At 53.8% G+C, this 139,653-nt stretch overlaps 4 protein-coding genes and 1 long non-coding RNA gene across 6 annotated transcripts; 1 reads left to right on the top strand and 4 right to left on the bottom strand.

Moving 5' to 3' along the window:
- Positions 1-4,716: 4,716 nt before the first annotated feature.
- On the bottom strand, positions 4,717-27,261 carry LOC142439437 (uncharacterized). Of its 2 annotated transcripts, XR_012782858.1 has the most exons (4): positions 27,085-27,261; positions 15,874-15,985; positions 14,522-14,663; positions 4,721-11,205 (listed from the first exon to the last, which is right to left on the bottom strand). It is a non-coding gene; the product is annotated as an uncharacterized LOC142439437 (long non-coding RNA). The 2 variants fall into 2 exon arrangements; XR_012782857.1 differs by having other exon boundaries at positions 4,717-14,663.
- Positions 27,262-51,716: 24,455 nt separating this feature from the next.
- On the top strand, positions 51,717-55,338 carry IL17B (interleukin 17B). The gene is made up of 3 exons (XM_075542711.1): positions 51,717-51,830; positions 52,395-52,684; positions 55,034-55,338. Exons 1-3 carry the CDS (start codon positions 51,717-51,719, stop codon positions 55,263-55,265), a joined length of 636 nt encoding a protein of 211 aa, XP_075398826.1. The 3' UTR covers positions 55,266-55,338.
- A 6,549-nt stretch (positions 55,339-61,887) lies between these two features.
- PCYOX1L (prenylcysteine oxidase 1 like) lies at positions 61,888-74,094 on the bottom strand. Its single transcript, XM_075541793.1, has 6 exons — positions 73,944-74,094; positions 68,149-68,355; positions 66,919-67,093; positions 65,673-65,884; positions 63,230-63,370; positions 61,888-62,765 (listed from the first exon to the last, which is right to left on the bottom strand). Exons 1-6 carry the CDS (start codon positions 74,029-74,031, stop codon positions 62,104-62,106), a joined length of 1,485 nt encoding a protein of 494 aa, XP_075397908.1. The 5' UTR covers positions 74,032-74,094; the 3' UTR covers positions 61,888-62,103.
- A 2,426-nt stretch (positions 74,095-76,520) lies between these two features.
- Positions 76,521-87,648, bottom strand: GRPEL2 (GrpE like 2, mitochondrial). The gene is made up of 4 exons (XM_075541792.1): positions 87,500-87,648; positions 85,860-86,013; positions 81,240-81,321; positions 76,521-79,090 (listed from the first exon to the last, which is right to left on the bottom strand). The coding sequence occupies exons 1-4, from the start codon at positions 87,574-87,576 to the stop codon at positions 78,726-78,728; spliced, it is 678 nt and encodes a 225-aa protein (XP_075397907.1). The 5' UTR covers positions 87,577-87,648; the 3' UTR covers positions 76,521-78,725.
- Positions 87,649-94,231: 6,583 nt separating this feature from the next.
- Positions 94,232-138,515, bottom strand: AFAP1L1 (actin filament associated protein 1 like 1). The gene is made up of 19 exons (XM_075542710.1): positions 138,367-138,515; positions 133,348-133,532; positions 132,021-132,104; positions 131,038-131,135; positions 129,775-129,886; positions 126,445-126,543; positions 125,614-125,825; positions 120,953-121,132; positions 118,619-118,711; positions 117,503-117,596; positions 117,209-117,361; positions 115,551-115,762; positions 113,179-113,324; positions 112,557-112,629; positions 110,209-110,320; positions 104,856-105,020; positions 102,244-102,425; positions 99,621-99,749; positions 94,232-94,659 (listed from the first exon to the last, which is right to left on the bottom strand). Exons 1-19 carry the CDS (start codon positions 138,513-138,515, stop codon positions 94,636-94,638), a joined length of 2,502 nt encoding a protein of 833 aa, XP_075398825.1. The 3' UTR covers positions 94,232-94,635.
- Positions 138,516-139,653: the final 1,138 nt, after the last annotated feature.

Genomic DNA, 139,653 nt, shown 5'->3' with positions numbered 1-139,653 from the left:
GGAGCTGCTGTGGGTTTAAACTGCTGACCTTGTGGTTAGCAGCCCGACACCCCTGAGGCTCCTTGTAGGGTGAGTCCCAAATCCAATGACAAGTGTCCTTACAAGAGACATACCCAGGAGTTTTGACAGCTGGAGGAGGCGGCCGCCAAGAGGGGGGAGGTGGCCTAGAGTTATACAGCCATAAGCCAAGGGGCGGGTGTTGAGGCACGGAGGGACCCCCAAGTTTGCCCAGCAGCCCTGCTGGGGTCTTGGTTACGGGTGGGCTTCCTGATTGCAAGACCAGCAGCTCGAAGCACTACGAAGCACTCCACAGCAGTGAGTTTGGCTGCTAGAGCTGACTGTGAGGTCGGCGGTTTGAACCCACCAGTGGCGTGTGTGTGTTTGCTTGGGTCTTGTCTTCAGTTGGTGGCGCTTTGTGACGGCACACAAGGAGTGGGCGGGCACAGTGTGCCTGTGGTTGGAGCGTCAACGTGATGTAAATGCCTGAGCGTGGGGTGGGGTGGGGGAGTCCTGCCTCTTTGGCTGGCCACCCTCATTAGCATCATTTATTATCATTATTATCAGCAGGGCTTCTTTATGCAGATGGAGTCAAGCCCTGGAAGCCAAGGGCAAGAGAAGCACTAGCCACTCACACAGGGCAATGATGAGGGATGGGAGTGTCAAAGGCATGGATCTTGGGGACCCCCGAGAAACGAAGAGGCCTGGCTGGCTTGCACAAGTTTCACGATACAGGAATACAAAAGCGGAATGTCTTTGGTCTCCCAAGCCTGGGAAAGGGCGATCTTTCTAATTGCATACCTGACCGTATCCCTGACTGCATTGACAGGAGAAGCAGACGCCTGTCTCCCACTGGCCCCTCTCGGCCTGGCCCCGAGCCCCCCTGACACCCTCTCCCCTCTCTGCTCCTCTCCACTCCAGGCATGTGATGACCTCACCTTGTTCTGCCCAGCACCAGGAGGGAGTGGCCTGTCCTGGTTGCTGCCAGGCCTCCAGATCCTCGGTTAGCTCCTCCCTTCAGGTCTCTGCTCAGTCCTCATTCCCGAGCTAAAATATTCCCACTTCCCAGCTGCTGCTGCTGCTGCTGCTGCTGCTGCTGCTGCTGCTGCTGCTGCTGCTGCCGCCGCAGAGGGATTGAAGCAGGACCTTCTGCAGGATGACAGGCTCTCTACCAGCCAGATGCCATTGACGCCATTCCTGGCCCTGGTGTCACCACCTGCCACAGCAGAGCTGCTCCTTGGGGGTCTCAACCCTGCCACCTTCCCGAAGTAGATGGCTGCTCTGCTGAGGCACCTGTGTGTGTGTGTGCGTGTGTGTGTGTGTACGTGTGTGTTTCAAACTAGCAACCTTTCCATCAGGAGTCAAGCACTTAACCGTTTGTGACACCCAGGTTAATGGTAGCCCTTCCGGTTCATCTTCTTTACTGAATTGATCTCACACGCAGTGAATTCTCTCGCTGTGGAGTGGCTCTGGGTTCATCTCCCTGCCCCTCCTGGAGGGTAGTTTCTTTGGAGCAGAGGCTGGGTCTGTCTTGCTCACCCCTCACAGTCCTGTCCCTGGCACACAGGAGGCCTTTGGTGTGCAAATGGAGGACCGAGAAGGTCCATCTGATGCTGTTTTGGACGGAGCAGGCTCAGGAGCCCAGTCAGGGACACAATTCCAGGATGTAGGAGTGGTAGATGGCTTGGCTCAGAGGAAGCCAGCTCCCTGTCCTGGTCTCCTGGAAGCCTCTGGCCGGCTGAAGTGTGATGGACAGGTCTCTGTCTGTATCCAGAGGGCAGCCCCTTGAGTGCGTTCCAAGCCCCGACTCCACCCCCTCCCAGCCAGGTGCAGGCTCCCTGGCCTGTCCCCATGACCCTGGGACTGCTTTCAGTCCTTTCTCTGTGCGGATTCCCCTCTGCATCGAGGACTGGCTTGAATAGGCTGTCCCCAGCCTCCTGGAGCAACACAGCCCTGCAGGCCAGATTGGGCCTCCTCCACCCAGGCAGCTTCACCCAAGCCCTTCCTTTTAGGGCCCTTTGTGCCAGCCCCTGTCATGATGTTGGGGTGCCCTCCTGTTCTCTCGCTCTGATAGGGCCAACCCTCCGGGAGCTAGAGGTGTCTCTCTCCTGGGATCAGAAGCAGCACAGCCCAAGCCCTCAAGGAGCTTCATCCAGGAGGGGGAGGAGGGAGTGGGGTGGACATCTAGAGGGCTTGTTGGCTCCCAGGCAGGTGGGTGGGCAGGCGGGCGCCATGGTGTGTAGGGAGTTAGGCCAGGTGGGTGAAGTCCTAGGCCTTCGGTCCAGCTCAAGGAGCTGGGGACTCTTCCAGGATCAAGAGGACTGGAGTCGTCCGCCATTCCTCTCACCAAGCTGGTGTGGGCGGCCATCGGCCCAGGCTGCCCCTGGCCTTTCCCAGGTCTGCTTCACCTATTACCTACCAGCTCTGGGGTCTCGGCAAGCTTCTAACTCTGAATGGGTTTGTCCATCAGACCCGGGAGGGTCTCTGGGCGGTGCACAGAGTGCATACAGCTGCTGGGAAGATTGTTGGTGCGGAGAACTCGATGGTGTCCACCTACCACTACTAACTGCCCAGATGGAATCCCATTAGGAGGCCCTGGACAGAGCCAGGGAACATGTGGAACAAAACCCCAAATCATATGAGGCATGGGGGTCAACGGAGACTGGTGAGACCCCCCACCTCAAGCACCACCCAGACTGGTGCCCTAACCCTTCAGGCCTGGAGCAGCGCTCCCTTTTGAACACAAGGACGGGGTGTTTACCCCATGACAAAGATCAGAGGGGAAGGGGAGAAGGAAGAGGGGAAGAGGAAGCCCAGGGCGGAAGTGGGAGAAGAGCTGGCTCACTGAGGGGCTGCAGGGATGAGCTGGACCAGGATGTGTGTGCACTGTTGGATGGGGAGCTAGGATCCACTCTGCACACTCTCACCCAGTTCACAATACCAATAATGTAAGCATTCACAAGGTTGCCGGTTCTCAAGCCCAGCCTAGAGGTGTTTGGGAAGGCAGGTCTGATGATCTCTTAGGGCCTTGCCAACCGGCCGGAGCAGTGCCCATGAGCCGGGCTACACGGGAGCGCCCCCAGCACCAGCAGCTGTCCTCGCTGTCTCAAAGGAAGGGGCCACAAACGAGAGAGGCTCGGGGTCAGAGACATTCCCCGTTTGGCACAGAGCAAAGGCTCAGTAGGTTCCATCAGTACTAGAGAGGCCTGGTGGTGTTGTGGTTATTCGTTGGGCTGCTGACTACAAGGTCAGTGGTTCAAAACCACCAGCTGCTCCATGGGAGAGAGAGGAGGCTTTTCCCTTTGCATGCTCGTAAAGAGTTACAGTGTAAGACATGGCAAAATAATAATAAATTATCAAGTGTTTGTGAGGGAGAGAGGAGCAGGGAGGGAGGGGGAAAATGAGCTGATACCAAGGGCTCAAGTAGAAAGAAAATGTTTTGAGAATGATGATGGCAACAGATGTACAAATGTGCTTGACACACTGGATGGATGTATGGATTGTGATAAGAGTTTTATGAGCCCCCAATAAAATGATTGGAAAAAAAAAAGAGTTAGTCTCAGAAACCCACAGGGGCAGTTCTACCCTGCCCTATAGGGTGGCTGTGGGTTGGAGCGGAATTGGCGGGAGTGAGTTTTGTTGAGTTGTATTATTATTGCTCTTTTGAGCGATAATAAGCATTAGCTTCTGTGGGGCTCTGTATATGGGATGTTCTCACATGCATCTCCCAGTAAAGATCAAATGAAGTCACAGGCTGGGCAGTGTATCTTGAAATGCAAGCGCCTATGCAAACACCTTAAGGAAGAGTCGTTAATGAGACGACAGTAGGGACAGTGATGACAGAGAAGGTACAGTCTTGGCCACCCGTAGGGTCCACAGCACAGGCTGGCTAGGAGTCACAATTGGGTTTTCTAAAACGGGACGCCTGTCTTTCCAGGCTCAGCCACAAGGCGGCGGGTGCGGCTGCCCTTGGAGTTCAGAAGCCCGGCACACTGTCTGCCTGGTTTGTTGGAAAGGGGCCAGGTCCGGGCTCCCTGTAGACCCCCACGTCCAAAGGTCTCCATGTAAGGCTCTGTTTGGGGGAGGCCTGTCCTGGGGGGTGGGGGAAAGTTCCCACTGGGCTGAGCCTGCCACAGCTGTACACGTGCTGCAAGGCTGTGCTCAGCATGAGCTCCACAAAAGTCCCCAAGCGCCTGATAGCTGCTGCCCACGCCCCGAATTCCCCAGCAGTCTTGTTCCCTCTGGGCGCCCAGCCCTAGCTCCCAGGAATGTTTGCGGAGCCGCACGGAGATGAATCCAGAGGGTCTTCCTGGGGTGTGGGGGTGGGGTGGGGTTGCTTAGCCCCAAGAGCTGGTCTGTGGGGGCCCAGCACCCCTGTGTTGGTGGGTGTGGCATGGGAGACACAGAGGCAGCTTCGCTGAGGGCAGAGGTGGTGAGCCAGAGGAGGCTGGGTCAGTTCCATGGCTGAGAAAGACAGACCAGGGCGGATAGGCAGCTGGGCTTGGGGCTGTGATGGGAGAGATATGCCCGCCCTGGCTCCCCCACTGCAGCCCCAGGTCCGGTGGAGGTGGGTGGGGGCAGTATGCTCTGTCCTCAGCATGGTTTCCACTCAGAGGAGAGAGGAGGGAGGTCCTTGCCTGGAGAGTCAACTGGAGGAATTCTCTCCCCAGGTTGTCCTCTTGTTTCCCTCAAAATGTTTGTTTCCCCCCCCCCCCCCCCGCCTCCTCACTGCGTGGCAGCGTGGAGAGGCTGAGCCCAGGTGGGAGGGCTGTGGCCCAGTGTCTGCGGGCATTGTCCACGATGCTCACGGCATAGCTGATGACCTCAGAGACCGACCTGGGGGGACCTGGGGGTCTGTCCCACCCTCCCTCCCTGTGTAGACATCCCTACACCCGGCATGGCGGCTGCCCTCAGGGCGTGTGGAGGGTGTGTCCACCCTGCTCTCTGGGCTCTGGCAGTATCTGACTATGTGGGGGCACCTGGGGGGCTAATATCTTCCACTTCTCCCCGTTCCCTGCCACCCCACGCTCCCAGGAAGAAACAGGACGCAGTCAGGTCAGGGTCCAGCACTTTATTAGCGTCTCAGGGCCTCGGGGAGGCATGTGGGCCGCGTAAAGGCTTGTTTCCCCTTCTCCCCTATGGGGAGCAGGCTGCTGGGAGACAGCCCACCAGGCAGGCCGGGCCAAATTGCCCCGCAGCACCATGGTTAAAAGCCAGACAGGGCAGATTTGATCTCTGCTTCACAGTGTGGGCCGCGGGTAAGGCTCGCCACCTCTCTGGGCCTTGGCTTCCTGGTCTGTGAACTGGGGATGCAGGAGCCGGCTCACTGGGCGCTGCAGGGACCAGTGAGACACTGTGAGGACTGCAGTGGGCAGAGGCAGGGCCCCCACAAGGGGGCGCTCTGAATCCTTCTCTCTGGCAAGACCTGCCATTTTTCCCTGGCCCTGTGGCACATGCACTGCATGAAGTACTTTTCTCCGTTTACATTGCAAAGTTAATAAACATCTGGACACGCGTCTGGAGTGTTCATCGGTTTATCAGTCACAGGAGAGCCGAGACTGGGTGCGGGCGAGAAGACCCACCTGCTCTGTGGTGGCCTGGGGTGACCCTGCTCCGCTCAGGGACCGAGGACACGCTCTCCAAGTGTGGGATGGTGGTGAAATGTTGCGCAAGCGTGCGTGGGCCCAACAGAAAGAAAAGCCACGTACAGGCGCCCGGACATAGTCTGCTGGCCTCTTACCTCAGCACGGGGACTTCCTGCTGTGGGCTGAGTCCCACCCGTGAGTGGCGGCCCCGGGCGCATCTCTGAGGTGGGAGGAAGGCGAATCCAGCTGTTAAACCATGACCTCAAGAACAGTATTTCCAGGAATCCCCATCTTAGCATCTAAGGGATTCCTGGGAAAACTGGACCGTGAGGACAAGGTGGGAGAGTGGCCTTCAGTAGCTGGGCACCGTGTCCCCCGGGGCCAGCTGGCCTGTTCTTCTGCATTTGGCCCCATCGGCAGAAGTCAGCTGGAGCACCATGCACTGAGGACAGGGCCCATTGCCCTGGGCAGGGGCAGTGACTGGAACATCGAGGGCCCTAGGGAATACTGCCATCTGCCGTCAGAGGTTGTTGGCCAGAAAGCCTCTGGCCCCTCAACCCTCAGGCTCCCATGACAGCCACGGCTCATGCATGTGTCACCTGGAGCCTCCAGCCAGAGGGGCGGCTTTGCTCTGCACCAATGGGCAGGGTGGCTTCCAGTCTCACCTCGTGATGTCCTCAGAGATAGCCTCCCTGAGCTTCAGTTTCCCCCATTCCCAAACTGAGAAAATTTAGGACCAACTGGAACTCACGTACTGTGAGATGCTGGGGCAGGGTTGGCAATGGCCTGGGGCCAAGGCCAGGAGCACAGAGAATGAGGGTCTGACCCAAAGCCCAGGGCTTTCTTTAGCACTTAGGCTGAAAGGACTTTGGCACTTAGGCTGATTTTGAAGGAACCCGCTAACCCTCAGTGGTGAATGGGTTTCAACTAGGAAACATTTATAATGGCTATCTGTTTCTAATAAATAGAAATAATGGGGCCGTGTTGAGAAGGATGCTGAAGCGTGCCCCAATACGGCAGGGTTGGCTCCCTGACAGATCCGAGGTGCCGGTCAGGGGACTCAGAAGGAGCCAGTGGAAGCAGTGTGCTGGGTCGTGGCCACCAATCCACCCCCATTTTACCGGTGGACAAGCTGGTTATGAAGTAGCGCGGAGAGCAGCTTGGAGACAGAGATACGACTGGCTCTGCTTCCCATTACCCTGCCCCCCACCCCCAGCTCGCACACTCACCACGTCCAGGCTGATGGTCGTAGAACAACCTCTCCCTTCCCGAGCTACAGTGCTTCATCTCAGACTCCCAACTGACCAGAGATGCAGCACTGCACCTCAGGCTGGGAGACAGGGCGCCTCCTGGCTTTGCTCCGGCAGGGGTGCGGGGGGGGGGGGTTCACCTGGACAGGGGAGGGGTGGAGAGGACCTCAGCTTAGCGTTGACTGTGAGCAGGGCCTACCACCCTGGGCCTGGCCCTGCTGGGAGCAAGCCTACATTCCCCCTTCCCCTGCCCAACCCCCACCAGCTTTTCCTTCTAAAAGTGGCTGAATGACACCCAGCCCAGCCGTTTGAGCACAGCTTTATGAATGCACAGAGCCGTGTGCTTCTGTTGCCACCACGGTCAGTTCGTTTACATGATTTCATCACCCAACACAGAGCCCGCACCCCTGAGCCTTCAGCTCCTGAATGCTCACCACTCCCAGACCTGGGCAACCCTCTGTCTCTGAGGCTGTCTCTCTCCCGGACCTTCGTAGAAATAGTCACAAGACATGGACCTGCCGTTGGGTCCCACGCAGGAGGTACCATTCTGGGGCCCTGATGTCATGTCACCAATGTTTGCCTGGACTAGGGCTTTCGCTTCCACTCCTGACCTTCCTACCCGCCCTGCCACACAGCCCCCGTGAGTGTTTTCAGTGCTCTCCTTCCTGAAATCCCCAAATCCCTGAAATCCCCACTGTCCTCCAGCTGAGTCTGGGACCCCTCACCAGAGGCTGGAGGCCATGGAAGCCCTCGGGCTTTGCAGACATCTGACTCCTCTAACCCCACTGCCCCCACGCCCCCGCCCCTATGCCCCTGAGTACCCTCTTCCTAAACCCTTATTCCACCTGTGATGTCAATTTTGTCGGGCTTCCTGGGCCACCTTCGAGGGGCCCTGTCTACTTACCAGCACTGAGATCAGAGCCGATCAGCTTGGGTGGCCTCCCAGCCCCCCAGTGCTCTGAGAGCCAGGCCCCTGCTGCTCTAACGGGGGTCCCTGGGCCTGGTTGCAGGCTCTGTCCCTGATGACGGAATGGTGTCATGTGCAGCCGGCTGGGGAGAACGACTGTAGTTGGCTCATCGCCCCCTGAGCCCCAGGCTTGGAGAAGAATGTCCAGGCAGGCAGGCAGGCAGAGCCCCTCTCCCACTCAGTCTGCCCCTGCTGAGAGAACCCCAGAGCAGTCCACCTCCCACCCCCCACTTTGCTCGATGGCCACTACGCTGGCCTAGATGCTGGGTGACAAACCCTCCCGGGGGGGTCCGTGGGGGCTGGGAAAAGCAGGGAAAAGAGAGAGCATCTCTGGGGAGAGTGGGGTGAGCATACCCCTCGGGCCGCTGCACCTGAGGTACTGCTGACCCAAACCCCCAAACCCCTGCCGGCCACAGCGCCTGAGGTACTGCTGACCCGAACCCCCACACCCCTGCCAGCCTCTTGCTGGGGTGTCTCTGGCACCTGCCCTTGGCTAGAGCACAACTTCAAAATGGGGCAGCATACGTTTGGGGTGATGGATGCCTGTCCGCTCCACTCAGTGGAACTTAGCCGGCTGAGAGAGAAACCCCTTAGGCTGGTGGCAGGGGCCCGGGGAGGGAGGGCCTCAAAATGAGGACGGTTTGCTGAAGGAACCAAGCCAATGAGGACAGTCCCTTGCGAATCGCCCGCTGTGGGACTGCTTCCAAAGCCCTCGACCTGACCCCTTTGGCTTCCCACGGTGACCCGAGGGGTGCGGAATCTGGGGGTGGGGTGGGGTTCTGGCCTCACAGTCACTCACTAATGGCTTTGCGTGCAGTTGAATGGGATGCCTCATGGTGACCCTTGTCACAGAGTCGAACCGCCCAGGGACTTTCCTCGGCGGGGCCCTGTGGGAGCAGAAGTCCAGCTCCTTGTCCTGTGGATCCGCTCAATGTCTGAAGCACCCTCTTTTGGTTCACAGTCAAGTGCTTAACTATTGCACCCCTGGGCTCCTATATCTAACTCGGGAGCTTGCGAACCCCACTGATTTCCCCTTCAGTCCTTCTGTTTCTCAGGCAGAGGAGAAGCTTCCGTGGACGGCCCTCCCCTCTCCAGCTCTCTGAGCATCTTCCCCAGCGCCCCTGGGGCCGCAGCAGCAGGTTCAATGGGAATGATGTTGGTTTAGTTTCGCGGCATCGATTTTTAACCCTTCTCTTCTACGTATGCATAGGGGTGTCCTTTTCATTGGCAGGAGCTCCATAAAGTCTACATGGAAGTATTTGAACAAGAAGAATGATGAACATTGAAAGCCTTAGAAACCATGCCTCCAATGGACCAATGGAACTTGAGAACATCCGTCTCCCCGATCCTGAGAACTGAAGGACTAGATGGTGCCCCACTACCACTACCCACTGCTCCTCCTACAGCCAGCAATTGCCTTAAAGGTCCTGGGCAGAAGGGGGGAAAATGGGAATCAAAACCCCAAACCATGAAAGAGACCAGGCTTGAGAGACTCATGGAAGACCCATGACTATGTCCCTTAATCACCCCCTGGGTCTGGAATGGACCCCGTGGGTCTGGAACGGAACTCACCCCACGGCTGAATTGTCAGCCAAACAATGGCCCTCTATGAGGGGAACAATAACCAAGGTGTGTACACGCACCTCAGAAGAATCGACCATTCATGACACAAGAGCCAGTCTTTTCCTGACAGTGACTTAGACAAGAAAGGAGGCTTAGACAAGAAAGAGGCATGGAAGCAGGAAACCCAGGGAGGGGAGAGGTAAATTAGGTCACAGCTGGGGGAATGCAATGAACAAGATAAGACAAGATGAGTATAAATTACTGAACGCAAAACCAATGATCTGCTCTGGAAACCTTCACCCGATTCACAGAAAATGCTTCCAAAAAAGAAAAAAATTTAAAGGACTCTTACTACATTTAAAAACACTATGAGTGGATGTGGATCTGGCAGAGGTACCAAAGGGACCACTAAGTGATTGGCATTGAAGAACAGTGCCTATCACGCCTGCTCTAGAGAGGACCTGCGGAGGGAGGGCTGTTATCTCCACACACAGGGCCAGAAAGGAAAGGCAGCTGGGCCAGGGTCTCCGAGGCAGGACTTGAACTGGGGGAGTTGAGAACTATCCCCCCAGCCCCTCATCAGGCTAAGGGTTTGGCAGCCAGGGTAGCAACTCTCCTGAGTTTTGAAGCAGGAGGTTGATGGGTGGCCTCCCCACGTCCCCTGGAAGGATCTGGGTGTAGGGACTGAGGTACATCCTCTGACCAGAAGACAGACAGACCTCCCTCTCCTTTGTGGCCCTTGGTCTGTCGGCCTGTGGCTGTCAGCAGAGCCCTTCTGGTCCTTGGGGTCTACAGTGACCATCGCAGGGACTCCTGGCGGAGTGCTTCCCGGCGAGCTCCGTGCTAGTCCAGCCAGGGGGTGTGGTGGTCTGCTTCAGTGTGCAAGGTTACAGACTTGGAAACTGTGTGCAGCAGTTCGACTGTCCTGGGCGCTCGTGATGAGTTGGAATTGCCTCGGTGGTGACGGGGTTCTCCGTGGGGGCAAGAAGAGCCGTGGATTAAATGTCTTCACTGTGCTGATCCGGGTGTAGCTCTGAGCCTCCAAGGGGGAAAGACTCTCCAGGAGCAGGGGGCTACAGGCCCTGGGACCCTCGAGTGTCTCCTCCCCTGACCAATGCACCACTCCGTCGGGGACACACGGTGTCCCCTGTCCGTCCAGCACATCAAGTTCTTGGGGAGCAGAGACCCAGTAGGATGGGCATACACTCAGGCTCCGAGGTGGGGGTTGGAGGAAGGGCCCTGAGAAGGTAGCCAAGTGGCAGAGCCAAGTCACTTCTGAGATGACCCAGAGAAGACTTTCCAGGTCTGGGAGGGCAGAGAGGCTCCCTGCGGGGGAGTGAACTTGGAAGGCTTCCCTAATGTGGGCTTGGAGGGGGGCCGAGGGGCAGGAAGTTCTCCTGGCCTGCTGGCCCATTTGCTAGGCAGCCAGACAGACACTGGTGAGCCCCAGTCTGTCGCCGGTCTCGGTCTCCTTTAAATGAATGCATATTTGAGAGGGCCCTGTTTTGGAAGCCCCCGTGTGTTGTCCACTTCACCCACGAGAAGTTCCTCTGCCTCGGTTAGAAGGCGAGGGGCCCCTCGCACAGGCCAAGGTTCTGGCACCAACTTGCATGGTCATGTCCTGCCAGCCCCCTCTCCTCTCTGAGATCCTAAACCCCCTTTGGCAAAAGGATGCAGTTGGACCACGGGGGCCCAGACTCTTACCTGTTGGGCCTCAGTGCTGGCCTGAGAATTGCCCCCTGGGAGGATGGCCGTCCCCCGCTTGTCTCAGGGGCATGTCGCCGAGTGGGGAGATGCCCGTCCTCTGCCGGGAGGCTCTGGAGAGGAGTAGATGATGGGGAAGCTGGAAGGAAGAAAATAAACAGAGCTGTCTGGATTTCCCCGGGGGCTGGAGCGAGGAGGCCTCCTGGGCTCCTTCCCTTATATGGCCAGGCCACGCTGGGCTGGGTGGCCCCCACTCTGCCCCCACTCTCCAGCTACTCTAGTGAGGGGCCACTACGGTCACCTGGGGTAGTCACAGAGGCTGAGGCCTGGCCCCGGCCATGGCCAGGAATCACCTGTACCTGCTTGAAGTGTGAGTGGAAGGAAGGGCTTGTATGGAGCGCTTGGAGAGAAAGAATCTGACCCAACCCCTAACTCCTGGTGCGGCCTGGGCAAGCCCTTGACCTCTCCAGGCCTCTGGTCTTCTCTGGGCGTCTCAAGGGTGTAAGAAGCAATTCTCAGAGCTGAGGTGGGAACTTGGGCGTCCCTGTTTTACTCAATTCCCTGAGGTGGGAACTTGGGCGTCCCTGTTTTACTCAAGGGGAAAAGGTGGGACAGGCCAGGGAGTGAGTTGGGCGAGATTTGAACTCAGGACTATCGGACTACAAGGTCTGTGTCCCAAATAGGTTGACTGCTAAGGCTCCTCCTGTGACAGTCTTCAACCACATTAAAAACAACAAAATAGCAGACCTCTTGCTATTGAGATGATCCCAATTCGTGAGCTCCGCCGGGTTTAAGAGCTGTGACCGTTCATCACCAGCTGCCTGACCCTGACTGCCCAGGTGCCTCAGGTGAGGCGACGCCTTCAGCCTCATGGTTATCAGCTGAGCACTCTGTGCACCCGCCGGGACCGCACCATCTGGAAAAGGCTCTGCTGGACGGGGCTTCCTGGAAGGTTGGGGAACCCAGCGCCCAAAGACCCACCCTCTCTAGGAGCTTGTTCTCTGAAGCAACAGGGCGGGGGGCTACAGCGCATTCTTTCCATGTCCCCACACCCACTCAGGGTGACCTCATGAGTCCCCTCAGCATCGTGGGCCAGGCGCCAACCCCCAAAGCATCTCTGAGGCCGGGATAAGCCGGGGCGAAGCAGGATGGCATTGTCTTTCTGTTCGCTGTAGCAAGTTCCCACCTCCCCTCTACAGCATGGGCTCCCAAATTTATTTGGCTACCACCCCCTTTTCAGAATACATACATTACTCAGTGCCTCCTAGCAATTAAAAATGTGTGTCCTATAGTCCGTAATCCAGGTTTAAAGCACAGGTTTCTACTTTCACAGCCCCTCCCTCCCCCCTCACCTCCCGCCCTCGCCCCTTGCCCACCTTGGGACACAATCCTGAAGTGTCTGCCTGTGTCTCATCCCCAAACTGAAGACCCCCGGTTCGGCCCAGCTGTGGGGCTGAGCGGGAAACCTGCGTGGGGTCTGGGCCCTGGACTCTGCTCCTCTGGGCAGCAGTGACCGTGGGAGAGGCTGCACGGGGACTTTGGGGAAGAGGAGGCGGGCTGCTGGGAACGGCTGGGAAACGTGCCTCCCACAAGCATTCACATCCTGTGTGCTCTTGAGTGGCCCTGGGCTCTCCCCCCCACCCCACCCCCACCCGGACCCCAGCTCCCTTCCTGGGGAGGGCCAGGGGCTGCGCGCCCGTCAGCAGAGTGGAGAGAGACCGCAGCTGACAGCTCGGCAGGCCTGCTTAGTGTTGGAGCCGGACAGGCGGGCAGGAGGCGCCTGCAGCCCTCCTAATCCAATCTGTTTAGATGCAGTCTCCTGGGGTCATCTGTTAGAGAGGAAGGGCCTGGATGTGCATGCTGCTGGGATGCACGTTTGCACCCGCGTGGGGCGTGCAGGGTTGAACAGGTGGGCTGCTTTACATAAGACAGGCTGGGCTTTGTTCCACGTCTCCGGAATGTCAGCTTCTTCCTGGAGCTCTGCTTCCTTCGCGTTTCCTCTCGGTTCTCCAAATACTCCTCCACTTTTTCCATCCTCCCGTGCTGGGGACCGCAATCCACCCTCTGCATCCAGCTGGGCCTGGGCCTCTGAGTGCCTGGGCCTCAGTTTCTCCACATGGCTCAGGGGCCGGCACCCCTGCCCTGCCTGCTCCACCACCCGCAGGCGAGTGCCTTTATCCGTGGTTCGCCTACACGGCAGTAAGGTAATTGCATCGTGTGTCCAGGGGGCAGGGCTGGGCTCCTGCCAACGGTCCTCCGGGTAGGCTACCATACTGCGCACCTTCCAGTGGTGGGACTTTCAAACTAAGGAGGATTTGGGTGAATGGCTCTGTGGTCTACCTAAAAAAAAATCAACCAAGTGAACCCCGTGGATCAGAACAGGCCGATCCCATTGCGCAAGGATCGCCTGAGTCGGTGGCAACAGTAGGCACCAGGACTGTAACTGTTTCTTCGCTTCCTGCTGGTGCACTCAGGATGCAGCCTGGCCTCGCTCACCCCCACGGCCCTAGGGCTGCTTCTCCTCAGACGCAGAGGCGCACAGCATGTAACTTGTCCCAGTCTCCAGCTCCTGAGCTCCTCTGAGTTCTGAGTCTGAGTTCTTCACACCCTGGTCAGGGGCCATGACTCTCCACCCTCTCCTCTTAGCCTTTCAGTCACCAACCTCCACAGGGTCTGCCTGGCTGGTTTGTGGGAAGGATGGGCCCAGTGGAGTCCTGGTTCTTGATTGGGTTTCTGTTCTCTGGCTCCACTCACTGTCCGTCTACACCTCAGACCCTCACAGGCGCACAAGCAGTTCCCTTCTGGCCCGCAAGAACACAGGCGGCGTAAACACTGCACAGCAACCGGATCATTTGGGAAGCAGATTTTGACCTTAGTAGGAGGTAGGCGCTGGGCCCCGGTAGAGCAGTGGGCCAGGTGTCAGGCTGCTAATGGAAAGCTGGGTGGTTCAACCCCCCCAGCCGTTCTGCAGGAGAGAGACTAGGCCGTCTGCTCCCATGGAGGCTCACGACCTTGGAGACCCTGTGGAGCAGCTGCGCTCTGCCCACGACACTGAGGGGACAGCGGAGCAGATGGAGGCTGAGCCGGCCGCTTCCACTGTGTGCTGTGGTGTAGGTGCCGTCCGGCATCTCTCCACAAACGAGGCCTGCTTCCCACTCGGGTCAAAGTCTGACAGGCAAAAGATTCGGTTGCTAGGCAACGCATCTGCTGGCCTTCTTTGGATCGGCAGTGATGGACGGACTCTTTCCAACTCTGTTCTCTGGGCTGCCTTTCTCCCACTGAGTGTCCTTCTGCCTGCTGGAGTCTTAGGCATGGTTTCGGGAGCGTTGTGAGGGCTGGGGGTGTTGGGAGGGGGGTAGAGGTGTATCCCCAGGGTGCCAGGCTATCACAGGAGCTGCCAGCAGAGTGTGGAGTGGATGTGGGGGCCTGATAGGCAGACAGAGGGCGGAACTCACTCATCTGTTCTGTTTGCAGGCTGCCTGCTGCCCGCCCTCCTCCGATCCCGGGAGGTGCTCTCACTGGGGTTCTTGCTCCTGTGATGACAGAGTTGTAGAGTTGTCAGGGTTCCCTCCAGCCGCCCCAAGCCTGTGCCTTTGCCTGAAAGGAACAAAGATGGCGGCGGTTGGAAGCATGCAGAGTGTTGTGTGGCCTCAGAGCCGGGCATGGGGTCCTGACCACTCACCAGGCTGTAACATAAGGTGACCAGATTTTAACATTGGTAAAGCGGGACACCATTGATAAAATGCATATCCTGGCGAAAGAGCTACGTGGCAGCCGAAAACCGTATACCCTAGCTTATCGTGCATTCTTTCCAAAAATTGAGACTTTTTTTAAATGCCGCGGGATGCGGGAAAAATTGTTAAAATTCGGGACTGTCCCGCCAAAAGCGGGACGTCTGGTCACCTTACATTCTAACAGGCTGTCCAGGCCTGGCCAGCGGGAGACAGGAGACCTCTGCTCTTGGACAGTCATCGCTTCTGCTCTGCCTGCCTGCTTCCACAGAGGGGCTGCCTCCCCTCGCAGCACACCCAGCCCCATCAGTCAAAGCCGAGCGCGACACCACCTCACAGGCACAGGAAGGAGTGGACCAGAGCCTGCGTGCGGGGGAGGTGGTGGCCAAGGCCGAAAGGGCAGTCCCGTGGCTGCTGTGGCTTCAGGGCCTTCACTTTTCAGAACCCGGGAGTGCTCAAACAGGGCTCTGGAGAGGCAGGAAGCAGGGTCCCTTTGCCAGGTTTGGGAGGAGCCCTGGGGACCCCTTGGCCAAGCACTGGGCTGCAGCCAGAGGTTAGACTTGGTGACCTGCTCCCCAGTCCCCCGGGGAAGTTCTCCTTTGTCAGCTGTGAGAGAATGAGGCATTGCCACATGCCCAGGATTACCTGGGACGAGTAGACCTTAAACCCAGGCCTCCTCACACTTGACCCAGCTGACTCCTGAGCGTGGGCAGGCCTAGCAGAGGGACCACAAACAGAGCGCATATCCTCACAGTCATTGCCAAAGCTGGTGGGTGCCCTCTCCTGGTCTTGCTCATTTCCAAGAAACATGAGGGGCTGAGACCACATCTGCGGACCAGATGGAGGCACCATGGTCACAGGCTGAGGTCCCTGCAAGCACACAGCTCCTTGCTTAGCTCTTTCTGCAGGGACTCTGGCCCGCAGCTCCCCAAGCACACACTAACGATGCCTGTGTCTGTGCAGCCTGCATGCTCCTTGAGGGCCCAGCCCAGAGCATGCTGGGAAGGCAAAGAGAAGACAGCCCTGGAGTCAGACTTGACTGCCTTGGACCCAGCTGTGTGACCTAGTGGCTTTACCTCTCTGAGTCTCCGTGCCTTCTGACGTCCTAGGCTTGCTGGTGAAGCAATAAGGTTGATGTCGTCAAGTTCTGCGCAGGGACTGGCCGCAGGGTTCATTATCAGCAGGGACCTGGGGGGCGTTGGGGAGAGCGGAAGGAGAGGATGAGGCAGAGGTCGGTTGAGGAGCTGGGAAGGCGACAGTGCTAGTGCTGGAGTGATGTGACTGCCCTGGACCTCGGTTCCCAGAGCACTGCCTGCCCTGGGAGGCCCTTGGAGTTCACCAGCCTCACACGCTCCTGCTTCCTCCCCAGGGAGGGTGGCTGCCCGGGACTTTTGAGGCAGGCCTGAGAATGCAGCTCCAGGCGGAAATGAGAGAGATGCCGGCGAAAGGGAGGAGAGGGGACTTGGAGGCCTGAGCCCTTTGCAGGCCCAGACTCCCAGCGTGGTGGGTGGTGCCTGACATTGTGGGTGGAGACGCATGCTGGGCTGTGCCAGTGGTGAATGCTCCCAGCTGCTACCTGAAAGGTGGGAAGTTCGAGTCCAACAGGAACCTCCCAGTGAGAAAGGCCAGGCCTTCTGAAGACAGAAGCCATTGAACACCACACGAGGTGGGTCCACCTGACAAAGGGGGACTCCCGTGAGTTGGAGTCTACTTGCCGGCAATTGTGTTTCTTGTGTCTTGTGTTAAATCAGGCTCGGTGCCTACCAGGCTTCCCTGGGTGTGTGACGATCACAAGGACAGTTAGCGATGCACGGCCCTGGCGGTGCCCTGTGCTTTATTCTAGATAGATCTCCTGATCTGGTTCCACTGTCACTCAGGAGCCAGGCACTCTTCTCTCCAATTTACAGATGAGGAGGCAGAGGCTGTCAGAGGTCACAGCCCTCCTCCAAGGTCACGCACACAGTGAGTGACAAGGTCCAGACCGACTTCCTGAACTTGAAGGAGAAGAGCAGAGAAGATGATGGATTTGGGTGCTGGTGCTGGGGAGGACTGCTGGGAGAGCAATCACATCTGTCCTGGAAGAGGCACGGCCAGCAGGCTCCTCGGCAGCGAGGATGACAAGACTGTCTCACGTCTTTTGGACATGCTGAGAGGAAGCGCCGAGCCCCTGGAGAAGGACATCTCGCTTGGTGGCGTAGAGGGTGGCGGACAAGAGGAAGGCCCTCGCTAAGGTGGGTTACACCATGCTGCAACAATACCGTTCTGCAAACATAAGGACAGTTGCAAGCGCGGAGCCGGAGCAGGCAGCGGCTCGTTCTGCTGCACATGGGACGGCGTCACTGTGAGCCGGAGCCCGCTCCAGGGCTCCTAACGGCAACTATGAGGCCAGACCAGGCTCTGGGTCTGCTTCACCCAGAGACCAGGGAGCTAGCTCGCCTGCTGCTTTGTCACATGTGTGTTAGTGTTCGTGGAGAGGGGTTAGGAGCAGGGGCAGCATTTCAGTATAAGTGAGGCCAGCTGGGCCCTGTCAGGGTCTGCACATCTCCAGAAGCAGGACTGGGCTGGGGTGGCTGGGGTGGGGAGGGTTTCTAATTTGGGCTGTTGCTCTGCCCTTGCCAGCCTGAGTTTCTAGCCTGCACCCTCCTTCCTGTTTGAAAAATTGCCGTGAGCAAGGAGCTGATGGCACACTCGGGGCTGCCGCTGTACGAAGATCAGGGCCTCCCCACTCCCAGGGCTGCTGACAGCTAACTGGCTGAGAACGATTTTGGTCTCTTCTGGGGTGGTGACTGAGGAGGGTAGTAGGCTGGGCCCCAGGTCTCTTAGAGACCTGCCATGTCACTGCGGGCCTCTCCGGGTCTCAGGCTGGCGGTTGCAGCCTGTGGTGGGAGGGGACAGTTCTCGTTGATGTCCATCCAGGATCCTCCTTGGTCAGACAGGTGGAGCTGGCTGGACGCATCCCATGCTCCTGGTGTGAGTGTGGACGAAGGTGAATGGTCTGTATAGACCAAGGGGGAAGAGGGAGGACCCAGGGCATTAAGAGTTGTAGAGGACACTTCCCAGCTGGCCCCAGAGCAGAGCAGAGTCCGGAGCCTCAGACCACATGGGGTTTTCTGAATCCAGACTCGAAGTCATCAAGCAGGACTATCGGAGGCACCCTGGTTGCACTCCCATTGGTCAGATGAAGAAACTGAGGCCTGGAGAGAAGTCACGAGCTCAGTCATGCAGCAGCCTGTTGGAGGGAGATCAGCTGGGCTCCCAAGCATGCTCTGTGGGGACCACACAGAGGGGCACCCGGAGGAAGGCGGGGGAGGGAGAGCCTTCATGTCCCTTTGGCTTTGAAGATGGAACAATCATGACTTCCTTCTCCAAATATCTCCTGGCTCTTCCCAGAACCAGATGGCGGATGTTTGGAATTTGTGTTGTAAATAGTATTTAAGAAGGAGGTGGGGGTGCAGATGTGTTACTTTCTAAAAAATGGATCTGGGGGAGGCAGAAAGGGAAGGAGGTGGCTGTGGAAGGGTTGGAGGAGTAGGGGCCGAGATGGGGCAGGCGGAGGGAGGAGGGCGGGGGGAGGGCAGGAAGAGGGGCTGGCAGTGGGAGGGAGGGGGCACAGGGAAGAAGAGGAGGGAAAGGGGGGGAGCCAGTGAAGGCTGGAGAGGATGAGGAGGGGGTATCAGCAGGCTCACAGTCTTCATCTTGGGTTTGGGAGTGAAACCCTGGAGATTTCTAAAAATAGTTCAGCCTTTCCCCTCACGGGGCTGGCAGCAGGAGGCATGCTTGCCCTTTTATGGTAAGAAACTTCCAGATCCTCAGAGACAGAGAGCCCGGCTGGAGCCTGTAGTTCTGAGAGGAGCCCAGCCTCCCCAGAGAGGGCCAGGGCCATGTGGGAGTGTGACTCGATGGGCTTTCCCGGCCCAGGCAGCACCATAGTCTGTGAAGAAAGGGTAGAGGTCCGGCAAGGCCGGTTCTGGTGAAGCCCCAGTGCTGAGGGTCGGGGCTGCTCCAGGCACCTGGTCTGCCAGTCTCCTTGGTCTGCAGATGTGGAAACCGCTTCCTGGAGAGGGAAGAGGCAATAGGGTTCCTAGGGAGGAGCCAGAGAGAAGGGATGGCATACGTGCCTGTCATTGGGCCATGTGGGCAGTGGACTGGAGAGCCAGGTTTGTCCAGACGTGACTTGCTGTGAGACCTTGGGGAACCTGCTGAACCTCTCTGGTCTTATTCCATCACTGGGGTGAGCTCACGGGCCTTCCCCACTTTTGGCCTCTCCGGGGAATTTGAAGGCTGGAAGGCTCAGCCTGGGCTTAAGCAGATGTTGTTGACAGCAGAGGGGATGCCGGAGGCCTCTCTGCTGAGGCTGCTGCTGTCTTCTGGTACCCTGATGGTAGAGAGGCTCGGCGCTGGGCTGCGGTCGCGTGGTCGGCAGTTAGAAACCAGCAGCTCTTTGGACTTGGCTTTCTACTCTCGTCAACAGTTACATTCTCAGGAACCAATGGGTGGTGGTGGTGGGGTGTCAGTGACTCAGCATGGACTCAGGGCAGGGATCTGGGTTCTGGTTAGTACACGATTTGGGTAGACCAGAAGCCTGGGCAGATCTGGACAGAGAGCAGATTTCAAGTTTCAGAGGTGGGACTTGGATGAGACATCTGAGCTGCTAGGGCCTGCCCCCCTCACTGTATTCTCTGAGACCAGAAGGGGTCTCCTGTTCAAGGTCAAATGGAGAGTTGAGGCTGAGCTGAGGATGGAACCAGAGGCTTGGGCTCCCAGCCTTGGGCTCTTTCTCATGCAGAGGCCTCTCCCCAGTGTTGGGAACTTCCCCTGGCTGTGGAAGGTACCAGAACTGAAGACAGCTGCCACCTGATTTCCTCCTGGCTGGGCACCCACCTCTCTTCTGTCTCCCTGCCTTGGGCTCTGAGGAGCACACCACAGTCTCTGGTCTTCAGAGGCAAAGAAGGAAGCCCAGGGCTGGGTGGCCCCTCTGGCAGTACAGCCATGGGTAAGCCTCTGTCTGCTTTCTGCATCTGTGACAGAGGAGATAATGGTCATTGGTGCTGCTCTCCGGGGTCCTTTTCAGCTCTCAAAAGGCTATGATGCTGAACGTCCAGGATTCAAGTCCAGAAATATTTATTAAGCACCATCCAGGGTCACCCGGGTGAGTGAAATGCGGACAGTAATACTCAGAAGCAACATGATATGGTGTGAGGTAGGGACCCATCATTCAAGGCTCCCGGAAGCCCCAATCTTGAGCCCCTCTGACTTTATTCTGGGAATCCCTGGTCTTGAGTGTTGAGGGATGCCCACTGGTGTGATCAGCGCTTGTGCCTCTTCCCTGGGACCCTTCCTAGGTCTGGTTACTACCGAGGCTGCTGCTTCTTTCCCTCCATCCAGTCCCATATGCCTGCCTTACCCCAGGCCCTGAACCAACTGCCTCCCGTCCACACCCACCCAAAGTTTCCATCTCCCATCTTTCTGTGACTCAGCCTGCTGAGGATGCTTGCTTTCTTTCCCAGCCTCCTGTGACACCCCACCCACGGCCCGGGGACCAGAGAAAAGATGGTGTTGGAGAGAAAAGGAGGACGAAAGCGTCTTGATACTGAATCGTCAGCATCTTGGTGAGCTGCCTGGAGTTTCCATTAACAGTCTCTGGAGTGTGGGAACAGGCCTCTCTGGAATACTGGCCCCTTCTACCTCATTCCTGCTGGGGGGAAGGCTGTCAGCTGGGGGTTCCCTGAGGACCTCAGCCTCACATTCAGGCTCCAGGTCTCTCTGGTTAGAGCTGGCGTTCCTTGGGGATGGCAGAAGGCAGCACAGGGGTGGAAAGAAGTGGGAGGGAGGGTCCCGAGAGGCCCCTGTGCGGAGTTGGGGTAGACGTGAAGTCCTGCCTGGCTGGGAATCTGGCTACAGGCAGCTAGAACGAGATCCCAGGCTGGTGGTGGGAAAGGCTCAGAGGCCCAGCCTTCTCTGACCGTTGACTCCTCTTTCCACTGTCCCCGCTAAGCTTGCACACCTCTGACAGGGACCTCCGTATTTCTCAGGCATGGGTCCCTTTATGGACAGACTCCCAGAACCTCCTTCCTACTATCCTGCCAGCATCTGTCTCCCTGGGACTCCAAAGAACAAGTCCTTGTTTCTCAGGAGGCTCTTCAGAGATTTGAAGGTTTTGACGGCAGCACTCAGGTGCCCACCGTTCCTGAGCCCTCCCCAAGGTCTCTTTGCCCATCTCTGGGCACCAAGTCGAGCCTCTCAGGTCTCTCACCTTCACTGGGGCTCTTGGCCTGATGGCATTGGGGGGCAGATGACAAACAGGGTAAAGAAGGAAGCCCCTCTGCCAATTCTTCTGCCTCTCCACCATCCCCCCCCCCCGACCCCCCCCCCCCACCCCGCCGCCATGCCAGCCTCGCCCCTCTCCTGAGAATATCTCTCCAGCCTGGCCCCATTCCCTGCACACAGAGCTCTCCACCTGGGCGCCACTACCTTTCCCAACCTTGGTGCCCCACAGCCCAAAAGAGCTCAGAGAGCACATGCCAAGGTGGGCAGGCCTGGCAGGAGTCTCAGGCTCCCTTCCCTTTCCTCCCCCTTTGCTCAGGCAGTCTCAGCAGAAGCCCTCAGTCTTACTGGGGCTGCAGTGTCTCATGCCCCAGGTCTCATAGACCAGAGCTCTGAGCTGGGCTGCCAGGAAGTTATCATGGGCATTTGACCTGGATGCCTGTCTCCAGGGAGAGGAGGAGAAGGGGGAGGAGGGGAAGGAGGTAGAGAAGGAAGGGGAGAGGAGGAGGAGGACATGGAGGAGGAGAAAGGCATGGGCGGGCTTTAGTGGCTGCTGGGCTCACAGGGCTCAGTGTATTTTCCAGTTTGGAGTCTTGAGACTGAGGGGCATGGGCTTTTGGGTCCCTGTCAGAGCACAGCTCAGCTTAGAGGAGGGGTCTTGGAGGGGCAGGCCTAGGTCTGGGCTGGTAGGGACTCCTGGGAGGAGCCTGGGTGGGGCTGCACCCTCCAGCCTGGATCTAGCAGGTGGCTCCTTCCTGTGGGTTGTACGGGACATGGGCAGCGCAAGACTGGCAGAGACCACACGCAGTCAGCCCAGCCAAGGGTGCTTCCTGTGCAGGACAATGGTTTGTATTTTCACATGTTTGGCCCTTTTACCCCTGAGTGGGGGGTGGGGGTGATGGTGAAGGGGCCCTCTGTGTCCCTGGTCATCACAAGGCTCACTCTACAAGGAGGCATCCAAAAGGAAGGAAGCCATTCTGATACCCCGTCCTTCAAGAGCCAAGGGATTCTCCTGTGAGGCAGGTGAGAGTCAGAGCTGGTTCTACCAAGCAGGCTCGGCTACAGCAGTTAAGAACACAGGGGACCTGGAGCCAGACAGAACTGCCTTCGAGCCCACGTTGGCCATGTACAATCTGTGTGGCTTTGGGCAAACTATTAAGCTCTTAGAGTCTCTGGGTTCCCAGAGGGATGGTGCTCCTTTCTCCCAAGGGCCACCCCTGCGAAACCCCGAGGGATGGCAGTTGCTATGGTTAAGGAACAAGGAGTTTATCCCCCCCAGTTCAAAAAAGAATCGGAGCTCGGTATCCACACTCTTCCCTTCTTAGAGAGGTCACCCTTCAGAACCTCATGTTAGCAGTTCCCTCAGTAAATAGATTTTCAACAAAACACTTGACATTTCCTTATTCTTCACAGGTGCCACTAAGTGACACTAGCCAATGCCCGGCGTCTGGTTCCAACACCACCCTGACCCACTCCCAGCATCCCCTCTGGAGGAGTTGTCTTGTGACTGAGTACTTTGAGCCCTGCCGGCACAGTAGGCTAAGCACTGGACAGTTGATCTCAGGCCAAGGGTTCAAACCCACTGTGGCTCCATGGGAGAAAGCTGAGACTGTCTCTTCCCGCAAACAGAGTCTGTCCTCCAGGGTCACGACAAGTCAGACCCCACTTGACGGCAGTGGGTTTGGGGCACTGACTCTGGGCCAGGCCTTGTTCTAAGACAGCAACTTGAAACAGACAACTCGACGACTCGATGGGGCAGTTCCTCTCATCATACACTTTAGAGATGCGGCAGCTCATTTGCCCTCGCCACCATCGAGGCGATGCCACTCAAAGAGACCCCAGAGGAGAGGGTAGAACTGCCCTTGGGGGTTTCTGAGACTGTAAGTCTTTACGGGAGTACAAAGCCCCATCTGTCCCCCAGCGAGCGGCGGACCAACACTCATGAGTGTAACCACTACACCACCAGAGCACTAACAGGCCCACAGTCACGCAGTTGCTAAGAGACCCACCTGTTTCCAACGCAGGCATCCTGCCTCCATCAGACCCCTACTCTCAGGAACCTAGCTGTGCCCTGACCCGAACTGGGCCCTCATCACCTGGGTGCAGGGATTCCCTCCAAGCTCTGGGGTCAACCTCAGTGTCTCATCTGTGCAAAAGGGGCCAGGAGGAGATGGTCCCAGAGGGTGTCACAGATTTCAGTGTGGCCCTCTAAGTGAGTCTTATCTTGCTGGCTGTGGCTCTCTTTGTTAGTCATTTTTTCCCCAAGCTGTGAGCTGAGCAGATTAGCATATCCATTGGGAGGGGATGGGCTTATCCTTTCTGTTGTAAATCCAGAGGGGCCTGGTGATTTGTGGGGCGGTTATTTGTGGTTATTTGCGGTTATTAGCGGTTATTTGTGGGGCGACTAACTGCAAGGTCAGCAGTTCGAAACCACCGACCACTCCATGGGTGAAAGATGGGGCTTTCTATTCCTGTAAACAGAGTCTCAAAAACCCACAGGGGCAGTTCTACCCAAGGTCACTACGGGTTGGCGTGAACTGGATGGCAGTACGTTTGGTTTGGGTTTGGGGATTTTAAAGAGGCAGAAGTGGAGGAGGTTTTGTTAATGAGGCAGGATCAAGTCTGCAGGACGAGGCTGTATCTTGAGCCAATCTCCTTTGAGACAGCAAAGAGATTAAACAAGTGAGGAGAGACAGAGAGACCTCAGGACCAGTAGCTGAACACACCTGCCCTCCTGGGACCCTTCTAGTCCTGGGGGAAGATAGATGACAAGATATACATTGCTCTCCGAAGAAGACAGGCCCACAGGTATCAAAAGGTATCCTCCTCCAAAGCCCTCGCTTGGAACCAGCACTCTGAATCCAGACGTCCAGCCTTCTGGATGGTGAGAGAATAAATTTCTGTTTGTCAAAGCCAGGCCCTTGTGGTGTTTCTGTGAGAGCTGCCCTGGACGACTGAGACAGTGGGTCACCCATGAAAGTGAGTGGATTTGAGACCTGCGAGTGGCCTAGTGGGTAACGTGTTGGGCTGCTAACTGAAAGGTTAACAGTTTGAAACCACCAGCCACTCCATCAGAGAGAGAAGAGGCTCTCTACTCCTGTAAAGAGTTATAGGCTCAGACACCCACAGAGACAGCCCTACTCTCTTCTGCAGGGTTGCTTTGAGTCAGAATTGACTTGACGGTAGTGGTTTTTTTTTTATTGTTTTTTAATTTGGAGAAAAGGTCCCCAATTCTGGAGTATTGCTCTAACAAGCCTCTTTTGCAAGAGGGGAAGGGGCTGGCCTCTGCCTGGTCCTGCAATGTGCCCTGCAGCCCCCTGGGGCCTGTCTAGACAGGCCATTACGAGTGACAGCCAGCACGGGCTCTTTCCCCCGAATTCCTGCAGATCACCCCACAGGCGACCTCAGCCTGGAACCTGGCCACGGAGCCACTGCTGGCTCTGGGAGGGCTCTGGGAGCAGTGTCCATGCCCGGCCCAGGGCCAGAGGGTGCTCTGTGACTTGGCTTGCGGGGCGCTTCCGTAGATGTGCACACGGACTGGAGCAGGGTACCTGCAGGAGCTAGGCCTGCATCACAACTTCTGTCTCTCGCTTCCCTTTGGAAAGGACACAGGCGTTATGCATAAGATGGAATGTGTGGACATCAGTGCCTCGAGGACTTTGATCACCCAGGCATCCAGGTGCTGCAAGAGGCAGTCACTGCCCCAGAACCTTCTCTGGGCCTCTCTGTCAAGGTGTCTGCCCTGCACCCTCCTCAACCATGGAGTCTGTGCCTGTCCACAGTGGCCTTTGTGAGGGTTTCCAAGCCCGTCAAACTTTACACCTCAGCTCTCTGGCCAAGGGGCAGCAGGTAGCTTTGAACCACTGACCTCAAGGTGAGCAGTCACATGCTTACCTGCCAGCAGCACCATGGCCCCGGCGGTTGAAGTCTGGGTGCAAATCTCAGAGAAAATCTGGCGCATGTGCACCGAGGGAGATGGAAACAGTGACCAGCCATGGGAAGTAGCCCTTCTCACGGTGCTTTCCCACACAATGCTATGGCCCCAACCGTGGGGGGCTATAGGTGGCAGGTGCAGGAGAAGGTCGGGCCCAGCCCGAGGAGGGGGGTCTGGTAGACCAGCCCCCTTCAGTAGGTCCATGGCTCGGGACTTCCCCTTCCTCCGGGCTCCGTGTCCCAGTGCTTCCCGGGTCCTGAGGGAGCTGGGCGGGGGCTGACTTGACCCAACAGCTCTGCGTGGCTCCGAGGGAGCAGCTGTAAACTCCTGCCCTGAGCAGCAGTGGGGTGCAAAGGCAGCGGGGTGGGGGGCTTGGAAGAAGAGGGAGTCCCCGTCTAGCTCAGTCAGTGCCCTGAATCACGAGGGCGGGGTGGCGTGTGTGTGTGGGTGTGTGCATTTCCTTCGCGCAGTGCGGGCCCGGGCATGGGTTTGGTATTGGTGTTGGATGATCTGGTAGCTGGCCTCCCGTGCTGTCTCCTGGTGGCACAGGCGTGGATACACTCTATGCTTGAAGGGATCTCCTTCTTGTGAGAAGAGGGGGCTGCCGAGGCCTCCTTCTTGGGACTCCTGGAAGGCCTGAAGGGCAACCCGTGGCTTGCTCCTTCCATGAGAGACACTGGAGCCACCGAAAGGAAATTTCAGGGTAACGAAGGAGGAGCAGGTCAGGAGAGGGAGACCCCTCTGCAGGGGAGGGGAGGGGCAAGGAACAAGCCATTCCGAGGCAGCCAGCACACAGTATCTGGGCTTCACGACCCCAGCTGTGTGGCTGGAACAAGCTACCCAACTTCTCTGGGCCTCCCTTAGGAAAGTAAATGCATCTACCTCACAAGATTACTGTAAAGATCCAAAAAATTAGTCCAAAAGGAGAGAGATCGTAGCATATTCCCCGGAGTCTCATAAGTGCCATATAGTCATTCTTACTCCCCTTTACGGAGCCCGGCCTGACCTCTGCTCCAGTGCGGCCAGCCCCTTGTTGGTGACCTATGGCCGTGTTTCCCTCTGTGGCTTCCAGTGCCACGTCGGCTGCTGTTTGTGTGGGTCCCAACTCCAGCACTGACCATCGGGTGGATTCTGACTCATAGTAACTCTATAAGACGGAGTAGAACTGCTCCCCCTCCCCCTGGGAGTGGGGTGGGTGCATTTCCAAGGCTGTAACTCTTTTTTGGGAGTAGAAAGCCTCATGTTTCTCCCGGGGAACGGCTGGTGATTTTGAACTGCCGCCCTTGCGATAGTCACACAGGCCTCGTTTAGGTGGACCGCACTCAACCTAGCAACCTCCTCGCCGTCACTTTAGGCTCAACCTCCAAAGGCTCCTACCTGTTTCAGGCATCTAAGCCTTTGGGGGCAAAAGGCAGGTCTCAGCGGAGGGGTCTCTGATCGGAGCTCAGAAACCGCATCTCACACAGGGGCCAGATGGGAAAACCGTGGCCCAGAGAGGGCAAGGCGTCTATCCGTGGGCCGTACAGCCAGGCAGCGCGTGACAGGGCCAGGCCGGGCCCAGCGCCTTTCCAGGGCTACAGGCGGGCGGACAGCCAGCATGCCTGCCTCTCCGCTGACCGGAATCATCCACTCTCAGTCCGAAACTAAGACCCCTGCTTCCTCAGCTCTGCTTCTTGAAGCCATTTAAACACAGCGTCCTTGCCGGGAGACCAGGCTCCGGGCGCAGGGAAATCAATACCTCGCCGGACAAGGAAGAAGCCTAGTGTCTGAGGAGTCCGGGAGGAGAATCCAGCACAGGCACGCAGGCTCATCTGTGCAGCCTGGACCGCACTGCACACCGAGAATTCTGTGCGCTCCTTTGATCCACAGTGACATTTAGCCCCCGGGACAAGGAGTCCTCAAGGCCAACAGGCCTGCAGCATTGGAGCGGCCAGGGCAGGATGGATGCCGAGACCAAGCCCAGTCCGGTGCTCTGCAAGACTGGGGCCCAGAGAGGAGAACGGCCGGCCGGCACAGGGCTGGTGAGCAAGACAGCAGAGTTGCCCCGCTCGGAGGCCCCACGAGCCCCAGGCATGCGCCCACGTCTTACCTCTGCTGGAGTCTAGTCCAGGGGCGACTCCTTGCGAGGCGAGAGGGGAGCCAGCTTGCTGCTCCTCAGTGAACTTGACCCAGCCTCTGGCACCCCTCACAGCATGGGGGCATTTTTAAACGGCTGGCACTGGGCCCCCCTCCCCTCAGCCCCTTGCCCGAGGCTCCCGGGCCACGGGAGCCTCTGTGCCTTTTACCTTATAAGAGCTGAAGAGGCGAGCCCGGTGTCGGGGCGTGGCGGGTGCCGAGGCCTCCCGGGGGTCCCCTATTGGCCCGGGCGCCTGCCACGTGACCACCTCGCCTTGACCTGCCCCGGGTGCCGAATGTTGCTTTTACCCCCTAAGGAAGGAGTGGTTGACAATTTTCATATTTCTTCTAAATTTGGAGATTTCAGACAATGCTGGGAGGCTTGGCTCCAGCCTCCAGAGGCCCATGTGGAAGTCATTAAGCCGGAGAAGGGGGTGGGCAGGGGGAGAGAGGGAGGGAGGCAAGGAGAGGGGGAGGGGGAGGAAGAAGGGGTGGGGGCCAGAGTTCTGAGGGTTACCAGTTGTCAGCCTGGGAACAGAGCAGAGTCCCTGGAGAAAGTGGTATGTGAGAATTTCCTTCCTCCCTCAGCCCCTCCGTCCCAGGATGAAGTGGGAGTTCCAAGACCTGGGAACCTCAAAAGAGGAAGATGCTAGTCCTGGGGCCCAGGGGCTGATGGGAATGGTGGGATGGGGCAAGGGGAGCATGGGAAAGTATTTCCCTTCCTGAAAACCAGGGCCCTGGGAGGCCAGCCCTACCATGGTGCCCGGGGCCCCAGGGAGAAGTGGACCTGCCTCAGTCACCCTCCCCTTCCGGCTTTGCTCGGGCAAGGACTTGACTATAGGGTGCCAGGCCACCTTGCCCGGGCTCTCTGTCCACTGCAGTCATAGCACTGAGAAAGCCCAGGCCCACCTTACCAGCTGCACTGGCCTCTTAGAGATTCCGAGGGTTCTTCATGCCTCAGTGCCTTTGCACCTGCAGGGCTCTGCCCAAAGTGCCCTCCCTCCAATGCTTCCCGGGGAAGGCTCCTTCTGCTTCTGACCTTAGCGCAAACACCACCTCTTCAAGAGGCACCCCCCTCCCCCAACCACCATGCTATTTTCTGCCGCCTCCGCCTTCTTCCTTCCAAGGACAGGCAGGACCTCGAGATGCTTAATTTACTTCTCTACTGTCTACTTGGTTGTTGTCTAGTGTATGGCCCCCCGGGCAGGGGAGTGTCTCCCACACTGCCCGTGGTCAGCAGGTCGGCCTTAGGCCCGAGGCCCTCCGAGGGCACCTCTTAAGGCTGAGCTGTGTCCTGCCCCATGGCCAGCCGGCTGCCCACTCCTGCCCCTGCCCGTCATTGGTCAGAGTCCCTGCTGCAGCCACTCTGACTGGGCCCAGAGGACACTCCTTTCTCATTCACAGCGGCCCAGACTTCCCACTCAGACAGCACTGCGACCCTGTTTTCCCGTCCCTCTGGCCCAGATACGGCCCGCAGCTTGCTCCGTGATCCCGCCAGCACACATGGTCTCCTGCCTTTCTGTGAGACAGGCTGGGTAGCCTGAGGGGCGTGAGTGTGTGTGCGTGAGTGTGTGAGTGAGTGTGTGTGAGTGAGTGTGAGTGAGTGTGTATGAGTGAGTGTGTGAGTGTGTGAGTGGGTGTGTGTGTGAGTGAGTGTATGAGTGTGTGAGAGTGAGTGTGTGAGTGTGTGTGTGAGTGAGTGAGTGTGTGTGTGTGTGAGTGAGTGTGTGTGTGTGAGTGAGTGAGTGCGTGTGAGTATGTGTGTGTGAGTGAGTGTGTGTGAGTGAGTGTGTGAGTGTGTGTGAGTGTGTGAGTGAGTGAGTGTGTGAGTGTGTGTGAGTGAGTGTGTGAGTATGTGTGTGAGTGTGTGTGAGTGAGTGTGTGTGTGAGTGAGTGAGTGAGTGCGTGTGTGTGTGAGTGAGTGCGTGTGTGTGTGAGTGTGTGTGAGTGAGTGTGTGTGTGTGAGTGAGTGAGTGTGTGAGTGAGTGTGTGTGTATGTGTGTGAGTGAGTGTGTGTGTGAGTGAGTGAGTGAGTGCGTGTGTGTGTGAGTGAGTGTGTGTGTGAGTGAGTGAGTGTGTGAGTGTGTGTGAGTGAGTGTGTGTGTGAGTATGTGTGTGAGTGAGTGTGTGTGTGAGTGAGTGAGTGCGTGTGAGTATGTGTGTGTGAGTGAGTGTGTGTGTGTGTGTGTGCGCACGCACGCGCGCGCTCAATCATACGTGTCTGGCCTTCAAGGGTCCCTCGTCTTCACTCCCTGATTTCATCCTCCTCAGAAATTATTACTCTTGATGTCATCAGGCCTTTGCTGTTTCCTAGCTGCGACACGGGGCTGACTCAGAGCCTCACTCTTCTCCTCTCTGCATTGGGGATAATCGTGCCTCTGTGGCAGAGATGCCAGGAGGAGAGTAGGGAGCTGAGGGGTGGCTTGAGCCCGCGTTCTACTTTGGGGTCTTCCTTAGCCACTGCGAACGTCACTTCGCTCCGCTGCAGGATGGAGAGATTCACAGGCCTCCCCACACTTGGTTGCTTTAAAGAGTTTAGCCCAGTGCTGCCTTCAAGGTCCGTGCTCAGCGAATGTTTGATATCATTAGCTTCTTCACCACTCATGTTATCTCCTCCTTGTCTGGCCCACAAAACCGCCTTTCACTCATAGGCGTGACCACTCTGGGTGGCAAGAACAAGACAGTGGGGTCAGGGTTGGGGAAGACTGTAGATAGGCCCCTCCCTCTCAAAAAAAGAGCCCAGAGTGAAGTGGAGCCAGCCCAGCAGAACACGCAGAATTACGTGACATCCACTCTGAAGGCTGCGAAGTTTAAGTTATGCTTCTCTTAGTTCTGTTAGAGCATAAACATCGGAGTTTGGGGTTTTTTGTTTTTTTTTTTAACTTCATCAAGACAAAAGAGAAAAGCAACTAGGGCCAACTTGTGGAGAAACCCACCATTTCAATAGCAAGAACCCTTCACAGGGCCAACCAGTGGGTCAGGGGCGGCCTTCCCAGGAAGTCCACTGCCAGAGGTCCAGACAAGGCACTGAGAAGGCTGGGAGCCAGGGCCCAGGCCATCAGAAGAGAGGAGGGATCCCAGCACCAGACAGGCTCCAAAGGTTCCCGAATTGGCAGCCATGGTGACCCAGTGTTCCCAAATGGGTCTCAAACATTTTGGAAGCTGTTTCTGTCCCCTGCCCATACCATTTCTTGGCAATTATGAGTACTTTACATTCACAAACCACTGTGTGAAGTGGTTTTGTTTTTCTTCCCCAGACTGGAGGAACAACCTTAAAAGCTACCCACTCGTGGGAAAAGCAAGCTAACAGAACTCCAACTTTGTTGTGTGTGTGCACGCGTGAGTGTGCACGTGCCAGGAAGAAGGGGGCCCCATCCAGGCTAGAGAAGGACCGGGGGCGCAGCCTACGCCTCTCTAAAGGGCGAGCGTCTGAGGAAGTGGGTGGATTGGTGCCGCTGGAACCCACATTTTACATCCACACAGAGCGAGCTGTTTGCATGGACTTTGTTCTGTGGTTTAAGTGAAAGAGAACTGAGCCAGTGACGCCACCCAAGAAGAAAATGGGCTGTCTTGGTAAAGTGGTGAGCTCTCTGTCACCAGGGGAATGCAAACAGGCGGGACCATAACTTGGCCAAGATACTTCGTTCCCTGAGACCCGATGAACTTTGTCTCACCCTTCAAGTTCTCTCCTCCAGCTTCTCCCCCTTCCAGACCTGACTTCCCATCACCGGCTCTATCTGAAGCAGGGCCCAGAGGTGATCAGCCGGGGGCAACCAAGCACAGCTACTGAGCTAAAAGCCGATCTGTACGGATGAGGGAGCATAAGGCATTTGTCCTACCCATCAGGAGTTTGAATCTGGGAGACGGGTCTGTAGAGAATTAGTGATGAAATGCTGACAGTTTCCTGTCACCAAATCAAACCAGTTTCTCAAAGACACCATGCCTTCGAAAGCTGCCTCCAGCGTATGACTGAAGTACAGATCCAAACCCCTACAACAAAGCCGCACAGAGCACCACGGTGCGGAGGTCTCTGGGAGATTTTTCAGTTGTGTATGATGCGGTGCCTTTGTGTGCAGGGAAGGGGCACTGTGGCCAGGCTCCCTGCTGTCCCTGTGCTGTACACAGGTTGGGCTCTTCTTCCTCTACTGCACAGGTAAGGCCAGGACACAAGCCTCTGGGGACCGTCTGAGGCAAGTGTCTGGGAGCAGCAGCAGGGGGCAGTGGTCCTGTTGTCATGCAACAAGCCTTTTGTGCTGACCACCAGGAAGAATTACTGTGGGTTGGAGGTGGTGGTGGTGATGTGGAGCAATGACACAGCCAATCCCCCTGTATTAGTCTGGGTACTTTAGAGAAACAAATCCACAGAAACTCATGTATAAGAGAGAGTTTTATATAAAGAGTAAATGCACATCAAGAAAACATCCCAACCCAGTGTTGCCCATTAACCCATATGTCCAACACCAATCCACAAAGTCCTCCTCCACCTCGCAAAACAGACGCAACAATGCCGATAGCAGGAGGAAAGCCAAGTCAGTGAATGTGTAATCATCTCAGTGCTGGCAGGGGTCTCCACACAGCTGCTCTAGCACCCAAGGCTGCATCGGGGTAGGTCCATGTGGCTTCTCCTCAGGGATGTCCTGCAGGAAGTCAGCCTTAGCAGCTGAAGCAGGGAACTGGCTAAGGCAGCTGCACCCTAGTCCGACCACCACAAAGCAAGAGACCGGAGAACTAGAAAGGCGAGGCTCACCGAGTCATTTCTCTCTCTGCCCTTCAATTAACCCCACATGTGTTTATCGGCCAGGTTGGCACAATCAACTAACTATCTCACCCCCCAAATCTCTGTGACTCATCTCCCATGGGAAGGGGCCATTTGCCTGGAAGGACCTGGGGTTGCTGACTTGGGGCACACCCTGGTCATGGGGGATGATGGGACGGTTGGTGATGAGGAAAGCGAGGATGAGGGGATTGCAGAGGGGTTTGCTGGTATCGGTGGGATTTCCTTGTGGCTGATTCTTCACCAGCCATCTCTGGATGTGTGCAGGGAAATCCTGGCTCTGTTCTCTGAAGTCTGAGAGAGTCCCTTTTCCCTGCCCTCCCCGAGGTGGCTGCCTGGCCCACAGAGGCCCTTCCCTCCACCCTGTCCCCATTTGTCTCAATGGACCCCAAAGGATCCCGGGGACAGGCCGTGATTCTCACCCCAACTTGCACATGGGGAGACCTGGCCTCTCAAGGGCTCTAGAAAAGCAGACTGTTGGAGAGGGGAGGGTGTGTGTGTGTGTATGTGTGTGTGTGTGTGTGCGTGCGCGTGCATGTTACCAGCATTGTCCCACAAGGGCTCGCTGTTTCCAGGAAGTTCTCTGCCTCACATCCTCTCCTCTCCAAACCTGGGATATCAGCGGGCCCCCTCTGCCCTTTCCATAGCCGGGCGCTGTTCTTGCCAGCAGCAAGCCCCACGCAGCCCTGGCAGCATCAGTAGTTGTCCCTATGCCCCTTGCTGAGGAGCCCACTGGCACTCACGGGGACCTGTGTCTGACAGAACCCAAGGTTGCCTGGCCCAGTGCCACCATCCTGAGCATCAGAGTGCTCGGGTCTGTCGGGGGACCACTGGGCATTGTGCGTGTTCCCCACCTGAGGGGGCTCCTCTTTCAGCCCTAGGTCACACGGCGGCGGTGCTCTGCTGCCATCCGCAGGGTGCCCACTCGCTGACTGGCAGAAGTCGCTCACCAGCCTGCCTTACTTTGCCTCCATCGGGAAGCTCCTCAGAAGCCTGTCCATCATGAGAGCCCCTTCTGAGACAAGAGCTTATGGGAAAATCCCAGTGTGCTTCCAGTCTGCTGTTCACAACTGCTGGAAGCCCCTCGGATTTGGAACACCAGTGGCATAGCTGCCAACATCACAGCAATACACATGCCACCTAGTACCACAGAGCGACTGGCGGCTGGCGGTCCCCTGCCTGCTCCAGGCAAAAGCACTGAATGAGAGGCTGGGGCCAGCTGGTCATCACTGGAGAGGGCGCAGGTATGCCCACGTGTCGCACTGACGGCGGATGGAACGGGCCTGACTTGGGGTTTGTACGCTGCTCCACAGCTATTGGATCAATCTCATCCTATGTCTGCACCTCCAGGCTGCTGGGAGCGTGAGAGTTTGGAAGGACGAGAAACCCGATCCCTACTCAGGATCTTAAGTGCTGGTGCCTGGAGATTCCTTTGAGAGCACCATGCACTGCTCAAAGAACAAAGGAGCTGTCTTCGAACTACAACCTGAACGCTCCTCACAGGCAAAGATGGCGAGACTTCTCACGCCCGCTGGGCATGTCCTCAGCAGAGACCAGTCCCTGGAGGAGGACATCATGCTTGACTAACTGGAGGGTCAGCTGACAAGGGGAAGAAGACCTTCAATGAGTTTCATTGACACGGTGGCTGCAACAATGGGCTCAACCATAAAGCGAACTCTGAGGCTGACCCAGGACTGGGTGGTGTTCCCCCTCCATTGTGCGCTGGGTCTCCATGACTCAGGGGAGCCCAGAAGCAGCGGCAGTGACGTAAGAAGCTTTGCGGTCAATGACAATCCAGGAATTCCCAAAAAAATTTGATCATAAACCCCATATCAGTAAACAAAAGCTGCGTGAAGTATAGAAGCTGAAATAGATGAAACTTAGTAAGTGAAAAAACAGTGAAAATAAATGGACATTCGCTATATTTCCCCCAGGCCTTGAATGACCTCAGGAAAGCCTGGAGCTGGGCCGTCCAGAAGATGGAGCCTTGGGAGTTTGGGCGACGTGGGCTTGTTGGAGGCCTGGACTGAGCTTGCAGCAGGAGCCCGGATCGAGGAGGGCAGGGTGTGGGCTGGACTGTTGGTCTCATGGACTATGGGGCTGATTTGGCAAGACCCCTGTGCCCAGTGTGGGCAGCCTTGGACCTTCGTAAGGACTTATTCTCCCCTGAGACCCCCCTCTCCAGTTGCCCCCTCAGAGAAAGAACTCAAGGACAGTAGTGGACATAGAGAGAGAGCCGGGCCCTTGACCCACTCTCTCCTCTGGGAGCTGGGTTTGGGGAAGGAGGGGACTGCCAGTAATGGCTGCCGTTGCAGGGCGTTTAATTGGACAAGGAAAGCCAGAAAAATGTGGTATTTGTTCACCTCTTGCTGTAGAGTGAATTCACCCCTGTGCGAGGTGGTTATAGTAACAGCAGCGTTAAGAGGGGTCACCTGGTTAGTGGGATGACGGGAAAAGTACTCCATCCCCCCCCCACCACCCGGCCATGGCCTGCAGGAACATTGCTTTGTTCCTCCGGGCCTCTCTGCCCCCAGCCTCCCCCATGTCTAGGTCTGTGTCTCCTCAGCCAGCCTCGGAACTGCAGGCTGACTCCACGTCTTTGCAAACCACCCAGCACTGTTAAACAAATCCTATAATTAGAAGCCAGGTTTCCTAAACAAGTGAAAAATGTAATGTTACCCTCTGTTTGTTCACTGGGTGCTTAAAATCATGTCCCATGGCCCACAGGGTTCTCCAGAGGCCTTAATAAGGTAATGTTTATAAAGTTCTCCACTCTACAACTCCACCGGAGCCCAGCGCCACGAAACGAGGACAAGCCACCGTCCCAGGGCGACCCCTCACCCTGTCCTGGTGGCGGAGCGTGCTGTCCCCTCTGTGGCTCTCGGAAAGCCCCGGGATGATTCAAGGAGGTAGATTCTGCCCCACACTCTTGGCCCGCGATTCCTGTGTGGCCTTGTCTCTGTCTGCCCGTCTCCCCCTCTCTGGACTCTTCTATCGATTGAAGAGGGAGGAAGACAGAATCCGTTCTCCAGTTTCTTCTCCTGACATTCCACACGGTGACCCTTTCTTCGTTGTCCCAAAAGCTGATTTTTCAAAAGCAGATCAGGTCTTGCCTCGGAAGTCCCTCAAGGAGGGCTCGAACCATCAACCTTTGGTTCGCAGTGAGCCCATTAGTCATTTGCACTTCCCTCCCAAGGACCCCTCCAGTTTGACAACCTCCTTTCTCCACCCCGACTCTGACCTCAAACCAAAGCCCTTTTCAAACTTGAACTCTTCTTTGGACTTGAGCGCGGTGCCTCTGGCCCGGGTTGGGGAGACGGAGAGACACCTTTTCTGTCTCAGCTCTGAACCTGGCTTCCTCCGTGAGATAAAGTGCCTGGAGAGTGGTGTGGACCTGACTGGAGGGGCATGGAAACAAGCGAAGGCACTGCATAGCAATGAAGGGAATTCAACCCGCTCGGCACGACCAGCCGTGCGAAGAGGTATAAGGCTGCTCAGCTTCAGCATGGAAGCCGCTATTGTGTCGACACAGGATTGTATTAATAGCTGACATTTATTGAGCGCTTTCTGTGAACCAGACGCCGGGCAAGGGGTTTGCAGCCATTCCCGAAGCTAACCTCACCGGTTTGCTGTGAGCTTGGCGCTCATCACGAGCCTCGCTGTGTAGATGAGAAACGGACACTTCGGGAGATCAAAGAGTTTGCCGAGTAAGAAGCTCCTGCAGTGGAGACTTGAGACTCTTTTTGAGCTCGACAAGTCTGCTAAGGGGTCCTGGAGGCCCGACGGCCAAGTGTTGGGCTCTGAACGAAAAGGCTGGCAGTTTGGCATCACCAGCTGCTCTGGGAAAGGAAGAAACGGTGCCCTGTGCCCCTCACGGGGGAGGCCCAGGGAGCCGCCGAGGCAGGTCTGCTCGGTCACTCGGGAGCAAGTGGACTTGACGGCGCCGGACGGCAAGAGGAATCGTCTGCCTGGCAAGCGGTGCTCCTGTCTGGTTTGCGGAGTGAGCGAAACGGGAGGTGCTGCTGCTTCCATTCGTGGCTCTGTGGAGTCTCGCCCAGCCTACACAGCACACACAGCAGGGGTGAGAAGTACACCTTTTCGGACTAAGCACCCGAGAGATATGGGCGCTGCTTGTTATTGCGGCACGGCTTGGCCTAAGCTGACGCCCGCAATTGGCATCGGGCAGAAGGAGTGGCTTTGCTGTGTGTGGTCTCAAGAACAAGCTGTAGTCAGCAGTGGACGGAGGAGGTAGGCGGACACTTAGAACAAGCAGAGACACACAAGTTGAGACTGGGGGACACGGAGTGGGAATGTCATTGAGAAGAGTATGAGTGGTGCACAGCTGTTAACTGAAAGATTGGAGGTTCGAATCTTCCCAGGGGGGCTTTGGAAGAAAGGCCTGGGATCTAGATCCACAAAACCAGCACTGAGAACCCAATAGATCACAGCTCTCCTCTGACACACACACACACACACACCACAAGTTAGAATCATTTCCCTCAGCAGCAACTGGGAACAATAATCTTTCAGAGCAGCCAGCACAAGGATCTAGAAAAACAGGATATTGCGCCTGAGATTCTAGGAAATTTCTAAAAAACGAGGAGACTTGTAACTGATTCTGGAATGCCAGGGTTCATGCTGGTGATGCTGGGATAGATTGCAAGGGGATCTCAATTTAGAAGAGAGGAGGAGGAGGAGGGGGAGGAGGGGGAGGAGGGGGAAAGGGTGAGCATTGCTCTGGGATAGCCAGACTGAAGAGTCAAAGAGTCACAGCGTTTCCAAGTAGAGTTCACTGTTGGGGGAGAGGGAGGCAGGGTCAACCCGACCCCTGAATTCTCTCCAGAGCTGACTCAGAGAACTTGTCCCCTGGCACTGAGCCCTCTCAGCCACATCTCCCTCCGTGCTGATTTGTCCACAGAGCACAGCTGGGGCATCATTGGGATGGCCTCTGGGTGCTCGTGTGTGCCGCCAAACATAGGCGTGCTCACCTCTGCCCACTGTGCTGGCCCAGTGTTCTTGAACAATCCCTCAGCTGGTGGGCAGATGTGGTGGCAGAGGGCCAGCCTTCTACCTCAAGCCCTGTCCCCTACTTCCTTTCTCACTGGACGGCCCTTCCCTGGGCCTCTGGCCAGCACTGGTGGGGGAGTGGGTAACATGTTGGGCTATTAAGTGTGAGGTCAGCAGTTTGAAACCACCAGCTGCTCTGCAGGAGGAAGGCGAGCCTCTCTACTCTGATAAACAGTTGCGGTCTTGGAAACCCACAGGGACCATGTCCTTGTATGTGGTTGCTATGAGTCAGAAATGACTTGATGGTAGTGTTCTGTTTGGGGGAGGGGGTGCTCCAACTAGTCACTGTTAAATGGAGATTTATCTTCACTTGGAGTTGGTGCAGGGCATACGTGAAATCATGGATGTAAAAGTGCTGTGTTCATTGTACAGTGCTAACCACACATGAGGGGTTTCTCTCTTAGCACCAGGCAAGTATCCTTTGCATCTGCCTGGGTGCCCAGCCACCTGAGTTTCTCAGGACCAGAACTGTGGAAGCCACCTTCTAATACTGAGACTGTTCACCAAGCCTTCTTTTCTGGGAGATAAACCTTTGGAAGTGAACAGCTTCCACACTAGCCATTCCCTCCTCTTCCTCCACAAATATAATATTCATGAAAATTGATCTCTGCATGGAAATTTGGCCAGGATACAGGAGGTGCAGGAGACCAGGAGGAGAGGGTCTAGAGACTCGCTGAGCCATAGGCTGGCTCTGAAATCTTGATATCGCTATACCTGCAATCCTTTATTAGGCTATAAGCTCAGGAACTGTTTAATTGTCTCTCATAACAGTGCCCAGAACACCCCATGAGCAGTGTGTATGTAGATCGAGGCGGTTGCGAACAAGGGAACACTGCATGGTTTAAAACAGGAAAGGCCTGTGTGTCAGGGCTGCATCCTCTGACCATACGTGTTCAATCTGTGTGCTGAACAAATCATCAGAGGAACTGGACTACATGAAGAACAAGGTGGCATCAGGATTGGAGGAAGGCTTAACCATCTGTGATGTGCAGACGACCCAGCCTTGCTGGCTGAAAGCTGGGAGGACCTGAAGCATTTGCTGATGAAGACCAAAGACTGCAGCCTTCAGCCTGGATCAGAAATCAATGCAAAGAGAACCCAAATCCTCCTCACACGACCAGTCTCCAAGATCAAGATAAACAGAGAAAAGATCGAAGTTGTCAAGTATTTCATCTTGTTTGGATCCATAATTGAGGCCCATGGAAGCAGCAGTCAAGAGCTCAAACCAAGAGCTCATTGCCTAGGGTCAATCTGCTGCACAAAACCTCTTTAGAGTGTTGAAAAGCAAGGATGCTACTCTGATGCTACTCTGAGGACTACTCTGAGTCAAGACATATGCATGTGAAAGTTGGACATTGAACAAGGGAGACTGACCAACATGAAGCAAGGAGGTCTGAGGGGCTGGCCTCAATCCCAGCTATGTAGACAGCGCCCCGCCTCCCCTCAGAAGAATTCACTTCAGAGCACAGCACTGAAGCTACAGCCCAGGGAGAGGGACATGTCTGATCAGAGCACACAGGAGCAAATGAAGGGGGAGGAAGAGAGAGTGGGGCCCATCCTGGCCCACCAAGCCCTGAGGACGATATCCCCGCTCAGATGAGCGAATGCACAGAGGGGACCCTTGGGCTGGCCCCACTATGAGACATGATGTCCCTCACTGACCCATAGTGCTACAGGAACAACACTAGAGACGGTGCGGGAATTGTGCCCCATCTGACCCCACCACACCGAGGTGAAACACTAAGGGCGTGCAACAGAGCAGCAAGGGGAGCAGAGCAAAGAAGTCTGGAGGGAATATCAAAAATAGACTTTGGGGTCAGGTTGTGGCACCCCATCAGACTCGACCAGAAAATGCTCCTAAAGGTCAACAAACAGACCTTGAACTATTTACAGACTTTTCTTGTTTTTGTTGTTGGTTTTTTGTGTTGTCTTATTATCTTTTGTTGCTTTGTTTTTCTCTGTCTTGTTTTTTGTGCATATTATTATTTCTGCAGGTCTACCAACATAAGATAGGCGGGACTAACAATCTGGAGGAGAAAACAACAGGACCAACCGGACCAACGATTGGGTGTGGGGGATGGGAGAGGGGGAGGCGGGGGGTGGGGGAAGAAGTGGATGTAAACAAACCCAGGGACAAGGGAACAAAAGTGATCTAAAATCAATGACAAGGAGGGCATAGGATGCCTGGTAGGGCTTGATCAAAGGGCAATGTAACCGAGAGGAATTACTGAAACCCAAATGAAGGCTGAACATGATAGTGGGACAAGAGGGAAGTAAAAGGAAATAGAGGAAAGAACTAGGAGGCAAAGGGCATTTATAGAGGTCTAAATAGAGGTATGTACGTATGTAAATATATTTATATATGACAATGGGGAAATAGATCTATGTACATATATTTATAGGTTTAGTAGTAAGGTAGCAGATGGACATTGGGCCTCTGCTTAAGTACTCCCTCAACACAAGAACACTTCATTCTACTAACCTGGCACTCCATGATGCTCATTTTCCTGACATGATCTCTGAAGACAAAACGTGTGCATAAGCAAATGTGGTGAAGAGAGCTGATGGTGCCTGGTTATCAAAAGATAGAGCATCTGGGGTCTTAAAGACTTGAAGATAAATAAGCAGCCATCTAGCTGAGAAGCAACAGAGGCCACATGGAAAAAGCACACCAGCCTGTGTGATCACGAGGTGTTGATGGGATCAGGTATCAGGCATCAAAGAACAAAAAATCATATCATTATGAATGAGGGGGAGTGTGGAGTGAAGACTCAAAGCCCATCTGTAGGCAACTGGACATCCCCTTACAGAAGTCCATCAGGGTGCAGTATAGCAACGATGAAGCATACAACTTTCCTCTAGTTCTTTAATGCTTCCTCCCCACCACTATCATGACCCCAATTCTACCTTACAAATCTGGCTAGACCAGAGCATGTACACAGGTACAGGTAAGAGCTGGAAACATAGAGAATCCAGGACAGATAAACCCCTCGGGATCAATATTGAGAGTAGCCATACCAGGAGGGTAAGGGGAAGATGGCGGGAGAAAGGAACCAATCACAATGATCTACCTATATCCCCATCCCAGGGGGATGGACAATAGAAAAGTGGGTAAAGGTAAACATCGGTCCATGTAAGACATGAAATAATAATTTATAAATTATCAAGGGTTTGTGAGCGAGGATTGGTGGGGGAGGGAGGGTAAAAAATGAGGAGCTGGTACCAAGGGATCAAGTAGAAAGAACATGTTTTGAAAATGATGATGACAACAAACATACAAATGTGCTTGACACATGGATGGATGGATGGATTGTGATAAGAGTTGTATGAGCCCCAATAAAATGATTTTAAAAAGAAAAGGAAAGTCTCACGGACTGCCAGAAGAACCAACACGGCTGTCTTGGAAGAAGGACAGTCAGAATGCTCCTTGGACGAATGGATACGGAGCCTTCATCTCACATGCTTTGGGCATGTTGTCAGGAGAGACCAGTCCCTGGAGAGGGACATCATGCTTGGTAAAGTGAAGGGGCAGCGAGACAGAGGAAGGCCCTCGTTCCTCGAGATCCATTGGCACAGTGGCTGCAACGATGGGGTCCAAGATAAGAGCAATGGTGAGGGCGGCCCAGGACCAGGTAGTGTTTGGCTCTGTTGCCCAGAGGCTTGCTAGGAGTCCGACATGAGTCCACAGCCCCTTACAACACAACATCTGTTAAGGAGCCCCAGTGATGCTGTCTCATAAGGGGTAAACTGCTAACTGCATCGTCCGTGCTGCATCGTCCGTGATTTAAACCCTTCAGCTGCTCTGCAGGAGAAACTTGAGGCTGTCTGCCCCCACAAAGATTTACAGCCTCAGAAAACCCCTATAGGGTTGTTATGCATTGGAATCAACTCACTGACAGTGGGTTTGGGTTGAGGTTAGTATTTATTTGCCAAATGAAATGAATGAGCTGCTTCAAGAGCGCTCAGCATTTCTTTACTGCTCAAAGGCTCAGAGGAACTTACATCTCACACAGCATCCTCCGTTAGCTAGTTCACCCAGCACCCGGGATGCAGTGTCTCAGCATCAGTGTGAGACCACACAGACTGGCTTCTGCACAGAGCTCAGGAACAGGGGTCATTTGAGGCCTAAGAGCTGCCAGTTGTTTGAAGCTGTTTTCTGGCACGGGGTGACTTCTTGCTGTGGCCATCCATGCTCTGTGCCGAAGGGGGATGTGGTCTGCCCAGAGTTACTGCCCGTCCCCTGAGTGGTGGGCTGCTCTCAGGCCTTCTCTGCTACCTCAACACATCCTTCCTTGGTCTCAGCTGGGCCCAGGCTCCCGAGCCAGGGACAAGCGTAAGTAAATCATGTCATGTCTGTTGCCCGCAAGATGTTCCCACCTAATGACTCTTCAGCCATAAAAACAAAACAAAAAAAACCCCAGAAATATAAAACACCACCCACTCCTTTACATGCACCCAGATAGTCAGCAAAACCAGCACAAGATAAAACAGGACTCGTTGAGCCTATAGGAGAGGTCAGCGGTGGAACCGACTTTGCTAAGCACCGTCTGTCTTCAGTGCATGATTTGGGGGAGCAGGCTGTTGAACCCAAGCTGCCAAGGAAGCCCACTCTCCAGGGGTGATTACCCAAATGCCATGGGGCCTTAGTGATCCAGAGTTCCTACAACAGAAATAGCAGAAGTGATTGTTCTGAATGGACAGGTATTTATTGTCTCCCGGCGTAGGGGCTGAGAGTCAAATCTGGGAGGCTTTCTCTGCCAGCTCTGGGGGAAGGTCCTTGTTTGCTGTTGACCTCTGTGGGCCTGGCATTGCCTGGAGGTCTCCACGTGTCTTGGAATCAGTTATCCCCCAGTCTCAGAGGTTTGCAGCCCAGGGGTCCCAGGTCCAAAGGTCCACGTTCTTGGTGGTAGGGAGGTCTTTCTTTTCTGCCCACATTCTCCCTCGTCTTATCGCTTATAAGGCAGAAGTGGATGCGGCTCACCCCCCAGGGACACTCCCCTTACATCTGATCTGGGCAGTGACCCGAGTCCGGGTGTTGCAAGCCACCCTAATGAACTTAGAGCCGATAGGCCGATCTCATCAGATTACATCGTGGGGTTGATGACGTCATTATCGACTGCAAAATGACATCATCATGTAACTGCCAAACTTCACCAAGCGGGCACAAGCCAATCCTTGGCACAAGGTTACTGGCGAGCTTTTGTGCCTATTTGGTGACCTGAAAAGTAAAACAGTCCCACGTTCCCTGTACAGCAGAACAGCAAGTCTGTACTCACTTTGCTTACTGGGTATTGTGTCCCCGTTAAACCAATAGCGAAGCTCACTGGTATCGCGTCAACTCCGACTCATGGCAACCATTCGGGGCCTGACAGAACCGCCCTGCGGGTCCTTGCGCCTGTCACTCGGCGGAGTAGAGAGCCGCGTCTTTCTCCCACAGCGTGCCTGGTGGTTTGGAACTGTTCCAGCCTACGATGTAACCTCTAGGTCCGGCATGAGCCGCTACACCACCTGACAGGGATTGTAATTGGAGAAGAGGCTCTGATTCGGTAGGTGGGTGCTGTGGGGCTGGGAGAGAAGAGATGCCAGCCACACCTAAAAGCAGACTCTTTGATGTGGTGAAGAAATGTGAAATTGTTCACTCTAGATTAGTAAGTAAACTCAAGTAAGCCTGTGCTTCATGGGTAACCCGACGTAGCTCATCTCCCAGCCGCCAGTCGCTCTCCATTATAGCCAGGAGAACCAACGCTTTCTTCCCACGACTTTCCCCAGAGAGGGGAGTCCGAGGCCTCAGGAGAGCATCCCTTTTATGCTGAGCCCCTCTGCTGCTGCCTGTGAGAGAGGGGCCTCCCCCCACAGTCCATGCAGATCCTTCCTGCGAGGGGAGAGGCTGCTGGCTCTGCAGGGAGAGCTGGAATACTGGGTCTTGTCAATGTAGACATCTTGTAAACTCTGACCATAGTATAAACATCCCCCGAGACTGAGGGGGAGATGTGCCAGCGGATGGGGGGCCGGCGCCTCCGTCTCTGCCCAGGACAGCTGTTTATCTCATGTCTCCCTCATACCCTTCCTGCCCTGAGTCTGGGTAAGTCAAGGCAGGCAAGAGAACCCTGTATGGGGGCCTGAGACTGGACATAAGAGTTGGACCTCTCAGGGCTTGGGGAGACTTTTTACAGCCCAGCAAGCACTGGCCCCTTCCTCTTCTCGAACCTCTCCCGCAGGACCCTCATCTAGTCTCCCTGTCTCTACTGAAATACTTGAGCTGACAGGGAGCTCACTCTTAGACAGGGCAGTTGATTCTAGAACCGTGACTTTCTGGCAGGCAGAAGGTTCTAGAATGGAGCTGAGTTGTTCTGTGACCCAAGTGGGCAGAGCTAAGAACAATAGGTAAAATACAGTAACAATGGGCTATTCATGGAGTCCAATTCCAGGCCAGGATTTTACACCCATTATCTATTGAACTCCTGCCCTGGGGACGATCGGTAGGCTGAGATAGGTGAGGTCATTTAGCCAAGATGCCCAGCTGTTTCGTGGTGGGGCAGGGATCAGGTTATTCTGGTTCAAAGTCTTTGCTTTTCAATCTCAACCTCTTCTGGCTCCTCAGAGTCAATGAGCAAGAGCAGGCGCAGAGACCTTCAGAAACACCGCGCCACCTACACGCACTCCCCACGCCAGACAAATCACAAAGCAGAGTGCCAGTTAGGGGCGAGCGACTCCTCAGTTCAATGATGGGTCCAGTTCAACCACCCTCACAGGAGCCCCGCTGCTTCCCGAAAGGTCAGTGGCTTGAACCTAGCCGCTCTGTAGGGCAGAACGATGTTGAAGACAGTTCTACTCCGTAGGCTCGCTAACTGGACCCTGGATTTGTGAGGGGCCCGACATTCACTGAGGTTCAAAAAGTGGCCGTGGCCACAAGACAAGGAGCAAAGCAAGTGCGCCCCCAAGCCTGGAGCCTCCAATAGCCCACATTGCATCACAAGAGGAGAAGCGAGCGCCCTAACAGAGAGAGAAAGCGGCTTAGCAGTTATTTCAGCAGCTGGTGGTTCAGACGGGCACCGGGCTGCCTCAGAGAGAAATAATCGCCCCACACTAGCAGCATCCAGCGAAGATGCTCTAGAACAGCGGTTCTCAACCTGTAGGTCGCAACTCCTTTGGAGGTCGAACGACCCTTTCACAGGGGTCGCCTCAGACCATCAGAAAACATATTTCGGATGTCTTTAGGAGCCAAGATACCACTCTGTCTCCACATGCAGATAGGCCCACATACGAGTACCTGTTACCCACATACGAGACTGTTACCCATGCCACACCATGCTTCAAGACGTAATGTCACTTATTAGTTGTTAGAAAACACTATTTCTGTTTTGAGAATGATGAGGGCAACAAACGTACAAAGGTACCTGACAGTGGATGTATGTATGGATTGTGATAAGAGTTGTATGATCCCCCAGTAAAATGATTAAATAAAAAAATAATATTTCACAATCTATAATTACATATTGTTTTGTGATTAATCACTATGCTTTAATTATATTCAATTTGTAACAATGAAAATACATCCTGCATAGCAGATATTAACATGATGATTCATAACAGTAGCAAAATGACAGTGATGAAGTAGCAACAAAAATAATTCTATACAACATGAGGAACTATCTGGAAGGGTCTTGGCCTTTGGAAGGTTGAGAACCAGTGCTCTAGAAGGGCCCTGCTCTGAGGCTCTGTGCGTAGTGGGGACAGCATGGAGTCCACCTGCAGCCCAGAAACAGAAGTGCTCCCTCTGTGTGTCCACGGCAGTGGACTGGGTGGAAGGGAGTCCTCCCACCTCTGGGAGCCCTGCCCAACTCATATCTCCCTGACTGTCTTTAATGAATTGGAGTGTAGACGCTTGGTCCGAGCAGAGGGTCGCGGTGATGTGGTGGTCTCTCCGCCCGGCCCATGGGCTTCCCCTTCACCTAGACCTTTCCCTTTTTTGAAAACTGGGAGCTGGTTGCCTGGGTCTGTTCCCACCAGCAATGTTCCCGACCAGGGAGCTTAAAATAGCGCCTTCTGGCTGAGGCGCTGCAGTGAGCAGTGAGACAAGCATTTGTGCAAATATGGGCCTAGCAGAAGGCCCGAAGGGTGGGGTGTGTGTGTGTGTGCATCCTGTGGGGGATGCAACCTCATGGCCACAGCCCCTTCCATCTTTCTAGCCAAGGCGTCTGTTGGCCTCCTTCCGTCTCTGCGGGCCTCCCTGTGCGCAGTCCGTAGACAGAATTCCAGCCCTTCAGATCCTTGTGGCCCCGGGGGCAGCTCCAGGATGTACCCCTGGGCAAAGGGCTTCTATATGCGTCTGCAGGTTCTAGCCTTATCCCCGCCTCACCTGCTCCTCCTAACCAGAACCGTACCGGGAGGCCCACCTCGAAGCTCCTTTTCACAATGACCGTGAGGACAGGACGGTGCCGCTGTTGCTGGGCCCTTCAAGTTAGTTCTGGAAACAGCACCCCGTCCTGGGTCAACCTCACATCGGCTCCTGAGCACCGGCGCATGGCTGCAACCCCTGTCAGTCTGTCTTGTGGACAGCCCTCTTCTGTCTCGCTGTCCCTCTACCGGACCAGGCATGAGGTCCTTCTCCAGGGACTGTCTCTCCAGACAACATGCCCAGACTGAGTGAGACAAGAGCCTTGTTTCTGAGGAGCGTTCAGGCTCTCCTTCCGGGACAGCTGGGTGTGTTCTTCTGGCGGCCCACGGTCCGTTCGGAATTCCTCACCGGCACCACCATTCCAATGCAAGGGTTCTGTTTCGGTCTTCCTTCGTCTACGGCCACCTGCCTCTGGTGCATGCGCTGATTGACAGGACGGTGGTGGGTAACTACCGTTCACTGAGCATGTACTGTGTGCACCCTCCCTGCGTCCTCCCTCTCACTCTCCCAACCACCCAGCGAGAGCTATGCTATGAGCACCTCCACTGGGCAGGAGAAACAGGTTTCAGAGAAGACAAGTAACTTCCCCAAGGCAGCACAGCGATGGCCTGCAGGGACAGGATTCACAGTCAGGCTTGCCAACCACCAGCGTCTGAACTCTTCCTCCCTAGGTTGCCGCCCTGCTCAGGGTGCCCCTGCCCTGGGTCCTTGTCCTCCACCTCAGCATTAGCACCCTGCTGTGACTCCATGCACCCCAGCAGTGCAGCCTCCAGGTAGTCTCTGGCTGGCAGGGCAAGGAGGAGGCAAGCCCAGACCCACGCCCATGACCTGCTGGCCAGCGCGACCCTGCTCCTCTTCTTGTTCCTCCCCTCCCCCCAAGGGGTGCAGTGGGTGGAGGGGTCAGACCAATTTAGATGGATTCCTCAGTGACTTCCCAGAATTACAGGTGCCCAGTCCCTAGGGTCTTGCACATCGTGAGTGCTCCAGGAGGGGAGAATCACTCCTGCCTGAGGCAGACGGAAGCTCCCCACTCCTGGTGGGCAGTGCCATTCTGTGGCACTTCAGTAAAGGCACTGAGGTGGAGGCTCTCTAGGGGTTGGTCTTCACCCACTAAAGGACTCCTGGGTAACCAGGGTCAACATAGGGGTCTGTACCTGCTCATTCTCAGCCCAGGGCCCAATTCTGGGAGAGGCAGAGCTGACTCAGAGAGCTAGGCCTGGGAGTTAGGGTTGGGATGGTTGGCTTTCCGGTGGCGCCATCTGGCGGTGAGAAAGATGCTTCTGTTGGCCGAGCACGTGGCCAAGGGCTCTGGGCCGGAGCACCCGCTATTCCTTGCGCTCTGGCCAGCCCCATTTTCAGCCATCCTTGTGTTCCAATTGACCACCTTCCAAAGGGGACATGCCTGGACCTCCAGTGCCCACTCCTCTCTCTCAGGTCTGTCATGGCGCCCTGGGGTAGGTCTTGTTCATGACACCCCTGCGGGCACGGGGGACTAAGGTGGACTCTTGAAGCTGAGACACTTCTCTGGCCTGAGATGACCCAACCAACCAACCAACCAACTGACCGACCAACCAACCAACCAACCAACCAACCAACTGACCGACCAACCAAAACACCCAACCCTCTACCCAGGGCCAACTCTGACTTACCGTGACTTGCAGCATGGGGTCTGGGCAGAGACGCCCCAGAGGGCCTCCGAGGCTGTCGATGGAGCAGGCTGCCTGAGTGGGTTCTAACCGCAGCTTCAGCCGGGGTGTCACCCTGGCTCAGTCCGAGATGAGTCAGGCTGGGGAGCACAGTGAGGACTACCAGGCCCAAATCTGACCCCTTGCAGCACATTCTTGGGGCTCCTACAGCTTCCCTCCCCATTGTGGGGGGTTGGAGGGCCCCAGAATGGCCGTTTTTTTAAAAATCTGGGTTCTTCAAGCCAGGGCCCAGTGGGGCCCAGAGTTGTCTGCACATTTGAGGAAAGCACTGTGAATGCACTCGGGTCCCTGCTCTGGCACCAACAAGCCACGGAAGCCCAGCCGGGCCCTGCCTCCCTGGGCCGTGGTCTGTGTCTGGTCAAGTGCAGGGCTGAGTCCCTCAGGACCAGGAGCCCTCACTCTGGGACTGGCTTCTGGTGGACATGCAGATTCCTGGGCCCAGCAAACCCCAATCTGCATTGGCACCCACCACAGCGGGGACTGACAAGTTCAAGTACTGTCTTTGGGACACAGTAGGGTATGGAGGGGCTTCAGGAAGGTCATGGGAAAATGGAGTGAAAAGAGACAGGGATTTAAGACAGTCATCCACAGGAAGGGAGAGAAATCAAAGGGCAGAGGCACAGGGTAAGACATCGGGGGCGTTTATTTTAGCAGCGCAAAACGGTAAGTTCAAAATGCAACCTGCAAAGGAAAAGGGCATTGTCCACACACTCGTGACGCCCTCTGCAGGTGTGCTGCTGGGAGTGTGGTGGCCCAGGGAAGCAGGAGACGGCCCTGCGCCCCAGGACCCATCTCTCCATGTCCTAACCCTTCTGAGGATGTAGGAAGGGTCACCAGCTGTGGGTCTGTCAGACCCCACCGGCAGCAGCAGGGCGGGTGGGGGGTGGCGGGTGGCAGGGAGCCTGCACAGCATACGGTGAGGCCGGTCCCATCTTTTGAGGCCTCGTGCTGGCTGCTTCACTTGTTCAAAGAATGGCAGCCGGCCGGGGGGCTGAGACAGTGTGGGGCAGGGGTGGGGGCCCTGGATGCCCGAGGAGGTATTTTCAGAGTCCCCCTCCCTCTGGAGTTTCCACTGATAGAATAGGGCCCTGTCTAGCATTTGACCAAATATGGTGGTGTGTCTGAGAGCCCGCGCCCAGCCAGCTTCTCAGCTATGCTGTGGAAACCTGCCCTGGACAGATTAATCTTGTGTCATTCAGGGTGCCTCTCATCCGAGCTTTCCCCTCAGCCCATTGCTGTAAGTGGCCAAGTGACCCTTGGCAACATAGTGCTGGGCTCAGGAGCGCTCCTCTGGCCATTTCCTTGCTCCCTGCCCCACCCCTCCCCCTGGGTAGACTCCATTGTCCACACTCAGTGGGCCTGCTCTCTTGAGGAGCAAGGCCTTGGTCAGGTTGGTCAGTGTAGCATGGGATTTGAGGACCAGTCCTGGGGCCAGCAAAGCTCACGATGTCTGCACTGGACCTGGAAGCCTCCAGCTTTGTCCGGAGGAGGGCCTGAGCATCAGACGGCAAGATGGCTGAGTGCTGAGGTCTGTCTTGCTTCTAATGCTAACAGGGAGCAGCTAGTGCTTCCTGGGAGCTCACTCGGCAGAACAAAGGGTTAAATGCTGAACTCCAAACCAAGCCCACTGCCGACTCACAGCGACCCTATGGGACAGGGCAGAACTGCTTCTGTGGGTTTCCAAGATGTCAAGTTTTTATAGGTGTCAAAAGCTCTTTCTCCCTCGGGGTGGTTGCTATTTTGAACTACTGGCTTTGTAGGGAGCAGCCCCTTCCCTCCCCCCAATATAACCACCTCACCAGCAGGGCTTCTGGAAACTGAAAAACTGGAGGTTCTAACCCACTCTCCTGAGAAAGGCCTGGTGACCTGCTTCCAAAGGGCCTTGACTTTCAACCCCCACAGGGCACAGCTCTGCTCGGCTACACAGAGTGCCGCCACGGGTCAGAGGCTCCGAGAGCAACTGTGCGCTTTCCTGAGCACCCACTGCGTCCCAGGCCCTGCATACAGCTGGCCAACCTGGCCCCTTTCCTTTGCCCCGGGAGCCTACGGGTGCTGGGCTCGTCTCCATTCCAGAGGGGTGGGAACTGGTGCGGAGAGATTTCTGGGGAGAAACAGACTAGGCCACTGTCTGTCGGCAGCCGTGGCTCCCATTCCGCAGAGCAGGACACAGGGCTGAGAGCGAATGGAAGCCACGGGCAGCCACGCAGAGTCAGGCGGTCCACGTGAGGGTTATCACTGCGTTGGGAAGGCCAGGAACGTGGGCCGTGACGGCCTTCCTGTTGGATCAACAACTCGCCAGGTGGGAACACGGGGGCTCAGAAACATGTTCGCGGCCGGCTGGACTCAGGCACAAAACGTTCCAAGAAAAACAGGGTGGTGGGTAGAGGACAGAGCCCTGGACAGACACCAGGGACAAATCCAGTTCCATCGTCTTACACCGCTGTGTAAGTCTGGACAAATGTCCTGCTTGCTTGGGCCTCAGGTTCCCTGTCTCTTAACTCAGGGGGCGGGACTGATCTCTGAGGGTCCGGAGGGCTCCCCTGGCAGAGAAAGGAGCCCCTGAAGCTGTTTCCTGGGAGAGGGCCCATGGCTAGCTGCTGGCGCTGGTTTCCTAACCAACCGACAGCCCGTCCCTCCTCCACCCTCACCCCTGATCTTCCCCAAAGCAAACGAAGCTGATTGTCTTAGCCGGCCCTGTGGGTGCTGGCTGGGAGGCCGGCCACAGGCCACAGGCAGAGGTGCCACCCGTCCGGGCCCCGACAGACACACAGGGCATTGTCCCTGGGTCAACAGCCCCTGGGCACCTCTGCCTGGCTCCTGGCTTGCCCCCACGCCCCTCTCCGCCTGTCTCTGAGCCAGGCCCAGCCAGCTGGGGGCCAACGGCTCCCAGCCGACACGAGGAGCCCACCCACCCACTCCCCCAGCAGCCCCACGTCGGGCTATAATTGCTCCGTTCCATCCTGTCGCTGCCATTCTCTCGGCGGCGGCAGCACGGCAGCATCTGGGGCTCCAGGCGGGCGGCAGCTGCAGGCCGACGGGCCACCTCGCTGTGGGGGATGGACTGGCCACACCACCTGGTACGTGGCACCCTCCCCCCCCACCCCCGGCCCCCTCCTTGTTCTTTCTCTCATATTGATTAATGACTGCCTCTGTCGGTGGGCCCTGTCCTCCGGCGGCAAGGCCAGTGGAAACAAGCCGGCTTCAGAGCCCGCAGCCATTGCCACTGGCTCGGGCTCAGCCACCCACGCCACGCCCACGCCCACATCCAGACCCTGGGATTTTTCCTATGAGTCCTGGGTCCCGGGCTGTGCGACCTTGGGCAAGTCCTGCGGTGTCTCAGTTTCCCGTCGGCAGGGGGCGGGGGACTTGGGCTCTATTCCGGGTTACTCAGAGCGAGCGGTTAGGAACGGCATGTGAGCATCTCAGAAGAGGAAGCCTATTGTTAGCAAGACATTCTGTGTGCCAGAACGTAGGACCAAAAAGGGAGAATGCAGTGACTGGAGTCACTGTCACAGACGTGGCGCCAGGAGAAGGCTCTGCCAAGAGAGGCTGTGCTGGGGCTTGTTCCCAGGGTCCGGCCTGTTGGGGAAGCAGGCTCACTGTGCCTGCCGCAGGGCAATGACTGAGGGACCCAGCGCAGGCATGCAGGCTGGTGAGGTTCCACGGGGAGATAAAGCTCACTTCACTTCAAGGGTCCTCTGCTCTGACCAGTCCTGGCCTTTCTCTGCCAGCTTCCCAAGGAGCCTAGGTCCTGCTGGGCCCCTGAGTCAGCCTCCATGGGAACCAAGGGTGCCCTGAGGCTCCAGGTCCTGGGGAGGGAGAAGTGGGGGAGGGTGAGTACAAGTGGGTGAGGAGTGGACCAGTACTGCTACAGGCCGAGGGTTAGGGTGGGGGAGATGGGCCCCAGGGTAGCAGCGGGCAGACAGGTGCCATGCAGAAGGATCCAAGAGGGAGCCCTGAGCCCCGTGACCAGCCCCCCTCTCGCCCACTTACACGGCACCCACGTTGGTTCCCTGAAGAGCAAAGCTCTTCGCTGACCCCAGCCTCCTCTCTCAGGTGCCCTCTCCCTGCAAGGCTTCCAAACTCACTCTGCCTACGTTTGCCTGTCTCTGACCTTTCATTCTTATGGGGCAGATCCCACCCGAGAAAGCCCTGACCACTCCACTGCCACCAGCTAGACAGGGGGTCACTGGCATCCTCTATGGCCTGACTGTCCCCTCCTTGCACTTGTCCCCGGGGAAATGTGTGTGCTTTCTTGTGGGCCATCTGCTGTTCCATGCGGTGGCCATTGGGTGTCCGGACTCATGGCAGCCCTCTTTGCAGTGGGAGGATGCCCTGCCCTGCGCATCCTCACAATTGACAGTGTGCTCCAGCCTTGTCTGTCTTGGCCACCGTGCCCATCCATCACTCGGAAGGCCTTCCTCTTTTTCGTTGACTCTGCGTGACCACCTAGGCATCCTTCTCTAGAGCCTGATGTCTCCCGATGACATGTCCACAGTCTGTGTACTTTTATGGAAGTCAGTGGCCCATCTTCCTCCGGCAGAGCCACTCAGGAGTGGGGGAGGGCAGCCGGCACGCTGGTTAGGTCTGAGCGTGTAACCACTGCCCAACAGGCCTTACCATGTAGACATAGGTGCACAGAGCAGGGGCCAAAGGGTAAGATGCTCATGGATGGTCAGACTGCAGCCCTGGAAGAGAGGCAGGTGGTGTATGTGGTGAGAGCCCACCGGCGCATCCCTGCGGAAAGAACACCAGAGCTGAGAAGCATTCAGAAGGTGGGAAGAGGAGGCAGAAGTCTGAGGCAGAGGCATGTGCGAAGTCCCTGTGGCTGGAAGGTGGCACTGTGGCAGTAAGGGGTAGAGAGGCAGCTGAGGCTGACGCACAGGGTAAGGCGAGGAGACAGTTCCGCAGCAGTCATGCTGGGGAGGGGGCTGTTGTTAGCAGAAGGAGAGTGGGAATCCATTGAAGGGTGACCTGGTCAAATGTGCATTTTCAGTCGCTGTCCCTGGCCAGGATGTTGGAAGCAGCTGGCACGGGCCTGGGAGACCAGCGAGGAAACTGTTGGACGGTGGGGGGAAGGGAGGAGCTGGAGAGAGCAGGTGGGCGGGAGATTTGGGGAGGCACAAGAGGACCTTAGAGAGGAGTTGGATGTGGGAAAGGTGCCCATCCCAAAGCCCGGCGAAGAGCCAGCATGCCAAGCGCTGGGGCCCCGTGGGACCTGGGCATGGCAGGCGAGGGGCCAATCTAGGGATCTTTCCTCTTCCCTCTTGCCCCCGGACCCCCGAGTCTTGGTCAGAGACTTAGTTCTCCCATCATTGACCTGTGGCCTCCCTCCCCAGCTGTTTCTTCTTACCCTCTCCATCTTCCTGGGGCTGGGCCAGCCAAGAAACCCCAAAGGCAAGAGGAAGGGACAAGGGCGGCCTGGGACCCTGACCCCTGGGCCTCACCAGGCGCCCCTGGACCTGGTGTCGTGGGCGAAGCCGTTCACCCGCATGGAGGAGTATGAGAGGAACCTGCGGGAGATGGTGGCCCAGCTGAGGAACAGCTCCGAGCCGGCCAGGAAGAAGTGTGAGGTCAACCTGCAGCTGTGGCTCTCCAATAAGCGGAGCCTGTCACCCTGGGGCTACAGGTAGGCTGGGCTGGGTGGCAGTGGGGAAGCTGGGTTGTGGGGGTGGGGGTGGGGAGGGCACCTTATAGCCTCAGTCAATGTGACCGTTAAAACTTTGGATTAAGAGATTGGAGTTTGACTAGGTTTGGCTGCTTCGTCTGTCCTTTACCAAGCAGGTACTACTAATGCTTCGGTCACGGGTTTATTGTCAAATGAGATCTCCATGTGGGGCAGTCCAACTCCTGTGGGGACTTGTCCGTGGGGCAGTAAGTTGGATGCCCATGTCTGTCTTTCACATGAGACTTCCCAATGCACCAGCTTTAGCACCCACCAAACCAAACTCATTGCCATCAAGTCGATGCCGACTCGCAGAGATTCACGACGCAGGACAGGGTAGGGCTGTCCCTGTGAGTTTCTGAGACCGTAACTCTCTATGGGAGCAGAAAGCCCTGTCTTTCTGCTGTGGAGTGGCTGGTGGTTTTGAACTGCTGACCTTGTGATTAGCAGTCCAACAGGTCAAGACTACGCCACCAGGGCTCCTTTCCAGGAGCCTTTAAAATCCCGATTTGGGTGGAAGCCTGGGAGGCAGGAGTCTATAGCCACCACATCATTCAAACACTCCGGCTAGTTTAGGAATTAGGGCCAGTGCTCTCAGGCAGCAGAGCTCCTAAGTGTCATGCCTGACACAGAGAGGGACCAGTGTCTATGTGTGAAGCAATGGACTGACTAAAGTGGTCCCACTCCCGAATGCAGGCCAGAGATTTCTTAGCCACACAGCTCTGTTCTGAGAGGAGGGCAGCGCTCGCTGTTCAGTAGAACTTCTTCGACCGTGGAGGACTCAGCGTGGCGGCCACGCTAGCCTTCTGTGTGTGGTGAGCCCACGAGGAACTGATCTGGATGAGTTCCAATGTGAAGTGCTGCCTGTGGCTCGGGGTTAGTACCTTGGACAGCACAGTTCTAGACCGACGACTGGAAGGGCCGCAAAGACACTCTGGGAGGGGTGAGTCAGTACCCAGCTGCGGACTGAAGGTTGGTGGTTCAACTCCACCAGCCGCTTTGTGGGAGGAGGATGTGGCAGTCTGCTGCTGGAAGGACTTCGGTCTCAGAGATCCTGTGGGGGTACTTCTACTCTGTCCTGTAGGTGCACTCTAAGTCAGAAGCAACTGGACAGCAATGGACCTGGGGGGGGGGGCTTCAAAGATCCTGCAGAGCCAGGTTTCTCTGTGATGCCCCTGGGCAACCCAGTGGGCTTGTAAAATGCAGAGTAGATACGGAATGTCTAACACGTTCCCAGGTGATGCTGACAATGTAGGTCCACAGGTCCACAGGCTTAGTTCACCCCCCATCTCACACACACACAGAGAGAGAGAGAGAGAGAGAGAGAGAGCAAAGGCATAGGTCTCCAAGAAAGTCCCTGTCTAGCTAGCTCCACGAGGGCCCCATGTGGGGACGTGTCTGTGTGACACATCAGTGAATGCTGAAGGTGGGGGGAGGGGGGTCGGGCTCACGCACATGTAGGTCTGTTAAAAATATGTGTCTGATAAATGGAGACTGAATCAAAATATCAGGTGGGGAGGCTGTTTTTAAAACATTTGTAGGAACATGCCGTTACCTTTCAATTCTCTCTGACTCCTCTTCCAGTGGGAATCCGAGTGAGTTTGGGTTATTCCATATGGATTCAGTTTCCCATCAATATGAACAAGTGGGAGGGTGGTGAAAAAGGAAGCCACACCAAGCCCCTCACCATGGAGTCCGGACCCCCCTTCACACCCCACCCCCAGCCCCAACAGCAGGCCCAGGTGTTTCGGAGCAAAAGTATCAGGTCTGTGTGGAGGCAGCGCCCTCAGGGTGGGCTCCAGGGGCCCCCTTTAGGTCAGCAGCGGGGCTTCCAACAGGCTCATGACTGGCCCGCAGGCCCAAGGGGAAGCAGCCTGTGCCACCCACAGAGCGGGGATGAAAGGACTCTGGGAAAATCTTGGTTGGTCCCGGCCTGATGACCCTGAACTTGCGGTTGCTGTTCATGATATTCCCGTTTCCCCTCATGAACACTGGGCCCTTCTTCCTTGCTGCTGAATCGAATTATGAATAAACCTATGAAAAACAACAGCAAAAACATTGTCCTTGCGCGGATTGCAACTCACAGCAGCATTACAGGGCAGAGTAGAGACTGCCCCACAGGGTCTCCCAGGGTGTAATTTTCACGGAGGCAGACTGCCCCATCTTTCTCCTTTCTGTTAGCAGCTGAGTGTTTAACCAGGACACCACTAGGGCTCAAGAGGGGAAATGAACCCACTTAGGAAAGAGGAGGAGGCGTGGGACTGCACGATGCGCTCTTTGCCGATCTGCGCTCTCTCTCCCGCCCCGCTGCAGCATCAACCATGACCCCAGTCGCGTCCCCGTGGACCTGCCGGAGGCGCAGTGCCTGTGCCTGGGCTGCGTGAACCCCTTCACCATGCAGGAGGACCGCAGCATGGTGAGCGTGCCCGTGTTCAGCCAGGTGCCGGTGCGCCGTCGCCTCTGCCCGCAGCCGCCGCGCACCGGGCCCTGCCGCCAGCGCACCGTCATGGAGACCATAGCTGTGGGCTGTACCTGCATCTTCTGAGCCCGGCAGGCCCAGTCCACGCCCCCTGGGGGCGGGGCGGAGACCGTTCTCCCCACCCCACTGCCGATCAAGACCAATGAGAAGTAAAGGCTGTCTATTGTAAAGCAAGAACTTGACTTTGCTCCTTGGGGCCCAAAGCAAACCCTGGGTGCAGGGTCGGGGTGGGATGGGGTGGGGTGGGGTGGGTGTGGGTGGGGAGGTTTCGCACCATCTAGACAAGGAGGGCGTGCCAGCTCTCAGTGGTACTCCAGCAATGATGTAGGCTGGGGGAAGTCCTGCGTTGGCTTCTGCTTCCTTTAATTTGAGTTTATGAGCCTATACTTTGAGAATCTGAGCTCAGCGGTGTTATTGTAGTTTGGTTGGTTAAGCTGACACAGAGGAGGACGCTAATGCTGAGGAGATTACGTCAAGTGCATACAACTGATGTATGGTTATTAGAGCTGTAAGACCCCCCAATAAAATCATGCATATATTGGCAATGTGGACCGATCGTGACCCCTGAAGATGAGACTTTTACTCACCCCCTTCTTCCCCCATTGGCCTCTTGAAATTCAATCCTCTCCTGAACTTTCCAGCTACTCCAGCAAATCTGGAACCAGCTGTTCGGGGTCTCAGAATACCTTCGCTCCAAGACAGCTGAGGGCTCAGGCTGTTTTCTGAGGGGTAAGAAATAGCTAATGCCCTAGAGTTCACTTCAATCCCAGGGCCAACAGCTCAGTGCAAGAATGCGTCACCGCGCAGCTCTCAGTTCAGTGCTTAAAGCAGCTTTGGCTCTGAGGGGTTTGAGGAGCTAATTCATGAAAGGCCAATGGTTAGGAATGTGTCTGCCGGGGGTGGTGAGTTACTTACCTTTTGGGGGATTGCTCTGGTTAAAATTACCCCTGGAAGCTTCAGCCTGGCTCCAGACACATGGAAGGACGGCGGCATGTGCCAGCCCGAGTATCCCACTCCTGTGAGGCCCGCACAGCCTGTCCTTCACGGTGGGAGAGGTCTTGGGAAGGCCAGCTTTGTAAGGGGCCTCCTCATCTTGAGAGATGACAGCCCAGGAACACCTCTCTGTGGTGGGAAGGCGGGGCCCCAAGCTGAGCATCAGCCGCACACTGACCAGCTGCTCTGACCTGTCCCCCATGGTGACTCGGCCCCACGGGTCTGAGTAGAACTGCACCATCCATGTCATTTTCATGGCTGTGACCTTCCAAAGTAGACCACTAGGCCTTACTTCTAAGGCTCCCGGGGTAGGGTGGGGGTGGGGCTTGAACCCCTAACCTTTTGGCTACTGGCCAAGTGTTGGACTGTTTGTACTACCCAGGGACTCCAAGTGTCCCACAAGAGAGGATTTCTTACACGAATTATGGCAGTTGTCTTATTAAGGTGTCATAAAGATGCTTTGATGAAACAAAACCAAACACAACTTACTGCCATCGAGTCAATTGGGACTCATGATGACTCTTTGCAGGCCTGTGGCTTCTTGAGACTGTCGGTCTCATCTTCCTCCCTTGCTGGAAAAGGTGTCTGTAATATACCTGAGAGTGAGACACAAGGTCGCTGCTCAAGGGCTGCCGGTTCCTTCCCTGGGAAACAAGCACCGCCCTGCAGAGCGTGTCTGATTGTATCATTCTGAGCGGCAGACCCCAGGGCCTGGGTGGGAAGCTGGCTGGGGGCTGAGCATGCACCGGCTGCCATTCCTAGTCCCTCTGGTTTCAAGGTCACAGCAGGGCACTCCATTAAACTCCCCTCCCCACGAGAGTAGGGGGTGCAGCGCTGACCTGCATACAGTGCCCAGCATGAAGTCCCGGCAGTGCTTGGTGAATGGCTTCTAGGGGGAGCCCAAGATTTGCCTCTAAACTCACCGCCATTGAGTCAATTCTGACCCATTGTGACCTTCTGCACAGGGTAGAACTGCGAAGTGGGGTTCTGTGGCTGTACATCTCTTTTTTAAAAAGTCGTTTTATTAGGGGCTCATACAACTCTTATCACAATCCACACATACATCAATTGTGTAAAGCACATCTGTACATCCATTGCCCTCATCATTCTCAACACATTTATTTATTTATTTAAAAATAAATAAATAGAGGGTCAAGTAAAAAAAAAATGCTCTCCACTTAAGCCACTGGCATCAGCTCTTCATCTTTCCCCTCCTTCCTCACTACCCCTCCCTCATGAACCCTTGATAATTTATAAATTATTTTGTCCTATTCTTGCCCTTTCCGACGTCTCTCTTCACCCACTTCTTTGCTGTCCGTCCCCCAGGGAGGAAGTCACACATAGATCCTTGTAATTGGTTCCCCATTTCCAGCCCACCCTCCCTCCACCCTCCCAGCATCACCACTCACACCACTGGTCCTGAAGGGATCATCTGCTCTGGATTCCCTGTGCTTTCAGTTCCCATCTGCTCCAGTGTGCATCCTCTGGTCTAGCCAGATTTGTAAGGTAGAATTGGGATCTTGATAGTGGGGAAGGAGGAAGCATTTAGGAACTAGAGGAAAGTTGTATGCTTCATTTTTGCTACATCGCACCCTGACTGGCTCGTCTCCTCCCCAAGACCCTTCTGTAAGGGGCTGTCCAGTGGCCTACAAATGGGCTTTGGGTCTCCACTCCGCACCGCCCCCCCATTCACTATAATAAGATTTTGTGTTCTGATGATGCCTGAGACCTGATCCCTTTGACATCTCGTGATCGCACAGGCTGGTGTACTTCTTCCATGTGGGCTTTGTTGCTTCTGAGCTAAATGACCACCTGTTTACCTTCAAAGAGGCTGTACATCTTTATGCAAGCAGAGAGCCTTTTCTTTCTCCCACAGAGTAGTCTGTGGGTTTAAACTTCTGACCTTGCAGTTAGCAGCCCATGATGTTGCCCAGTAGACTTCAAGGCTCCCAAACTTGCCCATAGCTCACTCTGTGTTCCCCCATGGATGAGTTAGAGGAAGGCAATCCTCCCAACACCACCTCTCCGGCTCCCTCTTGCCACTCACCGTTCCCCAGGCCCACAGGGGGTGCACATGTTTTGTGCTCTAAGTGCTTACCTACAGGTTAGTGGTGTGACGTGCTGCTGCTCAGAGTACAGCCACGCAGACTCGATGGAGCACAGTTTCACTCTAACCCACGGAGTCGTCATGAGTCCCGATGGGCTTGATGGCAACAAACAACAACACCCCCCTACAATTCTGGGGGAGGTCCTTGCTCCAAGGGCAGGGTGCCAGAGTGGGGCTTGAAAGGGGCCCGGATGACTAAGCGGGTGCTGGAGGCTCAGTGGTGGCATTCTCACCTTCCATTGATTGGTTCCTGGCCAATGCACTGATGCCCAGTACCACCCATCTGTAGATTGATGCTGGTGTCTTGCTGTGCTTTTGAAGGGGTGTCACTGGAGCTTCCAGGCTGAGTAGACGAGGCAGAAAGGCCTGGTGATCTACTTCCAGATTCCAGCTAATGGAAACCCTGTGGATTCCAAGGGTTACCCCCAACCAATTGTAGCAAGGGTACCAGAGCGGGCAATGTTCTGTTCCGTTGTGCAAGGGGCCCTCCTGAGTTGGGGACTGACTCAGCAAGTGCCAACCACAGGACTACCAAGGATGAGTGTGGCCTCTTTTCCAGTTCAGTAGATTTTAAGGCTCTCTCTGTCTTTGCAATTGCTCCCTCATCTCCTAGGGGATCCGGGGTCTTGAGTGCCTCTGTCTTGGCCTCAGCTGCCTAGAGTGAGTCCTGAAGCAAGGGCTTCCTGTTGCTCCCTTCTGGGATCTGGTGATCTGCTTCTGATCAGAGGACCGCCAAGGAAACTTGGGGGAGCACAGTCGTGGCAGGGAGGTGGTGGACTCTTCACTCCAGGCGTGGGCCTCGGGGAGCACAGGGCATGGGTATTTGGGCTGGCTCTGCTTCTAAACTGCTGAGGCCGCTTACCGAGGTAGAGGAGGCATCTGAAGGACACAGCCAGGTTAGTGCAGTCAGACAGGGGCAAGGGGACAAAGCTTGCCTGAGAACCCAGGAGCAAGTATAACTATCATTTGATCTTCTGCACACACACTAAAAACTTTTTAGGGACTCAAGGGAGGGATGATTACCTAGGGCAGGTTTCATATTGTCCTCCATACCACATTATCATCAATGACACCATGAGGGCCCAAGCCAGCTTCATTTCCAACTCAAACCATCAAAGGATCCCATTGCACGCTCAGATTTCAGGGGTTATGGAGGAGCCGCATCCTTCCCGTGGCTCACTGACATTGACCCATCCTCCCATTCCCTCATCACCCCATCCAGCCCTCTAGTTTGGTCAAGACTACTGGCCTGGACAAGGGGACCTGGCTATTCTATGCTAATCAGCTTCATCTCATCCCTCTTGTCATGGTGATTGGTCCGGAGGCTAAGACCTGAGCCAATCAGCACGTGTCATTCCCTGCATTGGGCCCAGAGCCCAGGGATGGTTCTGTGGTTGTGGGGTAAGACTCGCCCACCCGGGGAGCTGTTGGTAGTCATGTTGAAGCTGGAGAGTGCTCAGTGCTAAGATGCCTGCCTGCCGGGGCTTCATGATAAACAATCAAAGCATCTAACTGCTGAGCCAACTAGTTAGGTTTTCTGCACCCATGACTTTTTTCACAACCATCCCTCACACCTTGGCAGAGTAAAAGGAAATCAAAGCCAACTGGAGCTTACATGTTGGGCTATGATCTACAAGGTCTGCAGTTCAAAACCACCAGGAGCTCCAAGGGAGAAAGACTTTCTATTTCTATGGGGCTTGTTAGTCCCACAAACAGTTTGAATCTCAGAATCCCACAGGGGGAGTTCTACCCTGTCCCACTGGCTGGCTGGGAGTTGGTACTGACATGGCGTTTACCCACATGAGGGGCATTTTGCCCTCTGCTAAACTCAGTGGATCCTGAAGATCTCCAGATTTGAGCTCTGCTCTATGAACTCACCAGGAGACCGTGGGTAAGCGGTGTCCTACTTTAAGCAAACTTTTATGTCCGCATCTGTAATCAGAGGGTAGTCAGTTGGATAGCTTCTGGGGTCTGTCCTGTTAGGAATGCCACACAATGAGCTAGGATCACTTGGCCATGTGGTTCCCTCCTGGCACCCGAGCCCCTTGCTCTGAGCCTGATTCAGCAGGTCTGGGTACACGGGCCTCAAAGGAGCCCTGGTGGCACGGTGGTTGAGCGCTTAGCCACTAACCAAAAGGCTGGGAGTTTGAACCCACCAGCTGCCTCTTGGAAGACGAGGCAGCCCGCTTCCAGGAAGCTCCCGTACAGCCTTGGAAACTCCACGGGGGCAGCTCTACTTTGTCCTACAACAGTATCACCATGAGTCGGAGCCCACAGGTGGACAATGAGTGGGACTTGGGAATCTGCATGTTTATCTAAATATACCACCCCTCACCCTTACCCCACCCCGCCCCCAAGCGTTCTCCAGGAAGATGCTGATAGGGAGCTTGACTCATGGGCCACGCCTGCTGAGCATCCTGTTTCAGTCCTCTCAGGCCTCTTCCTTTACAGAAAGGTCCAAAGTGAATGGAAATGATTTTCACTTCCTTTTCCAATCTTTAGAAATTTCTAGAACAACGGAGCTCATTTTCTTTCTCGATTTTTAATCATTTTATTGGGAGCTCTTGCAGATATCACAACATTCCAAAGTTCAATCACATCAAGCAGTATTGTACAATTGGTACCACAATCAGTTTTGAAACATTTTCTTTCTTCTTGCTATCAGTCCCCCACCTCTTTTTAAAATAATCTTCTCTTTCCCTTTCAAAGGAATCACAAGGGGCGGCGCCAGTTTAGCCTCTGAACTCCACCCCAGCTCTTTCGTTTCAGCCTCTCCTCTGCTGGCCCGCTGCCTCGGGCAAGATCTGCCTGTTGTCCCCCACATGGGAGACAGAGCCAGAGTCCGTAAGCCCTGGCCCCTGGCGTGAGGAACGGCATGGCGGATTGATTCCTCCTGAGGCCAACGCAGCAGCCCTCTTCCCAGGGAGTGCTGTGCTTCCTTCTCCCCACCCCCAGGCTGAGTTACATGGCAGCCTTCTTTGGATCCCATCACTGTCATTTCCTCCAAGACGCAGTGCTGTGGAGAGGCCTGGCGGTGGCCGCCTCACACCCAGCAAGGGCGTGGCCCGCAGGAGCTTCCATCCACCGGAGTGGAACCAGTGGAGAGACTACACGCACACCACAAAGTCCATGTGTACGGGATGCAGGCCACAGCCCCGAGGGTGCTTGGCTGACGACATCAGCTCACACCCGGACGCGGCTACATTATGGAAATGCAAATAGTCTAATATCTGCCCAACCACAGAGAATCACACCCTAGCCAGGGTGACACGGAACAGTGACATCACGTCATTTCTTACACTTTGTAATCTGCCGTTGTATTTTGTGACTTTGATAAATGTTTCATCATTGGTTGCTTTCAATTCATTTTGGGAGTAGACAGGTACTAGCCCAAAGCTTGGTGGTTTGCCCACGCTTAGAGGCTTCTGGGAAGACTGGCTTGGGGGTTTGCTTTTGAAAGGTCTACTCCACACGTCCAAGGTCACCGGGAGTCAGCGCTGACTGAACACCAGTGTCGAACCTGCACGAGGAGTCCTCTTTGTCCCACTGGCTCCTGCCTTCTCGGCAGGAAACCAGGCAGAGGCAGTGTGAGGGCATGGATTTTTATTTCTTTTCTTAGGAAAAAATAAATAAACTGAACACACTGGCCGGGATGGATTTTCTCCAGCCTCCCTTAAGAAGCCACCGTGATGAGAATGGGCAGACAGCAGGCCACGTGGCCCCGCCCTGCAGGGGATTGCTCAGGAGGTTCTGGGTGCAGGGGGTGTGGTGGGGCTGGGAGCACCCCCGGGCCCCGTGGAACCCTCACAGTTCCGTCTTCACCTTGTGCATCAAGTCCTTTTGGTCGATCTTGTCCAGGTCCTGGTACCACCGGTTGTAGGCCAGTAGGGCCACGTTCTTGGCGGCCACGGCCATCACCTCCACGGAGCTGGCCGCCCACTCCAGGGCGCTGAGGTGGAAGAGCTGGTCGTGGAGAGCGAAGCTGGGGAGGGTGCGGCGGGAGCCGTAGAGGGGGTGGGCCTGCCACTCAGCCGTCTGCACTGAATAATAGGAACGGAAGAGGGTCTTGAGTTCGGTCCGAAGGAGGGGCTTGGGGGACTGGACTCTCCAGACGGCTGCCTCCTGAGGCTGCTTCCGCCGGAAGTTGGCTGAGATGTTGACAGGGCAGATGTTGTCCAGGGTATTGAAGAAGCTGGGGAAGTCCGTGGTGAGGATGCTGGCAAAGGGGAAAAGTTTAGGGTCGGGGAAGCCGAAGTAGGAAGAGTTGAGGTAACCGTGGACCAAGGAGACAACGGTGGGCTGGTAGGAGCCCTGCAGGTCATCGATGGGCGGCGTGAAGCCTTGGAAGGTGAGGTTGCTGCTGCTGTTGTCCAGGGGCAAGGGGCTGGCAATGACCACGATGTCATAGAAGTCGGAGTTGTGGCCCTGCTCCGTTTCGTAGCTTACCTCGTACAGGGCCTTCCCTTCTGGAAGGAGATGGGAGAGCACGCCATTCACCTTCCCTTGTGCTTGGTCTGCTGCCCTCCCACCCGGGGCCCACCACCAACGGCACCATGCCAGGGACTCGGGGCAGAAAGCCGGCAGCTGGGTCCAGGAGTGGGTGTCCCAGTTTCCACGTGCTGGTGTGGCTGTCAGAAGCCCATGGGGCTGGAACCAGTTCTGGATCTGGTTCTGGCGCTGACCAGCTGGGGGCAGCACCCAAGGTGGTGGCTCAAAGGTTTCACTGGGTTAAGGAGGAGGTTCATTTCTGCAGGGGACAACAGTGCCCTCTGGTGTCACTCAGCACTGCTGGGCTTCCTGGGCTGTTTTTCCCTTTCTGTCCCCCAACACCCCCCAAGAGATCAGAAACCAGGGGTTGGTTTGGGTAGAGGCGGCAGAAGAGGGGCTGTCTGAGCACAGGCTGGGCCTGCCTGCTGCTCTGTCCACTCACCCTTACTGTGCAGGGTCACAGAGGTCACCGTGGCATGGATCACGTTAGCCTTGGTAAGCCTCAGCAAACCAGAACAGACCAGCTTGTTGCCTCCTTCCACGGACCACAGGTTGCCCTGGGCTCCCGCAAGCGACATGGCCCCTGGACAAAGGGGGAGGGGGAAGGTTGGTGGTGGGTTCTGGGGGGTCGGAGAGCCCATTGCACCCACTATGAGCCTCCTCCCAACCACAGGCAAGGGGACTAACTCTACCCATTGGTACAAGGCAGGGAAAGCACTGAGCCACAAGAAAAGCCAGTCCGCAAGAGCACCGAGCACAGGAAATGCCCAGGCCAGTCCACAGACACAGTGGGGGAGCGGCTGCCTAGAGCTGGAGGGCTGGGCTGTTTGGTGTGTGCACGTGTGTGTGAAATTTCTTTTGGGGGAGATGAAAATGTTCTAAGATCCACTGAATTGCAGACTTGCTGTGGGTGAATTGTATGGTGAGTGAGTTTTGTTTTACTCACAAGACCTGAAAGACAGGAAAGGGCCAATCAGGCCAGGAGCCAGGGTGGTGGTGTCCTGAGCCCATGGGAAGCACTTGTTAAATACAGACTGATTCATTCATTCATTCATCCCTGAGTGCCTGTTCTGGTTGTGGAACAGTTGCAAGGGTCTGGAAAGCATGGTACATCAGAGACGATGGGCCCTGGCCCTGCCCTGGGGGAGCTTCACTCCAGTGGGAAGTAAAGCCGGCTGGCAGCCTGTCTGCAAACCAAGGTGGCAGGGCATGGAGGAGGGGGAGGGGAGGTGGCAGGCACGGTAGGCAGGAGGAGGGGAGGGCAGCCTCGGTGATGAGAAGGGAAAGGCATGATGGAGGAGCAGTTCCCGGCAACTGTCTGGGGGAGGGGCCAGAGGTGGCTCCATGGTAGGATTCTCCCAGTTCAATTCCCTGCCAACACAGGTCATGTGCAGCCACCACCTGCCTGCCAGACGGAAAGGGACTAGGTAGAAAGACCTGGTGGTGTGTACTTGTGAAAATCTACGGAAGAAAACCCAGGGGTCACATGCGGGCCACTGCTGCCATCTGTCAGAATCCAGTCCACAGCAACGGGTCTGGCTCTTTCTGCCCTGCGGCTGAGCTGCAGGGAGGGCCGGGCTGACTGCTAGGGCCCCACAGGCCCCTGGAATAACGGGGTTTGGGCTGAATGAAAGTGAGAGCCTATGTAGTGTTTTGTGCAGGCAGGGGAGCTTGTAGACTTTCAGGTGAGGGAGGCTGGTGGCATAGATGAGGATGGAACCAGGCTGAGAATTGGTGGATTCTGGCTCTGTGTTGAAGGTAAAGCAGACAGGATTTCTGATGTATCCCTTGTAGGGCGGGAGGGGAAGAAATGAGCTGAGGCTTTGCTGGAACAACAGAAAGGAGAGGAGTTCTTTTCCACTAATCCCTGGCATAGTGGTCACGTGTAGGGCTGCTAACAGCAAGGTCAGCAGTTTGAAACCACCAGCCGCTCTGTGGGAGAAAGTTGAGGCTTTCTACTCCCGTAAAGATTTTCAGTCTTGGAAACCCACAGGGGCAGTTCTATCCTACAAGGTGGTTGCTACGAGCCGGCTTGCCCCAGTGGCAGAGTTGAAGAGCTGGGAAAGAGCAGGGGAGGAGCAGGCCTGAGGGCAACGGTGGACGGACCGGGTGCAAGAAGCCCGCTGGCTTTCATGGTGGCAGCTGACACTGGAGTCTGCTGTTCCAGGGGGAGCTCTAGGGGTCGGTCTACCGAGGGGTGGGATTGAAAGTCTTGTGACCCGATGACATTGCTAAGGGGACGCGGGGGGTTGAGAATTAGCCAAGGATGGAGTCGTGGCCCTCCCATGCTATGAGGGTGGGAGAAGAGAAGGAACCAGTCTCCCAGGAGGAGGGCAGCCAGTGCCCGTGCAGCTGGTTAAAAGCCAACCACATCTTATCAGGCCCAGAATAGTCACCACCCTTGGGAGAGACTTGCCTCAGCTCCCCCGGGAGATTTGGCTTTGACCCCTCTGGGTGCTGTGCAGTTGTACCATGCCCACCTGCCCGGGGGAAGGTGCTGCAGTGGATGGGTACCAGGCCAGAGGCCCCAGAATGGCTGCTCTTGACACCAAGGTAGAGAACAGAGTATGACCTAAAGGTTACACTTACACACCTACAAAGGATCATCAGACAGCCAGGAGTGGCAGAAGCACTCGGGGCCTGTGACGTGAGCCTCCCTTTTACACACGGCTGCGGAGGCCGTGTGTGCACGTGCGTGCGTGTGTGTGTGTCTGCACTCGTGACTGCCAGGACCAGGTGAGGCTGGGGCAACAAAGGGCAAAGTGCTTAGGCAAGAAAGTCTTCCTGGAAGCTGGGTGGAGGTGAGGTGGCACCTGGGACCCCAGCCCATCCGAGCACCACGGGGAAGGAGCCTGAGGGTGGGCAGGCTGGGGGCGAAGGCTCACCGGCAAAAGCAGGCATAGCTGCTGACTGGCCGTAGCTGGCCCGCAGGACGGCGGAGACAACATCATCGATGAAGCGCTGTGTGACGCCCACCTGGAGCAGGGACTCGGCCACGGAGCGCTGGGTCATGTTGATGAAGGCAGTGTCCCCCAGAGAACGGAGCAGCTCCTCCACCCCAGAGAAGGCGTAGCCGTGGGCCTGGTACTTGTAGATCCTGGGGACACACAGAGCTGGGCCTTGTACACCCACCCAATACCGGCCCCCTCACCTGGGAGGCCTGCCAGGCGCTCTGCTTGTGAAGCTGGTCAGCTCCCCCTGACCCACCCTTGTTCTGGTGGAAGCCCCTCCTCCAAGGGAACAGGGTAGAGGGAAGGGCGGGAGAGTGCTTATCTGCCTTCCCAAGGTGACAAGGATGGCACCTCTCTCAGCCTGCCCTGCCTGAGCAGGGCAACAAAGGGCAAAGCACTTAGGCAAGAAAGTCTTCCTGGAAGCTGGGTGGATGTGAGATGGCACTTGGAACCCCAGCCCATTGCAAGCACCATGGGGAGGCCGAGGGTGCCAGGCCTGAGGCCACAGTCCAAAGTCACACGGCCTCAGCAGGCAGTGGGGGTCCTCCCACAGCCATCCCTTCGCCATATGCTCCCACTTTGTCTTCGCTTTTAGGACCTTGGACCAGATGGCAGCACCCTATCTGCTGGCTCAAGGGTGCTCTTCTCGGGTCCAATCTGGCAGGGTACCTGCTCCCTCCCAGAGGCCCCCCCCCATAGTTTACCCCCTCACAGGGGCTGGTCCCATGCCAGCAACCCTCAGCTGATTGATGTCCACAGGGCTGGTCTCTGGGAGGCCGCCTAGTGTGGGGCCATGGCTGATGGTCAACAAGACACGGGAGGCAGTCCAGGTGTGGGCATGGGAGTTAGGGAGGCAACTGGGCTTCACTCGACAGATGGAAGTCATCTTCCGCAGAAGGGAGAGCCCAGCGTGCTGGGCTCGGACCAAGTTGACCAGGGAGAGAATACACAAGGCCAAAGGGCTCGGGGCCTAGATGGCCTTTCCTGGGGCAGGCAAATCGAGGGCAGGAAGACCCTGGCACAGGGCACAGAGCCGGCCAGGGGAGCAGCCTCTGAGCACCTTTTAGGGCTGGGGCGCTGACGTTGGGGTGAACATCCACTGCAATCTGGAGGTGCTGACCAGGAAGGGTGAGGAGTGAGGGGAACAGGTAACGGAGGAAGGGAGGCAGCGGAGCCTCACCTCATGAACTTTTCCATGACCTCCTCCACCCACATCTGCAGCCGCAGGAAGCCGATGCCGTAGTGCCACCACAGCCGGAAGAGGTTCAGCAGGTACCAGTCGGTCTCCTCCAGCACCAAGTGCGCCCCGCCGAAGATGGCACTCCGGCCCACCACCTCGCGCCGGTGCCGCAGCCCTGCGGGGACACGGAGCGCGCTTGGGCGGCAGGGACTCGAGGGGCCTCCCCAAAGGACCCGGAGAGAAAGCCCGGTCTTGGCGGCCACGGGCGCTGCTCTGTTCAGAGGGGGCACCAGCGCCCCAGCACCTACTAGGCTGTGCTCGCCATTACGCATAGGGAACGGGAGTGAAGGCGGCCAGCCTAGGGTGCCCAGGGCTTGCTCTCAGAGGCAGCCCCCGGGCAGCCTGATCCCAGCGCCCGTGCCATCTCACTTTGCCAGCGGACTGAATGGGAGAGTGCTCACTGCTCCCTCGAAAGATGGGAAACCGAGGCTTAGAGGGCATACGGCCTGTGCCAAACCTCCCCTCCCAACCTGTCCCCGAGCCCCTCCATTCCCTCCTGGGGACAGCTCCTGCCCAGAGACGGTTGACCCCCACACCGTCCACATGGGCCGTCCGTATCTGGAAAACACGTGCTTCCTCAGTCTGGCTGCCCAGCGGCCCACTGCATGGGCCTCATCACTTTCTCATCACTGGGCGTCTAGTTAGTACAGAGGATGGACTGAGCCACCGTGTCGGCAGGCCACCTGGCGGCGTGTCCGGACACGTGTAGGATCCCTTCTGAGAAGAGGCATTTCTGGATCAAACGGGGTACAGACCAGTGAGGCTTGTAGCATGAAGTCCCAGCTCTCGCCCTGGTTCACTGCATGGCTTTGGCCCGGGCCTACACGCGCTCAGTCAGGAGCTAGCCCCCACGGTGGAGCTGGAGGGCAGGGTTAGAACACACTCTGTCCGCTAGGGGCGCTGGGAGGGAGTCAGAACCAACTCCAAGGGCAGTGAGTTTGGAGTTACCGCCTGGAAGGGTGCCAGCACGTGGCCCGAGGGAACCATGTGGGGACGACTACCGAGAGGCAGCACCTTGAAAGGAGGAGAAATTGGTCTGGGAATTAAAGCTGAGTTCTAATCCCTGCTCTGTCACGAACCCACTGTGCAACATCGTGAAGCTTCTCACCCTCTCTGGGCTCAGCGAAGCGCCTGAGGGCCGGGCCTTGCGGGGCGGGGCGGGCCACTCACCCAGCAGCCTGAGGAAGTCCTGCATGTGCAGGCTCAGCGAGTGGAAGGACGCCGCCCCGCTCTCGTAGTGCTGCTTGTTGACGGAGATGGTGGCCAGGCGGCCGCCCACAGTCCCCTTCTCGAACACGTCCATCTGTACGCGGGGCCCAAAGTGCTGCTGGAGGAAATGGGCCACGGCGGAGCCCCCGATGCCAGCCCCGACCACGGCTGTCAGCAGGCCCGCCGGGTGGGGGAGGAGAGACAGGAGGAGGAGGTGAGAGGCTGCGGGTGGCCCCTCGTTCCTCCCGCACTGTCCCCAGACACGGGTGCTCCACGGACGCAGGCCCTTCCGCATGCAGCCCAAGGACTGGATGAGGCAATTAAGAAAGCCCAGAGGCCACCTTAAAACCTGTCTTCTACTTTGACCCGCAGTTGATAAAGCCACCTTCGCCGCGAGAGGGCAGGAAGGAATCTCCAGGTTCTGTGCGGTCGTGCTAGCAGAATGCCCTTCGTTTTATACAAAACTCCCCACAAAACCAATTTGCTCTGTAAACTCTCACTGAACCCACGCAAAAAAGCAAACACCCAACAACAACCCAAAATACAAAGAAGCAAAACCAACCCACCGCCCACCCCATCAGATCAAACTCGACCTGCCTCACTCCGTGGCGGTTGGTTTATCATTCCTGGTACTCCCACCTCTTCGCCTTCGGTCACCTGTAAACTCGGCTGTCAGTGGCGTGGACGTTCTCAATCAAGTCACTGACCAGAACAGCTCCCTGGGCAGGGGTCTGAGGCGCTACCGGGAACCGCTCCCGGCAGGCTTATCATTGAACAGCAACTACGGAGCTAGACTGTCCCTCGGCCACGAACCCGAGACCGCTTCCCTCTCATCTGCTAGCCTAGTGGTCTTATTTACAAAGAAAAGGAGAGAAGTCTGGTGTGACCGGTCCTGTGGGGCCCACGCCAGACCACCTGCTCACCAGGTCATGGCAGGCAAACCTCAGACACTAGCTGGTTCGTCATGCCCTGGCTCCTGTGATCTCACCTGCTACCTGAGCTCCTGATACTCCACTCTCTCATCTGCCTCCACGTCCTTCCCCACAGTGTACATGCTTACGTTCTCCCTCAACAAGGGGTGTATGACTTGCCCCCGTTGTCTACAACGATCGCTGACTTCATTTGCTTGGCTGACTTCTACCGCTGCCAGACGTTACGCTCGGCTTGGCGTGCTGGACCTTAGAAGGCAGGCCTTGTGGCATATCCTGAAAGACTCATCTGACATCAGCAATGACAACCCTCATGCCCTGTCTCTGCTGAATCAGGTTTGAGTTTCTGGCAGCTCCCTGGGGATATATTGCTGCAAACATTTTCCACTCAATCATCTTGAGTCGAAGTTTACTTGAATGTAATATTGATATTGTTTGGCAATGTCCACATTCTGTTAGGTTTTCTTTCTTTGGAATGGGCACAAATATGGATCTCATCCTGTTGGTCAGGTAACTGACTCTAGTTAACACTCGCAAGCTTTGAGAGCAGGGCTGCTATAGCCCCCGAGCCAGGCTCAACAGCCAGCTGTTGTACATGTCCCGCATCTCTAAGCCATTTCCAAAGATGCCTTTAAACTTCACACAGCTATATGTGGGGAGTAGGTCAGACACAGACATCCTCCCCGAGGGTAGTTAGTCACCAGACTACAGGGTAGGCCTCTAGGGCATTTAGTCACCAGACTATATGGCAGGCCTCACTCCCTGCTACTGGGGACAATAAACTATTCCTCCCTGAGGCCTGCGACCAAGCGTCCACATCCCACCAATAATGATCTCCATCAGTTGAGTCAGGGAACAGGCCAAACTGGCTATCTGCCCATCTTGTCACAGGTATACCCCCAACCCCTCCTCTTATTATTGCATGTGTGTCCCTAGACCACCCCCTCTCATTATTGTATTACCTATAGCACAACCCCTTTCTGTGACGTTTGTACGCACCTGTAATTAGGGGGCTTGCACGTCCCCAGAGAAGATATAAAGCCTGGGCTAGCATTAAACTCTCTCCCTCCCTCCACATGGATCACCAGGTGGGGCTGAGGTGAGCATGCTACCATGAATCGTGTCTGACTCCATTTATTTCAATACTTCACTTCTATCGCTCATGCTCTCTATAACTTTACTATGATCTTTACTTATTATCGCTGTACAATTGCGCCTACCGGATCCGTAATGATGTGTTAGGGGCTGGCTTCCCCGGACAGCTATATGCACTGACAAGTTCTCCTTCCCCTCCACTGCAAACAGAGTTGCAAAAGATCCATTTTCCCCTAGAAACTGCACCCCCAAGTCCTGGAAGCTGCTAGGGAGAGATAGGGAAGCAGACAGCATCACCTCATTGTGCACCACTGAATTCAGCACTTTACCGATCCCCACAGTGATCCCGGGGCCGAAAGATGACGTACACAGGGCTTCTGCCCCCAGCAGCCAGGCACGGCATGGGCCGACGCATGCACAATTAGTTTGGCAACCTGTGATGAAGCACAACAGTCGGGCCAAGAGAATCCCAATGAGGAAGCAATGAATTCTGCTAAGAAGGTGCAGGGACAAAGCTTCAGCTTGGCTTGATGGTGCTCTGTAGTACCATCTGATCAAGGCCCTGCAGGACAACAGGGTTTTTGGCCAGTGGGAGAAACCTATTCTCTCTAGAGAGAACCGAATGAACAAGGGAAGCATATCAAATGGAATTGTGGCTGGGTTGAAGATGTCAAGGTGCCACGCCGCTGAGGGGTTCAGAGTTGAAGTCATTCTAACAGGAAGTGCCCACTGCCAGAGACTGTTCTGCTGGGATGAGGCTCTGTTCTTCCCCCAATGTCCTGCAGCTTGCTTCCATAGGATGGGGTAAGACCCCGTAACCTCCCGACACTACCTGACAGACAGGCAGGTCATTAAGAACTCTTCCCCATTCTTCAAAGCCCGGCTCGAAATCTACCTTCTCTTTGAGGTCTTCTCTGGCCGCTCCAGTTCTCAGAATTCCCCTTTCTCTAAAAGCGATAAACTCCACCCCTGGCTGAGCTTTGATTATGTTTTAACTCAACTCTGCTCACTGCCATCAAGTTGATTCTGCCTCAAAGTGACCTTATAGGGCAGCGAAGAACTGCGCTTGTGGGTTGCTGACCACTTTAACTGCTTATGGCCTGGGCTGTGGTTTTGTAAGTTAAGAAACCTCCCCACAGCACCGATCCCTGTAAGTCTGTGGTGGTTTCCTAGGGCATCCCAAGGTACTTCTGACAAGTGCAGTGTGTGGAAGGCCTGAAGACTCACCCGCATCTCTGCCTAGGAGAATTATTTTATGAGAGGGACTCAACAGGAGTGAAAACAACACTTTTTAAAAGGAATAAAAAAACTGCAGGCAGATCAAATATTGAATCCTAAGAAACTGTCGAGAAATTTGGAAGTCAGTTACCTGGCCAAACAACTGGAAGGGATCTCTATTTGTGCCCGTTCCATAGAAAGATAACCCAACAGAATGTACAATATCATTAATATTGTTACATGCAAGTAAAACTCTACTCAAGATTATTAAAATATGCTTGCAACAATATATGCCCAGGGAGCTGCCAGGAACTCAAACCTGATTCAGCAGAGACAGGGCAAGAGGGCTGTCCTTGCTGATGTCAGATGAGTCTTGGTTAAAAGCAGAGAATACTAGAAAGATGTTTATCTGCATTTCTTTGACTATTCAGTCATTTGACTGTGTGGACCAGACCAAATTATGGATAATATGAAAGAATGGGCATTCCAGAACACTTAGTGGTACTCATGCGGAACCTGTACGTGGACCAAGAGGGCGTCCTTTGAACCGAAAAAGGGCAGGCTGTACTTCATGGTGTGCGTCAGGGTTTCATCCTTTCATCACACACATCCAATCTGGATGTTAAGCAAATAATCTGAGAAGGTGGGTTATATGAATGCAGCATCAGGATTAGAGGAAGGCTCATTAACAATGCATGATATGCAGATACAACCTTGCTTGTTTAAAGGGAAGAGGGCTTGAAGGGCTTACTGATGAATATCAGACCAGTACACCTGAGCGTAAACAAACACCTTCGCCACTAGACCAGTAGACATCATGGTAAGTGGAGGACAAACTGATGTTGCCAAGGTTAATTTTACGAGGATTCACAAACAATGCTCATGGAAGCAGCAGTCAAGAAACCAGACAACATACTGCACTAGGCAAATCTGCTGCAAAAGACCTCTTTAAAACATTAAAAAGCAAAGATGTTACTTTAAGGACTAAGGTATGACCCAAGCTATGGTATTTTTAATCACTTTGCATGCATGCTTGACGATGAATAAACCAAGCAAAACCCACCACTGAACTGATTCTGACTACAGCAACCCTTTATAGGGTTTCCCAGGCTGTAAACCTTTAGAGAAGCAGCCAGCCTCATCTTTCCCCCTTGGGGCAGACGTTGAGTTTGAACCACCAACCTTGTGGTTATCAGTCCATCATTTACCCAACTGTATCGCCAGAGCTCCTTTGACATCAAATAAGGAAGATCAGGGTAAAAAGGAATGCATTTGAAATATAATGTTGATGGTGAATATGAAACACACAAGGGTGTTTCAAAAAGCTTGTGGAAATATGGAATGAAAAGACACTGGGACTTTCCCAAGAACTTTTTGAAGCCCTTGTATCCATGGATTGCCAGAAAAACAAACGACTTCATCTGGAAAGTACAGCCAGAATGCTCCTTAGCAGTGAGGACAGCAAGACTTTGTCCATCTCATGTAACTTGGACATGCGCTCAGGAAGGACCAGTCCCTGAGGAAGGGCATCAGGCTTGGTGGAGGTCAGTGAAAACGAGGAAGACCCTCACTGAGAAGGACTGACACAGTGGCCCCAACAATGGGCTCACACAACAACTAGGTGACTGGCAAAGGACTGGGGGGTGTTCATTCCGTAGTACACAGGGTCGCTATGAGTTGGAAATGACCTGACGTGGAACTGACTGCACCTAACAACCCATGAAGCTCACTTTGTAATGCATCAAAATAACCCATACAAGATGGCTTCATGGACCCATGAGTTGTGTGATGTCTATCCAACAAAGCAAACAGAATGGCTTTGGCTACTGGTAGAATGCAGGTGGGTCACCAGGTTGAACTAGGAACGAATGCTATAAAAACCTTTCAACTTTGCTACATATTTGAAAAACTACAAAAGAAAATATTGAGCCCCACCCCTATAATAATTAAAACGATCCCTGTAAAATGACTCCCTCTGTCATTCAGCAAGTCTCCCTCTAGCAGAACTACCTCAGGCTCTGTCTCAGGTAAGACTATGTCCCAAGTTCCCAGGACAACGCTGACGAGATACTGCTTCTAGGAAGCTCTCCTGAGCTGCATCGCAGGGGGGGGGGGGGGGCGGTGTGGGGCAGTGCCTTTCTCGGCGTTCAAGCATTCTGTCAACCACAGTACACAACTTCCCTGTTCTGTGCCGTCTTACCCCCGGGAAGAACTCCACCTACCACGAGGATGGCTCTTCATGCCCCTTTGTGAATGAGATCGCCCCAACGCTGACCTCTTGTCAGTGGGGCGCCTGGCCAACAGCCGGGTGCACAGCAGATGCTCACTGAGTGACCCCGGACCTTCTGATGAGACCTGTGGCCGGTCCTGCCAAAGCCCCCATTCCGCCCCAAGCAGCCCCCTCCCCATGGCAGCCCCGTCTTCCCCAACCACCCAGCTGCCCTCCCTCCCCTTCCTCCACTCAGCGGCTCCGGGCTGAGAACCCTTTTCCCGCCCGTCCCGTCCTTCCCGCACCGATCTTGCCGGGCGGGGCATCTCCGCCTGCAGCAGCGGCGGCGACCAGCGTGGACAGAGCGGCGAGGAGCAGGGCAGCGCGAGCCATGGCCAGGGGCGACCAGGTCAGCAGCGCGCCCGGGCTGGCGCTCGCGGGTTGGCGACCTGCTCACCGCCCCGCCCGGCGTCCCTCCTGGGTCCCGCCTGCCCGGCTCGCTGGTCGCAGCCTCTCATTGGACGAGCAGCCGTCGCTCCCCAGCCCAGGGCCCTCATTAGCTAAGCTCTCTCTCCGGGAAGGAGTCGTCATTGGCAGCTTCCTCGTCCCGCCTCTTGGGTGCAGGCTTCTCATTGGCCTGTTCGTCCTAGCTCCGGCTCAGGCGTGGGCGCCCAGGGGTCTGTCTCAGGACCAGAGTCCCGCGGCTGATGGGAGGAGTTGAGGCTTTGCAGAATGGGTCCTTGGTGTCTCCTTCAGTCCTTTATTATGGAGCAGGCAGTACGACCGGCCTTGGCATCCGGTGGTGGTGACGGTCACCTCTGCAGTGACTGTGGAAGCGCTGCAATTGCTGATCAATCGAGTAGTCAGCGTGGTCAGAAGCAGCCGGTGCGTGTGCCGAGACGGGTTCACATCTTTTGGGGACTATTGTTATTTATGTGCTTCGGGTCTGTCTAGTAGTTCTTTCTGCCGTCTGCTGGTGAAACCCCTAAAGGGGAGAGTTTAACCCACTGAAGAGGAAAGCAGCGAGGGGCAGGCTCCCATCCCCACCTCCTCAGTACGAGCCGTTGAATGTGCCTAGCTTCCAGCACTGTGCGGGTAGATAGTCCTCTGGCAGAAAAAGTTGGAGATTGAGTTTCAGGATAAATTAGGAAAATCCTCCCCCTCTCCCCCCAAATCACCGCTAAGGAACTGGAAGCTCAAACCAAACCATCAGTGTTGATTTCCACTCATAGGGCAGTGAAATGCCCCACGGGCTTCGGAGACTACGCAGCTCACTCCAGTACCGGGGCTCCTAAGATCCTGACGATCTTGGGGAGACTGAAAGCTTATAGCTGGGTTCTAAACCAACTGCGGAGTCGGATTTACTAGCACCACTCTGGCTTACTCAGGAGGTAGGTGAAACATTCGCTGGATTCCTAACCATCTTCCCAGTTACTGGCATATATCCTTGTTGTGACCTCACCTTCCCTAAGTGCTTTCCTTTCACATCTCTACCCTCCTAGGGGAATGGTCCTCAGCGGAGCCTTGTCTAAAGCTTGGCTTTGCATTTTCATACCCTTCCCTCGGGTTCCATAATCCAGTTTCAGATCTTCCCAGTGCTAGCCAGAGTGGGTGACGAGTTGGGCTGACAATTCCATGAGCAGCACTTTGAAACCACTGGCCACCCCCTGGGAGAAAGTTATGGCGTTCTACTCTTGTAAAGATTTAGTCTCAGCCTCACACAAGCAGTTCTGTCCTGCAGGATGCTATAAATCCGAATTGAGGACAGTTTGCTTTTACTAAGTAACTATATTCTTACCCACTCTGGCCTTGTCCACCCTGAAGTTTGTGGTGGTAGTTTTCAAAGATAGCCCCTCTTATGGAGGGCTAGGCTGCTGTCATCTCGGGGTACTTCCACTGAGCATCAACATGGTGGGTAAGCAGTCAGCGAAGGGACTCTACCATGGCAGTACAAATTAGACAAACACTCTCAACAGCTGAAGCAGTTCTTTCTTTTATTAAAAAAAATCATTTTATTGAGAGCTCTTTAGAAAACAGTTGTTTCAATTCAGGTTTTATTAAAGTTGTATCTAGGCATTATAAGTCATCCTGTTGTCCCATTTGATTTTCATTTCTTCTCTTACCAAATCCTTTGCCACCATTGAGAGCACCAAATTACTTTACAACAAACGGACTGGCTCCTTCCTGGCAATGAGAACATGTCAGCAAAAGACTTAGCAGCTCCAGGTCCTGAACCCCCCAGGCGCCCTCTTCAAGGGAGCGGGAGCTTCCTTTGTACATCATCTGCATGCCTGTGAGCCTCTTCACTTGGCCATCAAGATGAAAATCGGTTAAGAGTACAACAAAATTTTGTTTTAAATATGAAAACATAGATCTTTGTGTTATGGTTCAACACACACATACAACTCACTGAAAACTGGATGGGAAGTCACTGTGATTGATTAGCCTAAGTTTTCTTAAATAATGTCCACTTAACTACTCTCCCTCTCCCTAGACCTTGGGCAGCTGTAAAAACAATGTGAAAAATAAAAACACCAACAGAAATAAGTGTTTACGGAGGGCCTGCTGTAGCAGGGTATTTACACATTTCATTTTATGTTCACAACATTACCATGAGAACATTTTACAGATAGGAAAGACTCAGAAGGGTGAAATGACTGGTTTCCAAAGTCACAGAGGTACCTGGGCTGTGTTTGTGTTCAAGTCTATGTTGTACGCTTTCTTTTTTTTTGGTATGCTCTACTACACTACTCTGTCTTCCTCTAAGCCAACTTAAGATGTTTTTTAAGGGGTGTGTGTGTGTGGGGGGTGATTCTTCCAGAAAAAAACCTGCTAAATTCTGAAAGAGTTTATACCACTTGAAGATTCTTACTGCTAGAGTGTTATCTTCATCTTCTAGATTTCAAATCTGCAACACTACAGAAGGAAAGACTGAAATATTCTCAATCAGCTGGCAAAAACACGACTCTTCGAGAACTCTTGAGGTAGTCAGGAGATAGCATACCAGTTCTGAAAAACATTTCCAGTTATTTGGCAGAGACAAGTCACCCCGGGGGCAAATTTGGGTTAGTAGCTTATTTTCATGTTGCCATGATTTGCCAACCTCACGGATGAAGGCAGAGAAGGGACACACTCTTGTGGCATGTCACTCATTAAGTTTACATTACGCACTCAGTGCAAAGTCAAGGGATCCTGGGTGAACACCACCACCAATCTTTTGCCTGTACGTTCAAAATGCGCACACTTGTGGAGAGGGGAGGGATTTCCATGAGTTATAGGCAGGTTTTGTCTAGTTGGCTGTTGAGTAGATTCTGGCTCACACTGACCCTACTATGTAGCAGCGGTGCCCAGAGTGGTTCCCAGGATGCAATCTTTCTGGGAACAGAGGGCCAGGTTTCTTCTCACGTGGAGTAGCTGGTGGGTTGAAACTAACCTTTCTGATAGCCGCTGAGCACTTACCCAGCGGGCCACCAGGACTGGTCTTTGTGTTGTGCTTACAATGATCTGATGTCTCAGAGGAACGTCTTCTGTCCTACTGAATGGAACCACTGGTTCCAGAAGCAGAAATGGCACAAATGGTGCTCTGCTGCTGACGGAAACCTCAGCGGTTCGAACCTACCCAACCGTCTGAGGGGGACCGCTGACCTAGGGATCTACTTTAGCGAAGACTACAGCCAAGGAAACCCTGAAGTAATTCTACCCTGTCTCATAGGATCCAATGTTCAAAATCAACGTGAAAGCAGATGACTTATGGCTAAACCAATGGAGTTTGGACATCTAACAAATAATTGTCTGCTGAGCGCATATTGATGTGTTCATCAAAGAATTGCTGATGAAGCATATAGCTGTTTGCTATTCAAATCCTTGATGAAATTTAGTTCAGTTTATTCTCCCTTTAGCTCCAGTCTTAAAAAGGCCTCAGAAGCAGCTTCGTTTGAGTATGGCTGTCACTAAGACCTCTTTTAACAGACGTTATCCAAACCAATCTCTTTAAAATGGATGGCTTTTCACTCAAAAACCCACTTTTGGAACAAATTCTTATAGAATGCAAGCTACAAGACTGAAAGAATAAACCACATATAGGTTCTGCACTCTAGATGGTTAATACACAAAGGGGGAACTTGATGTTTATACAAAAGCACTAGAGGGGGGCAGGGAAAAACCCTCCACATAACTAAATGGAATTAGGAGAACGTGTGCTAGCTGCCATTTCTGTTTTGATGAGGACCCCTGCATATTCTGCAATGGATCATCAGAGAAATCTGATAAAGACTTGAAGATGTCAGGGCTGCTGGAATGAGAAACTGGGTCACGGACAACACCATTAGCTGTGAGTGTTGTCTTGATTTCCTCATGTGATTACGAAACTGAGAGTGCAGCAAGCACAGGGGTTCTTGGCCATCCTTGCCCGAAAGGTATCGGAGTCGCTTGGATTTCTCAAGGTTCTCCTCTCGTCAGGTGTTGCCTGGCCTTCCGCCTTTGCACATGGCAAGTGGAAAGAGGTGGGGATGGGCGGGGATGGAATGCGAAACCTACTCGGAAGGGGCAACAAGGGCAGAAGGCTAAAAGGAATAAAAAGACAAGTCCTAAAATCCTGTCTGTACCACAAACCAACCCAAAGGATCTAAATGTATATAACTAGAAAGGTTATCACCTCAGTCCCAGATGTTGAACCGATGTTAGTCCCGATCTCCTTTCTCTACAAGCGCATAACTAATTCTTAGCGTAGGGGCCACTAGAAAGGAATATCGAGTTGAGAATACATAAACACATACTTATTTCCACCTTTAAAAAAGATTTTGGATTCAAAGTCATGTGAGTTACCAATTTAAAAGTAATGTTCTTAAACATATATTGAAAAGGCCACAGGAGCACTTGTTACACTATTCAAATGCCCAAGGGCGCGAGTTCTGACGAGACCAAACAGTTCACAGTAATCAACAGAACAGCTTAGAAATAAAGCCAATATGACTAAATCCAAAATACGTCACATGAAGTACCTCATGTACAATGCAAACCTAGTTTAATAAATAACGGAACCTCGGGCGCCTGTACTCGGAGAGAAGTTTCAGTTCTTGATGGCCCGCTTAGAGTCTTCTCCGGGACTCGACGGCCACTTCCACTTGAGCGAGTCTAATGATGCGGCCTTGCAGTTTGTAGCCATCTTGCCTTACCAGGGCCACAGTGCCAGGCTGTACCCCAACACCAGCGGGCACGTGGCAGATGAGTTCATGCTCATGAGGGTCATAATTGTCCCCAATGGGGGTCATCTTCTGCAGGCCATGCTTGGCAAACACAGTTTTCAGCTTTGCTTCTAGAAGTGACAACCCTCTGAAGACCTTCTCTAGAGTGAGCTTCTGGTCCCCAGGCTCGGCGTCTCCAGACATGCATTCTGTCGTCTTCTCTAAAATGTCGGCTACCTCAACCAAGTCCTTACAGAAACTCTGAATTCCTAGGGAAAACCAAACACTTATTACTTGTGAGGAAATCATTCCTGATGCAGGCCTTGGGAGCAGAGGCCGGGAAAGGCCTAGGTAGGCAGAAGTATACTGAGTATATACTGGGCAACCTAGGAAGAAGGCAGGGTAGCTAACATACAGGGCTCAGGAATCACCCCTGATGGGTACCCCAATCCAACCATCAAACCAATGTTTCCATTAGGGACCCTATAAGGATTTGAGGAAGGCAGTTAGAACTTAACTAAAATAGGTAAGACTAGGTAAAAGTGACTTTTTATGCCTTTCATAGATATGGCTTTTGCTATTCCCATTAGCATTGGTTATGCATTTTGAAAACATCAGCCTCAGTGTGCTACGGTATACACTCTGAAAAGGTGAAGGAGTTAAAAAAAGCTTAGATATTACTATTTGCTGGGGGAGGGTCATGATGAGGAAAAGGTGATAACAGAAAACTGACTGCTTTGAGTCGATGCTGTTACATACGCGACCCTCTAGGACAAGGTAAAACTGCCCCTTAGGGTTTCTGAGACTTTCAATCTGTACAGGAACAGACAGCCTCCTCTTTCTCTCTTGGGGCACCTGGTGGGTTTGAACCTTGGACCCTGTGGGACAGCAGCTCAGTGCACAGGCCAACTACACCACAAGGGCTCCTAGGTGATAATAGTAAGTATAGCTTATTCTTTAAGAATGGTAAATAAACAAGATCCATACATGAGTTAGGTCTCCAAATGCCCGCTACATTTGCTGGGCTGGGCCATAGATTTTCCTTTTGAAAGTCACACACAGTTACAAGATAAAAACAAATCCAGTTTCTGAGAAATCCCATTTTCCTAGCCTCGTTTCCCTTCTGAAATGACAAACGAGGCATGCTATAGTTACAGAAGTCTCTGACAGCGCCATGGCAGGGTGGCTCAGGGAGAAGCTTCGCCTCCCCGGGAGGAGATCTGGGTTGGATCCCCAGTCACTGACCCTGGTGTTCGGCCCCAATCTGTCAGGGGTCAGTTTCAGGTAGCTGTGATGCCGCTCATGTTTCAGCGTTTCAAACTAAAATGAACTAGTAAGAAAGACCTGGTGATCTACTTCAGTTAATGGAAACCCAGTGGATCTCAATAGTCTGGTTCCCAACAGATCGTGGGATGGCACACAAATGGGCAGTATTTCACTCTGTTGTCAGATTGTCAGGGGCCGGTTAGATAGCAGCTCCCAGCAGTTCGCTGACATCTGGAGCCCTGAAAGGAACTACACAGCTCTGAGTGAGGAGCAGACTGCCATGACAAAGCGCGGGGGTGTAGAAGTGGAACAAATTCCATGCACAACGAGCAGATAAAAACCCAGACACCAGGAAGCAGTGCCGCGCCGGTTAAAGAATGGCAGCTAAGGGTCAGGAGACAACAGATGCAGGTCTACATTTGTCATCGCCTAACTCTCCATCAGCTCACCTTCACTGGCTGGGGATGGACTAGACAGAACCAAGGGCCCCGCTCAAGCTCTTTGCTTCTATGTGTCGTGATAGAAAGTATAACGCTTCTAGTAAATTACGTTTGCACCAAGTAATAACATACCTGCCTTTTATTCTTGACTCTTTGTTACTCAACTAACACTTTCATGAAAATCTTTTAAATGAGATGTGGTGTGTATGGAAGGGGGAAAAAAAAATCAGTAAAAGACCCTGAAAGGGACGCTTGGCCCGCCACAGAATGTTGAGAGGATGCAAGTGAGTTTCGTCTGCAGCAGTGGGAATTGTGGGCCCAGCTGAGTCCTGCCCCGTGGATACAGACTGAGTTTGGCTCTTGAATTCTCCTGGGCACACCTGAGTGATTCACTTGTACAAGAATCGGCCCAAGAGAAGGACTTGAACGGGCCCTACAATGCGGCCTGTAGTCAGAGTAAGCACCGGGAAAGGAAATAATCAACTGTGATTTGTTTTCTCAAAGTAACCAGGGCAAGAATAGCATTTCTGCAAAGAGTTGGGTTGCCATGCTCCTGAGCAGCAAGCACAGGAAGTCTGGGGAGCAGAGGGAGAGGAGGGCAGGGATTCATGAGACCTAGAAATGGTTGGAATATGCTCAGTCTACAGGACTGCTCCGGCATGTCCTTTCCATGGGAAGGTGTTTTCACGCTGTGAATCAATCCCTCACTTACCGAACATCTTGGCGTCCTCTACACATCTCTGGGTTTGCCTCCGTATGTTTTCTGAGTCGGCCACGGCCCTCTGGTATCTCACCTGAACATGAAAAGCGGAATCCAAATGATACCATTTGCTAACTAGTGGCGGGAATGTGTTTGCTCATTTTACAAATTTTGTCCTTGTGATTAATTTTTATAAACAGCAACAATACAAGGATTTGCTACTCCAAATCCCCAGGCAAATCAGGAGCCCACTGTTAGCAGTGGGAAGGGAGCCATAGGCCCGGCTACTTTAAATTCTCGGCAAGAGATAGCTCCGTGTCTTATGTGTCAACGGCCTTCTACGTCACGTTCAGCAAATAGTGCCGTCCTCCGGCTTGCGGCCACTGAACTCAACTTCAGGACACCGAGAACAAGATAAAAAAAGTCTCTGCTCTTTCAAAGTAATTATTTTTTTAAGTTCCTTAAGTCCTTTTCTGCCGTGGCCCAGCCACAGTGGGTTTGGGTCCCCCGCTGGGTGGATAAGGCTTCGACGAGTGGGAGACAGAAATCACACAACTCAAAGGTTGCGGTGACTGTTCCAATTTTATTCATGCAAAGCTTCAACTTATATATTCTTTTTCTTGGCTTACAGCTTATGGCCTGAGGTCATACATCAGGAAATTCTCAGGCCACAAGACAGTAACAAGTTACATCAATCACATGATTCTTGGTTAAAAATTAATACATCTTGAAACTAAAACTTTCTCAACTACAAGGGTGATAGACATAAACCTTCTAACAATAACTGAGCACACTTCATCCAACTAGGGCGCACTGTTCTAACTATGAAATCAATAAAGCATTAATACATTTCATTATCAAAAATTACTTGACAGGCTTTGGCTGTTCTTTCTGTTCTTTCTTAGGCTGTTCCTCTAGGGCTTTCATTTCTTGTTCTTACTTTTCCACTAAGTTCCCATAAATTAAACTCCCAAAAGCCTTTCTGTACCAAGGCATGAGTTGTCTCACAATAGGTAGCTTTGCTTCAGTGGAGTTCAAGTTGCCTCACAATAGGTAGCTTTGCTTCAGTGGACTTCAAACATCACGGAGGCCCTCTTCTTGCTAACCGTTCCATAAAACTTAAACTACTAAAAGGAACTTGTACACTTTTCTTTGTTAACTATTCTTATGCCATTTTCATTGTAAGCCCTCGTATAAGGTAAATCAGGGCCAGGAACTCTGTTTCTCTTTGGGTTATTTCCTGGAGGGGGATGCCGTATTCTGCCCCCTGTGCACTAACCAAGATAAGGAAAGGGAAAAACTGGATGATAAACTTTTTTAGCCCAAAAGCACTCCAAATAATTATGGCAAGGCCAATCGAACAAGTCCAAATACATGTCAAGAGCGGGTTTGGGCAGCCAACTCCCACCGTCCAGCTTCTCTGAAGCCGGGCCAGGCGTCGTTTGACTCTGTCTTTGACGTCACGCGGCAGGACTGGTCCCCTCACTTTTCTCTGTCAGGCTTACAAAACCTGGTGTTGTCAATCCTTCTTCCTACCAGCATGGATGGTTATGAGGCGGTGACAAACCCCACTTTCCCGTTCTATTGACACTGGCTGTACACACACCACTTCCTTCTGACTAGCCAGCCAGAGCTGGGTCAGATGTCACAGTTACAAAAGGACACTGTCCAAGGACTGCCAAGTTGACGCAGACTTCCCAGACATCTGGGATTCCCTGGGTCTCTCCTTGGTTGTGATCTACTGGACATGGCCTAAGTCTTGTAGGCCACCAGCCTTAAGCTCCCCAGGCTCCCTCACTTCTGATCTGCTGGCTACAAATTCAAGGGCTTCCTCCACTGGACCTCTACTCAGGTCCTCCCTCAAAGCAAGCACATTTTGTTCTAATAACCGACCATTATGTGATGCTCACCTTCCTAAAACTTTGCTGAAGTAAAAATGGGCACATAAGCAAATGTGGTGAAGAAAGCTGATGGTGCCCACGTATTAGAAGATACTGCATCTGGGGTTTTAAAGGCTTGAAGTTAAACAAGTGGCCATCTAGCAGGGAAGCAACAAAGCCCACATGGAAGAAGCACACCAGCCTATGTGATCACAAGACGTGGACAGGATCAGGTATAAGGTATCAGAAGATCCAAAGCCCATCTGGACACAAGTAGAAATCCCCTCAGCCAGGGTGCAGTATAGTACTGACGAAACACACAACATTCCTCTAGTTCTTTAATGTCCTCCCCACCCCCAACCACTATCATGACCCTAGTTCCACCTTACAAATCCAGCTAGACTGGAGCATGGACACTGGGACAGATAAGAGTGCTGGACACATGGAATCCAGGACAGATAACCCCTCAAGAACAACACTGGGAGTATCTATACCATGCGGGTGGTAGGGGGAAGGTGAGGGGAGAAAGTGGGAACTGATGGTAATGATTGACCTGTAACCCCCCACCCAGAGGGACGAATAACAGAAGCACGGATGAAGGGAGACAGCAGCCGGCAATAAATGAATAATTTATCAAGGGTTCATGAGGATGGGAGGATGGGGGAGGGATAGAAAAAAAGAGAAGCTGATACCAAGGGCTCAAGTAGAAAAAAAAAAGTTTTGAAAATGATGGTAGCAACATGTACAAATGTGCTTGATACAATTGATAAGAGCCCCAATAAAATGATTTATAAAAAAAAAATTCAGGAAAACGAGCTGATTCCAGGAATCCAAGTGGAAGGCGAATTTTGAGAATGAGGGCAACGAATGTATAAGGGTGCTTTACTCAATTGATGTATGTATGGATTGTGATAAGGGTTGTATAAGTCCCAATAAAAATATTTATTAAATTAAAAAAACCCTAAAAATAAATATATTATGCAGATTAAAAAAGAGAAAATGATGAGGGCAATGAATGTACAGATGTGCTTTTCACAATTGATGTATGTATGGATTGTGATAAGAGTTGTATGAGCCCCCAATAAAATGTTTTAAAAAATAATGAAATAAAAAGGAAAAAATAATATTCAAATGAGGAAGCAGTAACCCATGCACTAAATTCAGTATGATTAATAGAGGGGTGGACACAAAAAGCAGAGAGGAAGTGATGCATGTAATGAAAGAAAATGTGCATTAAATGCACATTTAATGTGTATTGTTTAATGCAAAAAAAAAAAATTCAAGGGTTTCCCAGAATAACAGCCATAAGCTCAGGGGTCCCCTACACCCCTTTTCTGACCTGTTGGCTAAAACTACTTACTCCCTTAGCTTTGATAATTTACTAGACCAAATCACAGAATACACGCAAAGTGCTTGGCTTACAATTACAGCATTATTATAAAAGATGCAGGCTCAGCATAAAGAAGAGATGCATACGGTGAGGGCTGGGAGCATTCTCAAAATAGAACTTCCTTAAAAAAATCATTTTATTGGGAGCTCTTACAGCTCTTAGTACAATCCATACATTTATCCATTGTGTCAAACACATTCACGTGCACTGATGTTTTCACCAACCAGGAGGCCCGGGACGCTTCAGTGTGCAGAGCTTTTATTGGGGTGGGACCGGGGCTCCTGAGTGAATACAAGCTCCAGCCCTTTCCCTGAGGTGGGCCAATTACTATGAGGAGATCACAAGGTGGGTTTCTCTGGCCATGTCATCCTGGGGGCTCTGTGGCCTGAGCACCAGGGGGATAAGATGCAAGAGGTAAGACCCTCTGGCCACTCTGTCACCCAGAGGCACCCCTGGTCAGTTCTAGAGTCCTCATCAAGGACAACTAAACCATTAGGGAAATTCCAGTGTTAAGGATTATGTCTCAAGAACTGATCGGCTAGGATCAATTCTTTGAGTGAGGTTAAGCTCCAAACTCCTCTGTAGTCTTGGTTTGGAATACTTCTATTTAAGTATGGCTGTCTTAAAGTGTATATACTAGTGTATAAGCTGGGCCTTTCAGCACATTTTTAATGCAGGTTCTGTGGTAAAATTAGGTGCCTCGGCTGATATTCGGGATGGCTTATAATCAAGTATATACTGTGTTTGTCAAACCAGGACTGGGCACAGTTGCTACATGTGATCTAACCAGTAGAGCAGACTTATCAATCACCTCATTCTTCAACTGATATTTACTGTCTACTACATGCCAAGCATTGATATGCCAAATGTCCACATTCTGGGTGTTCAGACACAACAAGGAACTGAAAGGAGATCACTGTCTTTAGTCAGTCATGCTTATGAACCAGTGCGGAGATGATTTTAAACAATGTACTTATTTGAACAATATAGAGTACAGGTCGGGGAAACTTAATTTTTAAAACTTTACTTCGAGACTTAAACTATGGAGAGGAGGTGAAGAACACAGGATAACATCTACCCAGACAAACACCTGCCGAGTCAATTCTGACTCAGAGAGACCCAAAAGGCAGCGTGGAACAGCCCTATGGAGCTCCCAAGGCTGGACTCTTTACCACGGGACCCTAGGGCTCGGGTCTAAAATCTCAGAACCAAAAACTCATTGGCAATGAATCGATTTGACTGCGGGCGACCCAGCACAGGTGAGTAGAACTGGCCTGTAGGTCTCTGTGGCTGTTAAATTCCTTTCCAAGCTGACAACATAACCTTTCCCCTGAAGAGCAGCCCCACCCGCACTCTACTCACTGTCAAGTCCTGAACCTCCTTCTCCAGTTTAACAGCTTTTAGCCTTAAGGTTCGCTCGGCCACAGAGGGCCCCAGCTCATCTGGAGGGTCCTCCGAGCTGCAGTCCTCACCAGTGGTCCTCTGGGTGGCAGTGGTGAAAGGATGCAGCCATCCCCTAAAGTAGGCAAGAGGCACAAGGACAAAACGAGGAGATGCCATCATAAACAACCCACAAGCACCCGGAGGTTTACAGACCAGAAATCTGCCCAGAGGGAATCTGCAGCAGAGTGTTTCCCAAAGTGGGAGATATTCAGGCGGGCGATAGATGCAAAAATCTATCCTTTAACCTGGATTATGGGCTGTTAGTACGACAGTATTTCATTGCCAGAGCACTTGAGTTTTGCTTGTTTATTTTCCTGAGGGGAAAGGGGAGGGAGTCCAAATAAGTTTGGGAACCTATGTTGAAGCGCTGGGGTGCGGAATGTCCCGCCCGCAGGCGGTACCGAACTCAATGCCAGCTAACATCACAGGCTTCCCCAAGGAGACGCAGTCCAAGCCCTCACATTTGGGTAAAAGCTAATTAAATGTTTGACCACCTACAGCAGGCTAATTTTGGGGCTGATATTGTATGGTCCCTGAATGCTGTTATAAATATCCAGATGGCTGTTGGCAGAAAAAAGGTTCCCTCCCCCTCCTCCTCAGAAAGTGCTTTCAATTATTTAAACAAGGGGTAACGATACGAACACTTATGAAATGGCCATAGACGTTGTTGGGCTTTTAAGGAATTCTCTCTATCAGATTAATGCTGTTGTCATTCCCGGCTTACCAACAGGAAAACAGAAGCTCAGGGTGTGTATGGCCCCAAGGCGCCATACCTAGCTAGCATGCTGCTGAGCGGGGCAATGGGCATAGCTGGGGTGGGGGCACCAAGTCAGCTAAGAGGGCACGAAGGCTCGAAGCCGGGATGGGGAATTCAAGACAAAAAGTGCCATACAATTCCGGGTCCATGCACATCGCTGACGTGCGACACAGGGTCCCCCTCTTGAGACTAGCCCCTGAGGTTAATCGGCATGGGCCACCAGTCACGGAAAACCTCGACTCTGGAGCCAGGAGCCGGTTTCCAAGCTGGGAGCGCCCAGTTCCCGAGCGCTTACATTTGGAAAAGCCAGGCCGCCTCCCTGAGCCTGCTTTTCCGCGGCGAATGAATGGAGGGGAATCGAAAAAGCACGGCCTCCGGTTCACTGAAAGGCAGAGCCGCCGCTGGCTGCCGCGGGTGAGAGGGCAGGGCCGAGGCCCTCTGGAAAGCCAAGTCCAAGTCCAAGCCTGGCCTTTACTGACAGGAGGAGTGGGGCCCCGACGGAGGGAAGGCTCGGGCGAAAGCACCCGCGGGTGTGCGCACCGCCTCGGGGTGGGAGAAGAACGCCCCCGTTTAACCCGCGCACGCCCGTTCCGAGGCCACGCCCTCGGGCCTTCCCCGCCCCGAGGGCAGGTGCGTCCGCGAGCCTCGGTTTACCTCTCTGTAAAACGGGGCCGAGCACGCCCGGAGCCACGCCTGGCGGGCCCGCGCGCGCGCTGAGGGGCCCTGGCCTCACGTCACATCCGCCCGCCGCCGGCCCGGCCCGCACCGGCCTCCCGCTCTGGACGTCGCCCGCCCCGAGTACCTGCGGTAGGTCGCGGCGCTCGAGGACCGAAGGCGCTGCACCCACCGCCGCACCGCCCACAGGGAGCCTGCAGCCATGTTCCCGACCTTGGCTTACAGAGGCGGCGCAAGCGCACTAGCGGCAAGTGCCGCGCGACGCTCGCCGGAAGAAAAAGAACCACGCTTCCCGGCGGCCTTCGCGCGCACTTCCGCCCTCGCTTTGCGAACGGCACCCTGCACTTCCGGCTTGCCTGGCGCTCCGTGGGGTTTCCTTTTGCGAACTCGAGCCACCACGCAGCACTTCCGGTTCCTTGCGGCGGCCGGAAACGCGGGGCTTTGCCGCGGCGGTTCGGGAGTTTCAGGGTCGGCGGTTCGAGACTTCTTGCCGCTCCGCGGGCGCCAGAGGGCGCTTTCTGCCCCGTAAAAAGTTAGTCTCGCCAAGCCCAGGGGCCGTTCCAACCCGCCTAGAGGGAATCGACTCGATGGCAGGGGTTTGGTTATTGTTGTTTTTAACCCCTGAAGCATGCGCACACTGCGTGCTAGGGTGCGGAATCCGCAGCCAAATGAAACTGCTCTCGGAGTTTTCCGCCTGGAGCTTGCTGGCGTTACAAACAATAAACATGCAAATATGGGATAAGCTAAAGAGGTGATGTGTTTTACAGGTGAGAATAGCCCTGTAAAAGCGCAGGAGAAAAATACCGACGGCTACGGAGGCATTTTCCCAAAAGGAGCGGCAAATGAGCAAGGAGTAGATGACGGGGAGCGAAGTGGTTTAGGCAGGAGGAACCTAACTGCACAGCTCTGATAAGAGAATCGAGGTCAGCGACTGGACCGCCGAAGCCAGCTGGAGTGGACACCTTGAGGCAGCTGGTTAAGCAGCACCAGATAAAGTGAGGCATTTGAAAGTATTGCCACCTGAACACCAACCAGCTCCTCCCCACCCCCAGCATTATTCCCGCTCTTTTTTCTACAATGCTCGCGTTTTCTGACTTACTATGGACAGAGAGAGAAGAGATACGTGATGGGGCTGTGGGGTCAGGCTAGACTGCTAACCCCTGGTTTGTCGTTCACACCCTCCACTGGCTCGGTGGAAGAAAGACGAGGCCAAGATGTCCAGCTTGGAAACCCTGTGCAGGGCCGTGGCCCAGCTTGTGGGTTGGGTTGGAATCAACTAGACAGCAGTGACTGGTTTGTTTGGGGTTTATGTTTTAACTTGTGCACTGTTTCTTTTCCCTCATTAGAGAGTTGCTCTGGTTCGTTATTTCATTCTCTGAACAGTTCCTTAATGAAGGAGCTCTCCTCATTGCAATGGGACTGTGAGACAAATGGATTCCGTGTTGGAGCGCCACTTTGGCCACGTGGAGGAAATTAGAAGTGAGGAAAAAGAGGCAGAGAGACAGAGACGAACTGTTATCAATGTCCCAGGGAAGACAGGGCAGAGTCCGGCCCTAGGTTCACTGGATGGCAGTGGATTTTTCTGTTATCTTAGGAAGCTTAGGCACCCCATTTCCTTCCACTTTCACTTTCCATTGAATTTGTATCCTCTGCGTTACCCCAGTGAAGAGTGATTTCTGGAGCAGTAGGTGTGTACAGTAGTAGGTGGTGGTAGCTGCCATCCACCTGGCTCCCCAACTCAACAACAGGTGGCCGGCGGCTGCTTGGTTCAGCTCCATCCCCCTCCCCATGACTGTTTGCAAGTGGGAATGCGGTATGTAGGGTTTTCAATGGCTGGTTTTTGAAGTAGGCTACCAGGCCTTTCTTCCTAGCATAGTAAATAGTCAATGTGTATTGGAACAAAGCTGCACGGTGTCAGTGGAGACAGGAGGAAGACCAGGAAGTTTAGCGATTTAGTATGGGAAGCTGGACTGGTAGTTGGGATGCAGGGTGCTTAGAGTTGTAGGATTGGTTACCGAATAGCCCCTGAGGGAATTACAGAACAAGGAGCAGTGTGCGGAGTTGGGAATCTTCACCGAGCCTGGCTTGGTTGTACTGCAGTCACTGGGGCAGCTTCTCTGTGGCTTTCCTGAGGACAGAGCTGGTGGCTTTGGCTCCCACCCACTGTTTCCTTTTGGCATTCTCTGGAGAGTACGAACCCTGTTACCTCGAATACGATTGAGATTTAGAGGAGTTGGTGAGCCTGATCAAGGGCCCTCGCTGAGGATCCAGTGACTGATGATTTTGATGGTCAAACCCTGGCAGTGTGCGGAAGAAAGGAACTTCAAGTCCACCTGCGGCCCGGGAACTTTGAACAAAGCCAACTGAAGGAGCCTGTTAGCAAGAACTGGCATCCGTCCTTCAGCCATTTCGCTCGCATTGCTCTTGGCTGAGCACAGTGCAGGTTACATCCTGCCCAGGGTCTGGTGAGTGGCAAGTGCTCTGCAAATGTTCCATATAACTGCCTGGGACTTGTCCTCTCAGTCTTAAGAAGATCTATTAATGGGAAAAACTAACCCCAAAACAACAGCACGAGAAGGAATGTGATGTGATACACCCCAGGGACACAGAGGACTGTTGTCATTCCAAGGTACACATTTTCTAAAGAACAGGACAATCGACACACCAACTTCACTGTGTCCAGTCTGACTTATAGGGACCCTACAAAGGGTTTCTGAGATCTTAAGCCTTTATGTGAGCAGCCTCTTTTTTCTCCTGTGGAGCAGCTAGTAGGTTTGAACCACCGACCTTGTGGTTAGCAGCTCAGTGCTTATCTGTCAGTTACAAGTTGATTGCCTTTTAGTATTAGTGTTTGTAACTGCCATGTAGAAATCATTTAAGTTGAAAGAACACAGGGCCAGATATTTCTTATCCAGATAATTATCTACTATTGCGAGCCACTATCCCCCTTCATCAGTCAGTTTGTTGTACTGCGGTGGCCAGTTTGTTGTAATGCTGTGAGATTTTGAAAGATACGATGCTGGTATTTCACCTTTCAGCAGGATCACCCCTGGTGCATAGGCTTCAGTAGAGAGTCCGGCTAAGAACAGACTAGGGAGGGAGAAGGCATATACTGCCCTTTTCTGAGGAGTCAGCCACTGACAACCTTATGAGGAGCAGTGAAGCATTATGCTGGGAAACGGGCTCATTCAGATCAGAAGGCACATAAAATACAACCGGGGACGAGACGCCTCGAAGTAGAGTTGATGTTATTTGTGATGAGGAGAGATAATTGCAAACAGCCATTACTAATCGAAATGTGAAATTTATAAAGCGTGAACGGAAAGTTAGAAGTTCTCAAAAAAGAAATAGAACATATAACTATCTTAAGACATTAGTAAGCTGAAATGGACTGATGTTGGTCACTTTAAACCAGACAATCATCTAGTTTACTATGCTGGGGATGACACTCAAGAGGATTGGTATCACATTCATGAAAAAGAACATGTCAAGATCTATTTTGAACACAATGCTGTCTGTGATAGGGTAATATTTATACATCTACAAGGAAGACCAGCACATCCAACTACTATCCAAATTAACATACTGACTATTAAAGCCAATGATGAAGGAATTGAATAATTCTACGAGCTGGAATCTACTCGGCAGTGAGTTTGATTTGAGTCTTCAGTCTGAAATTGAGAAAGCATGCAGTCAAGATGAATTGGTAATTATTGGTGATTGGAATGTGAAAGTTGGAAACAGAAAGTTGGAAGAAAACATAGCCTTGGGAATAGAAACAAAGCTGGAGCTCACATGAATAGTTTTCAAGATCAGTGACTTCATTGCAAATTCCTTTTTCAACATCATAAGTGGAAACTATACACATGAAACTCCCCAGGTGGAATAAACAGGAATCAAATTGACTACATCTGTGGGAAGAGGTGATGGGGGAAGGTCAGTATCATCAGTCAAAACAAGTTCAGGGGCCAACTGAATAGACCATCATCTACACATATGCAAGTTCAGGTGGAAATAGAAGAAATTAAAGCAAGTCCAAGAGAACATCAACAAGGAGATGCTGCATGGTTTAAAACCATGGAAGGTGTGCGTCATGATGGCAGTTTTTCATATTTATTCAGGCTGAGCAAATAATTTGAGACGCTGGACTCTTACGAAGAATGCTGCACTGGGATTAGAAGGCTCATTAGCAATCTGTGACGTGCACGACAGAACCTTGCTTACAGAAATGAAGAGGACTTGAAACCCTTACTGAGGAAGATCAAAGACTGCAGCCTTCAGTATGGATTACACCTGAATGTAAAGAAAACAAAATCCTCACAACTGGACCAAGAGCCCTCATGAGAAATGGATCAGATTGAGGTGGTAGTGGATTTCATTTGACTTGGGTCCACAACCAGCACCTCAGGAAGCAGCAGTCAAAACAGTGAAGTCTACTGTGCTGACGAGCAAAGATGTCACCAGAGGCCTAAGATGAGCTTGACCTCAGCAGCGTTCATTTCCATGGCGTCCTATGCATATTAACGCTGGATGGTGCATAAGGAGGACTGGAAGAACAGGCGCCTCTGAGTGATGCGCTGGTGAAGGATATCGGAAGTATGGACTGCCAGAGCAAAGAAATCTGTTTTGGAAGAAGCACAGCAGAATGTTCCTTAACTGACATGGGAGACTTCATCTTACATACTTTGGACAGTTATCAGGAGATGTGTGTGTGTGGGGGGGAGATCAGATGCTTACAGGCATCCTCCCTGAGGGCGATCAGTTGCCAGACTGCAGTGCCCCCCCCCCCCCACCGCTGCTGTTGAGGACAATGGACAGGCCTGCAGTCATTGATTTGGTTCCTGTAGGTGGAGTTCACACCCTACTGATAATGGTTCCTATGGCATCTGAGAACAGGTCAAAATTAGCTGCCATCCTAAATCTAGGATCCACCCATCTTGTCACATGTATACTCCAATCCCTCCTCTTCCTATTGCGTTTATATCACTCTCATTGCTGTATAACCTGTAGGGCAATCCCATCCTGTGACATATGCCTTTACCTGTAATTAGTGGGCTTGCACACCCCCAAGGTATATAGGCCTGGGTTAGCAATAGAGCGCTCTCTCGCTCACTTGGCTCCCCCTCTCCTCTCCTCTCTGTTTCCCTTTCCCCTTGTCCTCCTTCCCTTCCCCCTCTCTCCACGTGGACCACCAAGCGGGGCTGAGGTGAGCATGCTACCATGAACTGTGTCTGACTCTATTATTTCTCTAACTTTATATAGAACTTTACTATAATCTTTACTTAGTATCGCTGTACAGCTGTGCCTACTGGACCCGTGATGATGTGTTAGGGGTTGGCTTCCCCTGACAAGGAGAGACCAGTCTTTAGAGCAGGACCTCATACTTAGAATGAGGGTCAGTGAGAAAGAGGAAGACTCTCAATGAAACGGATTAACACATTTGCTGCAACAATGGGCTCAAACCTACCAACAACCGTGTGGATGGTACAGCTTATGGCAGTATTCTCTTGTACTTGAGGCTGCTATGAGTCAGGGAAAATTAGATGGTTCCTAAAAAACCCAAACACAGAGCCTTGACTGAGTGAACTCAGCCTAGTTTTCAGATACTGTGAGATGCTTGCCTTGTGTTCTTTTCATTAAGTGTCCCCAACATTCTCAAGAAAGTACAAATGTGAACCCTGTTTTCACACATGAGGGAAGCAACAGAGCGATCAAGTGACTGCCACCAGTTCACCGAGCTGTTCAGTGGCAGAGGCAGGGTTCAGTCCCCGTGGTCTGGACCCAGGCTCAGAACACCTCAGCCCACGTGCAGGCACGGATCAGCTGGGTGCTTCTGATCAGAATGTTTTTCCTGCTCTGGTCTCCAGCTACTTCACCACTAGTTGCCACTTCCAACTCACGACGACCCCCTGTGTGTCAGAGAAGATCTGTGTACTATAGGGTTTTCAGTGGTGATTTCTTTAGAAGTAGATCACCAGGCATTTCTTCCAAGGCACCTCTGAGTAGATTTGAGCCTCTCCCACCTTTTGGTGAGTAGCTGAGCATGTGTGCTCCCCGGGACTCCTGGATCACCTTGGGTGGGTGGGTCAAGGATGCTGTCTCCAGAGGTTCTTCTCAGACTTCCCTTCTCTCTCGAGCTAACCTCAGAACTCTTCCAAGTTAAATGGTCTTACATTTATTGGAGGAAAAGTGTGTTTATGACCCATAAAGTGCACACAGTGTGGAGACTGATGAGTGGCACAGGAAGCAAGATTGCCCAGGGCTGGAGGTCCCTGTTCCCCTGTTCAAGTCACTGAGTGTTTCTGAAGGGCTTAGCACCCATGGTAGTTAGCGAACAGCCACCCGCCTGCTTTCCTGCCCATTTGGTCTGAGAGTGGCTGTGTGGAAGGGCAGGCTGGTGAGCCTCCAAGTGCAATATGGGCACTTCATTCAGATCATGCCACAGGAGTGTGACACAGATTTCTCCCTGTAGCCCCAGGAGGCTGAGTGTCAGAAATACATAGGTCCAAGACTGACAGCAAATGATCTCACCCTAGAATGCCTATTAACAGCCGTGGACCTCAGAAACCCCAGCTCCTGTTACCGAGTGCCACTAAGCCTCAAAGTAGGTCAGCTGCTCAGCCTCTCCCTGCTGGCTCTGTACTCAGACCTCAGGACACTCCCAGCGGCACTGCTCTGTCTAGCTATTCAGTGGATGAGGCGTGACGGATCATTGGGGTGGTCTCTAGCTTATGTTCCTCTAAGTAGGCAGGGGTGATTTTATGAAATGTTTAAGCCCATTTATCTTGTCCAGAGGTTGTCAGCCACCCTCAACATGAGTCCACGTGGCAGAGGTCTGATTGTATGGTCAGGCCTCATTTCTGGACACTCACGCTGCCACTGCTGCTTCGGCATGGCATTCTTTTGCCGCAGGACTGGGATGGGATGCCGAGAAGAGCGGGGATGGCTCAGTCACAGACGCTTTCATTTCTTCTTCAGAAGGAAAGGCAAAGACAGCTAACAAAACTTTCCAAACGTGAAGAATTTTGTCTCCCCCCAACTCCCATTTTCCACCCTCTGCAGTTATAAGGACGTTCTCTGTGCCCTCGTCTTCTTCCCACCCTGGATCCCCTGAAATCATGCAGACAATAAAGCCTGGTCTTTTGGTCACCCAAGAGAGTCGAGGGCTACTTCCAGTCTTCAGGTGTATTCATGTAAGAAAAGCTTGTCTGCCTTAGATGGGCAAGCTGATCGGTCCCTTGGAATAAAATCCTCCTCCTCTTCCTAGGTCTTCTTCATTTCCCATTCCTGAAATAGACCAAAGAGATCATTTTCACTGAATAGTTTAGTGTAACCTGTAGGATAAGGGAACCCTGGTGATGTGGTAACACATTGGGCTGCTTAACTATAAGGTCAGCAGTTTGAAACTACCAGGTCCCTTGAGGGGGAAAGGGCATTTTACTCCTGCAGTAGTTACATAATCTGTTGTCAAATTGAGACTTAAGAGCGAAGGGGTGGAGTTTTAGTCTGTCAGGTCGCAGGTGCTAAGGAGATACATAGCTCGCTGGAGGCGGGGCACACACTCATTCCCTGCAAGACATTCCTGTGGACAAGACACATGGAGCTGTGCTAGAGCCTTGGGACTGAAGGAGCCACATGGAGACCCCTGCCGGTGCCGAGATGCTTATACTGCCACTGGATCCACAAGACTCCACGCACTGATCTGTGGTTTTCCTGCATTCCATGTCATTGCATGAGTCTCAAGAGGAATTTATAGATTAGTATCGGACATGTGGGCTAATATCGGATTTATGGGACTGGACTGGGCTGGGATGTTTTCTTTCTTTTTTTAAAAAATCATTTTATTGGGGGCTCGTCAACTCTTATCACAATTCACACATTAATTGAATCAGGCATGTTTGTACATATGTTGTCCTCATTCTCTTCTAGACATTTGCTTTCTATTGAGCCCTCAGTACCAGCTCTTTTTCCCCTCCCCACACCTGAGAGGTTTTCTTAATACTCAATTGCTCTTGTATATAAAGCTTTCTTATGCACATATGAGTGTATGAATTTGATTCTCTAGTCTACCCGGATTAACACAACACCCATAAAGAGTTACAGTCTCGGAAACTCACAAGGGCAGTCCTACAGGGTCTCTATGAGTCAGAATCAACTTGATAGCAGTGAATTTGGTTTTAGTTTTATAGGATTAAAAACATTTTCACTGCATATAGTTATAGAAGGATCTCCACTGGCCAGGTCAGAGAGCCGTGTGTCCTCGTTTCCTTGAGCCCTGGCCCCTCTCTCGTGCTCTCTGTGGCCTGGAGTCAGCCGCTTTTCCAGTCTGGCTCACATTTCTAAGGGGGCTAAGAGATCACAAAGTTCGGGTCTCTCAAACAAAGAAATGGAAGCCCAGGAACTGAGGGGCACGAGGCCTGCATCTGACTCCAGATACATTCCACAGGACCTTAGGGCAGGGAAAGAACATGATGGGCCTTAAGCCACAGCACGGTGGCACAGAAGGGCGAGGGCAGGCAGCCCCCGGGTTGCATTCCTTCTCCCGGGGCTGCCAACGATTTTGTGAGCTACTGAGGCTGTGGCCACCATAAGTGGAATTTTACTCATTATGCACAAAACTGCCTGGTGGCCCTGGAGTTGTCAGTGAACCCGGGTAGACCGCGATGGTCGGGGAATCCCACTTCTCGATTACCTCCTCTCTCAGTCCTCTCCATCTGCACCACCACTGCTCAGGGCATTGACCTAGGAGACACTCCAGAGTCCTTCCTCTCACCAGCAAATCCTTCATGCTTACCAGTAAAACCAGCTATTTCTTATCATCACAACTTGACTTCTCTCTCATCTAGATGATGTGGTAGTGACATAACCGGGTGTCAATTTGGGACTTAAGAGGATTAAGAATGAAGGGATAGAGTCTAATCTGTTAATCAGGTCATAGCCCATGAGCCCTCTGTGTGGGCATGGCCTTCTCCTGAGGATTTTGGGAACTTCTGTATTTCCTTCTTGGAGGCAGGAGACAACTCTCTTGACTGACTCCCTGAGAGATGCTCTACTGACAAGACACATGGCACTACGTTGATAGACACCGTGCCCTGAAAACTAGAGAAGCCATACAGAGACCCCTGCCAGCATCGAGATGCTTACAATGCCACTGAACCCACAAGACTTCCCACCCACTGACCTGTGATCTTCCTGCATTTGGCATTATTGCATGTGTTTCGTGAGTCTGAAGGGGATTTTATAGATTCGTATTGGACATATGGGCTAATATCGGACTTCTGGACTTGATCTGGACTGGGCTGGGTTGTTTCTCAATGTTCAATTACTCTTGTATATAAACTTCTTTCTTATACACATGAGTGTGACTATGAATTTATTTCTCTAGTCTATGCAGACTAACCCAGATGATTATAGTAATCTAACTGGTCTTTCTCTGGCCCTCATCCTTTCTCACCATAGTAACCAGAATTACCTTAAAAAAAAAAAAGAAAGATACTTAGCCAATGCTTCTTTCACCAAAACTTTCCATTGAGTTTCTATTAGAACAAAAATCTAAAGTTCTTCTCATGGCCCATTGGTCTGACTCACTGCCTGTTTTTTTCTTAATAACCCACCAGCTATGAGTAGTTTTTATATTTTTTAATGCTTGGGAGAAAAGTCCAGAGAAGACTAATTCGTGACATGCAAAAATTCTATCAAATTGAAGTGTCAGTGACAACAAACAGTTCTGTTGGGGCCTTGCTCATCCTTTGTTCCACGTTGTCTGTGGTTGACTTTGCACTAAATGGCAGCGTTGAGAACATCTAGTCCACAAAACCAGAACTCTTTTTTTGTGTGAGCCTGTGTGGAAACCGTTCGCTAGGCCTGATCTATCTAGGTGATGTGGCCTCTAGCTGATGTTTTTCCTCTGATCTCATCTAATAGTCTGTTCCCTCCCTTCACCCTGATCTTCTTGGTGGTCCTTGGACATGTCCAGCTTTGTCTCTGCCTTCTCTCTGCCTGGCCATCCTCCTCACACGGTCTCTCAGAAAGATCGTTCCTCCTGCTGTGACTAAGACAGCCTGTCCCCTACCCTCATCACGTTTCTCTGCTCACAACGCTTCACTTTTCTTCAAAAGTACTTCTTACTTCCTGTTACTAGATCCTGGAGCATAGGTTCTTAAACTTACTTGGCCTACCGCCCCCTTTTCAGAAAATAAATTACTCAGTGTGCCCCTGGCAGCTAAAAATGCTTGTCCTGTAGCCCACTATCCAGGACATCCAGGTATAAAGGCCTCTGTAGTCTTGGAAACCCACGGGGGCAGTTATACCCTGTCCTATGAGGTCACTGAGTTGGCATCCACTCGATGGCAGTGCTTCTTAAAAGTCAGTCCGGCACCTCCAGGGGACAGTATTGTCCACTTTAGGAACCTTGTCCTATGGTCCTGGCTTTCCAACTTCAATATAGACTTATATTCTAGGGGAGGAATTTTTGTTTTGTTCTTGCGATGAAACCAGAACCTAGACCAAGACTGGGTACACAATGGAGCACTCAAGGAATACTCATGACTAACTGATGGTAAAAATACAGGGGCTTCCATCTCCGCACTGGAAGTCAACAAGTCCAACCTGACGATTAAGCTGCGGTCTAGACAGGCACTGCCATCGAGTCGATTGTGACTCAGCGCCCCTGTGGAGCGTTTCTGAGGCTGTAAGGCTTTAGGGGGCAGGCAGCCTTGTCTGGGCTGCCACCCTGGTTGGAGCAGTCCAATTGTGCGGCCAGCACCCCTGACAGCCCAGACAGAGGCTGGGATTTCAGTGGGGCTGGTGGGACCCTCGGCCGTTTGGCAGGCACTTCCCAGCAATGCTGACAGGGAGGTCACGGCAGTGCTTTGGCATATTCTGATACTCGCTTTCGGGTCACGCAATGATCAAGCGCTGAGCAGCTCTGTACCTTCCACTCAGTTCACTCAGCCTGCCCTCAGACCCCGTGAGCACTGCCCACTTGCTCTCCCTCATCTGGGAAGGCATGGCCTCCGGTGCCCCCCTAGCCGGTCTTCCTCGCTGTTAGAGCCCCGCTTGGAGAAGGCCGCCCCGGCCCCTCTGCCCAGTGCTCTAGCGCAGCCCCGGCCACTCTTGTTGCATTTTCTTTGTGACATGTGTCACGGTATGCAGTGGATATCATCTGTCTCGCTTTGCTGAGATGGAAACTCCTGCGAGCTGGGACCCTGTCCGCCTTGCCCACTGCCTCTCCCACTGGCGGCCGGTTCACAGGTGGAGTCGTAGCTGCCATGAAAGAATGGCGGAGTCATCCGAACGAGACTTAGCAGGTGCCCTCAGTGAATTTTGGAATGATGATATTTGGGATTTCCCACCATTTCAAACCGGAAGTTGCCTCTCTCAATTTTAAATAAATAAATAAATAAAGATTACGTTTATGTTTCAATCTTTTTTTTAAGCAATCCATCTCTACATTTCTAAGCCTGGAGTTCAGGTCCTTCCATATCAGACCACCCTTGCCGTCTCCTCTCCTACCTGTTTCTCAGCCCGTCTCCACTTGGCCTCAGCTCCTGTGAGTGCTGAGCAGAACTGCACACTCCGGAGCAGCTTCGGCGCCACCTGCCCTCACCCTCAGTTCTAGAATCCAAGGAGTTTGCTGTCTCAACTCTGTGGCAGCAAAACCAGCCCTGAGCTGAAGTGAGACTGTTTATAGTCTTCAGTTACTCCGCATGGTGTGAAGAGTCATGTCTCCAGTGGCCACACTTGCCAACCGAGTGCTGCCATCTGAGCACTTGTTGGGGTGTGTCTCCCTGGTTACTACATGTCTGTCACATTGAGTAGTACATACTACCTTTCTAAAATCGGGGACGTCTGAAACTCCTCTGGCCGGCCCCAAGAGCTACAGAGAAGGGCCTGAGGACCAGCTTCTTGGAAGGAGCCCACGACTTAGACTTGTATCCCCTGTCAGGGATGCCCTGTGCCTCAGTTTCTCACCTATGAAAGGGGCCCATCTTATCTCAAAACACATCGGAGGCTCAGCCACTAGACACCTGGGCTTGCTAGAACGATACGGCATAGAGCAGTAGATAGCTTTTGGATGAGGTCTGCATTAGCCCCTTGCTCCCGGCCTGCCCCCCTCCTCCCGGCAGGACACTGGCCATGAGCTTGACTCTTTGGATGGGCTGGCGAGTGTCTGCCTCTCTCCACAGCAGCTTCTGGCTGGCTTCATGGCGAGGGCCCGTGCGAAGGGGCCTCCAGGGCTGCAGTACCTTGGCTTTCTGCAGCACCCTTCCTTGGTTGGCGGTTCCGATGGAGGGGCTCCTCTTCCTCAGCTCAGAAACACAGTTGACAGGGAGAGGTGACTCTGGGCCCGCGTTCTGGGGTGGATGTGCAACTTCCTGCAGGGAGCCAGAAACAGTGCACAGGTGAGGCCCACCGCTGGCTACCTATGCCCAGCCTGCGAGCCCTTTAAGAGAGCATGATACAAACCTATGCCCAGTCTGCGAGCCCTTTAAGACAGCATGATACAAACCTATGCCCAGTCTGCGAGCCCTTTAAGACAGCATGATACAAACATGCCAGCGTCGAGCAGGGCTGAGAGGTGGCTGCGGGAGACACTTGAGCGCTGGGAATGGAGATATGGAGAGCTAAAATGCCCCATCCCTCACAGTGCACGGGGCCCGGCACCGGGAGTTCACTGAAGTGTCCCACACGGCTCTCAAGTAGGGGCTATTATTAGCCATGCTGTTTCACAGATGAAAACACCGGCCACGCAGACATCAGGTCACTTGTGAAGACCACACCACCAGCGGAAAAGCCAGGACTCGAATCTCACAGCCCCATCTCTGACTTTCAGTGCCGGACTTGTTACCATTTTCTTTCTACACTGCCTTCTTTGCTTTTAAAAAAAAACTGTATTATTTTAATTTTTATTAGGGGCTCACAATCCATACATACATCACTGTGTAAAGCACATTTGTAGATTCATTGCCCTCATCATTCTCAAAACATTTGCTCTCCACTTAAGGCCCCGGCATCAGCTCATTTTCCCCTCCCTCCTTGCTTTCCCCTCCCTCATGAACTCTTGATAATTTATAAATTATTGTTTTGTCATATCTTGCCTGTCCGACATCTCCCTTCACCCACTTTTCTGTTGTCCATCCCCCAGGGAGGAGGTTACATGTAGATCCTTATAATCGGTCCCCCCCTTGCTACCCCACCCTCCCTCCACACCTTCATCTTAAAAGGTCCAGATGGCCGCTTATCACCTTGTTAGGTGTCACAGGTGTACCGGGGTCTGGCAGGTTCCCTGGCACCACGTGGGCACAGGGGTGCCAGTGAGCAGTTTCTATTGGCATCCCAGCTCCCATCGCCCGCTAGGAGAGATCATTCGGCAGTTTAAAACGTGTCAGCCTCCGTGCTGTTTTGCACAGGCATACCCGCCGTGTGTAGATCCTGGAGTGCGACCTCTTAATAGTAAGAGCAGGAATTCACAGCAGGGTCCTACTCAGCTCCAAAGGGAGCTTCAGTTAAAAGACCCAAAGTACTCTGGGACAGAAGGCCAGCACACCGAGTTCAGAGGTGAGAACCGGTTCGAGGTCCTCTGTGCACCCTTTGTGGCTTTGGACAGTTGTTTTGTCCCTGGCCTTCTTGTTCACAAAGTCCTCAAGGGCAGTGTTGTGGGAGGAGCAGTTTAAACTCACCAGCTGCTCCCAGGAATCAAGAGAAGGCTACCTGTGTCTGTCATGATCTACAGCCAAGGAAGTCCTATGCGGCAGTTCTAAACTGCATTCTCCTAGACAGCAGTGGGTTTGTATGTACGCAGATAGAGTTACAATCTCAAGATGTGATTACCCAGGATTGAGGGTGGACATTAACACCTGAAGAGAGATGTAGAGAAAGTGGCAGAGATTGGGGGACGGCGGTGATCAGGGGCCTAAGAAGCTACGAGATGCTTGAAGACCGTTTCTTCCTCGGAGCCTCAGAGGGGTGTGGTTTTGCCTCCAGACTGTGAGAGGAGGAGCCACCAGCAGGCCTCAATGTCCTCCCGGGGAGCAGCTGGTAGGTTAGAACCGCTGACCTTACTGGTAGCAGCCCAACACTTGTTCACCACCAGAGCCCCTTTTTTTCATATACATGACCCCAAGTTCATTGACATCGATTCCAACTCACAGGGACCCTGCTGGGCAGGGCCGGCCTGCCCCAGAGGCTGTAATCGTTATGGCAGGAGACTGCCACATCTTCCCATGGAGCGGTGGTGGGTCCCCCTGCAGACCTTGTGGTTATCAGCCAAGAGCTTAACCTCCATGCCAGCATGTGATGTACCCCACAGAAAAGAACATTCTGTGTACGGATGTGCTTTATACAATTGATGTATGTACATGTATGGACTGTGATAAGAATTGTATGAGCCCCTAATAAAACATTTAAAACAAAACAAAACAAAAGAACATTCTGGTCCCAAATGTCCATCTCCCGGGAGATCCCAGGAGAAAGCACATCCCATGACGGCAAAAGGTAGGGCTCTGGAGTCAGCTGCCTATGCTTGGGATCCCGTCTCCCTCTCAGCAATCTCAACCTCAGCATCCTCATCTGTCAAAGAGGCCTCAGAAGACGGCTGTGTAGGGGGGCCGAGTCCACACAGTTTCAGATGCTGTGGGGGCCCATGGGAATTGGTCAATGCAAGTTTGTTACTCGTGTTGAGCCTATGGTAGTTATTAATATCATCAGTAACTTGAGAGAATCAAGAGAAGGCCATACAAGAGCTTCCCTTCTTTGCTGTCCCCCTGTAGCATGCCCCTGCAGCCCCCACCCGCCCCGATCTGCAGCCTGCCCGGAAAAGCAGCCATGAGGAAGGGATGAAGACACAGGGGCAGAAGAGAGTGGACGCACCCCACTCTTGCTCTTGCTGTTGGTCATGGAGAGCCCCAGGGCTGGGCCCCCAGCCAGGGACTGCTGTAGGCGCTCCTTCACGGCCACCAGCCGCAGCTCCAGATCTATCCGGCGCTCCTCCCTCTCCCGACACTGAGCTTCCAGCGTGGCCACAGCTTCCTCCAGGTCCTTGAACTTTGTGCCTGTTGATGAGAAGCAGCTGAGCTGGGCCCCAAGCGTCAAGGCGCCTGGCTCTTTCCACCTCTCCCAGAGGGCCGCTCCAGCCCCTGAGCTGGTTAAGAGATGGGCCATGGGGCTGACTTCCAGATCCACTCTACGTGTCTGGCCTGCCCCAGACCTATTTCCCTATCTTCTGGAAACAGCACCCTGATTCTCCGCTGGGAGACCACCTTGCATTCCTGCTGGTTTGAGTGGGTCTGACTCCACCCATGGTTCAAGGGTATGGCACACAATCTCGTCCTGGCCAATCATCAGATTTCACCTTCTGGTCACAGTGACTGGGTTAAGGATCAGAGCTGACCCAATCAGAGGGAATCCTGAGGATTGTGTGAAGACCCATGGGAAGTAAAGCCACGAAGACCCTCAGCAAGACGGATGGACACAGGCTGCAGCAGTGGGCGCTCATGTGGCAGTGGTTGTGCGGGTGGGCAGGGCCGGGCAGAGTTCCTGCTGTGCTGCATAAGGTTGCCGGGAGTCCGAAGGGGCTGGAGGGCACCCACAGGACTCTTGGCAGTGCAGCTCTCTCTGCTGGGGCGGCTGAGCGAAAGTGCCAGGGCTGTGCACTTTCTGTGCACTGAGAGCATTAAACCGACCTTCCTGGTGGCATGATTTAAGTCCTGGGATCCCATGCTCCGGGTCTCGCTAATTTCCAGGGACATTTTTCCTCTCTGCTGTTCTAAGCCAGTTAGACTTAGCTTTCTGTTATGATACAGAACTTTTCTCAGACCAGGGCTTCCTACTTGGGCTTTGCTGCTTATCAAGTTTAATCCAAGAGACCTGGACTCCCACCCCCATTGTGCCAACTGCTACGTTGGGCCTAGCCAGGCTTAGACAGTGAGGACGCTCCAGCCTTTCCTCCGAAGGAGGCTGCATGAGGAGGGTTGGAGAGAGATGGAGGAGTCTTTGCTTTTGTGTGTTCACTCACACATTTCCTCAGTGAATTGTCTGCTGTTTACTATGAGTCAGGTGCTCTTTGGCCCTGGGTGACACATTGTGAAGAAAACAAAGGTTCTTGCTCTCTGGGAGCTTATAGTCTAGGGTAAGTAAGAGTAATAAACATCATAGGCAAGCTAAGATGCCTCAAAGCCTGAAGAGCTATAGAAAAAGGGACAAAGGAGTGGGGCCAGGGGGTCAGCCTGCTCCAGACTCAGGTGTTTCTATGGAAACAAACTGCTTTGCTGTGTCCCAACCCCATTCGTGCTGTTTCTGGGCCACATCAAACACACTTTATCCTGTGCACAGCAGAGTCCACAAGGAAGTGTTCTACCTCCTGCTTCCATGGCCGCAATAGGAGTCCTAAAAGCTTGTGAGGGACCACCTAAGGTGTCACGACTGGTCTCTCCCCATCTGGAGCAGAGTGGAAGGAAGACAATCAAAGACAACATGGGGACAATTAGTCCAAAGGCTTCATGGACCAGGGGACTCTCAACCTCTACGTCCCTGAGACCGGAACAACTAGATGTTGTCTGGCTACCAGCTGACTGCTGGGGAGGAATAGATTATCTGCTCTTCCAGCACCTGGAGAAGCCTCAGGCGGAAAGTGTGCCGAAGTGCGGTGAGAGAGAACTCAAAGGATACAAGCGGAAAACGAGGTGGAGGACCCCAGGGAGGGCAGGGCCTTCTCACAGAGGCACGATGGCCACACTTCCCTTCATCACTCATCTCAGCTGTCCCGGCACTGGATTTGAAAAGAGGGCCACGGGGAAAGGTGGGGTTACATAGTGGTCGCACCACCCACCAGCGCCTGGACCAATGTCTCACACACAGCCAAGTGTCCAGTCCAGTCCACGCTCTGTGGGGGAAGGATTGAATGTGAAGTTCACAGTGCCCTGATTGTATGACACCCTTGTTTTTCAGTGGAACATTTCTCAAAGCAAGCTGTGTATTGCCATAGTAAATGTGCACATCATTGTAACTCCACTTTCAGCCTTCTGTCCTGGTGGTTAGTGGTTACACTGTGAGCTGTGATCCACACGGTTAGCAGTTCGAATCCAGCGACAGCTCCTTGGGAGAAAGACAGGGCTAGAAAGCCCTACTCCTGTCAATAGTTACAGCCTGGAAACCCCCAAGGGGTCACCAAGAGTCAGCTTGGCCTCGATGACAGTTTTCCCCCCCAAAAAACCTCAAAACTCAAGCGCACTGCCACGGAGCCCCTTCTGACTCCCATCGACCCTATAGGGTAGGGAAGAACTACCCCTGTGCGCTTCCGAGACTGTAACTCTTGAGACGTGCACAGCTCGGTTATTTCCCCCCAGGAAACGCCGCTGGTTTTGAACAGAATCTTTCCATCAGGGGAGAATGATGCTGATGAAAGGGACAAGGAGAAGCCAGGCTCCTGGGGAAGACACGGGGTGACCCAAGGACGCGACTTCTCCCACAGGTACCTGCGTCGCCGTCGCCACTGCGGATGGCCTCCTTCAGCGCCCGCTTCTCCTGGCGCAGCGCCGCCAGCTCCGCCCGGATCGTCCCCTTCTCCTTCTCCAGCTTCTCCTTCTCCACCAGGTACCGCCGGGCATCCTCCTCCGCGCGGTTCTTGCCGTACTTGTACTGGTTGGCGCCTGCAGGGAGGTGAGAAAGGAAAGGCCCTTCGTTTTGCGTTCTAGTATGGGTCTGTGGGGCGGTCTAGCGGCTCTCTGGGTCTCAGCTTGTCCATCCATAACATGGGGATGTTTAGATCGCTATAGAAACAAGGAGCAAACGGAGGGGAGCGGAGGGCAGGCTTTGGAACCAACGTCTGCGTTCTCTTTTGCCCTCTGCTGGGTTTGTGGCATCAGGCAAACGTGGGTGGTGGCATTCCTGAGACTCCCCCTAGGTCTTAGTTTCCTAAGAACGATGAATATCGATCCAACTGAAAGGTCCGCTAGGGCTTAAATGAGATCATTCATAGAAAGTGGGCCATTAGGAGGCCCTTCGTACATGTCAGATACTAATACTGTAATATTTGATGTGTTTTGTGATGTGTAACACAAAGGGCATGCTCTCAATGAAGGCAGGGGAGAAGGTATACACAAGGGAGCTTCACACAGTGTGTCAAAAGAATTCTGCTTCCCCACAAGCTGTTTGAAGTCAGTCTTACCCCCACATGACTCGGAGTCACACAGAATGCAGCCCGGAGGCACCACTCATTACTGGGGAGAAGGGGTGAGGGGTCCAGTTGTCTACTGTAGGTTCGACACAAGACAACAAACCATTATGACAACATTTTGTTGAGCATTTACCAATTGCCAGGTTATGTTAGTGAGGCAGAGTTGGTGCTGGGTGATCTGGAGCCACGTGGAAGTCACCTGGGAGCAGATGCTCAGAGCGAGAGCGAGAGCGAGAGCGAGAGCGAGAGAGAGAGAGAGAGAGAGAGAGAGAGAGAGAGAGAGTTCCCTGGAGCCTGCACCCTGAACCCCAACTCCCAGCCTCCTGAGCTGTGATGGCATAAAGCCCATTTGTTCAAGCCACCTCGCTGTGAGGTTTTCGTTACAGCACCCTAGAACACTAAGGTGGGAAATATCTCATAGGGCTCATGGTCCTTTTCTTTCAATGGTGGTTTAACTGAAATATAAGTCACATACCATACAATTTGCCTATTTAACCGGTAAAATTCAATGGCTTTTCGTATATTCCCAGGGTAGTATCACCATCACAATACGTTTCAATCATGCCCCAAAGAAACCTTATTCCCATGAGCAGTCACTCACAAGTCCCCCTAGGTTCCCCCTGTCACCCCCAGGTAAGCAGCAGCGTACCTCCCAGGGCAGTATGCTCGCTTGTTCTGGATGCTCATAGCAGAATCATAAGTATGAGGTCTTTTGTGGCTACTTAGCCCAGGCGTCCTCAAACTACAGCCAGAGGCGTCCTCAAACTGCGGCCCGCCGAGAACATTGATCCGGCCCGCAGGGTGTTTTTGCCCCGTTATTTTTTTACTTCAAAATAAGATAAGTGCCGTGTGCATAGGACTTTGTTCATAGTTTATTTTTAAACTATAACCCGGCCCTCTATAGGGTCAGTGAACTGGCCCCTGTTTAAAAAGTTTGAGCAGCCCTGGTAATGTTTCAAGGCTCACTCACTTTGCAGCAACGAGAATTACTTCCTGTTCACTCACTCATTATTTGATGGATATTTGGACTATTTCTACTATCGAGGGGGGCTTCTACTACGAGACCACTGCTGGGAACACTTGTGCGTGAGTTTTTGTGTGGACATCGGTTTGCATCTCTGTGTCAACTCGCTGGGTCATGTGGTCACCTGCTTAACTTTCTGAGGACCCCGCCAACTGCAGGGCAGTTTCTGAAGTGACTGCTCTATTTTAGAGTCCCCACAGATCATTAAGGCTTCAACTCCTCTCCATTCTAGTCCACACATGTAATTATCTTTCGGATTCTAGTTTTCTGCCCTGGGTGACTCGTGTCTCCCCTCCCCCATCCCCCCCTCAAGTGTTAATTGGACTGGGTCTTGGGTCTCAGCCTTTTGGCCATTATGCAGAAGATGTCACGAGGCAGTGATGGGATGACCTCTCACGATGGGAACCGATGTGAGAAGCCAGAAAGCGGATGGAGGGTGGGAAGCAACGCCCTTAGTCCTGCCATGGCCTTGATTCAGTGGAAGGGCAGTTTCCCTGGGGGGTGGCTTGCAGCGCTCTTTAACTTACAAGAGAGAAAGGGAAAGAAAAGGGAGCAGAGCTAGAAGGGACTCATGATCCCCAAGAAAGAAGTGCTGGGGGTGAAGGCATCCTTTGGACCTGGGATGCCTGCACCGTGAAGCTTGTAGATCTAGGGAGGGATCGATGTCAACGCACGGGGCGTTCTCCAAGGAAAGCTGGGGCCACAGATGTTGAAAGGGGACAAGGATCTTTCAACCAGAGCTGACAGAGGGAAAAAAGCCATCCTCCAAGAGCTGGCAGTCTGAATTTAGACTTCTGCTTTCTAAACAGAGGGAGCGGATTTAAGTGTGTTGAAAGTACCCACTGGCGCTGTGTCTGTTACAGTGTGAGTTGCCAGCAAGAGCGAGTCCTCTTTGATTTGTTTACATAGAATCGCTTCTGTTGTATGTTTGTCACAGGGTGTTTGGACGGATTCCAAGGGCTCGAACAAGAGTTGGTAATGTTGGGGGTATGGCAGGAGATGTTTTGGGGGGGGGTTATGGGGAGCTAATAATGATGAGCACAGGAATGAAAAAAATGTTCTAAAACTGCTTGGTGATGACGGTACAACTCTTCCTGATATGACTGAACTAGTGAAGGGTATGATATGTCAACTATATGCCAATGCAACAATAAAAAAAGAGTCAGATACAAAAAAAAAGGTTGGAATGTTCATTCCTATTTGAATCCTGCTTGGAGTCCAAAGGAAAGCTCCAGCTTTCTCAGTCGGAAGAACAAACCCGCCAGTCTTGGAGGTGGTACAGCTAGGAATGTCCCTGAGAAGCAAGGCTGGCAGGACTTTATCTCGCATCCCTTGGATGGGAGAAGGATGCCATACCTGCCCAAGCAGACAGGCAACGAAAACGAGGAAGACCATCCACTAAGATGGATTGGCACCGTGGCCGCAGTAATGGGCTCACACATAACCGTGATGGTGAGCATGGAGCAGGGCCGGGCGGGGCCTTGTTCTGTTGCACACTCAGTTGGTTGTTGTGAGTCAGAACTGATGTGGCACCTACATAGTAAAACGATTGAGTCCTTGGCCGCTCGCTAACTGATAGGTTGTCCATTCAAACCACCAGCCACTCCTTGAAGGAAAAAGCCCCGTCAGTCTGCTCTAAAGAAGAGTCTAGCTAGAATAATGAATAAGCATGGCCAAGGACAATCTTCCCATCTCAATTTGGTGAGGAGTGGCTGGGATCGTTAAAGATGCCACGGGTGGCCGCTCCCTGTCCAGAAGAAAGCAGAGTGAAGAAAACAGAAGACATGTGGACACACAGAGTCTAATGGACCACGGGAAGAGCAGTCTCCACCACCCCAAGACGAGAAAAACTAGAGGGTGCCCACCTCCCACTAGCAGTTGCTCTGAAAGATCATGTGAGAAAGTCCTGGATAGGGTGGAGGAAATCGTGAAACAAAATTTACAATCATACAAAAAGATGAAGTTCCTGGTCGGCTAGAGACTGGCAGGTGCGCCTTGACTGTGGACTTTGGTGGCCCATCTGGAGAGGCCCCCATCCCCACGGCTCCCTGTCCAGTCAAACCAGAGACAGGTCTAGAAGCGGCACCGTGGCGACAGGGAGGTCTGAACACCTTAAGACAGTCAGCCACTTGAGATCACAGAGGGTAGCACTGAGCGAACAACAAAGCCCGGGAGGTTAGGAAAGAGAGGAGTGGCAACCGGGAACACAGGGAAGAACTGGGATGAGTGATGTTGCATGGAGGGGACTGCCGTCAGTGAGAAGAGACCAAATGTGTGTGACTTGTTGAATGGGCGACCGATCTGCTCCCTAAGCCTGCACCCAATGCACGCGCACACACATACGGATACCCATGTAAGAAAAGAAAAGAGAGAAGAGAAAAGGTTTCAGCTACGGAAACTCCACGGGGAACTCTGAGCAGGAATGGATCCGACACACGCCACACCTACAAGCAGAATGCTTTCCCTGTGTCCCAGAGGAGGGCCTACGAACAACGCACAACGACCTTCCAATGGCTCGGAGGAGACACCGAGACCCAGAGAGGACACAGGACACTTACAAGGTTGCTCACTCAGTGAGCAAAGCCAGTGAGGACGGGACATGTCTCCCGATGCCCCAGCGTGGATCCTCTTTCCTAATCGGATGGTTCCATCATACAGAAAAGCATTGCACTGGGTGAAAGACAAGCCCCCAAAATATAAAAGGCAGAACCTCTTGATCGGGTGCAGTGGGGGGAATATAAAGCAAGGCGGAAGAAATTCTCAGGAATTTGGGAACACGCTGTCCTATCGGAAGCTGGCTTGCTTACAGCGATAAAAAACATCGAAGGGAGATTCGTGTTGGCAATCAAGTAAGACTCAGAGAGGCGTGCCTGGTGCGCGTTCAATGGCAGCGGGAGTCACGACTGTGCCCTCTGTCAACCGGGCATTCAGCGAGCACACACACAGTGCCGGGCAGAGCTGGGGGCTGTGTCACGGACGTGAGCCACCCTTTGCATGCCGGCTGTCTCCAGGGCAAGTGGGGGGGTTCAGTTCTCCACTCACCACCCACCCCAGATCACAGTGGTAAGCTCTGGTGGTATTGTGGGTTAGGTGTTGGGCTGCGAGCTGAAACATCAGTGGTTCAAACCCACCGGCCACTCCATGGGAGAAAAATGAGGCTACCTGCTCCCATAAAGATCACAGCCTTGGATCCCTACATAAGGTGGGAATCGACTCAGTGGCAGGCAATTTGGTTTGTGTGGGCAGCTTAGGGATACCTGCTGAGATCTATTCTTGGCCCTACTGGATGCTAATGTATTGATTGTCAATATAAAAAAGTAAATCGATTTGACATAAAAATAGACTGCTGGTCTCTTGGAAAGATTTGGCTAACGTGGGCCCTGGGCGGGACTGCTCTGTGGCAGCTGGCTGGGCCCCCTGCACCCACCCCGTGTTCTCTTCCCTCTCTGAGGCTGCCTGCCAGCTGCTACCGGCACTGGCTGCCTGCGCCGCGTAGGGACTCTTTCCGACATCTCCCCTCACCCACTGGCCCCTGGAGGACCCCTGAGGTGGACAGCTTGTCCCCTGCCTCTGTACACAGAAGGAAGGTTCCCCCAGCCCCCACCCCCACCCCCACCCACCCATCCCTGGAACTCACTGGAGGCATGGCGCTTGACTTTGACCTGCGGGTCCACCCGATGGGACTTCTCACTGCAGGAGGAGGCGTGGCGCTTCACCTGGGCCCCAGGGCGGCGCTCTGGCTCCTCATCCTGGGGGAGGGAGAGAGGTGCAGGGGAGACGCGCTGAGGGGGCAGTGGGGTCAGACTCACCTGTGGGGCAGTGGACTCTAGCGCTGGCTGGGTAGAGCAGGCAGGCTCTCTGAGAGGGCGACCCTCTACCTTTAGGCCCGAGTGGCACTCAAGGATTTCTAAGCCACTTTCAAGACCAGGCTGAGGAACCCCGGTGTCACAGAAGGTGGTTGGTTCACAGAAGGGCCTAGCGATGTCCTCCCATACAGAGGACAATCTTGGGAGCCCTGTGGGGTGTCCTACCCTGCCCTGTAGGGTCCCCGTGTGTCAGAGTGGGCTCCGTGGCCGACAGAGGTCCAGACCTTCGTGTGGGGAGAGCAGACTACATGGGAGCACCCGCGGAGAGGAAACGCTAAGTCAGGGCCGCACCGCCTGCCTTTGACCCCGGCGTGTCCGAGTGGAGCTGGGCTCCCCCGGGTACCCCGGGCGAGCTTCAGAAAGAGCCATCCAGGCTGTTCTCCTGGGGGTCCCAGGCTGGATGCGCATCCTTTGTGGTTAGCAGCCAGGCTGCGCACTGTTTGCACCACCCCCAACCTTCTAGAGGAAAGTTTGAGTCTTCAAAGGTTGTGGAGTGTGTGTGTGTCCCTCATCATTCGGAAGTCTCCCTGAAATGTTTTGAATGGCCAATCTAGTGTCTTCCCTAAAAATTAAAGTCATGGATGGATGTGTCCATGTTGGAAGGTAGACATAGCTTAAAAGACCTCTGGACATAGAGTGTTTTGTAAACAGAGCTCGGGAAACTGTGATGGAGCCTAGTAAACAAACACTGTGCTGACGTCACATCGATGCTGACCACAGGATGGAGGAATCCTGCCAGGTTGTAGGGACCAGAAAGCCTCACCTTTCTCCTACAGAGAAGCTGGTGGGCTCAAACTGCTGCCCTTGTGGCTGGCAGTGCAGTGAGTGACCACCTCCACCCCCCCACCCCCCAGGTCACAGTGCAACGGACACATGCGCCGTGACAGCACCCGTTCACCCCTCTGCTCTAGGCACCGTGCGGTGTCTCTCCAGGGAGCGTTTCATGTCCCCCTTGGGACAGTCCTCGGAGACAGCTTCTATCTTACTCATCTGGAGCCGGGACTCGAGGCCCAGGGAGCCGGAGGCACAAGGTGACTTGGACTCGGCCCCAGGCCTGTGTGCAGTTTGCTCAACGGCCCTGCTGCCAGACTGTGCAGTGGAGACCAGCTTCAGCTGCCTCCACGGACTCCCGCGGGTCTGCAGAAGGATTGTGTCAGTAGGATGAAGGAGCTGCTAGCACAGGGCATCCAAGAGGCGAGGGTACACAGTGCCCCCGTCAAGGGTCCTCCCCCCCACATTTGGTGCCTTGGCAGGCGAACCACCTCTCTGCTGGCTCAGAGGCCCGAGCCACCCGGCAGCATCCGGTCTGCACGCGGCTTCTCCTCTGGGTGTCCCACTGGGGGTGGGGGTGGGTGGGAGAGGCCCAGGTCATGCTGGCAGGGGCATCCCAGGTTGTGTGAAGGCCACAGAGGCCTCTCTGTGACTGCACCAACAGGCACTTCCTCGGATCAGCGAGCCGGACAGGGAGACTCTGTCTTCAGAACTAAAGCCCAGCCTGCGGACGCCACCAGCTGCCCAGTTTCACATGGTTCATGTGCTCGGCTGCCTACCCCAAAGGGGAGTTTGAGGTTCCCTGAGAGGCCTTGGAGGAAGGTCTGCTTTGGAGGACTTGCCCGTGGCCACCCTGAGGGGCACCGTTCTCAGACAGACAGGGTCGCTATGCATCTGACACGACAACTGCTCTCGATCGCTGCCCTCTGCACTTCACAGAGCCCCCTTCCCTGCCCTCGGCTGCTAACGGGAGACTGGTGGTCTGCTCCCGTCCAGAGGCACCACGGGACAAAGGCCTGGCCATCTGTTTCCATGAGACCAGCCCTTAAACACCCTGAGGAGCACAGGTCTTCATCTGCAGCCGGTCAGAATCGACCTGACCATGATTGGCATGGCTTCTTCCTGACTGGGGCTCTCTCCCCTGCCTTCTGGCCAGGGAGCTCTGGGAACCTGGGCCACTCACTGTCTGTGATAAGAAAGGACTCATCACAGGCTGCTGTGACACCAAGGGACCTCTCTGAGGCTAAGGAAACAAGGGGCAGCCAGGGAAAGAGAGAGGGGACGGACCCTCACTGACCAGGGCCCTTTGCCCTGTCCCCCCCACCCCCCAGGCATCCCGGGTCAGTACCTGCACCTTTTCATATGGAACATCATCATAGACGTGGGGTTCAGGCCACGCATTCTGGCAGGAGCGTGCATAGCTGCAAAACAGACGGGCCAAGGGAGGGGGCAACACTGCCGCACGGGCTTCGACCTGAGCGGTCATTCCTCTGAGAGGCAGGACGGTTCTGATGGTGGGCACGGCAGTTGGCTGCATTGCCACAGAGGCTTTAGAGGGAGGGGCTGTCTCAGAGACAGACGGGGAGCCACTGTCAACAGGAGGAGGCCACCTCTACCCAGAGAACAGCAGCCACACCAATGTCCCAGCAGCTCTGCCAGGCCTGCACTCTGTGTCCCAGCCGCACGCCTGCCAGCATGTCCCAGGGGCTGAGAGCTTAAGGTCCCCCTGGCACAAGGACAGGGCCCAGTCATGACCTCTACCCTTGCTCCTTCCACCACAGTGTCCTCCGGGAGAGGGCAACCCCTCTGGCTGGCTCCCACCTGGCTGGAGGAGAAGGGCACCCAGAGGGGCTTCCCAAGGTAGTAGTCCTTGGCAGCTCACCGTCCCTTCCCCACCCAAACCCCATGCCCGAGGCCGGCCACTGAGCGCCGGAGAGGGATGACCAAGAAGGCAGCAGGCCGAGTCTTACAGGAAGGAGTTGCGACCCGCACTGATGATGCTCGTTAAGGTCTCCACGTCCACGTAGTCGTAGTGCAGCGCCTCAGGGGTGACTCGGGAGCCCGTCTCCACCAGCAGCAGGCCCAGCCAGCGGCCCATGTCTGAGGAGCAGCTGGCCTGGGGGTGGGGTGGGGTGGGAGGGGAGGCACAGTTGTTCACCGGGGCTGCCCCGGCCCTGCTCACTTCCTCCCAACCCAGATACCTACAAGGACCTGCCGCAAACCCAGCACGTGAGGCTCACAAAGGATTAGGGCAAGAACACCCCTCTAGAAATCCCTCACGCTGGTCAGGTCTCTGCTCAAAGGCCACCTCCCCGGGGAGGCCCTCCAGGACACCTCTCCCAGGTAGCATGTCCTCTCTATCCTCAGGACCTTCCCAAACCCTCCCACGGGAGAACGGCATTGAGGTTGTTCACGGAATTATGTCTTACGTCGCCAAAAATTTGAATTGGTAATTAAATGAAGTAGCAGGACTCGCCATTTCAGCCATCGCCACCCCCTCGGTTTTAGTGCCATGCAGTCTGTTCCTCACGCTGTTCCGCCATCCCCCAATCTTCCGCCGACTTCTTATCACAGATAGGAGGCTCTCGCATCGCCCAATTTCCCCCTTCGCATTACAACTGCCCAATCATTACTCACATACAGGACGATCTTCACACTGAGGTTAGTTACCATGCGAAGATTGGTATCGTAAGATCGACTTACCACGCAGAAGCCGAATGTGAATAAAGGAAGCACACTTTCTGCCAGAAAGCCCCACCCACTCAAATAAGCCAAGGGAAATGAGAAGCCATCTCAAACACCCGCCAAGGGAGCCACAGAGGCCCCCCTCTTTGAAAGGGAGGAGCGAGGGAGACAGCAGGTTCTGGGTTCAGAGAACAAGACCAAGAAGCCTGGTTTTACGTCTAGGGCTGCGGCCAGTCCTCTGTGGACCGTGGATGAAGCACTTTCTGCTGCCCGGGCCTCAGTTTCCTTATTTGTCATATGACCCGGGGCCAGCAACTCCCTAGCAGACGAAAGCCTTTTTATTTTTTAAGATCACTTTATTGGGGCTCCTGCAGCTCTTATAACAATTCATACATCAATTGTATCAGGCATATTTACACCTATGTTGACATCACTATATGCTAAACATTTACATACTATTTGAGCCCTTGGTATCAGCTCCTCTTTTTACCCTCCCTTCCCCCTTTCCACCCTCAGGACCCCTTAATACAGTGGTTCTCAACCTGTGGGTTGTGACCCCTTTGGGGGTCGAAGGACCCTTTCATAGGGGTCACCCAATTCATAACAGTAGCAAAAGACAGTGATGAAGTAGCAATGAAAATAATTTTATGCTTATGGATTGTGATAAGAGTTGTATGAGCCCCTAATAAAATATTTAAAAAATAATAATAATTTTATGTTTGGGGGGTCACCACCACATAAGGAACTATATTACAGGGTTGAGGCATGAGGAAGGTAGAGAACCACTGCCTTAATTATAAATTATTGTTAATTTCATATCCTACACCCACTGCTGTCTCCTTTTCCCCTCTTGTCCCCACCTCCCCCCACCTTCCTGTCGACCCCTGCTGACAGACTAAAACTTCTACCCCTGCACCGCCTTCTTGGCAGTGTGAGGGGCAGTTATTCATAGTTTGCCCAGAGTTAGCTCTTCTCATTAAATTCCCACCAGCAGAAGCACCGAGGTGCTCGGCACCATCTGGGGGAGAGCTCAGTGCCGTGGGGAGAAGGACAAGAGCCCGTGATTGTACTCAGCCACTGGGCACAAATGTTACGGTGCGCTGACTATATGCTGGGGAGCCCTTGTGTAATGGTTCCACCTTGGGCTAGTAAGCACAGGGCCAGCAGTTCAGAACCACCAGCCACTCGGAGGGAGAAAGATGAGGCTATCTATTCTCATAAAGAGTCACGGACTCAGAAACTCAGAGGGATGCTTCTACTTTGTCCTCTAGGGTCACTGTGAGTTGGAATGGACTCGAGGGCAGCGAGTCCTATATGCCGGGCATCGTGCTGCGTCCTGGGAAAGCACTGAATGCAGAAACAATCCGGTTACTGCCTTCATTGAGCTTAAAGATTTCAACCCCATATGGGGAGAAGTCTTTCTAAACAGGTGAGATGCTCCATGGGCTAAGTAGGTTCCTTTGGAAGGCTCTGCTTTATCTCAGGGGTGGGAGTGGGGGACACTTGGTAGCAAGGCTTGATCGGGTTCCAGAAACTTCTTGAGAGGGTTTGGACTAAACTAGATACCTATTTGGTACGGGGTCCTATGGTGAAAGAGAGAACACACCCTAAGCCCGGGATGTCCTGTCACCAAGGCCACCCAGACCCTCCCTCTCACCTCCAAGATGGCGACCTCCTGCCGGTTGCGCAAGATCCTGAAGGCAAATGGGTGTCTGGGCCCGAAGCCCGGGGCCACCTCGCAGCCGCAGAGGGCGATGGCGTTCACGTGGGTCCGCAGGTCTGTGCGGTCCTTGTGGAAGTACAGAGTGCCGCACTTCAGGCGGCACCAGCGTTCCTTCCAGCCCTGGTTCACCAGCACGTTCAGATAGCCTAGGGGGCGTTGCCGGGGAGATAGCGGTGAGACCCGGGCGTGGGGACGCAAGGCAGTGCACAGGTCAGAGGGCAGAGGGGGACGCTGTCGCCCAGCTCCAACACCGGCCTTCTGGGTCCCAGACCAACCCGCTGCCTCCTGCCTGCGACCTCAGCTGCCCTCCCTCCGCGCTTGGGCCCTGCGCATGAATGGCAGTCTCTCGGTGGTGCAGATGGCTAATGTGCTGGGGGTGGGGGCCGTGGGGGACTAATAAAAAATGGGAGCTAGAGTTCAGAGGTGCCGCTGAAAGCCCATGGATCCCAGTTCTACTCCGACACACCTGGAGCCACCATGAGTTGCGGTCAACTTGAGGGCAACTGGGGTACTAACCTCCAGGTTATCAGTTCAAAACCACCAACCTCTCCTTGGGAGAAAGACGAGGCTTTCTATTCCCATAAAGAGTTTTCGTCTCCAAAACCCAGAGGGGCAGGTCTGCCCTGTCCTAGAAGTCAGACCCGGTTGCTATGGTCTGACTCACTGGACGGCAGTGAGACTAGCACGGATAAGGGCATTGCTCGCTGGCGCACAGCGTGTGGGTCTGATCAAGGTTGGTGGAAAGGGCAGTGATGTCTGCTATCACTGATGCATCAACACAGCTCTCTGCTCTCAGCTTTGCACTTAAATTACCCAGAAAAGAGCGGATGAGGCTGCCACCTAGTGGCAGTGAGCGGGACAGAAACAGGCAGCCGCTGCACAGGCTGGGCACAGGAAGGCTGCAGGGTTGAGGATTCTTTCTTAAGGCTTTAAAACCATGCGCTTTTATACCAAACCTCCCTCTCCCCCAAACCCACTGCATCGAGTCGGATTGTGACTCCGTGATCCTAGAAGGACAGGGCACAACTAACTGCCCCTGTGGGTTTCTGAGAATGCAAATCTTTACAGGAGAGGAAAGCCACATCTTTCTCGGAGCGGCCTGCGGTTCAAACTGCTGACTTTGCAGATAGCAGCCCAATGTGTAAGCACTATTTTTTCAGGGTAAGCAGAATATTTCTGCAGCTCCTGTATGCAATCGATTGGATTCCAGTCTGTGGGACACTGGATTTACATGAACAACATAATGCGTGTTCCCCTCTGAGACACTTGTCATCCGCCTTTAAGACCCGAGAATGCTTCCTAATTTATACATGTAGCATGCTGTCCGGTGGAGAGGGTGGCTGGTACTCTCCTCCCGTCATAGTGGAGGAAGCGGAGGCCTCCAGGGAGCAGAGAACTATGCCTCTGTTGGCATTGGAAGACAGTGATCGCAGGGTGGGCAGGGCAGCTCCCAGCTGCTCGCTCCTTCCCCTGTCTCTGGGTTTGGGATGGACAAGGCAGGGAGGGGCTCGTGCCTCCTCTCCGGGAGCTCAGGTGGACCGGGCCTGGGCTCTCTTCCTCCCCCTGCTCCCTGCCCTGTGGCTGGTACCCACCACAGCACGGGACGTCCTCCTCGGCAGAGGACGTCTGCAGCTCGTCCGCCAGCGCCTTCTTCTTGGAGAAGCTAATGATGCGGGTGATCTTCCGGCCCGCGGCCCTGCTCATGGAGCCCTTCAGCTCGGCCAGACTGCTCTTCTTCCCTCGGCCTGCTGCCACCGAGACGGGTCAGGGGCCGGAGGGAGCCCCAGGTCCGGTCGCATCCACCCCAGCCTTCCTGGCGGTCTCTGGAGGAGACCTGATCTGCCACCATGCGCCCCTCCCAGCCAGGGACCCTGGGAGGCTCCTACCGTGCTCACAGGCTTCCCGGCGGCCGAGGGTAGAGCTGTTGTCACCCACGCCCAGGCTGTCAGAGTCCGAGGTCCGCTTCTCTTGGGACAGTCTCTGGGGAGGGGCAGAGGCAGCCCCACATCAGACGGCCCACTCAGGAGCACCCCTTTCGGGGGTTCAAACCCACAGCCAACAACCACTTCTCTGCAGTTGCCCTTTGCCCCAGGGCCCCGGAGGCCAGTGGTGAGTGAGGCGCGATTGTGTTCTCCTGGTCTACTGGTGTGTGTGTGTCTGTGTGTGTGTGTGTGTGAAGCCATTTATTAGAATGCATTGAGACAAATAAATGTCCTCAGGGTTTGGACTGTATTTGATGGGTGCCAGGGAGCTGGGGGAGGGGAAGGGGCATTTAACCAGCGTGGTGATGTCATAAAAGTAGGCACAGGAGAGTGCCTTCCTGTCCCGGTTGACACGGCATGGGACGATCAAGAAGGCAGGGAGGTGATTGGTCAGACACTTTCCAGGTTGTTGCCTCAGGGACATGTGAGCGGCGATGAGATAGATAGCCCATTATGACCCTGGCTTGGGCCAGAGGGTGGCCAGCACCCATTTCCCACTTGATGACTTCACTGCCGGCCAACATTATTTTTACTCAATGTGCCGACTCTGGACCAATGGCTCATTCAATCCTGCTCCCTCGTGTGCTGTGGCTGACGTGCCTCCTCGGTACTACAAGGAAGTCCCTGGGCCGGTCAGCCGTCAGCTTGCTGTTTGTGCCCTGAGTCACTTCCGACCCCTAGCACCCTGTGCCCAGCAGAAGGAAACACCCTGCTCCGGCACCATCCTCACCCGGGTTACGTCTGCGTCTACTGTGGCAGCCACGGGGTCAGTCCATCTCCTCACTGCCCTTCTCCACCAGGCATGCGGTCCCTCTCCAGGGACTGGTCTCTGCTGGTAACCAGGCCCAGGCATGTGCGAGGAAGTCTCGCCATCCTTGCCTCTAAGGAGCACTCTGGCATTTGCTTAGTAGGCATGGATGGAGCAGCTGTAGTCGTGCCAGCTTTGCTGGGCACTGGCCCTCACCACGTGACTTGGGGCATGATCCACACTGCGGTCCCTCTACCTTGTACCCGATGTACCTTGTCCGTGTCCACCTTGCACAGGAGGATTGGGGACCGGGGGACCTCCACGCCCTCCGCTGCTCCCACGGGCTTGCTGACATCTCGAATGACCTGTGGAGGACATACAGTGTGGGCGGGTGGGCAGAGCAGGGAGGGGAGCAGAGGGGGCAGGTGAGGCCATGCGGTCGGGACCATCAAACAGGAGGGGTCCGGGCCACTGGGGAGGAGAGAAGGGTGGACGTGGCTGCCGGCCACCTGCTGGGTGTGTCAGGTATGCAAGGCTTTCTCTGGTATCTGTCTCCTGGAGCGGAAAGGACACGGGACTGCGAAACAAGAGGCTTGGTTTCAGGACCTGGCTGCACCGCTAATCAGTGGTGTGGTCCTGGGGAAGCGCCCAGCCCTGGCCTCCACATCCGTCCTTGCTTAGTGTTCTGTGAGGGCCTGTGAGCCAAGCGACATGAGAGCAAGGAGTCCCCTACGTGGTGAGGGCCTCCTCCCTGTCACCAGGTCAGCGCTCCCCATGTGGGTGGCGTGGCGCCTGGAGCTGCTGCCTCCATTTCAGGTGGCACCACGCAGCCCCCGGACTGGTCCTCACTCCCCAAGGCCACACCACAGTGAGCATCCAGGTCATCAAACAATGGCGGCCACCCTGCTGCTCACAACGAGGGGGCTCACGCGGTGTCCCCTTCCTGTTCCCACAGCACGCTGGTGGGTATGGAGCATGGTGACCCTCGACTTACAGAAGAGGGTGTCGAGACAGCGAGGGGAGGCTGCCTGCCAGTGGCACCGGTGGCCCAAGCCAAGTGCAGACAGAGTGGCTGCCAGCTCTTAACTTCTGGGCTGATGGCTCCCAGGTGGGGGCGCAAGGTAGATCCCCAACTCAGGTCGAGGGCGCCTTCCTGGGACCCATCAGCCTCTGCACTTGGAGCCTCTCTCCCTCTCTTCCGCTCCTCAGACAGAAGCAGCTGGGGACATAGCGAACATGCTGGCGGGACAGGTGGCAATCACAGGAAGGAAGGGAGGGGGGCGTGTGACTGCATTGTTCCAGCAGGAAGATCCCCGGTGGAGAGAGAAAGGCATCCCAGAAAATAAAACTGAGGACCTGGGGGGGAGGGGAGGCGGGCGGCAGCAGCACCCCAGTGATCCAGCACTCACTGCCTGGTGGGCACCCTGCGAAGCATTCCCTGTAATCCTGACACTCCTGAGATCCATTATACAGATGAGATAACTGAGGCCCAGAGAGGCCCAGTCATTTGCTGGAGGTCATTGCCAGCGGCCTTTATGCTTGAATCTATGTGCCACCCCCCTCCCCACCCCCATGACCATGGCCCCTCGCCGGCACAGTTCTGAGTCACGTGGAGAGGGAGCAGGGTGGTGGTGTAGTTTGTGGTCATTGGGGGCAGGCTCATCTGCGACCTTCTAATCCTGCCTCCAACCATTTTGCTAGGTGACATTTGGGAAACCACTACAGCCCTCTGTGCCCAGTCTCCTCCTCTGGAGAATGGGAAGAATAACAGTCCCACTGCAACGAGCGCATGTAAAACTCTCAATGTCACGTGGGACAGGGTGCACAGTGAGGGCTCAGCGCTGCGTGATCCCATTGTGCTGCCGAGCTCACAGACGCAGGCCCTGGACCACAGGTGGAAGTTAGAAGGAGGCACATTTTTGCCTTTTCTTTTTAAGGATTAATCTATCTAATGATTTTTTTTAAATTAAAAGAGCCTTTTATTGGGGGCTCTTACACAATCCATACATCCATTGTGTCAAGCATATTTGTACATATGTTGCCACCATTATTTTGTAAAGATTTACTTTCTATTGAGCCCTGGGTATCAGCTTCTCCTCTCTCACGATTGAGTTAGTTTTTCTCAGTAGGTTCTTGTCGTGAGGTGCCATTGAGTTGGTTCCAACCCCTAGCGGCTCTATCTATGTTCAACAGAATGGCCGCCGCCTGGCCCTGCACCATCCTTTGTGGCAGCCACTGTCAATCCATCTTGCCCGAGGTCTTACTCCTTTTCACTTCCCCAATACTTTACCAAGCATGGCGTCCTGCGCCAGGGCCTGTCTCTCCTGATAGGTGGGTAGGAAGTGGTAAAGCCCATAGGAGGGGTGTTAGGTGATTCTAGTAACTGGAAGGAACACAGGCTTCCAGGATGAGCTGTAATCTGGGAGTTATCCAGGACCTGTTTCCACACAGAAGCCTTAGAGAATGGGCAGGTCTTGGGCTCAGGCCACTGATGCCCCATCCCATGGAGTGAGACCTGGTTCTTCTGGGGACACTGTAGACTAGGCCTGGGGAGGAGGGAAAGCTCTGGTGGGCAGAGGGTGGGAGAGGGCAGCAGTTTCCCCTACCTTCAGCCACTCCTCAGCCTGCTCCCGGCTCTGCAGGGCCAGCACCAGGATCTCAGCACCCGCCTGGGAAAAACGCAGCTCATGCCTCTTGTGTCGGCTGTCCTTGGGCATGTAGGTGACACTGCAGGTGTCCAGGGCCAGTCTTAGATGTGGCTGTCTGTCCTTGGAGCTTTTATAGCACTGGGAAGGGAGAGAAGGGGTCAGGCCTCCCGGAGGGAAGGGGAAGGAGAGACATACACTCACTTTTTCTATTTGCAGCTCTTATACATAGAAAATCCCAAAGATTCAGTAAGAAAATCACAAGAACTGTTAAAAGATTCAGTAACAGGTCAGAGTACAAGGTTGACAAAAATCAATTGTACTCTTTTACACTAACACCGAGAGCTCCCAAAAGGAAACCAGGAAAAATACAATTCAGGATAGCAACCCAAAGGATGAATTTCTTAGGAATAAGATAATAGCGATGAGTACAAGATTGAAGAAAATGTTCTCGAGCTGTTTGTGGTGATGATTGTACAGTTCTTGATGTGACTGAACCGTTAAATTGTACGATATGTGAATTATATGCCAATAAAACTATTGGGGGGTGGAGAGAAATACTTAGGAATAGATCTAACCAGGGACAGAAAAGACCTATACAAATAAAACTACTAAACACTACTATAAGAAATCCAGAGGGAGAGAGGAGCAGGGAGGGATGGGAAAAAATGAGGAGCTGATACCAAGGGCTCAAGTAGAAAGAAAATGTTTTGAGAATGATGAGGGCAACAAATGTACAAATGTGCTTGACACAATGGATGTGTGTATGGATTGTGATAGGAGTTGTATGAGCCCCCAATAAAATGATTTAAAAAAAAGAAATCCAAAGAAAACTACATAAATGGAAGCATATACTATACTCATGGATAGGAAGATTTTAATATTGTGAAAATGTTAATGCTTCCCAAATGAATCTCCAGGTATAAGGAGATGCCAGTATCACCTTTTTCAGAGACGCACAAACTAATCCCGCTGTGCAGGGGAAGGAAGTCGTGGATGAGCACCACTGAAGCAGGGGTTGGAGGTGTCACATTTCTGACCTAGCCATGGTCGCCCTAAGAGCCTGGCACGGGTACAGCAGACACACTGACCAATGGAACAGCGCTGAGCACCCACAAGTGAGAGCATCCACCTATGGAGAGCTGAGTGCAGCCCTGATGGGACTGTTGGGGGAGCACTGGGCTGCTACCTACAGAAGCAGAGTCTAGGTTCAAACCCATCAGCTGCTTTGTAAGAGAAAGATGAGGCCATCTGCTCCCATAGAGAGCTACAGTTCTGGACACCCCACACAGGGCTGCCATCAGTTGGAATGAACTCAACGCATTGGGTGGGTTTGGGTATGGACACTGATACTTGGCAAAGGGCAGAAACTCATCCATGGGAAAGAAAGGGGCTCCTTAACAAGTGGTGCCGGCAAAACGGGATATTCTTTGGTAGAGAAATAACACAAAGCCCATATCTCACACTGTGTACAAAAGGGACCTCAGCATGGATCGGATGTGAAAGCTCAAACTATACAGCCCACCAATAAGAAAGTAGGACAAACCTAGGGCCTTAATATATGGCATGAACTCACTATCACGTGTAATTGAAAGCATATGACTTGGATCTCCTAAAAATTATGCATATTGAAAGATTTCACCAAAAGAGTAAAAAGAGAAACCCATACTGGCTGGGGTGGGGGTGAGAATGGGGGGAAAAGGGGACATTTGACAATGTCATATCCAACAAGGGACTACTATCTAAAATTTATGGAAAACTTCAACCTCAACAACGAAGAGACAGCTACCCAATTTAATCTTAAAATGAGCAGAGGACATGAACAGATACATCACCAAAGGAGACATTTACTGGAGGAAAGACGAGTAATGAAAATGCGTCCAAAGGACTCGTGAACTACGCAGGCAAACACCAGTCTCTACAACCCCAAGACCAGAAGAACCAGAAGGTGCCTGTCTACCACTATCCCTACCAACTGCTCTGAAAGGAATCACATCAGCAGGTCTTGGGCAGTGGGAGAAAACTTTGGAACAGAACTTAAAATCATAAGAGACTCAGTTTACTGGTCGAGTTGAGACTGGTGAGACACCCCTCCCCTCCCCCCAGTCTATGTTCCTTAGGCACCCTTCATGCCTGGAAAGTGAACTCACCCAGTGTTAGTATAATCAGCCACTTAAGCTCAAAAAGGTACACTTACCCAAGGGCAGAGGGATCGTAGGTTAAGGGGGAATGCAGACAGCAAAGGCGGGGACGAAATGGGGCAGTGATTGCAGTGGATGAGTTGAACCAAAATGTGCATCAATTGCTGAATGTGAAACTGATGGTCCACTCTGTAAGCCTCCACCTAACTCACGACAAAAAGTCAAAATAAAGGCATCAAAGCCACCAATATATGAAGCAATGCTTCCAATCGTTAGCTATTAGAGAGAAGGAAATAAAAAACAACAACGAGATAACATCTCATCCCAGCATTAATAACATAGCCCAAAAAGAGAAAGAAAAGAAGTCACACCCAGGAAACACCACTGCTCAGGAGGGTGCAGGGAGACTGGAAGGCTTGCCCTCCTGGTGGGACTGCAGTTACGACGCTTCCTTAAAGGGCTGGAAATGTCAACTACTAGGTACATCTCCCAGAGGAACAAGACCATGATACGAATGTGCACACCCAGCTTCCCTGCAGCACTCGTCACAGGAGTAAAAGTGTGGAAACAACCTAGATGCCCACCAATGGAAGAATGGACACACATGCACACAAGGGACTCCTACGGAACGCGATAGAAGAACCATGAATCTGCGAAACCTCTCGGAACACGGAGGGCGTCATGCTGAGTGAACTCAGTCCACCACAAAAGGATCCACATTGTATGCGACCACTACTCTAGAACGTCAAGAACATGTGTTCATACAGCAGGGGACCTTGGATGGGTAGCAGGGGCGGGGTGGGGGACAAATAAAAACAAAACAACAAAACAAACAAAGGTATAGAGAGAGGCCAGCTAGGAAGATGCACAGGGCATTCTGGGAGCTCAACGCTCAGGGGGGTGGTGTCTGTCTTCTTCATGGTGTGAAGACTGCGAAGTCACGCGGGGGAAACGGTGGGGAGGTGGGAAAAGAGCAGGCTGCCTCAGAGCTCGGCATGAGCGGAAGGAAGAGCAGAAAGGGTGACAGAAGCCCCAGGTCTTCCTGTTTCTAGAGGTTTGACTTTGGCCAAGCCATCTGGGCCCTGACTCTCCTGTGCTGCTGTAAAGCTGTCAGTGGATACCGCCCACGGCCCAGCTCCACGGGCACCAACGCCCAGTGAACAGTGGACTGCAGTGGACGAGGGGAGGGGCTTTGGGAGTGAGTGGAGGACTTCCACCCATGGCTGTTCTCCCCCAAACCTAGGCCCCCAGATGGGTCCCCACAGCTGCAGGCTGGGTGAGATGAGAGGGCGATGGTGTGCAGCAGGGACGCAGGGAGCTTTGACAGGTTGGGCCAATTTTGGCTGCGGCACGGCCACTGGCAGAAATCCACCCTGGAGAGCTCAGACCGCACCTTCTCACCGATTCCTGGACAGGGGCTGCTTCGGAATAAGGGCAGGGAAGAGGACCGGTCCGTGGCCAGCAGTGGCGTCCGGGGAGACAAGCTGTGGGAGTGTGTAGAACAGCAGCCCCGGGCCTGACCCAGGCTGCTTCCCACCCGGGTGGTGCGGAGTGGAGTCTTCCCCTCCCACAGGGCACCCCAGCCACCTGCTCCCCAGATGCTGGCAATGCTCACCGCCAAGGCACCATTCTGAAAAGCGGTCCGCAGTGAATAAAGAACAACTGGTTTATATGGAGTGGGAAACAGAAAACAAAAGGAGACCTGCATGGAAACAGTGCTGACCCTGGGCTGGCGCCAGCTCTGGGACCTGTTTCCGACGCAGGTCTGCTGGGCAAGGCTCGGCAGCAGTGCTTTTAGGGAAGCACTTTTACGAATGGGTTCCTGAAGTGATCTGCAGTCTCCGGCTTTGGAATTCAAGGTGTATTTTCTTTTAGCAAATACTGGTGACCAGAGATCGGGAGAAAGATGGGGCTTTCCACCCTGCAGAGTGTTCAGGTCTCAGAAACCCACTGGGGCAGTTCTGCGCTGCCCTACAGGGCAGGGCGGCTGAGAGTCGAATCGACTAGATGGCAGTGGGTTTTTGCTTTGGAGTGACCAGAAACCTTCCTTAAAAAAAAAAAAAAAAAGAAATAAAAGCAATACAACACGGCCGGGCTCCGTCTTCTGAAAGACAGACACACTGGACGCCTGCAGCTGTGTTCTCTTGGCTGATAGGATTACGAGTGGTTTCTATTGTTTTTCACCCGTTTTAAACACAAACAGATTAGCAGACAGTGAAAAACAATACGAGTCTCACATTAGTGTTTTGGTTTTTTTCCTCGTGGAAAGCATCACCCTGGCAAAGCCCATTACAGGTCTTCAAGGGGCTCCTGACGTTTGGCTCCAACCAGAGAGCGCAGTTCTCAGAAGGCCAGGCCTTTGCCCGTCGGAGAGGAAGGCGGCCCGGGCACGCTGCCGCAGACCCACGCACACACGTGAGCAGAGACAAGCTGCGGACAAGCCCCGGGGAGCCTGCAGCTACCCATCCGCCTCCGACTCACCAGAAGCTGGTCCTCCCTGATGATGGTCAGCTGCTTGGCCCACTGCCCGAAGCGCTTTTTCCGCAGCAGGAAGGCACAGATCCTGCAGTCCCTCACCAGGTGCATGGAGGCCTCCTCCGAGGGCCACTGGTGCCTGGGCCGCTGGCCCTTCCCCTCCTCCTCCTCGTCGTCGTAGGACTCGTAGGAGCTGCTCATGGCGTCGGAATCATTGTCTGAGGGAGACGCGGGACAGGACGCGTGACTCCCCCGGGGAAGCACCTCACAACCCTTGCAGCCTTCCCGTCTCCGAGGCGTGGGGACGACACAGGGGCGGGCGCAGGCTGGGGAGCCATGGTGGTGACCAACCGCTGTTTGCAGAGCACATCTCCAAGGGTCAGCGTCCTCATCGGTAAAATGGTCCCAAGGACTAAGGCTGCCTATTCACCGGGCTGCTGGAAGAGCCACGAGTGTAGCGTGCTTAGCCGGGTGTCTGACACCCAGTGAGTGCCCCGTAAATATCAGCCACTCTCCCCACAGCTGTCGCCCTTCGTTGACTCAGATGACCCTCGTAGCAACCCGGAAGACCCCCACTGTATAGACATGGCGGCTCGCGGCTCCAGAACAAAGGAGTCCCCTACGATCAGTTACTAGGGCAGGGCAAGGGCTGGATAAATAGGTCCTGGCTCCCCATCCACTGTTTCCACCACTGGACCCTGGGGTGACCCAGGGCAGGCTGTGGGGCCTCTCTGACAACCATGGTCTAGGGGAGGGAGAGTGGGCACAGACTACGCAGGGCGAGGGCAAGGCCGGCCCTGTGAGAGGACAGGCCCTGTTTGGATGGCCGGTACTCACAGGAGGTCTTCAGCTCCCCGTTCATCCTGGTGGCGGGGTAGCTGTTGTCTGCGTCTTCGTAGTAGCCATCCACTATCGAGTGGGGCGGGCTGCAGCTGTCTGTGGGGTGGGCAGAAAGAGCCTGCACTTGGGAGAAATGCAGGCTGGCCCCAAGGCCAGGGCTGGCGAAGACCCCGGGCACCCACGGCTCCTCAGGGACTGGAGTGAGAGGCCCCTGCAGCTCCTGGCCAGGTGCAGTTCTCCTCTTGACACCTCATCTCCTCTAGCTCCCCACATGCCCTCTGTCACCAGGAAATGTGCCCAGGCCTGTGTTCACGCTAATCCCTGTCCCTGCTTATCCTCCACCAGAGAGCTCTGATTTTTCCCTCAAGACCCAACTCAAAGAGCTTTCCTTGGCCCTCGCAGGCAGAGTGGTCAGCCCTTCCTCACTGTCCCCAGAGCGTAGGGGCGGCTTTGCTCCCTGTGCTTACAGGTGTCGTGTACCTGATGTTGGGGCTCAGCTCTCCCTCCAGCTCTGCCTTTGCCTCATCTTCCAGTGAGGCATTCCCTCACTTTCTAACACATCCCTCCTTCTGTCCAAGAGGAACTTCCTTTCGAACCCTTGAGACTACACAGGAAGAAGAGGACCGGAGGACATAAGAAGGGTGCACACAATTAAGGAATCCAGCAGCCACTGATGCTGAATTTTCAGAGCGCAGTTGCTTGTGGCTGGAATGTGACATAGAACAGGGGCTGGCGGGACGGCTCACACTTGATTTCTGCGTCAGGATGGATTCGAAGCCATTGAGTCAACGCTGACTCACCGCGATCCTCTTTTTAGGACAAGGCAGAACAGCTCTGTGATTTTCTGAACTGTCACTTTTTGTGGGAGTAGAAAGCCCTGTCTTTCTTCTTCAGAGGGGCTGGTAGCTTTGAACTGCTGACCTTACGGTTAGCAACCCTTCGGTGACCATCTATACTACCAGGGCTCCTGTGCATCAGAATTGACCAGGGGCTATTTTAACATGCAGACCTATGTGTCACTGGGTTGGCTGAGCTGATGGAGTCCATTACAGATGTCCTCAGTAGATTGGGGGTCGTTGAAAAAGACGAAGCACCTTAATGAACCAGGGCTCAGTGGCTGCGAGGATGGCACAGGGTAGAACAGTGCTCCGTTCTGATTCACAAGGTCACAGAACTGAGCCAATAACGTTCAGTAGAACCTAATAATGTTCAGTAGAACATTTCTTTCTTTTTTTTAAAAAAAAATTCTCCATTTATCATAACGTCGTTTACTTGGTACAATTGTGAGGGTTTTTTTCTTTTCTTTAAATTGAGGTGTCATTCATATTGAAGACTGGAGTCTGATTTTCATTAACAAATGCTTCAAGTTCTCTTCAGTGTAAGGGTGCACGTTTTGTTATCTACATGCCTCAGGCTGTTAATAAGCCTTCTAAGTAGAACATTCCTGGGCACATATAAAAATAGAAAATAGATTGACTTCCCAAGAATTGCAACATCTTTTCCTTTGGAACAAGTAAGGTTCTCCCCATCAAAGTCTTCACCTGTGCCGGGTCTGAGGCGCCCTGTCGAAGGAAGTGCTGTAAGGCACAGCCACTCAGCCCAGTGCCCGGCACACAGCATGTGCAGGACAAATGCCAGCTAGCAATAGTATTATCTTCTTTGATTCCCACAAGGCAGGGAGGTGGGGGCCAGCCCACGACAAAGGCAGGGCAACCAAGGTCACACACAGCATGCTAGTGACGGAGCCTGCGTCAGAACCGAGGATGCCAGCGTCAGAATGCTGCTTCAGGGTCCCGGCCCCTCCGGTCCATCTGTTTCCTGAGGATGGCAGCAGCGGGATTCCCAGCTATCAGGATGCACACGGCTCAACCCCCCAAACTGAGGCTCAGAACCCACCTTTCCCAGGAGGCGTGCTGAACACCCAGATGCTGGGGGTGTCCCCTGTGGTGTGGGTGGGGGTGGACTGGGCTTGTTAGGGCACAAGGAGGAGGAGGAGGAGGAGAAGGAGGGATGAAGCAGAGAGAGGAGACCCGGGAGCAAAGCACAGGGACCCTTGGCAGGGCTGGACTCTGCAAGAGGGAGGATATTCCTGGACCGGTTTGGCGAGCTCCCTGGACAAGGCCCTTCTGAGGCCCTCCCTTTCCTCTGGCCCCAGGAACACAGCTCGCTGCGGCCCGTCCCGAGAGAGGGACAAGCGCGGTGGCAGGTACAGGAGCCTCACCCAGCCAAAGGGCTTCACCAAGGGATCCCGGGACCCCTGCACGTGCCCCCCTCCTTCCGTGAGTCAAATAAAACCGCCCTCTCACCCGCAGCAGCTCTTTGTAAAGGTACAGTACCTACGACTACCAGGGTTCCAGAGGGCCCGAGGTCACCTAGCTCCTGCTGGGGATGGGACGACGTCCTTCACACTTTGATCTTATTGACCATGAAAATAATTTGCCACAAGAGCCGCAAGGTGGAAACCACCTTAGGAATTCACCCACCGAGAGTGACGCCTTTGACCGTGTCTACAGCGAGCAGATGCGGGGAGGGGAAGGGGGGCAGCCGTCCTTCCCCTGGGACAAGGTCCCAAAGCATGCCAACCAGGACCCCGACCCCAGTCCCTGTCAAGCCCCCGAGAGCCCCGACCCATGACCCTGAGAAAAAACACGTCGCTCTGACAATACAAGAAGGCTCCACCTACAGATGACTGGATAAATGAATGTGCCACCACCGACATAGAGAAAGCGCAGGCGAGAACTATGCCATTGTTACATGACGAGTCCTATGAAACATTCACCAACAGAGACGTCGCCAAGAGGTGTGTGGATGAACAGAGGAAGCGTCCACGATTTCCACCTGGATCACCTGATGACTCCTGGTGGCTGCCCTCTACGTTGCGGCTGCCTGGTTTAGATGGGGGTCTTGTGATCTGTCTAATCTTCCTGCGAGGTGTTCAGGGCCCTCAGGTGAGTGGCATACAGTGGTGCACAGCGTCCAGGCTGCAACAATGTCGCAGTGGCCGGCTGTGTCAGCTGCACATCTCTCTGAATATGGCCAGCCTCCCCACCCGACCTCAGCTCTTTAAGAGAGCTCCCCTTTTGGACACGGTCACAGAGAATTGATACCTCAGGTCCTGACTTCCAAGGACACACCACTGTTTCCCCCATTCCCCTCTCCCAGGCCAGGCGCTCAGGGTGATTCCTCCCCAGGAAGAGGTGATGTGGCTGAGCAGGCACCAGCCTGTGCGCCCCAGCAGAATCCAGAGGAGTTCCGAGTTGGCTTTGCAGGAGAGGCGCCGTGGCTGTGTCCCCTGCCCGCTCCTCCCCAGAGGCTCCCAGAACTTACTGTGGGAACTGATGTACTCAGGGCACTTGCCAGGTCCCAAGGGAAGGGCCTCCTCATAGTAGTCCTCCTCCGGTGGGGGCTTGTTGGGGAGTGGTGGAGGCACGTCGGCTTCCTAGAGGGGAACAGAGAGACGTGTGAGGTGCAGTAAGTCAGGCGAGCTGGGCCGATGGAGAGGAGGGGCAGGGGGTCCTGGAAGCAGGATCCAGGCTTGAGGGGACGCATTGCTCAGTCACAGAGGCAGAGCAGGGAGAATTCGAGAGTTCGTCTGCTCCTGTGCTTTCGACTCGTGTCTCAGACACGTGTGCAGGGCCAAGCCGTAGGGAGTGCTGCAGTGCACATGGGATCATTGAACCCGGGTATCCCATCGCCTCCTGGGAAGTGGATGCTGGACAACGAGTGAGGAAGACGGGAGAAGAATGATGCACTTGAATGGGCGTGCTGTTGGCAAGGAAGACGGAAAGTACCGCTGGCTGCTGGAAGGAAGACCTGCGCTCTGGGGGGTGGGGTGGGGGTGGAAGTATGGCAAGGATGTTATGGGCCCTTTGCACTAATTCCAGATCTCAGGGTTGGGAGCCCTAGATCTGGTTCAATCCTCATTTTGTAGACAAAATTCTCAGACTCGGAGAGGGGAAGCAATTTTCCCAAGACCACACAGAATAACTAGGGAGAGCATCAGTCGCTTAACTCAGCTTTTGCATTCACCCCATCAATAGGACTACAACCAGATGTCCCTTGGATTTTCGGGGGGCAGATTGGTTTGCTGCATAATCCCTGCTCAACACGAGTATGTTGTGGGCCCCAGAAATGCTCACAGGATGCTGCTCTGTGTGTCCTGGGAGAGAGGGCGGGCCTCTGAGTGGCCCAGGGCTAAGGAGAAAGTTGCTTTTCCCTCAGTGTTATAGGTGGGGCAGAGTCCTCTCAAGAAGTGGGTTGAAATGCTGTACATATGGGGAAACAGGGCTTTCTTCGTCATGCTAACGAGGCCGTGCCACGCAGGGCGTGTCCTAAGATGACTCCCGGCTGAGTTTTCCTGGGAGCACACCTGCCGCAGAAAGAAGCCCACACCGAGGAAGACGGGTTCCATGTGCAATTCCTCTACAAGCCACAGAGCCCAGGGCCTCCCTAGGGAGCCCAAGAAAGAAGAATCAGCACCCCCGAGACCCTGCCTCGGACTCCGGTTCTGAACTCCGAGCCCGCGTGAAGAACAGGCGTCGCGGTACAGGTGCCCCAGCAGCACAAGAGGGCGTGGGACCTCAGACTCACATTCCTGGGAACCGGGCTCTGGGCGGGCTCTGGGCTGGCTCCTTTGCTGGGCTCGCTGTCGTCCTCCGGCTCGTCCCGAAGGTCACTCAGGTCGCAGTCTGCAGTCGGGTATGCCGTGAGGTGGAAGCAGGCATGGAGGGGAACAGCAGAGTGGGGAGAGGAGGAGACTTGGTGCCTGTGAGGTCTAGACACCACCTGCATTTCCTCATCTATAAACAGGGGGCCACGATCCCTGCCGGGCTCATCCTCCAGGGCTATCGAGAAGGCCCAATCCGGGCACGTGTGCGAGGGTGCTGGGGACATGTTCGAGGGTTGTGCTACAGAAGCACTGCTGTCCTAGTCTCTCCATCCCACCAGCACCCCTCACGCAGATCCAAAGCTTCTCCCTGGGTGGAACCACGCTGTACTCCCCGGGGAGAGCCACACAGTCCACTTGAGTGTGCTGGCCCCACGAGTGCCAGAGTATAACTGTGCTCCACAGGTTGCTCCTGCAATGGCGGACTTGTTAGAAGTAGATCGCCAGGCCTTTCTTCCGCGGTGCCTCTGGGTGACCCTGAGCCCGGGTCTTCTGTGTGAATGGCTTGGGCCACGCACATTTCAGCAGGCTGCTTCTAGATAGCGGTCTGGGACCTGGAGCCCCGTGCTCCCGGCAGTCACGACCCGCGGGTGGAAGCAGCAGGTGGCAGGTAACACACTTCTATGCCATGCCTTCTTTGGCCCGGACTCTCACCCCAGCTTCTCTCTAACTCTCTGAGCTAATCTCCGATGACCATGTGGATGGAGATTTTGCCTAGACTCTCAGCGGCAGAGCCCAGGCAGGAATGGACTTGCCCCCAGTCACTTAAGCAATGAATGATACAGTCACCCCAGAGTGTGGGCACCTCCCAGCCCGACCCAGGGTCCCCTCCCAGACAGAGCCAGTGGGTATAGGCACACAGGGCGGGGGCTGGCTTCGTATCTGAGATTGGGAGAGGGTGGCTTACCAAACTCTTCAAAGAGAGACTCCACGAAGCTGGGCCCGGAGTGCAGGTGGGCTGTGTTGACGTACAGGTAGGAGACTTCTTTGGCTGCGAGGGAGGAGGAGAGGCCCCCTGCTGTGAGGGGGAGGGGGTATCCACCCGAGGTGTGGGTGGCTGAGGAGGGACTAGGTTCCCCGAGTCCACTTCTGTCCCACCAGCAGGCATCAGGCAAAGCATGTTCACGTCCTCAGCTATTTGATGGACTTTCAAGGTTACGTGGTTTTCATTTCTGACTGTTCACAGAGGTCTTTGAATACAAGGATGCCCAGAAAGAAACCTAGCAGTTAAACCAAATTATAAGGGCTGCACTGGGGACAGGCTGGGGTCAGAGGCACCAAGAGGAGCCGTCGGCAAGGGCAGCTGGTGACAGGCATCTGCTTTGTTGCCGGGAGGGTGTGGAGACTTCCCACCCCATCACTGGGAGTCCCCTGACACCAGGACGCGTTTACTGCGTGCAGGAGGACCCACAGAGACCCTCTGTCCAGCTGAGGGACTTGGTGTTTAGACGAGAGGGCTCGGTGCTGAGACAGGGAGGGGCATAGATGAGGGGACAGAGAGAGAGGCACAGATAACGCCCTGGAGGGACACAAGAGCGTGTGCCTGTGCATGGTGCGGCGTGCTGAGTGTGCATGGGAGGGCGTGAAGTGCAGGAGTGTGCAGTGGACTGTCGCAGTGCTGTGTGGGTGGAGCAGCATGTGATGTGAATCCGTGTGTACTTGCAGGTGAGTGTGTGAGGTGTGGGGTGGGTATAATGTAGATTCATGTGAGTGCGCCATGCTGCATGTGAGAGTGCTGTGTGTGAGTGTGTGGTGTGTGTGTGGAGGGGTAATGTACATGCACGGGTGCTGAGTGTGAGAGGATGCCGCAGATGAGGCCTGTGAGATGTGACGGTGAGTGTGTGGTGTGTTGAGTGTGAGAGTGAAGTCTGTGGGGAGGGATATGTGCTGGGTGTGGGTGTGTGACGCCTATGCACTCGCAGGCTGGGCGAGTGTGAGTCTGTTGTGTTTGGAGAGGACGTGGGGAGACTGGGTGGGGTGTGTTTGTTATGTGAGTACACAGATGGCCTACGTAAAGGCATGCTCTGTGTGTGGTGTATGTCCTGCAGGGCGTGTGTGCGTGTGTGTGTGTGTGCGTGTGTCTAAGCAGATGAGGAAATTGCGTTGAACACCTTGTGAGGAAGTGCAGACTTCCTCCCACAGGCAGGCCCTGGGGAGTGACTGCAGGTTCTGGCCAAAGGCCCCTGCTGCCCAGGTGCGTGAGCCCAGGGCAGAGTGCTGAGCTGATGGCTGACCTGGGAGGGGCTGCAGGCTCTGTAGGATGGAGGCCACGGCCATCTTCTTCTCCAGGGTGGTGTCACTGAGGTACTCATGGTCCAGGAGGCTTAGCAGCCCTGTGAGCTCCGGGAGCAGCTGCTCCAGCACTGGGGAGGAAGCCAGCGGTGCGCAGTCACGGCTCTGTGCCCGGGAGCCCTGGCCCCTGGCCCGCCATCCAGACCAGGCGGCAGGCAGCAGCGGGTCACGGGCAGGGAGCACTCGGGGATCCTTGGACAGCTGTCCCCACGCTGACTGACGGCGCAGCCTCCCCTGGGAGGGCTCTGCTCATTTAATCCTGTGGCGTCCCTCCAGGCCTCCCCACTGTGCCTCAGACCTCATGTGGCCTTGGCCTGAGGACCGAACTTCCCTGGGCTCACCGGGCAGCTCTGCACCCGGGCAGCTTCCAGAAGAAGTACTTGGTCTCCCCCTGTCCCAGCCTGCCCTCGGCTTTGCAGGTCCTTTCTCACTGAGGCCCAACTCTGCGGGTCTCAGGCCAGAGCGCGCTCGGCTGCCCAGGACACAGGCAGGAAGGGAGCCTTCCTGTCCCATCCGTTCTTATGCTTCAATCTCTGGAACCTTCTGTTTCCGGCGCCTGAGCTGGAGCCAAACTAAACATTAACCCCTCTCACCACAAGCCCCCAACTCTCGATGCCTTTCTTTCTCTCTATACTATGCTGGCGTGTCTCAAACTGGAGTGTGTACGGGACTCATCTAAGGGATCTCTGGGTAGGACCTGAGAGTCTGCATCTCGAACAAGTTCCCAGCTCATGTCCGGGCCGCTGGTCTTAGGACCGCAGGGGCTTCAAGGTCCCCGAGGCCAGTTCATGATGTCACTGGTGTCTCCGGGTCGGAACAGTGACTCGGCCTTGGTTTGTCTTGGAGCTGGGCCAGCTCCACTCCAGCAGCAGGAGAACCCTGTTGCACAAACCACCATCACTTGTGCCTAACTGTAAAGGCTGTAAAGGGCTCAGGGACCAAGCTCCTGTACACAAACCTCCCTGGACTGAGGTCCAGGTAGTATGGCAGGGGCCAGACCAAATCCAGGGATACATATGGTAGCCAACTAAAAAGGAGGGGGAAAGAGGAAAAAAAAAGACACGGGTAGTGGGGGAACAGGGCACTAACCCACCCAAGAGGAGGGCATTGTTTATATCTCCACAGGGAAAGAGGAACCAGACTTCAACCAGGTGCTCTAAGATGTGAATGAAACATACCTGCATGAAGCAGAGAACCAATAGAGAGGTCTGAGGAGCTGGTCCCAATCCCAACTACGTGGACACAGAAAAATTTACTTCAGAGGAAAGCACTGAAACTACAGCTCAGGGAGAGGGACATGTCTGATCAGAGCGCATGGGAGCAAATGAAGGGGGAGGATGAGAGAGTGGAGCACATCCTGGCCCACCAAGCCTTGAGGAAGATATCCTTGCTCAGAGTAGCCAGTGCACAGAGAGGACCATAGGGCCGGCCCCACTACGAGACACAACATCCCTCACTGACCCATAGCTCTATCGGGGACAACACTGGAGACACAGTGTGGGAATTGCAACTGATCTGATCCCACCACACCGAGGCAAAACACTAAGGGCGTGCAACTGAACAGCAAGGGGAATAGAGCAATGAAGCCCAAGGGAATACGAAAAATAGACTTTGTGGCCAGGCTTAGCACCCCATCAGATTCAACTGGAAAACACTGCTAAAGGTCAGCAAATAGACCTGGAACTATTTACAGGCTTTTCTCTCTCTCTCTCTTTTTTTTTGTCATTGGTTTGTTGTTGTTTTCTTTTGTTTCTTTGTTTTGATCTGTCTTGTTTTTGTGCATTTTATTATCTCTGCAGGTCTATCTAGATAAGATCGGTGGGGTAAACAATCTGGAGGAGAAAACAGTGGGACTGATGGTTCTGGGGGCCATGGGAGAGGGGGAGGTGGGGGGGGGGAAGGAAGTGGGTATTAACAAACCCAGGGACAAAGGAACAACAAGTGATTCAAAATCAGTGGTGAGGAGGGTGTAGGAGGCCTGATAGGGCTTGATCAAAGGCAATGTAACCGAGCGGAATTACTGAAATGCAAATGAAGGCTGAACATGATAGTGAGACAAGAAGAAAGTAAATGGAAATAGAGGAAAGAACTGGGAGGCAAAGGACATTTACAGAGGTCTAAATACAGGCATGTACATATGTAAATATATTTATATATGATTATGGGGAAATAGATCTATGTGCATATATTTATAGGTTTAGTATCAAGGTAGCAGATGGACATTGGACCTCTACTCAAGTACTCTCTCAATGAAAGAACACTTTGTTCTATTAAACTGGCATTCCATGACACTCACCTTCCTGACAAGATCGCTAAAGACAAATAGGTGCATAAGCAAATGTGGTGAAGAAAGCTGATGGTGCCCGGCTATCAACTATCAAAAGATATAGCACCTGGGATCTTAAAGGCTTGAAGATAAACAAGCAGCCATCCAGCTGAGAAGCAACAAAGCCCACATGGAAGAAGCACACCAGTCTGTGCGATCATGAGCTATTGATGGGATCAGGTCTCAGGCATCAAAGAACAAAAGATCATCTCATTGTGAATGAGGGGGTGTGAGAAGGGGAGACCCAAAGCCCATCTGTGGGCAACTGGACATCCCCTTAAAGAAGGGTTGCGGGGAGGAGATGAGCCAGTCAGGGTGCAGTGTAGCAACGATGACGATGAAACATACAACTTTCATCTAGTTCCTAAATGCTTCCTACCCTCTACTATCATGATTCCAATTCTACTTTACAAATCTGGCCAGACCAGAAGATGTTCACTGGTACAGATAAGAACTAGAAATACAGGGAATCTGGGACAGATAAACTCCTCAGGACCAATAATGAAGTAGTGATATCAGGAGGGTAGGGAAAGGTGGGGTAGAAAGGGAGAACCTATCACAAGGATCTACATATAGCCCCCTCCCTGGGGGGACTTACAATAGAAAGTGGGTGAAGGGAGATGTTGGATAGTATAAGACATGACAAAATAATAATGATTTATAAATTATCAAGGGTTTGTGAGGGAGGGGGAAAGGGGAGGGAGGGGAAAAATGAGGAGCTGATATCAAGGGCTCAAGCAGAAAGCAAATGTTTTGAGAATGATGATGGCAACAAATGTACAAATGTGCTTGACACAATGGATGGATGTATGAATTGTGAAAAGAGTTGTACAAGCCCCCAATAAAATGATTAAAAATTTTAAAAAGAACACAAAAAAGAAAAAAGTAATTAAAAAACTTAGAAGAGAAAAAATTGCAAAAAAAGGTTTGTCCAACACAGTTCAGCCTTTACTCTTTTAAAAATCATTTTCCCTCCTTCCCCCTCCCCCTCTCTCGTAAATCCTTGATAATTTACAACTTATTATTATTTTGTCATGTCTTACACTGTCCGATGTCTCCCTTCACCCACTTTTCTGTTGTCCATCCCCCAGGGAGGAGGTTATATGTAGATCCCTGTAATCGGTTCCCCCTTTCTACCCCACCCTCCCTCCACCCTTCCACTATGGCCACTCTCACCACTGGTCCTGAAGGGATCATCTGAGCTGAACTTTTTTGTACATGGAATTTTCTCATTTGCATCCCATATTGAGCATTTAATGAAACTGAAGCTAAGGTGCAGGGAGATGGTCACTTCTCTAGGGCTACACAACTGGAAGATCCTGGACAAACACGGGATGGGTCATTCCATTCTTGCCACCACGATGCCTTGCAGTCTTCTTTCTAATTGTACCAAGTCCTAAGGCCGCCTCCTACACACACACACACACACACACACACACACACACACAGTAAAAGGTTGATCCTGATGGCTCCCTGACCCCTTATGTTACCATCCGTGTCTGTCGTCTGTCATCTTGTGATGTCTTGTGTGTCGCAGATGCTGCACACGCCTCCACCAGCAAGTCAAACACCAGCTGAGCTCCCAGACTAAGACAGACTAGGAAGGCAGGCCTGGAAATCTACTTCTGAAAAGTAGCCAATGGAAACTCTGAGTGTTCCTTCGGTGTCTGGCGATTCGGGTCAAAGCCACATGAAACGCGAGCGACCTTCCCCTCCAGGCCAGAAACTCTCCTTGTCATCCCTTCTTTCTTTTTTCAGAACTCAGCAAAATAAAATTCCGGTTTATTGTTGGACAACATTGCTGCACTTACGTCAAACAGGCCAAAAACAAACAAACAAACAAACAAAAAACCCAGCAGCTTCATAGACCAAAAAAGGAAAAAAGAAGAAACCTTTATCTTTGGCCTTTTTAACCATCTCATGCAAACCATCTACTTATAGTACAGCTAAGTACATACACAAAAACAGTTACTGGAAAGCTCGGAATATTATTTTTGTTGCTGTTTTTGCTTTTTTACAAGGTTTTCTTCTCCTTTGAGATTATAATGCACATGGTCACACCACAAGGACAGTCAGACGTAGGACAGAGACGCTCCAAAGGCTGCCTTGGTCATCCGAGATCATTCACAATGGCTGACCCCTAACAATAGGTACAAAAATATAAAATGTAAACAAAAAATACAAACACATTTTCCTTCTAAAGTACTTTTAAGAAAAAAAACAGGGCCTGGGAAGTTTGGGTTCTTTTTGCCTCCCATGTTGCAACTTCACGGTGTGGTTCTGGTGGGGGGTGGGGGTGAGCGCGTGTCTGCAGGGGCGCAGCCGAGGTGGGCGGGCAGGACTCTTACTCAAAGGTGACCACGTTTAGATCCGGAGACGGGAAGTGGAGAGTGAACAGGTCACGGTGGCCTCTGTGTATTTGTTGTGCTGTTTTAAGTTGAACTTTTCCGTTTGCTTTCTAGTCGTCCTCGCCAGTCTTCTGCTTCTTGGAATCCACATCGTCATCCTCATCATCTTCAGCTGCCCGTTTGCCTGTAGCTGCCTCAGCCTCCTCATCCTCATCTTCTTCTGCACCATGACCTTCCTCCTCCTCCTCCTCCTCCTCTTCCCCACCTTCTTCCTCTTCTTCCTCTACCTGTTGTCAGCCTCCAGTTCCCCATGTTCCTCAATAGCATTCCCATTAGCGGGGGCCTCTCTCCCATTCTCCGCCTCCTCTACAACCTCCTTCTCCTTTAAGTCTTTGGTGGTGGTCTCGGAGCTGGTGTCCACGGCCGCGTCTGACATGATGGGGCACGCTGGTGATCCGGTACAGCGGATGACAAAGAAAGCACGAGTTTGGGGACCCTGGCGAGGGAGCTGCCGGAGTCCAGGAACAATGCAGAGATGGCTTTTCAGAGCAGCCAGTGTGTGTGGGGGTGGTGGTGGGGCGGTCTTCCCTTCTTTCTAAGCTACACCAGAGCTTCCAAATCACCTTTGAGTCTTCTGTTTCCTCACCTCAAATGTATGTTCCTGATCTAAAAAAAATTGTGAGTGTGAGTGTGTGTGTGCGAGAGTCCATGCGTGTGTGGGCACAGAACTTGTTGGGCGGGTCAGATAAGACACTGCAGGGCGCTAGGGCATGCTGGTTAGAGCGACACGAAACACGCTGGGCTCTGTCCAGGCCCTGCTAGCTGTGTGACCACGGAGAAGTGATTCCATCCCTCTGTTGTGGTCTCTAGGGCTGGCAGGCACTCAGCAATTCAAACCAGTCATCAGGGTACGGGCCTGGCAGGGCTGCATTCTGCTGTGGATGGGGCACTGTGACTTGGGTCCCTGTGAAGGTAGCTAAAGAGCAGTCTGGAGAACAGGCTCTGCAGTGGGGTTTGCCACGCCATCTCTCCCTCAGTCCTCACGGTGCGTCTGTCTGAGGCAGGTCCACTGAGAGACGCTCTGGGAGGGTCACTCAGCTGGAACGAGGTGGGGCCGGTTCCTGGGGCTGCCTTCTCACATGGCAGGCTGGAGAGTGCGCAGCTCCAGTTCAGCGCAGTCTGGTGGCCCGAGGCCCCCCTCTGAGCTGGAGAGGCTCCTCGCCATCATCTTGTCGAATCCAAATCTTCTGCAGGAACTCTTTGTGAGTAGACCCACCAGCCCTCCTCCCCAGAGACACTGCAGGCTAGTTAACTCCATCCCCAAACATCTAAGTCAGCGGGTCAACATCACCAACCACGCTGAGCCAGAAAGAGGAGGCTGCCTGCTACGGCAAGGTGTTACAGCTTGGACACCCACGGGGGCAGTGCTGCTTGGTCCTGTACGCCTGCTGTTGCTAGAGTTAGAATCGACTCGCCGGCACTGAGCTGGGTTTTAGCATTTTAATTATGCACCCGGAGCCCTTGTGGTGCTATGGGTTAAGCACTGAGCGGATAGCCCCCACGTTGGCGGTTCA

This window comes from Tenrec ecaudatus, chromosome 2, assembly GCF_050624435.1.
Source record: "Tenrec ecaudatus isolate mTenEca1 chromosome 2, mTenEca1.hap1, whole genome shotgun sequence".
Lineage (NCBI taxonomy): Eukaryota > Metazoa > Chordata > Mammalia > Afrosoricida > Tenrecidae > Tenrec > Tenrec ecaudatus.
The sequence above is the reverse complement of the archived record's forward strand: the minus strand, read 5'-3'. Positions and strand labels throughout refer to the sequence as shown.

What these genes read in the sequence shown, in the direction of transcription:
- IL17B (XM_075542711.1), top strand. Translation starts at nt 51,717, where the DNA reads ATGCTCATGGATGGTCAGACTGCAGCCCTGGAAGAGAGGCAGGTGGTG. An exon ending in AGCTGAGAAGCATTCAGAAG is followed by an intron (nt 51,831 to 52,394) that starts GTGGGAAGAGGA and finishes CTCCCTCCCCAG; the next exon opens with CTGTTTCTTCTTACCCTCTC. An exon ending in CTGTCACCCTGGGGCTACAG is followed by an intron (nt 52,685 to 55,033) that starts GTAGGCTGGGCT and finishes GCCCCGCTGCAG; the next exon opens with CATCAACCATGACCCCAGTC.
- PCYOX1L (XM_075541793.1), bottom strand. Translation starts at nt 74,031, where the DNA reads ATGGCTCGCGCTGCCCTGCTCCTCGCCGCTCTGTCCACGCTGGTCGCC. An exon ending in GTCATGGAAAAGTTCATGAG is followed by an intron (nt 65,885 to 66,918) that starts GTGAGGCTCCGC and finishes GTGTGTCCCCAG; the next exon opens with GATCTACAAGTACCAGGCCC. An exon ending in TGTGACCCTGCACAGTAAGG is followed by an intron (nt 62,766 to 63,229) that starts GTGAGTGGACAG and finishes ATCTCCTTCCAG; the next exon opens with AAGGGAAGGCCCTGTACGAG.
- GRPEL2 (XM_075541792.1), bottom strand. Translation starts at nt 87,576, where the DNA reads ATGGCTGCAGGCTCCCTGTGGGCGGTGCGGCGGTGGGTGCAGCGCCTT. An exon ending in AGGAGGTTCAGGACTTGACA is followed by an intron (nt 81,322 to 85,859) that starts GTGAGTAGAGTG and finishes TTTCATGTTCAG; the next exon opens with GTGAGATACCAGAGGGCCGT. An exon ending in AGAGGACGCCAAGATGTTCG is followed by an intron (nt 79,091 to 81,239) that starts GTAAGTGAGGGA and finishes GGTTTTCCCTAG; the next exon opens with GAATTCAGAGTTTCTGTAAG.
- AFAP1L1 (XM_075542710.1), bottom strand. Translation starts at nt 138,515, where the DNA reads ATGTCAGACGCGGCCGTGGACACCAGCTCCGAGACCACCACCAAAGAC. An exon ending in CCGGGAAGCCTGTGAGCACG is followed by an intron (nt 117,362 to 117,502) that starts GTAGGAGCCTCC and finishes CGGTGGCAGCAG; the next exon opens with GCCGAGGGAAGAAGAGCAGT. An exon ending in GGCCATCCGCAGTGGCGACG is followed by an intron (nt 102,426 to 104,855) that starts GCGACGCAGGTA and finishes TCTCATCAACAG; the next exon opens with GCACAAAGTTCAAGGACCTG.